The sequence below is a fragment of the Pseudonaja textilis genome, chromosome 3, assembly GCF_049901715.1.
Source record: "Pseudonaja textilis isolate UNSWEBS1 chromosome 3, rPseTex1.2, whole genome shotgun sequence".
NCBI classification, from domain to species: Eukaryota; Metazoa; Chordata; class Lepidosauria; order Squamata; family Elapidae; genus Pseudonaja; species Pseudonaja textilis.
The window spans coordinates 117,102,390-117,235,603 of record NC_141992.1 but is presented as its reverse complement, the minus strand read 5'-3'; the positions used below and the strand labels follow the sequence as shown (position 1 = coordinate 117,235,603).

The 133,214-nt window shown below is 38.5% G+C and overlaps 1 protein-coding gene across 1 annotated transcript; it reads left to right on the top strand.

Moving 5' to 3' along the window:
• The first annotated feature begins 75,435 nt into the window (after nucleotides 1–75,435).
• Nucleotides 75,436–120,189, top strand: DAP (death associated protein). The gene is made up of 4 exons (XM_026701041.2): nucleotides 75,436–75,632; nucleotides 83,317–83,416; nucleotides 117,285–117,327; nucleotides 119,297–120,189. Exons 1-4 carry the CDS (start codon nucleotides 75,578–75,580, stop codon nucleotides 119,414–119,416), a joined length of 318 nt encoding a protein of 105 aa, XP_026556826.1. The 5' UTR covers nucleotides 75,436–75,577; the 3' UTR covers nucleotides 119,417–120,189.
• Nucleotides 120,190–133,214: the final 13,025 nt, after the last annotated feature.

Sequence of the window (133,214 nt, the reverse complement as noted above, 5' to 3'; positions counted from 1 at the left end):
TCTTTTTACATGTCAAAACCTGGCATTTTAACAGGGGTATATAGACTTTATATATCTACTGTAATAGATTATCTGCATAGCAGATATCATACTTCCAGGATTTAAAGTAGAGCACATTTTCCAAAAGCTTTTCATCCTGAAATATCTGCCAATCAATTTTAATAGGTCTTTCTAATAGGGCAAACATTTTTTAAATTACTATTTTCAAATTTAAGTTCCAATTAAAGATCCTCTTCTGCAGGATCTTGAAATTGTTTGTGCCAAGTTAATCATTCATGACATCCAGTTTGCTACAGGAAACTTAATTTCAAAGTTCAGTAACACCATTACATCCTGCATCAATAATTCCAGTGATTTTCTTCCTAATTTGTATCTCACTGGCTCATATGCATTACCAAAACTGCATTATTGACACATGACTATCTCACGTAGCATAGGAAACACAAACCTGAAATCATAAAACCTCTTCAGATATTACAAAATATATGCCCAGGCAAGAAACCTTAAGTACTTCTGTTATGTTATTGTCCCTGTCATGAGGCTGCTTTCTCTCCATGGACCAGCCCATCCAACACATGATGAAAGAGACTTTGAGAGTTCAGTGGTCTGAGCAATGTCTTTGACACAGGCCAGAACACTCTCTATTCTAGCTTATATCTTGTGATATGTATTAAGACACCTCTCTGCAGTCAATCATTCAGTCATCAAGGCATGTTTGGGAGAGGGTAGACTCAAGGACAACTATTCGGAAGTTCTTCTTATAATGACTGAAAAAGTTAAAAAGGATGATGAAGGCCATATCTTGTGAAAAAAGAGAGCCAGACCACTTTGGAAAATATCCTTGTGATTCTGATTAAAATCACCAAAAAGTGATGATCAGTATTGAAGTGTTAGTATTTACCATCATTTGCCAATCCAGACCAAAAGACTCCTAGGAAGATCTGCACCACTTCTAAGGATTAGAATGTCTTTTCACTGAAATAGTAAAAAGAAAATTGCCCTAAATCACTCTATTTCTGCATGTCATATCACTGGACACTAGCCATCTAAGGCACACAGTGTTTTGAGAGCAGAAATCTGGCAAGTTCACTGTAGCTGATCCTAGTAATCGCCTTCAACAAGAATACATGGTAGTATTTTACAAAATTAGCATGATAGCGCAATGATCTTTCTTCCATTAGCCTGGAACCAATAATATTTACATCAACACTGTCTGCAATGCTTCACAAATTAGTCTGAAGGTGTCCAACCAAAAGAAGTGTCCTCTTGGCACACCTTGACCACATCAGCACACTTTCAGGAAGCTAGTATTGTTTTGTTTGGAGGAGAAGTTTCAAATGTTTTGGTTTGATTGATGCAGGCTTAACACATATACTTGTTTCCACTTTTGCCTCCATTCATATATTTATTTCATCTTATAGTATCCTTTAGGCTCTCAATGTTGCTATAAAACACTTTACATTTTAAGTCCTGCTATGTGTGAGCACTGAAAAAGTCATAAATTGTCACAGGGTTGACAATACTCATAAAATCCAATTGGAAGGAAATTATGCCCTTTGTTTTTATAGCCAGAGGTGTCTTAAAAGCCATCTTAACTTTAATTGAAAGATGGGTCATGAAAACAACTTATCAATTCTCTGGGAGTTCCTGAAGGTCCAGGCCATCCAAGTAATTCTTTGCTGTGACAACCCCTAATACTGTATAGACATTGAAAATACATTTCTGCTGCAATCAATTTTCACCAAAAATTTGGGAAAATCTTTGAACTGAAGGATCCATATTAGGAAAAATGGACATTCTTCCAGTAATCTAGTTATGATTATTTTAATATGCTTCTGTTATCTATTGTTACTTAGCTTTTCCTTTTAAGATTTCAATAGTCATATTTTAGAATCTCACCATTTTTCCCCTTTATATTCTTCTATTATCAGGGCATTAGTCCTTGATTCTCAAAAGTCAGTCTTACTTGAAAGGTGAAAGACTTTGATCTGATGAAGAATTATTCAGTAGAAATTAATCCGGTCAATTTTCTGCAAGTCAACAATTATATTCAAGTTTTCAGAGATTTAAATGTTAAGAAATTAGATTGTTATTTTTATACCATCCTTGAGTTTAAAGTAGCAATAGTATTCCTGAGGTACAAATTGTATGACAAACTCTTATTAGAGTGAATATCATAGGTGGTTACTTTTTGGAATACACCATACTTAGTTAGGCAAAGTCTTGAATTGTAGTAGCTCCTGATATAGTAAAATTGAATTTATAGGATTCTCAATCACTACTATTTATATTGAATGAGAAGTTCAAGAATTCTAGCCTCGATACATTTGGAAAGCACTAGAATAACTTTTTGTCCATGAAACATTTTCATAACTGGCTGTCTGCACCCAGCAGCACTTTGGCCTGTGTATTGTACACAGAGGGTGGGTGGGAGAGGGAGGGCGAGAAAGACAGAAAAAGAGAGAGAGACTAACACTAACACTGAGACTTGCTTGCTGAAACAAGACAGTCTTGGATTGGCACTGTTATATCTTCTCTGATGTCCCTGGAATGAAATAAATTCAGCTTATATCCCCAGCAAAACTAGTAGTCAGTATCCATGAAGGAAATCTGGTTAAATAAAAATGTCTATGAAAGAGACCTAAAACAAGATGGATTGATGATATCAGCAAATATTGCCAATCGGCAAAAGAAAGCTGAGGACCATTTTGGTTGAAAACATACAGAAGAGTCCTTCATCCTGCAGTGGCTTTAGTGAATGGCTAAAATGATGAAAGGTTTTTCTACAAATAAGAATGGGGACCATAGATTGCATATATTAGGTGAACATTTAATAGAATTTTGTCTGCAAAATCATCAAACAAAGGCAAGATGATGGAGGAAAAAATTAATCCCAGGGATTTATAGTAGCTAGCCTGAGAAATCAAACACCTCAGGAGAAGGCAAGGATAAATTACTTCTCTAGTCTTCCAGAGAGCTACTTGATGAAGTCCCCAGAATCTGACTTAGAGACTTTGTTTAAATCAGATTCCATTACTTTCACCTTGAAAATGAGATTGCTTGAGCACCCTCCATAAATGTATTTACTGATAGCACGTTCAGTAATTTTATGAACATCAACTTGTGATTCTCCCATAAGATACTATATTGAAGTTCATTATTGTGCCCTTTAAATTTTAATATGTTTATAGATTTGCAAGGTCATCAGAGTAAGCTGTACATTATTAATAATCTTGAAGAAATAAATTGAAATGAAACAAATGATCTGTCAAAAGTCTTTGTATTTACAAAATAAGAATTATATTCAAACTCTCAAAGTTGAAGAGTGTGTTTCAAGTGCTTTAAATAAATAGCAAAGGCATCCCTCACTATCAGTCCCATTATTTTGCTTACAAACATTGGAGCAGCAGGACAGAAGTTATCTGCAAGCAGCCTAGCATTAATCTAAATGCTTAGTTTGAAAGATATATTGTTTATGCTATTGTTTTGCCACTGGCTGACTGCTGGCTAGTAGCCTAAGAAAGCTGATGCAGTGTTTCATCACTAGAAGAGAGTGACAGGTGAGTCTTCAGATACCTGTGGATGTCTCTCCAATGTTTGAAATGTGACACTCCTCACTTCTTGGGGAAAGTGACAGCCCTCCAGCAGAATCCAGAAAGACAGCAAAATGCATTTTACAATTTAAATTGATCAGGAGGGAGAAGAAAATTGATACTGTTTACAATCATGGGGCTGTGATATGTCCAGGTTTACTAGATATTTAGGGTATGATGTATTCTGAAATGTGTCTTCCGAATCAGAAATAATCTCAAAAGATAGAGTATGCCTTATGTTTTAGAGCAAATGCTGATGTTAAACTTCACTTGTCAATACTGAAGCTAGCCAAAAGTCAGTTTTAACTGAAACTCATAACAATTTATAAGAAGATAAGAACTGTAATTAACTTTGGGCTTTGTCATGCATGTAACTGAAGTTTTTATCATCATAAACCTTTTTTCCCCATCTGTTTCTCAAGATAAAATGGCAGTAAATTTTGCCATCTGTTTTCAGCAATGTTCATCAGAGAGGGCTTTCAGGGCCAGAAAAAAGAAAATTTAGAGGACCACTTCTCCACAGGCTGCTCAACCCAGTTTTATTATCTAGACCAGAGTAACTTAGGAGAAAGAAATGAATGAGTTAATTAAATATAGCTCCTCTCACTACTCAAAAAAAAAACAAAACACTTGACTTCTGCCAACAAGCTGGATTTTTACACATAGACAATTCCAAATTATTATTTTTTTCTTCTGGAAGCATCTAGTGAAAAACTAAAGAAGATTTCACTTTCGAATTTTACCAAAGCCCAAGATGCTCTCCAAACAGGTATTATGCCCATTTAAATTCCATTGGCTTTCTAAGTTCATTTTTCATACCTTTCTGGTTACTTTTGCGTCTTCTTCTCTTACATTTCTCAATAAGCCTTCACCAAGTGCTATGACTAGCTACATGTTAAGCAATCTTTTATACTGCAAGAATGATTCTCCTGATATGAATTTGGAACTGATGAAATGAACATGAACTGTTCTTTTTTTCTAGAGCAGAGTAAAAAAGCTATGTAGATTAGAATAACTATATCTGGCTATGAACACAGAAGCTTGACAACTCTTAGATGGCAGCAGAGAGATATAGAAAATCATTTTTGTATTTGCTGCCACCGACTGACTAGATTGATGTATGCTAGAAAACCAGGAGACTGAGTTCTAGTTCTACCTTGGGCATGAAGCCAGATACTCTTAGCCTCAGGAAGGAGGCAAAGGCAAATCAATTCTGAAAATCTTTTCCAAGAAAACTACAGGGACTCATCCAGGCAATCTCCAAGAATCAAACACAACTGAACAAAAGTGGTCATCTGAGCCCAGGTATGGGACTCTAAGGATGAGAGCACAGTAGGGGCCAGCAATACTTCCAGAGCTCATGATCTTTAGCAAACACAAACAATAGCAAAGAGTTGTAGGAATTGTTGTCAAACCTTCAAGAGAGAATGAAGACTATATTAAAGGCAGGATTAACTGTGTGAGTTGTAAGCAAGAAAGGAAAATACCAGCAAGGGAAGCTTGCTTCCAAGCTGAAATTAGAAAGGCACCATAAACCTACTAGCTTTCTTTGCACTTCTCACCAATCTTAGGCAGTTTGTTATTCAGTACAAGTGTGTGATAGTTGATGTAGCATCACTGCATATGAGTAAGTGACTTTCATGCGACACTGCTTCTTCTGTGCTCTTCAGCAAACATTGTCCTCTGAAAATCCTATTGCCTCTGCATCTGAAAGAAGTGTCTTTTGCTTTCACTGATCTCCAAGTCTCAACTACAATAATGGAGTTCAACTTTCTCCTGAATAAAAATGTTATAAAGCCACCAAAGAATCTTTAACACTACCCAAAATAACAACCAATTGTCATGTGGGTTTGATACAAGAAACATTTTCCATGTTTCATGGAAAGAATCATTTCCCATGTTGCTCAATACATATAACTGATGGGGAGGTAGAAAAATAGGGATGTTAAATTGTGGCATTTGTTCACAGAATTTCACTAGTATAGTGCTTTTCTGCAAACAAAGGGCAGAATCATCTCAAGGATAGCAGTGTTTTGACAATGGAAAAGAGCAAAGGAAAGAGAAGTCTTTGAAAGCATTATAATCTCTTCTTCATTACTTATATGTAAATAAGTAATGTGATCAGAATCAGCAGTGACTGATGAAAGAGATCTTGGAGTAATGATATAAACAGTGCAGTGGTGGTGTAGTATATATAGTGTATATTTGATGTAAATAAAAATCCCAACATGTTAGGGATAATATGTGAGGAATAGTATGGAAAATAGAGATGACAATATCATAATATCCTCATTTAAATCAATAGTGTGATAACATCTAGTGATGCCACCCAGTCACTTGTTGCTATGGGTGACTATAGATATCAAATAAATAAAATCACCTCCAAAAAAGGATATAGTGGAATTGGAGAAGATTCAGAGGAAGGCAGCTAAGAGACTGAAGCCTCTTCCCTGTGGGGAAAGATTGACAAATTTAAAGAGTTTCAATCTAGAAAGAATTTAAATGAGAGGAGATACAATTGAGGTGTACAAAAATATGCATGTTGTGGGTAAAGTGGACAAGCAGAAGCTATTTTCCCTTTCCAAAATATTGGAATCACAGATTGTCTGATGAAATTAAATCCTGGAAGAATCATGCCAGATAAAATATTTTTCTGTACAGCATCCAATTCAACTATGGAATTTGGTACCACAGGATGAGGTTTTGCTATTAGCTTGGCTGGCTTAAAAAAAAAAGGGGGGGGGGGTTGGACCAATTCATGACACTCATGGGAATAAATAGCCTTGATGGTAATATAATTGCTTCTGAAGGCCCAGTGAGCTTACTTATGCAATTGTTTGTTCACTATGAGATTGACTGCTGGACTTTTTATGGTCTTACATTATTTTTATGTCATCATGTTCTTATGTCATTTAAACACTATTTGCAACATTTTGATTGACTTGATAGCACACAATAGCCACTGATGTATTTGGGGACTAGTCATATCCACAGAATCACAAGTGAAAACCAAAATAATTGCAAATGCCATGTAGCCGTTTGTTTGCATATTATTTTGAAGGAGAAAACATAGCAACATTTTAAATCTTAGCTTGCCAGACATTATATGTAACTAATATCAGCAGAACTGTGGTGCACCTCTGCATCCTAGAAGAATTACACACTGAATACTGAACAGGAAGCAGGACCTGGAGGCAACTAATTTGCAAAGCAGTAAAGTGCTCTTTGATCCTTGTCTTCCTACTGCTTTCACCTCTGCGTGGAGAATTGATCGAAATTATTTTCTTGATGAGCCTGGCAGTGTCCCTGCTGAACCAGACAAGATGGACAATCAAGAAAGTACAAAGAGATCAAGCCAAGGACAGTTCCTATCTAATAATACTTGCAGTTATAGCCTGCTTTTTTGAACATGTCTCTGTAATTTTTGCAACTTCTCCAAAATTTATTAAGGCTGGGGATCAGAGGGTAGAACTCTGCAAAGTTTCAAAGGGATACTTCAATTTGACAAAACTTCAGTCAAATTACCCCATCAAAGCAAATTTGCAAATCTAAGCAGGAGCCAATTTCAAAGTAGCAAATTGAATCAGATGGCTGCAAAACACTCATAGATTCAATGACTCCTGGGCTGTTTACAGAGTTCTAATAGATAGAACTAAAACAGGAGGGGAGTGAATAGTCAGATATAAATGTGCTTCCTAAGTGCTCCTAGTTTTTAAATTTTTACTTCATTTTGCTATCTTTGTTTTATTTTAGCTTATACTTTCAAAGTATATTACTTCATTTTTCAATCCCTCCTGATTTAAGACAGATGGATAGGTTGCATAAATTTTATTTTTAATTGTGAATATTTTACCCATGATGCAGAGCAAGTAGAAAACTGGCTTCTGTTTCTATCTGAGACTGGATCTTGACTCCCACTCACCATCCTCAGGCTGGTGCTTTTGGCTTTATGCCAGCGCAAGCAGTGTGTGATCGGAGCTGCCGTCTCTCTATAAATACTGGTGGGGGGAGCTGGTGTGTTGGGCTGGTTGGCTGCGCTGCTGCCTCTTCATTGGTTGATGGAGTTGATGTTGGTATAATGGGCTGTGTGATGGCCTTGTGAGTTTTGTTGTGGAGATATCCTGGATCTTGTGCTGTAATCTCCTGGGTCGTTTGTTTTGTAGTGATCTTTTTTCCATTAGCCTTTCGTGTTTTAACGGCTTGGGTAATGGGTTGTGTGACGACCTTGTGAGTTTTATTGCTGTGGTATCCTTGGTCTTGTGCTGTGATTTCCTGGGTCATTTGCTGTGTTGCAACTTCTTGAGTTCTTGTGGTGTAATTTCCTGAGTTTTCTGATGTGATATCCTGAGTGGGTGGCTGCGATGTAGCATTCTGGATTTTGGTCTAGCTTTGAGTTTGGGGTCTGGGTCTGTTCTTGGCATGTGTCAGCTTGTTTGGTTTGGGGTCGGGGGTGCGACAGCTGATGAAGCAGCCATGGTCTGGTTTCTGGACAATGGTTGTCCTTCATTTATAGGATGGTTTGGGGCCTGGGTCTGATGAGGGGAATTGGCGGTGGTGTCCCGTGTTGTTTTAGGTCTGGTGTTGGTTTTCATGGCTGGGACTTGTTTGTTGGTGATGGCTAGTTTCCAGATGTCTGGTAGGCGGGAGGTATTGTCCCATTGATTCATGTTATGGGAGTGTTTCTCTATTTCGATGGCTTCCCTGATTATTCTCTTGCTGGAGTGTTCAGTGTTGGATATTAATTTGGTTCCTTCGAAATTAATTTCATGTCCTGTGGCTTTAAGGTGCTGGAAGAGGGAGGAAGTATTTTCTTCTTTTCTGACTACGTTTTTGTGTTCTGCGATGCGTGCTTTTATTCTCCCTGTTAGTTTGTCCAATGTAAGTGGCTGGGCAATTGTTGCATGGTATTTCATAAACTCCTTGGTTTTCTAGCTGGAACTTGTATTTGGGGTTTCTTAAGATGTTGGCTATTTTTTGGTCAGTGCCAAAGGCTGTCCTGATAGTGTGTTTGTGGAGAATTTTGCTGATTTTGTCTCTGGTGCCTTTGATGTAGGGAAGGAGTGCGATACCGTTGTCTTGTTCTGTGTCTTGGTTTTTGGGGGGTATCTCTCTTCGGATTAGGTTGGTAATTGTGTTTCTTTGGAATCCGTTGGAAATTAATACGTTAGTGAGGGTATGTAGTTCTGTTCTCAGGTGGTCTTTGTCAGCTAGGCATTTGGTTCTGGAGATGAGGGTCTTGGCTACGGATTTGATCTGTGCAGGGTGGTGATGGGATTGTGCATTTAGGTAGCGGTTGGTGTGTGTTTTTTTCGGTACATGGTGTGTCCTGGGGAGCCATTGGGTTTTTTGTAAATTAGGACGTCCAGGAAGGGAAGTTGGTTGTTGGTTTCTGTTTCCATGGTGAATTGTATTTTGGGGTATAGGTTGTTAAGATGTGTGAGGAAGTTGTCCAGTTTTTCTTTCCCGTGTGGCCAAATTAGAAAAGTGTAATCTCCACATCTGAATCGGAGTTTGGGTTTGGGTTTGGGTTTGAATTTGTCTAGAGCGTTGGTTTCAAAGTGTTCCATGTATAGGTTAGCGATGACGGGTGAGAGGGGTGATCCCATGGGTGCTCCTTCTATCTGTTCGTATCTTTGTCCATTGTGGATGAAGTATGTGCTGGTTAGGCAGTGGAGGATCAGATCTCTCTATATATATAATTTTTATTTAATTTGCTTCTTTTATCCATTTTTAGATATATTTTTATTAATGTTCTATGTTTTATATTTTGTATTTTAGTATGACCAATTGGCTAAAGAACAATAAAATTCCTAATCTGCTGTATTGACAGCCCATCTGCTGATGCCAGACAAGACCAATAGGAAGAAAAAGGATATCCAACCAAGTCAAGAAACAATAAAAGAAAAGTAATAACATAGTATATGTAAGAAACAATGCAGGAAGAACTCCAAGATAAAGAAAGTCCCCACAACATCTTAAGCAACTCACTATAGAACAGAGTTCCCCAACCTTTCTGGCTTTGTAGACTGGTGAGGGAGGAAGAGAGGATGTTCTGCATGAGCGGTCAGCAAGCATGCATGTGCAGCTCCAGTTCCTGGGCTACCATACCTCTTTCAAGGGCTTAGCAATTGACCTCACGAAACTAGAGGTGCTGCAGATGTGGTGAATGACATGCAACAGCTTTTGGGCTTTGTGAACTATTATCTAGTTCACAGTCTGATTCTCAGCCTTGATGGTGTCTCTATTGAATCTGTTATGGAAAGGGGTGAAATTCTATCAGGGAAAAGTGAAGCAGGAATGCCTTTAACTTCAATTCCCAAGATTCCCCAGCCAGCCAGAATTCCCCAGTCACTAATTCACCTGTTTGTCCTAGAGATAGAGCAGGGGTCCCCAACCACCGGGCCCCAGACTGGTACCGGTCCATGGATCATTTTCTACCAGGCCGCCGGTTTGCTGGGCGCCGCCATCTTGTTTCGACAAGAAAGTGCTTCCAGGTGAGCTTTTCTAGTTGGAAAGCAGTGTTTGGGTCCTGAAGGAATCCTCGCGCCTTAGTTTCATCGAAGGGGGGGAGGCTTCGAACGAAGAGCCGTCCCGATGGCGGAGGAGATTAAGAAAGCACAAAAAAGCACAAAAAAAGATACAAAGGAGGAGTTGAAGGTGGCGGGGATAAGCGGGGGATGGCTGGCTGGCCGGCGGCTCGGCTCGCCTTGCCTTGTCATGTGTGCTGATGCCGGTACCGGGCCGCAGATCATTTTGTGATGCCGGTACCAGGCCATGGCACAAAAAAGGTTGGGGGCCACTGAGATAAAGGATCACAGAATTTGATAGACATTCTGTCAAAGCAGCAAAAAGGGCACTTTTGATCTTGCCCTGGCTTAAAGGCGAATAGCAGTGCAGCAGACAGAGTCTAAAGGTCAAGCTGACTTCTCCGGCTCTGCATGTCAGGAATGTATGTGTCTGCCATTTGGGAATGGTTGCATAGGTATTCCATTTATATTTCTGCAAATGTAATGTTCTGGCTAGGGGGCACTCAAACAACAAAGCACAGAACACAAAGTCCAATAAACCAATCAGCATGCAGGACCCACACCTCAGCCCAAGGCAAAGTTAGGATTTGGGAGAAGTTTGCATTGGCCTGTCTGCAGGGACCTGCAACCTATGCTTGCCCATCAATCCTTTTGCAGCATAGGATGCAGTGAGGGCTATGAGCAGTTATGGGCATCTCTAAATCAGCCTTAATCAAATTGCTTCACTCTGAGTACACAGTCAAGCACAACCTGTCTCTGTGGTGCTTTAAGTGCTGAAGTTAACAATCCAGGGAAGGGCAACTGTTATCATTGGCGGCTCAACTCTTGGCAGCAATACACTTTGATGAAGGAAAGCTACTGTGGAAAGAAAACTTTAATCTGTAGTGCAATATTATAATTCTTCATTAAAGAAAATAGAATATGTGTCAGAACTCCTCGCATGGAGTTCTGGTATTTTAAATAGATATTTAACATTTTGCGGGTGACCGCACATTGGCAATTTTGAAATTAGTTGTGGGTGCTTTCACAAAATGGCTGCTATGGTGATTTATTTCTCATTCTTCTGGTCCTTCCCAGGATGCTTTTACTACCCTAGCATACTGCTGATTTGGAAGGCCAATATGCATATTTCCACATAGGTCAACATTGTGGACACTTTTTCCCCTCTCTGGATCATGCAGGCAAACAATTCTTTCTATCCTTCCTTGCTTTTTCAGTATAAGTTCTATCTTGAGGATTAATGTCTTTTTTTCCATGCACAAAGTTATAGGCTTATCCAAGATAAATTTTCATTTTCAAATTTGCATTTCTCTGGCAACCTTTAATCCAGCATAGAAGCTTGCAACAGAAAATGCTCTTTCATTCCTGCTGCAGAATTAATTTCATGTTTTATAGTTGACTGAGCGCCTTTCTCTCCTCTTACCTCAGTGAAGGATAAGAAACCTATCCTATCAACCTGTGTTCTCTCCAGTTCAAGCTATGATTTTTTTTTCATATTTGAAGCTTCATGAATATAAAAGGCTTGATGCTTTATTAGTTAAGAATCTGGACTCTTGGGGTTTCAGTGCTAGTGAATGATGATTGGATAGTATACTGAGATATATAATCAGAGTCCCAGAACTATATATAATTCATGAAAAAAAATTAACAGTTCTTACCAAATTGAAAATTTTATGGGGAAAATTTAAGAGTAACCATTCTTAACTATGTTTATTATTATTTACATGTAAATGAAGCTAAATTTAGTTTTTGTCCTGAGACCTTCCCATACTCTTTGAAGTGTAGACCCTGAAATCCCCATTCAAAGATTGAATAAACTAAAAGGGTTGAATGCCCCAGCTTAGAGAAAGATGGCATGGTGGTTTCAAACCACACCTCTGGCAATGATGTAAGTCAGTGTTTTTCAAACCTGGAAACTTTAGGATGTGTAGATGTCAACTCCCATAATTCTGGAAGTTAAAGACCATATATTTTAAAATTGCCATATTTGAAAAACACTAACCTAAGTTGTTCAAATGGGAAGGATAAGAAACCAAACTCTCCAGAAATGATATGAAAAGTACTCATAAATAGCTAAATAAAGTCCACATATTGGATGTTCCATATTCAAGTGTGAAGTAGCACAGCAACGTCAAAGCCAGAAGGAAGCTCTCATGCTTAAAAAACAAAACCCTGTCAGGTTGCTATGCATTTCTACACATTTGCCACATTAGCTTTCTTGACCAAATTATGAGATTCTGACTGACCTTCAATGCATGTTTTTATGGAAGTGTTTCAGAATACTATCAACTGTCCATCTGATCCAAAGGAAAAGGTAGGAGAACAAGAATGTTAATGTGTGTGCCTCCAACTGCTTTTTTTCCCCAAATATATACAATTTTCACAAAGTTTTTAAGAAAAAGTAGCACACCTATCTAATGATACAATTTATAGACATTCTGCAATTTACTAAAGCCATTCCTTTTTAGCAACCCCTACAAATGCACTTTGTTGTTTTTAGTTGTGAAGTCGTGTCTAACTCATTGCGACCCTATGGACAACGTTCCTCCATGCACTACCAAGGCAATAAACTTTATTTTTATAATATCCCAGTTGTGTGAGTGGAGACCTCCTGTATTCCCCTCTGAATAAAGGTAGAATGTGTTTTGCTTTCATAGAATAAAGCAGGAAAGTGAAGAGGGCTTCCCTGGTGAGAGAAATGTTAAGGTTCTTCTGGGAAACCAAGGAAGAGTTGGAGCCGCATTTTCTTGTATTTTGTTCCCTGCATCTCCAACAGAAAGGATACATCTGCAGCCCTGGGTCAATATCTTGGGAGTAAGCATCCAAAATACTTATAGAACTTAACTTTTAGCAGATCAGTATAGGTTCAGGAGTGAAAGGCCTTTGAAATCAGACCTAGGGACAGGAGGAGGAGGGAGTTGAAGGATTTTGCTATTTATATGATTTTAAAAGTTCAAATGTTCAACCAGCCAACTTTGTCAGTAGTTCCAATGCTTGGGACCGAAATTTAAAATATATTGCAGAATATGTACCCTCATTTTCCCTCACTTTGGACTGAATCATATACTTCCTTTCTGCTATGGAGTGGCATTTTATTATTTCACAAATTGATGGTTGCTTTTCTTGCTATGGATTTTAGAGCAGATTATTGGGGATGTAACGGTGACATGCTTTGATACTGATTTTGGATAATGAAAAGTAGGACATAAATTAAAGTCAGCAAGTCCCTGGTCCAGAAGCCCTGCCTTTCCCTACTAAAAACCTCTGCTTACTGTAGTATGCCCTGAAGAATGGATGATCTTTCTTCCTGCAGGATGGAGCAATTTCCTTATCTTCTTCCCAGTCCCTGACTATTTTTCCTCCAATTTTTCTACCTTTATGTCCTTGCCCTTGCAACACAGAAGGCCATCCATAACAAAAAGATATTTCAACTGTCCAAAAGCAAATACAGGCCACTTATATCTGCATTCCTTTTGCTTACCTTTGCATATCTCTCTAGATTTGGTGGAAGCAGTTTTGGATAGTTTTTGTGCCTCTTTTATTAGTCATTTCCCTGCAATGGAAGCAGTCTTTAAGCTGCCTAAGAAAGTAAGAAAACAAATAAATGAGGTCAGTTGCAGCTTCACGGATGCCCAGTTGTCCAAAATAGGCCTTGCACCCAATAGAATTTAATTGCAAGAAAATAAGTTTGGGTGCCCTCAATCCTGCTATTTTAAGGAGATCTTGGATGTGGAAACTAAGCAAAATTTCCATTCCATAATGAATCCATGGTGTAAGTTCTGTATCTTGTTTCACTGGATGGACTGGGCACTGTCATCCCTGAGGGCACCCAAACTTATTTTCTTGCAATTGAATTATATTGGGTGCAAGGCCTAATTTGAAAGACCTGAGTTACCTGAGATATATAAAATATTGAAATATATTCAAACTATAAAAGACTGTATGGTCAGATATTTAACCAACAAATGAAGAACTTGTTCAGTTCCAAAAAACCTACTGTTGCTTAGCTTACAATATTTACTTCTCTAAAAAAAGAAATAAAAAAGCAGATTTGAAAGTGAAATACTATAGCTGAATGACACTGTTTCTGGAGCAGAGGTATCAAACCCAAGGCCTGAGGGCCAGGTCTGGCCCAGAGGGTACTTAGACCTGGCCTGTGGGGCCTCCCTGGAAGCAGCAAAGGACTGGCCCATGGTGCCTGTGCCAGCAAAAAGGAGCTCAGGAGGGTTGCGCGTGACCTTCCCGAGCTCCGTTTTCAGCTTTGATGGCCTGCAACTTTCTGCCACTGGAAACAGAGCTCAGTTAGGTTAGTGCCTCTGATATGTGATATCAAGCTAGCCATGCCCACCTGTTCCCCCAAGGTCAAACACAACCCTGATGTGGCCCTCGACCTCAATGAAACTGAGTTTGATACCCCTGTTCTGGAGGATTAACTTTATTTTCTGTGATTTGGAGAGGGATAAAGTTCCTGTTATGCTTAATGAACCGTGACAAGAATAATCTTCACAAAAGAAAATACATGGGAAAAATTCCCATCCGATGGAGATGTTTATACTGTATAATTTGTGTGATTGTATGTCCTTTCAACTTCTATTTTATATCTATGCCCTCCAAGGAAATACTCCCATTGCAGCCTCTGTGGATGGAAGGTTGACAGTAGCCTCAGACAATTGCTAATATTGTAACAGAGGTGGTATTCAGCAGGTTTTGACCAGTTCTGGAGAACCGGTAGGGGAAATTTTGAGTAGTTCAGAGAACTGGAAAACACAACGTCTGACTGGCCCCACCCCCATCTATTTTCTGCCTCCCGTTCCAGCTGATCGGCTAGGTCTTCTTTTGTTGCCCAGCACAGGAGAATGGAGCTGGAAAGCAGGTTAGTGGGTTGGGAAGGGAATGGGATTTTGCAATAACCTTCCCCCAGGAGTGGGGTGGAAATTGAGATTTTACAGTATATCTTTCCCCTGCCATGCCCACCAAGCCACGCCCACCAAGCCACACCATGCCCACCAAGCCATACCCACAGAACCAGTAGTAAAAAAATTTTGAATAACACCACTGAATTGTACTGATTGAAATGTATTTCTCCAGGTCACACTTAGGGCTTCCCTTTTTGTGTTTTTTCTCCCTCTAGCTTTGTGTGAATATAATGCTTGAACACTAGCTGTTTACTGCCCTCTTTCAGGACATGTGACATAATCACACCAATGCCATCTGGTGAGGCATGTCAAATGAACTTCATTGGGTAGTATGGATTATACTGGATTTCCAAATCAGTATCCCTGTTTTATATTCATTGTCAATTTCTTCATCAACAACATGGTAAATTGCACTAAAGTGTTGGGACTGGCCATAATAATCTGAATGTACAAGAAGGGGCACTAATTATAGACCCATCAGTTGTTAATTGTAGTAAATAAATTGTATCTTAAATCAGAAATTTCTAGAGTGGATAGAACAAATGTAGATTCGTATGACATCTTCCTACACATAAGCATTTGCACAAATTAGAAACTCTACTCTTTGTGACCTATCTTAACTTTAAGACTGCATTTGATTCCATTTCATGAACAATGTTACAGGGAAAGGCTTCAAAAATGCTGATATATTTGTTAAATATACATTAATACATTTGATATTAATAAAATTTGATTTGGCTAATTTTAAAGTAATGGTCTGGCACAGCCTTAACATATGGTTTGCTTTTTCCTAGGCTCTTTAAAGATGTCCCTTTTTATTACATTCTCTGCAAGTTTCATCTTTAAACTACATTCAGATGAAGTGCATGAACCTTTGTCACAACAGTGTAATTCATTTTAAACTGTTCAGTCTCTGAATACTATTGCAAGGTTATTCTCATTTGATTTAACTCCTGGCTGAGTTTAGAGTATCATTAACAGCAGTTTCCATGGAGGAAGCAACTCCAAACGTCTTAAAAGTTAAAATCGCCTTTAATGAGATTCCTTTTTAATACAAGTAGTCCTCGTTTTAACAACCAGTTACTTAGCCGCCATCAAAGTTATGACAGACAACACCCCAAAAGCTACCTACAAGCTTCTTTTAAGTTACAGCCAGTGCAATGTCTACCACCTCTCTCTCCCCTATCCACTCTACCTAGTCCCTACAGAGCTTGAGTGTGCTCCCCACCCCCAAACATCACCCTTTGCACACTTACGTTTTGAAGATCTCCAGATCTCATACTGGGGAAGGACAGAAGACCACTAGCCCCTAGCCTACGTGGCTTCCCCATAGAAGTGCCTGCCATTTTTAGCACACTCCCAATTCTTTGTAGTTGTGCTGAAATGGTGGCCACTTCCAGGAGGCTGCCCTGCGGTACAGGGACGAACCGCTCCATTCTGCTTCTCTAATGTAGTCTGAGCAGAGCTAATGAAAGCTCCAGAACTCCAGAGATCTTCAAAAAGTAAATGCACAGTGGGTGATGGGCAATGAAGAGGAGGCTCAAGTCCTGCCCTGTGGGAAGCTGGTGTGGAGAAAAGGCCCATGGGGACCGAACGGGGGAAGCCCAAGGGCTGTGGGGACCCCAAGAGGCAAGAAATGGAGGATGGAATACCTCAGGAGGTATTCTTCCAAGGTGGAGGCCTTGGAAGCCTGGGACAGGAAGGCCTGGCCTAGGTTAGGCCTTCAGAGTCTCCCCACCCTTGTGACACCCCTGCTCTACATTACAACCCACATTTGTTTAATAGCTGCATCAGGGAAAGCGAGGGGGGTTAAGCGTGATCGTCCCTCTTAAGAGCTGCCACTACTTGCAACGATAATGGACAGAATTCATTATGGTCATAGGTGAAGAATTATTAGTACTTCTTTCAAACTTCCATTAAATAGCAAGTCTTTTAATATCTTTCTAAGTTAAGTTACATAAAGTATCCTGCACTGGACACTTTTCCTGTTTGCTTGTGCCTACAAAACCTGAAATGCTATGTAATCAATAATGGTTTGGATGGCAAATGTCCTTGCATTATGCTCCCCAGTTCCGTAAAGCTGAATTGTATCTTTGGAAGAAGTAGCTTAATAATCTTAATAAGTAGTCTTAATAAGCTGTATGTTTTGCCTATCATAACAGTTAGTAAAATAGGTGCCTTTTTCCCCCAGAATAAACCTACTTGCCTTCACCCACCTCCCCAAAATAAAATTCTTCAAATCTTTCTACGCATTTGTCATGTGTGGCATATTAAACACATTTATCTTCCCAATGAAATGAGCCACCCAGTTGTGTTCTTTTTCTCTTTCTCTTTACTACTGCAACTAGTTTGGTGTTATAGTCCCTCTGTTTGTATTCCTATAGTAGCTTCCCACTCCTAGATTGGATAAAGTTTGAGAATGATACACTTCATCTCTAATATTGTGGGTTTTTTTCTCCTGATCAAATAAAAGATGCTAGAGAGGCAAGCCTACTATAGATTTTCCTGCAGCTTTTCTGCTTTCCTGCTACCTTCATATCAGTCTTTGACTCCTGGTAATTACCCGGACAAGTCCCTGCAGTTTTTTTGGTAAGATTTTGGAAGTGGCTTGCCACTGCCTCCTTCCTAGGGCTGAAAGAGAATAACTAGCTCAAGGTCCCCAATTGACTTTGCATGTAAGGTGGGTCTAGAATTCTATTACTAGCCTGATAGTTTAACTACTCTTGCTTTACTGATAGTTTTAGAACTATTCTAGTAAATCTACAGAAATAACAGCATATACACACAGTCCGAAGCTCTCCAGTAACAATACAAACCGCATCAGTCATTAACCAGCACAATATGAATATCGTAGCTGTGCTGAATCAACCAAAAGCCACAATAACCCAATATATGATATCCTTACCTAAGAGAAAGAGATTGCATAAGTGCTGGAGAAAAGGAGAGATGAAAAAAATCTAAGAAAAGGCTGCTTCTAATGAAGCTTTCCATTTTCCCCAACTTCACTGGATAGACCTTCAAAGTAGACGTTTTTCTCCTTAATTTAAATTAACATCACCCAATTTTCAGCAGTGAAAAATATGTGAGATAAATAGACATGTGAATGTCATCTATCTATAAGCAATAATTTCTGACAAGGATTCAAATAGAATGCAGAAATGGCCTAGAAAATAAGCTGTTCAGAAAGCAGATGTCTGTAGTGCCATTCTGTAGCCATGTATACAATAAGGTCATTGGAGATTAATAGAACTGGCAGTTTTGTAGTTCAAGGAAAATATTTAAATAGGAAGGAAAGATGAGTGGCTCTTCATCTTCATGAAGGCCTACTGACAAGGGATGGACTGCATCTCACAAGAACTGGAAAGAATATGTTCGGAAAATGACTGGCTCATTTTATCAAAAGGGCTTGAAACTAAAATTGAGGGAGGAGGGAGCCAATCTTCACTACCTTTAGAATCTAATTCCAAGCAAAAACTACTAGATAACTAATCACATAAGGAGGTAGGGAGTAAAGAGAAAGATTTTTTTTTTAAATCATCAGTGTCGGAAAAGATGGAAATCCCAGTTACAAAGTAGGAGGTATAAGAAACATACCCAAGACTCATAAAGGAATCAAATGCTTATACACTCTCAAAGAGATCTAACAAAAGAGGAGGCGGAGATGCACTATATATAAAAGATCCCTACATCTCCATAGAAATACACACAACAGACCTCCTAGAATCCATACGGAAATACAAACCTAGAATCAATTCAATTTGTGTTAATATAAAATGAAAAAAAGAATGACATTGCTATAAGTGTATACCACAGCCAAGCACAAGAAATAGATGAACTCTTTGCTAATCAATTAACAAATGTATATAGGAAATATATCACAGTAGTAATGGGAGACTTTAACTACCATGATATCAATTGGGAGACAAATTCTGCAGCAAGTGGGAGATTGAACTGATTCCTAATAATTTAGCTGACAACTTTATCATCCAAAAGATAGAGGAGGGAACTAGAGGAAAACCTATACTTGATCTAATTTTTACTGATAGAGAAGTGATAGAGGGAGTTGAAGTCGCTGGAACCTTGGGCAAAAGTGACCACGTCATATTGGAATTCAATATAATGCAAACACAAGCAACAGAATATAATCCAACCAATGTCTTAAAATTTACAAGAGCTGATTGTAACAAACTTAGATAGAGCCTAAGAAACATTCCATGGATAAAAATCCTAAAGGGGAACACTGAAAAATATAATAAAAGTCCAGTCCAACACAATACTACTGAAAAAGAAAAACAAGAAATCCAAGAAGTAACCAGCATGATTTCTCTGATGAGCTAAAAGACAAAAAGGATAAGTACAAAAAATGGAAAGAGAGAAATAAGGCAGAATATCAGCAGATAGCCCAAAACTGCAAAGATGAAGTCAGGAAAGCAAAGGCTCAAAATGAACAAAGACTTGCAACAAAAGTCAAAGATAATTTAGTTTCTTTCAACATATAAATAACAAGAAAAAAGTCAACGAAACGGTCGGTCCACTAAAGAGAGAAGATGGCAAGGAAGTAACGGGTAGTAGAGAGAATATTTTATATTCCATGATAGTCTCCTATTCATGGCCATTTCTGCTTAGCTTCTGAGTATACAGCATCAAATACTATCACTACTCATGATTTATACTCTATTCTTTTTGGAAAGATATACTTTCCCCCAGATACCAGCATCTCTCCATGTGTGTGTGTGTGTGTGTGTGTGTGTGTGTGTGTGTGTATGTATGTATATGTATGTATGTGTATGTATGTATGTATACATATACATATACATATACATATACATATATATATATATACACACATACACACACATACACACACATACACACCACACACAAACACACACACACACACACACACATATATGGTGTTTAGGTTTCTTCGTCTTAATATTTGTGCTTTTATTATAGTGAAATTTCGGCAGAATCTCATCTGCCATCCTCAGCCTTGTGAATTGGGTTCTTTTTAATCTTGTGTATCAGGCTTAACAGCCGTTTTTTTTGTTTTCTGCTAAGCCTGACACACAAGATTAAAAAGAACCAGACTTCCGGTTTGGGCTTCTTCAGTGATGGACCGAAATCGCAATTGTCTGCGGTTTTGATCCGTGCTTGCCGCTGGAGCGCCCCGAGCCACCCAGATTCGGGGCTGAAGCCACCCTGTAGAGGTGGTGAAGAAGGGGGAGCCGTCAGCGAGGTTGAGGAGAGCTGCATCTCTCCTCTGCAGTTGCATCAGTGGTCAGAAATGGCCACCTCAAAGAAGAACCCGACTGGACAAGATTGTGCAGGAGGAAGTTTAAAGGAGAAAGTTTGACTGACCGCGTTGAATGGAGAACATCTATTTAAGGTACCTGGAACCTGAATTTTAAAGACTAATACTATTCCTAAAAAAGTTTTTAAGCTGCAAAAGAGAAAGGGAAAGGAAACGGAATTGGCTTTTTTTCCTCTAACATCAACAGTTTTAACTGACTTGGAACATTAAGAAGAAGAGATTCAAATAAAAAATTGATACTAATCCACTTTGACATTAATAGGCTATTTCTAGCTGAAAATAAAGTGTCAAAGGGATAAAGATTCTTGGATAATTTAAAAACTTTCTTTAAAAAAAAAGAAAGAAAGCAGCAGAGGGAAAAAGGGAAAAAAGGGGTGGAATCTGGAAAATGGAGGAGACCACCTGGAACTTAAAATAATTGATAGTAGAATTTTAACAAGGCTTGCAAAAGATACATTGTAGCTGAAACTTTGTTACAAGAGAACAAAGCCCCTGGAAAGAGAAAGAGAAAGTGAGAAAAAAAGCATGAAACAGTTTTGGATTATTGGATGATTCCTGGAACTTTAGATGGAGGATCCTAATGAAATAAAATAAAATCAACTGGGTATTGTTTAATTTTTTTAAATGGCATCACTTCTTAAAAATGAGACTTAAGTGAGAGTTAAAAATGAGACTTAAAGAACAAAAAGAAGAAGCACAAGATGGAAGAAGATCTTTTGGCTTCGTATTTCAATTTTTAGAAATGGAGATCTTGAACTATGAAAAACAACAAGAAACGCTGGCAGAACAAGAAGTGCGGGACAACGAGGAAATCATTTTCAATGACCAAGCAGTTTTAAGTGGGATAGGAAAGGGAAAAGGGGGAAAGGGAGTTAAAAACTTAAGTACTGAAGCAACAACCAAAAAAAAGAGTAATTTGAAAAGTAATTATAATATCAGGAAGAAGCAGAAGGGAGGATCACAGAAGGGAGAATCAGGTAGAAAAGGGAAGGGAGGGAGAAGAAGAGAGGGAAGAGGGAAAGGAAAAGAAGCTACAAAAGACAGAAACAAGATATAGAGGTACAGGAAAAACGTTCAAGAATTAAAGATATAAACCTATTTAAAAGACACAGAGACAATGGTTAAAATTTAACTTAAGGAGAGGATTCTGCAAAGGTGCATGGGATAGCATTGTTATACAATATGTTAGATGATTAAAGTGATAGAAAAAAATTCTATTCATGTGTAGTGGAATATTTGTTTGTAAAGAGAATAAGGCTCTCAATGATTTAAAAAGAACATTTAAAAAAACTGAAAAGAAACATGGAAGGTTTTTATCAGTTGATAAGGTTAACTTGAATAAGAATAATAACTTTATTGACTACTGTTAATAACTATTGTTTGGTTTTTTATTTAAAGACAGTAATAAATAAAATATGAAATATAGATGATTAAAGTGAAAGACAACTGATATTACTAGGTAATGTTTGTTAAAAGAAATGGAAATATAAAAGATTGTTATTAATATTAATGGCAGAGTGTACTTGAATAGAATAATTATTCCATTTACTATTGTTATACATATATACACAGATATATATACTTGTTTTCTGAGGTTCTCGCGGGTATTTGTATGTGGATCTTTGGTTGTTCGGGTTTTCTCCCGCGTAAGATTCGAAGTATCTAGGCAACGTTTCGATGAAGTCTCATTCATCATCTTCAGGCTTCTGTCTCCGGCTCTGTGCTTCTCAGAGTAATGTGAGATTGCAGCTGCTTCCTCCTTTTAACTGCCAGTGGGGTGGGACTTGATTGGGTGGGGGCTTGGCTGTGTTCTGATTGGGTGGGGTGTGTTCTCATTGGTAGGGGGTTTGGCTGTGTTCTGATTGGTAGGGGGGTTAGCCGTGTTCTGATTGGTTGGAGGCGTGTTCTGTTCAGGTGGGGGCTTGGTTGTGCTCAGGTTAGTCTTAGTTGCTGGGGGATTTGAGCTGGTGAGTTGTGATCTTGCTGTTTGGCTTCTAGTTCGTGGTCCTGCTGCATCTTCATAGTGGGTGTCGGTTTGCTTCATGTATGGCTCAGAGGGGTTTGAAGTGGGTTTGATTAGGCCTATCCAATACATACTTCACCTACAATGGACAAAAATACAAACAAATAGAAGGAGCACCCATGGGATCACCCCTCTCACCTGTCATCGCTAACCTCTACATGGAACACTTTGAAACACAAGCTCTAGAAAAATACGACCACAAACCCAAACTCTGGCTCAGATACGTAGATGACACCTTCATAATCTGGCCACACGGGAAAGAAAAACTGAACAACTTCCTCACATACCTCAACAGCCTACACCCCAAAATACAATTCACCATGGAAACAGAAGCCAACAATCAACTTCCCTTCCTAGATGTCTTGGTATACAAAAGATCCAATGGCTCCCTAGGACACACCATCTACCAGAAGAAAACACATACTAACCGCTATCTACATGCACTCTCACACCACCACCCAGCACAGATCAATTCCGTAGCCAAGACACTCATCTCCAGAACAAAATGCTTAGCCGATGAACAACACCAAAAACCGAACTACACACTCTCACCAACGTACTTACAGCCAATGGATTCCAAAGAAAGAAGATTACCCACCTAATCCAAAAAGAAACCCCAACCAAAATCCAAGACAGAGAACAAGAAAACTGGCAAAGCCCTCCTCCCATATATAAAAGGCACTACAGACAAAATTAGCAAGATCCTCCAAAAACACAACATCAAAACAGCATTCTGCACAAACAGAAAAATATCCACCATCCTAAGAAACCCCAAAGACAAAATCGAATTAGAAAACCAAGGAGTATACGAAATCCCCTGCACTGCCTGCCCTACCACATACATTGGACAAACTAACAGAAGAATAAGTGCACGCATTGAAGAACATAAGAACTCAATCAAAAAGAAGAAACGACCTCTTCCTGGTCCAACACCTCAAAGCCACAGGACATGAAATTGATTTTAAAAATACCAGAACTATCGCCAAAAACTGAACACTTCAACAGCAGAATAATCAGAGAAGCCATAGAGATAGAAAAACGCCCACACAGCATGAACAAACGAGATGACACCTCCCGCCTTCCAGCCATTTGGAAACCCGCCCTCATGAACAGACGGGTACCTAACATGAAGAAGGACACCAGACCCACACCCATGAGAGCCACACAAGATGCCACCACCACACTTCCATATAGAAAACAGACTCCCACCCATTCAGAAAATGAGACACGACCATGGACCAGAAGCTGCACTGCAGCTACATCACCTACCCACTTCAAACCCTCTGAGCCATACATGAAGCAAACCGACACCCACTATGAAGATGCAGCAGGACCACGAACTAGAAGCCAAACAGCCAGATCACAACTCTCCAGCTCAAATCCCCAGCAACTAAAACTAACCTACAACCAAGCCCCCACCTATACAGAACGCCTCCATATATATATAGAACACAGCCAAGCCCCCACATCAAGTCCCATATATATATATATATATATATATTGCCTAGATACTTCAAATCTTACGCGGGAGATCCACATACAAATACCCTGAGAACCTCAGAAAACAAATATATTATTATTACTATTATTATTATTATTATTATATATATATAGTATTCAGTAATAATAATGGTTATATATGGTATTCAGCTTTGTTCGGGTATTTTCCCACGTCATTATAGTTGTGCTTTTAAAGTTGTAGTGACATTTCGGCAGAATCTCATCTGCCATTATCAGGCTTCTGTATTGTGTTCGTCTGTGAATCAGACTTTCACAGCCATTTCAGTTTTAAATTTGGGGCTAGCCTACTGCTATGTTAGAATGGTTTTTTCTTCATCCTGATTGGTTGGGAGTCTTGGTCTGTGTTTATTGGTCTTGGAGTTTGCTGTGTTCTGCTTGATTGGTGTTTCTAATATCTTCTGTCTGTTTTGTAGCCTTTTTTTTGTCTTGATTGGCTGGCAACATTGTGTTTCCTGTATTGGAGGATTTAGTGTGGCTTGGCTTCAAGTAAACAGACAGCTATCATTTATTAGGAAGCTAAGTTTCATCTGGGTGCCTGGTTGGGGTGGGTTTGAGCTGGAGGTATCAGGGGGGTGGGTCTGTTTGTGCCCAGATGTTTGCTTGGCTTGTGGTGTGGAGATTTGTTTGTTTGTGAGTACAGACTTCCAAATAATTGACAGTCTGGTGGAGTCATCTCTTCTATTCATGTTTTCAGGTCTTTTTTCAATCTCTATGGCTTCTCTGATAATTCTGTAGCTGGGTTTTTTTATAGTGGCTAGGGTTTTGGTGCCATTGAAGTCGATGCTATGACCTGTAGCTTTCATGTGTTGGACTAATGAGGAAGTGTGTTCCATCTTTTTTACTGCATTTTTGTGTTCATCCAGGCGGGTACTTATTCTTTTATTGGTCTGCCCGATGGGTGTGGCAGGGCATGATGCGCAGGGGACTTCATATATGCCTGGTTTTCCAGGTCAATTTTACCTTTGCGGTTTCTTAGGATGGCTGCTATATTTCTGTCTGTTTTGAAGGCAGTCTTGATGTGATGTCTGTGTAGTATCTTACTGATTTTGTCTGTAGTACCTCTTATGTAGGGCAGAACAGCTGTTCCATAGGTCTGTTCATCTTCTAGGTCTCCATTATGTCTCAGTGTGTTTTTGTGGATCAGGCCTGTGATTTTGGTAAAGCCAACTTTAAAAGTTGCTTTTATGAGTATAAAGTTAATGTGACTCTTAAAGGAGACATCTGTTTTTTAAGCTCATATCTGCCCACAGTTTCTCTCTGGTAAGATGAGTGGCCAATAAATTTCATAAATAACTTTCATAAATCAATAAATAATAAATATGGAACCTTAAAAGGAAAAAAGACAGCTGCTTTAATGATTAGCAGCAAGGTAGCGTGCTATGCACATTCTGAAGCAAATTTCCCTTAAATATTTTCAAAGCCATAATTGGCTTATTTGCCTTGAACACCTAATAACTGAGAACTGCAAGAACATAGCACTCCAACCATGAACATTTATTGCTCAGTCAAGCAAAATTATGTTTTTGAAGACATTCTGAATGCAAATTCTCATTTCATTGAACTAAATGAGAAGTGGTAAGGAAAACACATGAAGAATTTTTCTGCTCTGTAATGCTTTGAATGTTTTTTAAAAAATAAATCACTAAGCTTATTCATAAACCATAATTTACAGTAGCTTAATTCACACAGAATGTTAATTCAAAATATTAAAAAACTATATTCCAGCTTAGTGAATCAATAGGACAAAATAGATGAAATTTACAATCAGAAACATCAAATGCTCATTTTGAGACTAAAGAAAAATGCAAGCATGTATCATGCACATTTCAAAGTCAGAACTCTTCTTTTTATTATCTTGATATTATTGCCAAAGTTATTCTGCAAATCATACAACTATTGAAACCCCTTTGGTTTTATTCTCTTTTATATTATGTTATTTATCATGATTGCCTCCAGCTCTACAATTCATCATGCTTTTCCTGAGATTCTAGACAGGAGGAGTTGAAATAAGAACTGTCAGGCAGAACCAAACATTATGTCACTCTGCCAGTCTTTGATATAGTCTAAATCAGTTTTTCTCAGCCTTAGCAACTTTAAGATGTGTGAACTTCAACTCCCAGAATTCCACAGCTACTGCACAATAGCTCCATATTTAGCCAGTGTGTCAGAAACTGTACACCTGGCAGCTCCTTCGCTGAGCAATTATCTTGATTAGCCCAGCAATGTCTTTTGCATGGACACAGTATATGTATATTACACATATTGAATATGGCTCCCCACACAAAACTGACTTAATAGCATAGCTACAGGAAGTAGGGCTATGCAGTATTTCCTGACAACTTAATCATTTATTTTACAAAACTATTTTACACTTTTTGGTAACATAGTCCAACACCAAGTCCTAGCCATTTATTTGTTAAATGCGAACAGGAAAGATACTAGAATGAGACTATGTAAATAAGAATGGAAGATTTGAACTCCTTTGGACCAAACATTCTGAATATGAAAAACATTGCCAGCTGTCATTTGCTCCAATCAAAGTATCATGGGTGGGCTTCAAAAATTTTAGCAAAGGGTTCTCTGCCTGGTTCTGGGTGGGCATGGGCATGGTGGGTGTGGCCTAGTCAGCCTCCTGCACCATGGTGGGGGAGCATTTTACCCTCCCTGGGCTCCGAAGGCTTTCCTTGAGCCACCAGGAAGGCGAAAACAGCCTTCAGAGGCTCTCTGCAAGCCAGAAATGGGCCCATTTCCGGTCTTCCTGAACTTCCAGGAGGCCTGTTTTTCACCTTCCCCAAGCCTCCGTACATGCCCTGCACTTACCTGCATCCAAAACAGGTCGCATGGAGATTCCTAGGAGGGGTGGGGTGGGGCCAGCCAGGAGCAGGATTTGGGCATTCTCTGAACTGCACAGTATCTGAGCTACAGGCTCTCCTGAACCCCTGCAAATCCCCAGCAGCCCACCCCTACAAAGTACTTCCACGTTCAACCTCATTATCATAGATGCACAGCACCTGTGCAGAGTCCAGCCCAGGTGCCTAAGGGAGCTAAATTGATGTGGTGAACTATGCAAATCTTTCCAGGTATTATCTTTTCACTACATTTTATAGAACTGTGACTTCATACCCCAAAACACAATGTTGCTTGAACCTTTAGACAGAGGGAAAGATGCCACCTTGAGCCAAGAGCCAGGAGTTGGAATGACATGAGAATTTCTGCTAATGAGAAACTAGCCCACCCAAAAATTTACAAAGGAAAAAGCACTTGAAGTACAATTTGAAAGAGATAATGGTGCCACAGTGCCACAGTTCTGATAAGGGGTCTGAAAAAAGTTGTGGGTGAAAGTGTGCAAAGTAGGTGAAATTGCTAACATTTCTCTAATGACAATTAAAGCTTTGAACCTCAAGGAGATATGTCAATTTGTTTCAATGCTTCAATTCTTCTCTTTAAATGTCTTGTGTCAGAGTTTACTACCTGCAAAAACATATTTGCAAATGTAACATGGATTTCAGGATGAATAAATCCCAGCAGGTAGGTGCTCTTCTATTTATGAAGCACCATCTCTATTCCATGGATGGCAGTTAGTAATTCTTTTCAGTGTCACTAAAGTATCTACCAAAAGCATGTATTCAAATGTGAAGTGTGAAAATTATCTTCCTGATGGTTATGCTGCTGCTGCATTTGTGTTGCAAGCACCTACCAAGGCACTTCCAAGTTGAAAGGATTAGCTGGTGACATCACCATCGCCCAAGGGATACTCAAGAGGGTTCTTTTCATGTCCTTATTACCTTCCCAGTGAAGTAGTACCTATTTATCTACTTGTATTTGCATGTTTTCAAACTGCTAGGTTAGCAGAAACTAAGACAAATTGATGGGAGTTTATTCTGTCATGCAGCTTGCATGCATGGGTTTCAAACAACTGAGTTCTCAACCTCTTAATGGTCTTCCGACTCAGTGTCCTAACCACATGAGCCATCATGGCCTCACCTGGTGGCTATTAGCAACTGTTTTAGTAGTTTACAATGAGCCTTGTTTGTCTGAAATAAGTAAGAGTTATGGTTTGATGAAGCTCTCTTCTCACTCCAATAATTCAAACTTGCATAAAATAATGTACATGGATTGCTGTGATCAAAGCTAAATGAATTCAACCCTGGGCCAGCCAAGTGAGGCTGTCAAGGTTCTGTGCTCCAGTTCATTCGTGACTGTGGATGTTTGAGCCATTCAGATTTGCAGATATTGCATCTCTGACTTTGGATGGATTGGCACTTCTCCATTCAAGAGTGGTATGGAATCTGTTGATGGAACTAGTGGAGATGGCCAAATTAACAGATTTAATCAAAGAGTACATGTAACTTAGTTTCTATTTGGAAAATGCTTCTGGATTTCATGCTTGGAATAGAAAAAAAATGAAACTTTGGAATTTACTGATTAGACAAGTTTGTTGTTATAGAAATTAGTAGAATATACTGAGTATGCGGAAGTCTCTTCAGAGACAGACAGAAATCCGCGATCTTGTGTGGTTTCGGTCTGGGCTCGCTGCTGGAGCGCCCCGAGCTGGCTGGTTTCAGGGCTAAGCCACCCCACAGAGGTGGTGAAGAGGGGGGAGACTGCCAGCAGGGTTGAGGAGAGCTGCATCTCTCCTCCTCAGCTGGCCATTACTCCCTTTCCCAAAGGCGGTTGCAGCGGTGGTCAGAAATGGCCACCACAAAGAAGAACTCGACTGGAAAAGAATGTGCAAGAGGAAGATAAGACGTGAAAGTTTTGGCTGAATGGGTTAAATTGTAAACAACTAAGGTACCCTGGAATTTAAACTTACAAAAAAATAACATCGCTCCCAAAGAAGAGTCGGAAGCAGTGAAGGAAAGTGAAAAGGGAAAGGTTTGGGGTTTTTTTCTTCTCTCCCCTTCCATATACTGACAACTAAGAGACTTAAATAAGAAATCAGAAAAATCCACTATGACATCAATGGGCAATTAAGCTGAAAATAAAACAAAATGTCAAAGGGATAATAAAGATTTCTGGACACTTAAAAAAAAATTTCATAAGCAGGAAGGGAGAGAAAAAGAATAAGGGCAGGATCTGGAAGAGGGAGGAGACTGCCTGGAATTAAAAAGAATCTACAGTAAAACTTCAATAAGACTTCTAAAAGATACATTTTAACTGAAACTTTGTAACTAAACAGTAACCCCAGGAAGAGAAAGTGGGAAACAAAAAGCAAAATGAAACAGCTTGCACGTATTTGGATTATTTGGTGATCTTTGGATTCTTGGTTATTACATTTGAATGACTAAAATTAATCGGGTGGTTGTTTAAAAATTTATACTATGGCACCACTTCTGGATGAATTGAAAATGGAACTTAAAAAGTACAAAGAAGATGCACAAGAAGGGAAGGGTTCTTTTGGCTTCGTTTTTCAATTCTTAGAAATGGAGATTTGGAACTATGAGAAACAACAAGAAACGTCTGCAAAACAAGAAGATTGGGACAAAGAAGAAGCCATCTTTAATGAACAAGTAATTTTATGTGGGGAAGAAAAAGGAAAGGGGAAAGAGAATGGAGAATTTAAAACTTAAAAAAACAACCAAAGAAAAGAAAAATAATTCAAAAAATAAGTATAATACTGGAAAGCAACAGAAAGGGGGAATACAGAAGAGAGAAACAGAGGTAGAGAGACAAGGGGGTAAAAAGGGGAAAGAGAAGAAGAGAGGGAAGAAGGAAAGGAAAAGAAGTTACAAAGGACCAGAACAAGATATAGAGAAACAGGACCTATTTAGAGATAATGGGTGAAAATCTAACTGAAAAAGGGAGTCTGTAAAGGTACATAAGATTGTATTGTTATATTAGTAATAGAAATAACTTTAGAAAATTGGAAACAATGTATGATTAAAATGAGGGATAAAATAGTTAGTGTAATTTAGTGAAATGTTTGTTAATAAAATAAATGAAATAAAATAAATGAGAAAATTGAATTAGGATGGAACGGGAACATTTTAATTAGTTAATGTTTTATAATATATAAGTGAAGGGGGGGAATTAATTATGGAAAGCTTATAATTGTTCCCATAGAAGTATGATATTTAATTGAAAAATAATGTTAAAGAAGTTAAGATTTTAATGAATATTAATATTAATGATAGAATTGAGTTGGAATGGAATGTGTTGTTTTAACTACATATATTTATAATTATTTTTTTTTTAAGAATATAGTGTGTATTTTAAGAATGTACCAAGCAGAATCCGAATGGAAGTTATGTATTATATTGAATGTTATAACTTTAGGGTATATATTGAAGCTTAAATAAAAGTTAAATAGATAAACTTAAAAGATATAAAGGCATCATACTCCAATCAGTAACTACAGGAGAAATTTTGTTTAATGAGAAAAGATAAAAGATAATTAAAAACAGGACAGACAAAATATATAAATATAATGATTTGAATTGAGATGAGATAATTAAAATAAAATTGAGAAAATTAAAAGTGGGGAGAAGCTATGCAGAAAATGTAAAACAGTAATAAGTTATGGAATAGAACATAAAAATGAGCATGAAGTTGAATTTGTGTCTGTACGAAGAAATGTAACCCGGGATTACACTACTTTCAAAAAAGATGTTTTATTTGTATTTTTTTTTCTTTGTGAAAACTCAAATAAAATTTAAAATTTACAATATATATATATACTGAGTATGCAATGTAAAAATGTAGGCTGTAACATTATATTCATTCTACTCTTCAGAAGAGTCAGACATTGATGCATTTATTATTTTTCCCTTTCACCCTATACTTCTTTCTTTCCCCTTTCTCCCTTTCCTACTTTTTTATTTTCATTTGTTTTTTATACTCTAATGAATTTAATAAGATTATACTATTAAGCAGAGTGGTGGGCAATCTGGAGGTTTTCCTGAACTCACAGCTCCTGCCAATGGAACAGGTAGCAACTGTGGCCAGGAAGGCCTTTTCACAGCTTCATCTGGTTCACCAAGCACGCTCTTTCCTTCATTGGGAGGACCTTCAGATAGTCACTCACATCTAGTACCCTCATGGTTAGGTTGCCCTTTAAGGCTCCTCAGAAGCTTCAACTGTTCTAGAATGCAATGGCACAGCCAGAGATGGGCATACCTCAGTATGCAAGATCCAATCTGAGTTGGTCACTGGGAGTTTCAGTCTTCCAAGCTTTTGGATTCATGCAGGGACCTTCTCTCACTCAGTACCTCAGTATGCCCATGTAACATCTTGGCTCTGTGAGCTCCACTGATTGCTCATTTGCTTTCAGGTATGATTCAAGGTGCTGTTTGATATCAATAAAACCCTGTGTGGTGCACTTGAGGGACCACCTGTTTCCAATAGTATCTTCCTGACTGATTTGATCTTGCAGCCGTGGCAACCCAGGTTCTTTGACTGAACAATGGAAACTATCAAGGCTTTAGAAAGATGCCTTTTTAAAAATACCAAATGAAATTCCCCCTGAGATCCAGAATACCTCCACTCTGCTGTTGTTTAGAAGAGTTGTTGAGACTTGACTCTTCTAAGCCTTTAACCAGGGTTATGTGGGTCTGTTTCTTTTTTCTGTTTTGATCCAGTCTTGGTCATCTTTGCTTTTATTTTTGTTTCTTATTGCATTTTAAAATTATTTAGTTGTGAACTGCCAGAGTCATTTAGAAATCATTCAGCATACATTTTTAATAAATAAATGTAACTCATCGTACTCAATAGGAAATTCTCTGGGAAGTTGTTGTGGACTAAGAGGTGGTAGAAGAGGAAAACAAGAAAAAATGCTTAATAGATAGAACTACTATGATTTTTAGCAGACCTGATCAGTTCTATAAATGGTTAAATCCTTGCCTTTATTTCAAATTTTCCATTTCAGTCTTGTGTGTATTTGCATGTTTTATTGTAATAATTCATTGCTTATTTTAAAAAGCACAGGTTGTTCTATGGGACAATCAAAAAAGATGAAATTGATTATACTTTGAGACAAGGCAGCAAACTCGTATTGGCTGAGCCTCTTAGAGAAGTATCCAAAACATCAATTTTGTATTATTTTGCTTTGAATTTTGAACACGGGGAGAGAAAGAAAAGGCACAGAGGCTAGCTTCGTGGCATTTGCATTTGATACAGCACTTACTTTTCCGAACAACAGGTCTGTTATGATGCACCCATAAAAGTTTGATGAAATGAGTGGAACAACACTTCAGGTCTTTGGCCTCTAGTCACTTGAAAGCTCAAAAGTGCAATGCAATGCGATTGGAGATGACTCACTTGCACAAACCACTGGAGGCATAAACGAAAAGCATACTAAGATCTGCTGTATTGTATGATATCAGCTAATGGGTTTGCTTCTGCACACAGCAGGGTTTTTCACACACAATTCAGAAAAGGAGATACTTGTGATTCTGAGCATCTGTTCTTTTTTAAATAAACAAGCTCTAGGTTTTCTGCAAGCTGTTTTCTGCTCATTCACTTCTTTCACCCTGCCACAAAATCAACCACAATTTGATTTTTTAAACAACAATATAATTATAATTAGTACTATTATTGGAAATTCTGCAGGTAGGATTCTACCTGCCCCCAAAAGAACTGGGTTGAAACCTTCAAGAAGCTATGACATTGTGCTAATTCACAACATTGTAAGCTTCATCATTTTGAGAGGAAGAAAAACAACCATTTTGGTAATGGCTATATGCTTGGCAAATACCCAACTCTCAACTGGTACCTCTGTTTCCAGGTGGGTGTTAAAACCTGGCTTTTTTGGTTCTTAAATAAAAAGATGGTCAATTTAAGTTTCCACTTTGTTTCATTCAGAAGTCTTGACACTGTTGCCAAGTTTGTTATTTTATATTTCACTACTTGAGAAATGTTTCACCTCCAACTAATAAAGGAACACAAAATCTCTACATGCAAATAAGCATAAGCACCAAGACTGCCAGCAAGCTAACCATTAGTTTTAATTGTATGTTGCAAATGGAAGGAAGTCTTCTCTAAATAATTCAGAGGACTAATTCTTGTAATTGAAGTAGGCTCAATATAGCCAGAGCAACATCTGAAATTGGAAATTAATTTAGAAGATGGAAGTCATGAAGATGGAAGATGCATTTAATATTGCAGGGATATAGTCTATATTTAAATAAAATGCTTTAATCTGGCACTGTTTAGCCCTGGGTTTGTGTTTGTATGCTGTTAGAAGTAACATTTCCAATATGCAATATACTGCAAGCATTACAATGGTGACAGTCATGGGGAAATATGGCAGGAGACAAGGAGAGGAGTGCTCTCACGGACCATGGAACTATTGTCTCATAATGATTCCATGTTTCACTTTCTTGAGCTCAGCCCGGATACCTGTCATTGGACTTTCAATGACTACAGCTTCCAGTTGCTACTATTAAATGCCAGGTCAGCCTGTAGTAAGGCTCCCACCATCTGCAATCTGGCATCTATCACCAAGGCCTAGCTGGGTCCTCAAGTTGCCCTTTCTGAAATCTACCCAACTGGGTTTCAAGTGTGGTATCAATTAAAATGGGCTGGTGCTTACCTGATACGCCCTTTCTCGTCGAGCTGCGTAGAGCATCCAGAGTGGGAGGTGCTCCAGTCTCTGCACTCACAGGATGAGCTTTAATTGAGGAACGCTCCTCCCTGTCCATGTAACTCCCTCGAAGCGTTCCCCAGTTTTACGAAGACGAGAAGACAAACACTATCATCTCATCCTGACCATTGTAAAACATTAACCTCTGACTCCTTGATTCATTGGCCGAAACAGGATTCCCCACCAGACGGCTAAATTAGGGTGGGGCTGGATGCTCTACGCAGCTCGACGAGAAAGGGCGTATCAAGTAAGCACCAACGCCCATTCTCCATCGAGCTGCTCCGAACATCCAGAGTGGGACATACCAAAGTGTGGCTTGTCCTATGGGAGGGACTCCGTCTGGGTCGGAATCTCCTCTGGTTTCTAAACCACTTGTTGTAGGGCTCGACTGACAGAGGACACTTCGGCTGAAGCAAACCATCAATCTTGTAAAGAGGAATGAAAAGGTGACAGGGACGACCAGATGGCAGCTCGACAGGTGTCATTAATCAATGTCTGAGTTGCCCAAACTGCTGAGGTAGCAGCACTCCTTGTGGAATGTGAGGTTATTCCTCTGGGAACAGGAGTGCTTGAACTAAGTCGGCCTTGGAGAGTGTAGCTCTAATCCAACGGCCTACAGTCGACGGGGATACTTTGAAACCCAGCGTCTTAGGTTGAAACGAACAGAATAATGATTCCGACCTCCTGAAAGGCTGAGTGCGGCTGATATAATACGAAGCGCACGCCTGACAATGAAGAATGCCAGTGTCTTTCCCTCTCTCTCGAGAGAGGGACTGGGACAACCATTAGGAAGGAAAAAGTTCCTGCGATCCGTGAAAGGCTGAGTTAACCTTGGGCAAGGAAGGAAGGGTCCGGTCGTAGGACCACCCGATCAGTGTGAAAAACGCCGAGATCCTTCTGGCGGATAGAGCTGCGATTTCAGATATCTGACGAGCAGATGAGACTGCCACTAGAAACACTAGTTTGAACGTTAGGCATTGAAGTGATGTCTCCCTTATGGGCTCGAAGGGAGGATTAGCAGTAACAGGAGAACCCAATTAAGATCCCAAGTTGGGTATCGGAGTACCACTGGGGGATGCCAGCTGGCAGTTCCTCTAAGGAATGCTTGGATGCGAGGGTGGTGGAAGCGAGCCAATATTGCCACAGGAGATGACGGTTGATAAGGTTGCAACATGTCGTCTCAAGGAATTAGGGGCTAGCCCTTTATCCAGTTCGCCTTACATGAAGGCTAATATTTGTGCAATAGATGGAGAGAGTGGATCACTATGTGATCGCGGCATCGTCTACCAAAAAAATGTCCCATGTGGCATTATATATACATACGGGTGGTTGAGGACCGAGTTGCTGTCAGAGTGGTATAGATGGCCTGGCTGGCAGGCCCTTCTTTCCTTAAATGGTCCTGCTCAACCTTCCGACGGCCAGATGAGGCCACTGCAGGTTCGAATGCAGGAGGGGTCCCTGGGATAACGAGACTCTGCCCGGTGGGATTCTCCAGGGAAGGGCCACTGACAGGTTGCGAAGGTCCGTGTACCACAGTCTCCTGGGCCAGTGTGGGGTAACCAAGAGAGTTCCGCCCTCTCGCGAATCAGCCTTAGGATCACCCTGGGGATCAATGGAAGTGGGGGAATGCGTAAGCAGCCCTGTGGGCCAGGGACAACGTAAGGCGTTGTGGTTCTCTGCCCCCAGAGCAGGGTACCTCGAGAAAGGTCTCGTGAGCTGGGCATTGAACATGATGTGAATGGCACCACTAGTGGTTGGCCTGATATTGCTGAGGCTTCCCTGAACAGGGAGAGGAGCAGGCGCCACTCTGACTGGTCTATAGTGGTCCTGCTCAGCCAGTCTGCCTAAATGTTTGAGGCCCCCGATATAAGCTGCCCTGGTGAAAGGAGGTTGGTCTCTGCCCAGTGACAGAGACGCTTAGCCTCCCTCATGAGCCAAATGGGTGTGTGCCCCCCTGTCTGATGATGTGCGCCTGTCAGAATGAAGACGTGGCGTCCACGTACCTGGGGGAGGAAGCTGCGTAGGGCCAGGTATACGGCATGAAGCTCCAGCCAATTTATGCTGCACCGTAGCTTGGCTGCTGACCATGTGCCCTGAGCTGAGAACGAGTGGTGATAGCGCCCTATCCGGAAGGCTGGCGTCTGTGGCGAGGGAGACCCACCGGGGTTCCCTGAAGTAATGCTCTCTGTCGATGGCAGGTCTGGTCCACCAGAGGAGGGACACGAGGACCTCTGAAGTGCCTTCGCCAGGGAGTTTGGGTTGCTACCTCTCGATCTCTGCTTGGAAGCAGGAACCACTGAAGGGATCTGGGATGCAGACAGTCCCAAGGAAAAATGAAATGCATGAACCAATTCATGGAATACATGAAGCCGAGCAATTTACTAAGTCCAGTAATGCTACCTTTATGTGCCCGCCTGGTCTCCCTGACCGATTTCTGAATGCTATTCGGGTGGATGGAGATAACCGGCTTTTTAGCCAATAAACGAGGACCCATGCATCTGGAGAGCGGGGAGGGTGACAACGTAAGGCATTGTGGGGTTCGGTGTCCCTTTCTGCTTGGAGTTTGGAAGGGGACAGGATAAGAGTGTCATCCAGAAAATAGTGAATGCGGATGGGGAAGACTCTAAGGAGAGCCATCAGAGCCGCGAGGCTCTTGATGAAGGTTCTCGGGGCCGAGGTCAAGCCAAGGGGAAGGGTCCCGTATAGAAAGTGTTGACTGTGGTAGCGAATCGCAGAATTTTGAAACAGGAGGGTCATATAACGATATGTAGATATGCCTCAGAGGGGTCAATGGAAGTGAGCCAGTCTCCCTTCCTGGTACCCTGATGAATAGGTTGTAGTGAGTGCATCCTAAATTTATGCCGGAGAATGAACCAGTTGAGCCTTTTCAAATCAAATATGGGCCTCTACCCTCCGGAGTGTTTAGGAACGATGAAGAGATGAGTGTAAAAACCCTCTTTCCTGTTGCGAGGGCGGGACGGGCTGTAGGCCTTGATTCAATAAGATGCTGGATAGCGGCATCTACTAGTCCACGTTTGGTGCGATCTTGGGAGAGAGGGTATCCTGAAATGCTCGGGGGGAGGGGATTGAAATTCAGGAGAAAAAGGCCGAATTGATAGTGTCCCTAACCCAGGCATCCTCGGCAAGGAGTTTGAGGCGTCCGCCAATGGGATGAGGAGTGAGGGACTTATCTGGGGTGCCGGGAGGTTTACTGCCTGCGCCCCGAAGGGGTTTCTTGGAGTTGGAACCAGGAGTCGGTTCGATCCTGGAGTTGGGCCCACCAGGAGGCAGGGCTTCTCTGAAACCTGGGAGAGAAAGCTGTCTGATAGGACATTCGAAGGGGTCCCCTCCGAAGGGGCTGGGATACTCTGCCTTCAGGTCTGCGAAAGAGGGAAGAAATTTATTTATTTATTTATTTATTTTATTTTATATATCGGTTTTCCATTAATAAGGGCCAAGGGCTGGATCGAAGAGATTGCCCCCCGAGATGGGAGCAGAAGCCAATTTAACTTGTTTTCTTTCTTCTTTTTTTTTTGAATTATTATTTTTTATATATACGTCTGCTTGCCAACATTGAAGCCAAGACCGACGCTGGCTGTGACCTGGGATGAAATAGCCCCGGTGGAAAACTTAACGGCATGGAGTAGCGACGGCTGAGAAATCTGCTGCTGCCGTAAGCTTGGCAATGTCCTTGTGCGGCCTAGTACTGGATGGGGGGAAATGCTGCTTTGATTGATGGAGCCTTCTAATGGAGGACCGTGTAAAGAAGGAAGCAGTGGTGGTTGCTCAAGTGGCCTAAGCATTAGATTGATGCGTCCGGCAAAACGCCAATTTTGCCCAATTGTCCTCTGGCTTTAAGGCTTCCAGAGCATCACTTGGGATAGGGGATGGTCCGAACCCCACTATGGACCCGTCAACATTGGGAGTCTCTAACAGGGTGGAAACTCTGCATCGAGATTAAAAAATCTCCTATCCCAATTGGAGGGGGCGGGAGGCGCCCCTACAGAAGCCAATTGTTTTGCTACCAGGTTAGAAGAATGGGTGGAGTAGGAATCACTTCAGCCTCCACAACCAGTAGTCTGAAAATGGACTTCTCTGGATTACCAGAGGTTGCTGGGGCAGTAAGAGGGTGACTGTGACCCCAGACCAGAATATCTTTTGCCTTAAACAAAAGGGCTTGAACAGGTGGGGTTTGAACAAACCCACAAATGTGGGCTGGGAGGGGGTAATACCCACATCCTCCGATATTCCTAATTCCATTGGGTCCACCTCTGAAAAGGTTCAGAGTAGTGTAAGGACCCCATATCGACTTCTTCCACTTGCCTGAGTGACCCAGGCCTGCTTCCTCTTCCTCCGCCTTCTCCCCTTCAGGGGGGGGAGATCCCCCTGGGGAGTATCTGACCCCAGTGAGGTTTCGGTCTGGGGAAAGCTCTGCCAGAAACGGCTTCGATATTAGGAACCATTGATGGTAGACCTGGTCTGGTCATCTGCTGGAGACCTTCTGCGATACCTTGGCAGGTAGCCAGCTGCATCCATTCTCCGATCTTGTCTGGAACCGGGTTTGCAGATGGTTCATCATGCTGTAGGCCAGTGGCTGATGGAGTAAAGGTAGCCCCGGATGTCCGGGTGGCTGGTGTGACAGCAGATGGACGGCTCTGGGCGAGGAGAAACCTGGCCTGGAGAAGAAGTAAGTACTGGGATTATGGAGCTTGAGCCCCTTGAACGTTCATCAAATTCCTTCTCTAGCGCCTTGTAATAAAATTGGAAGGAACCTTGGAGGCCATCTAGTCCAACCCCCTGCTCCAGCAGAGGAGCCCATTATTCTCAATATTAGCCTCTACCTAGGATCGAACTCATGAGCCTCCTGATTGTCAGGTGAGAGCTCCACCTCTAGGCCACTGCTTTGGATGCGGTGTTTTAACGCCTCTCTCTGAGAGACTTAGGTGTTCCCTTGGCCTGCCTGCGCAAATGGTGTGCCTTTGATTTGGCCTTCAAGGAAGGTCCTCTGGGGTTGTCCTCTGCCATAATAAAGAGCGAAAGTAATGTATGATAGTAGCCAAAGAAGGCGGTTGGCTCGCCTAGGAGTTCGACCTACAACAAGGCCGGATGTCCCACAGTTGGTCCACGTCCCCCTTTTGGAAAATTTTTGTTGTTGTTGTTGTTGTTGTTATTATTATTATTATTATTATTATTATTATTATTATTATTATTATTATTTATATCTAAATATATAATTTCTATTTATTTATTCATTTATTATTATTATTACTATTACTATTACTATTACTATTATTATTATTAAATAATAACAATAAAAAAGGAAATGGGAATATGAACAATCAAGGACTAGATTACCGGAGTACTATAGTATTTAATTCCAGATGGACAGAAAAACACACTAAATAGATTAGAGAAAGCAGTCAAATTAGCCAAATGAACGCTGAGGCCAAGAGAAAAGTAAAAGAGAAGGGTGGGCCTCGTGCAGTTGCCTCCCAGCCAAAATGGGAGGTATTGGTACTGCCTCTACTTCGCCTCTGAGCCGGCTGCGGGATAGCCAACAAGTTACAATAACAGGCAATAGGGCTAGGAACCACAATGCCTAATTGATCAAAGGGGCACTAAACAGGCCTCTGGTCCTGCTTTGGGCCTCAGAACAGTCACCGCAGCGAATTAGCTGAAAGAAAATGGTGGCCGCCACGAGGCAATGCCCAAAATGGCGGCCGATGGCCGGCACGAAGGCTCAGGGACGGAAACTTTGCCTCCTCAGGAAAAAAAGCGGCTTAAAACGCAGCGGAACGAGGGGCAGAGAGGAGGAATCGTTCTCCTTTTACATAAGGCGTTCGTGGGGGGAAAGGAGCAACAGCGCGCGAAGAAACGCACTATAAGGAGGCTGCTGCTTGCGAGCAGCATGGCTTCAAGGCAACGGCAGGTAGAAGGAGGGTGGGGGGGCGCGAAGGTGCTCTTCTTCCCCCGTTTCTATCCCCCGAGGGGCGAGAAAAACGCTCCTCTTACAATGAGCAAATAACCCAGTTGCTCAGGGGCCAAGGACTAAAGGGAAAATTCAAACCTGAACCCAATTTGCTAGATTCCTGAATCGGCCAAGGAAGTCTGCTAAATGCTGCCTGTCTCTTGCGAGGCTGAGCTAAAATTGGGGAACGCTTCGAGGGAGTCACATGGACAGGGAGGAGTGTTCCTCAATTAAAGCTCAGCCTGTGAGTGCAGAGACTGGAGCATCTCCCACTCTGGATGCTCGGAGCAGCTCGAAGGAGAACTCCAGGGCAGGGGTGGAGATTTGTATAAGAAAATATCTTACGGCTTTCAGGACCCCTGCTCCATAGATATCTGGTTGTGAGACCTCTATCTTAAGCTGGGATCTATGGATCTATTGGATTTGTTGCTGTTGTATCAACCTCCCTGTTGTATTTCAATTTCCCTTTCTGAGCTCCCTGACACCATTTCCAGTGGAGTTGTTCAGATTTTGGGGGAAGGGTGTTAAGTCTGGATTAGAGTAAGAGGAAGGACAACATGGAGATGGTGAAATAGTCTGTTTATTCTGCTTCCAGAACAAATCTGCCAAGGAGGTGCGTGCCTGCTGTTGTTTTTACACGTCACTGTCCAACTTTTCAGCCACTGATGGCTGTTCATTCTCCCACCCGGAAAATGAACCCGGATGTGACCTCTCCTCTCACATCATCGACAGATGGCATCTCTAAACTTTCACACTGACCTGGGTGGGTTTCCTTTAAACCTGGCACACCATGAGGGCCTCTGGCGTGCTCCCGGTGATCCTGGTCTCCTGTCAGATTTTACGCGATGGACCTCTTCTTCCTCTTCGGGGCTCTCTCCATCTTCCCCTTCTTCCTGGCATCTGCTGGCTGTCCCCCAGGATGAGTGGACGCTTCCAGACTTTATATTGTGGCTGTCGGTTTGTCCATGCTTCCTCCATTACTTCTTTAAGGATAACAGTTTTCTTAGCTATTAGTTTTCTTTGCAGTCTCACTCATTCCAACAATTCTATCTCTAAGCATTAGATCCACATTTTCAAATTCACAGCCAGCCGCAATGTCCCTCAAGTTTGTAATAAAGTCATTAATGGTCTCACCTGGCTGGTGTTCTCTGTGGTAAAAATCAAGTCTGTGAACCAGCAATGATGCATCAGGGGCGTAATGCTCCTCCAACATTTTTTGTAGTTCCTTCCATTCCATAGTTTCCACATCCTTTGGGGCAGCTAGGGTTCTAGCACTTTTACACAGGTGATTTCCACAATAGCCAAAGAATAGGGCTCTCTTCCTCTGTTCTGTTGCATCTTGTAGGGCACTTGCTTCTCAAACATCCTGAATTGTCCCATATAAGTGACCCAATCATGCTTGGTTGGGTCAAAATGCTCCGGCTGAGCATGAGTGGACATTCTGATGGTTGGGACGAGGGGTGAGGAGAGTTTCCCTCTGCCTTAAGATGACCATCTATACCAGGTTTCCTTTGTTCTCTTCTAGCATCCCACCTTCATCTTCAGAGTTAAGTCTGGGTTAGAGTAAGAGGCAGGACAACGTGGAGATAATGAAATAGTCCATTTATTCTGCTTCCAAAATAAATCTGCCATTGAGGTGCACCTGCTGTTGTTTTTACAGGTTGCTGTCCAACCTTTCAGCCACTGACAGCTGTTCATTCTCCCACCCAGAAAATGAACCAATAGGGACAGTCTAACGTCACTGACTTTCCTCATTGAATATTCAACATGGGGGAGATGGGGTTTAATCTTCTTTTCCTAGGAATCAGGCCTCAGGTAGGTTAGGACTTCATGACTTCCATGATAGGATGCTAGAGTTCCATGTTTTCTTCTCTCCTTTGTAACATCTACTATACATGAGGACGCTGGGTGAGTTCATCTGTCATCATAGGATGAAGTATTATTAGTATGCTGATGATACCCAATTATACTTCTCTACCCCTGGCAAATTAAGAGATATCATGGCTATCTTAACCCAGTGCCTAGAGGTTGCAAGGGTCTGGATGTGGAGTAACAGGTTTCAAGTTGAATCCTGGCAAGACTGAATGGCTTTGGTTTATAGACAAGAAGGATTACCTTCCATTCCATTCCTGATAGGAGATATTTACATTTAACTTCTCTGGATTATTCCAATTGTCAGGCATAACTGTAATAGCAGTCCCACTTGTCATGGCAGTGAAAAAAATTAGACAAAGCCATATTCCAAATTCAACCAAAAGCACAAAATAAGAATATCTATAGCAGGGCAGGATGAGTGGATCAAAAATGTCAAAAGGATGCCATCAGTAGGGGCATGTTTTACATGCCCATAAAAAGGGAGGCTTTGATTACATGGGTGTGGATGTCATTTTGGACTCTATTATCCCCATATACATAAATGCCTCCAACACACTGAAACTGTTTCCTTGAGACTCTCCCCACAAACTGCTTCACCAATGTTTTGGACAGGCAACTTATAAAAACGGTCCTTGGGGACAGAATGATTACTCTTAGCCTCTCAGAAATGCAAAAGAGTGGCTGTCCTTTGGCATAACAATGCTACTCCCTATTCCCACTTCTGACATACCAAAGAAACTTGAGCCAATACAAATCAGCAAAAATACCTTAGCTTTGTCCCAGACATTGTCATCTAATAACAAGAGAAAATGTAAATGAAAGAGTTCATCTGTTTACATTTTTCCTGGATTTCTTCCTTTGCACAGTAGGCTCTTGGGCATGTTGTCAAAAAGATCCTGGCTGTACACCAGACTAAACTAATCATATATTCTAGAATTGCAATTACCTGTGGGGAATTTACTTGCAAAGCTTCTGTGCTCTTACAGAATTAACCCTGTCTTCTAACAGCTAAATCAGGGTGGAATGGCTTAGGAATGGCCAAACCCCATGGGATTGCTGGCTGTTAGCCATTTCCCTTCCACTGGTAATCAACACTCACACATAATCACAAATTATGATAGAAGCTTTTCAGAATGCAGAAATGACTTGCTTTGCAAGGAAGCCTTAACCACAGATGCCAGACAAAAAGAGAACTGATGGTGGAACAGGTTTCCAACTGTAAAAGGGATGTTTACCAACACGGACATTTTTAGGAAATGGGGTAGCCTGTAATATGGAAACATTTCTCTCTAAATATCTTTGTTGTTGTTTTTACTTGAAATACTTTATACAGATTCTTCATTTGCAACACAAATTTAGTAATTTGCAATGTTGCGATTAATTCAACTATTTCCCACAGACCAATTTAATAGTAGGTAAGGAAAAGAGGAGAGAGATTCTGACCCTGAATTTCTCCTGCATGTAGGATTCTCTTCTCTCTCTACACCTGGAAGGGAAAATGCAAGAGAGTAAGCCAGACTCATATCCTTAGCAATGAAGCCTTATTTTAAATAGTAGTTGTTAGCGAGATATTTTTGAAAGTACTCAGTTCTCAGTATAGGTTCATATTTTGGTTTCGTTTGAAGGTCATATTTAGGAAATTGACAGTTGAAGATCCCCAGTACGTATCAAGAATAAATAAAATATATTCTTGTGGCCCACCAGACTCAGACGATGAGGAAGTTGGGGAGAAACTTGGGCCAGTTCTGGAGTCTGGGGAAGGCTCTGATGGATGCTCTGCAATGGACGTAGAGAGAGAGCCAGGACTGCCCAATATTTCCCATCCACCGAAGAGGCAGCTGCCTTTGGAGGCTGATATGAGTAGGAGGAAGAACAGTTGGGGCTTATTCCAGAACTATGTGCAGAACTGTTAGGAGAGGGGAACAATGGAAGGCAAGAGTCAACTTGAGAAGCAAAGCATACGTGGATGCTGAATGGCCCTTCCCTGGCTGGGGAATAAATAGAAGGAAAGGGGAGTGGTTGTCATAGGAGACAACAGTTCGTATTTCTGAAGATTTTGCTCATTGTATTTCGTGCCACAGAGACTGCTTGCCAGAATTTAATTTGCACCCTTTTGGCTGGAAGCTCAGGGCCTTGCAATTATTGCAAGGAACTGATAAGGTCTATTACTGCAGTTAACTCTTTGGTGGGTGAATGCAATTCATTCACAAGAGGTAAACAAAGAGGGGTTTTTTGTGACAAGGAGTCTGTTTCTTGCTTCTGCTGGGTCTGAACATATATTAGTATAATCCAGTTATAGAAATCATAGGGACAGTAACTGGAAAAAATAAGTGAAATGTCACCTGAATGGCTTCCTGGGAAGCACCACAAACTTTTTTTCAAAGCAACAGAGGCATCCTTCAAGAACTGGCATATATTTCTTTCTGTAAAGAGGCAGAAAATTCACAGGATTCATGGTCTTTCCTCTAGCATATATCTTCTTGGTTTCTCTGATGTATCCAGATGGAACATTTTCAAGAATGAAGTTCCCCTCCCAGGCATGACATTATGATTTTAGAGAGGGAAAAGTAAATAATCCAGTGGGTCCTTGATTATAGCTTTAACCAATGCAAGTAGAAAAATTGTTTTTTCCCCCAGTGCCAATTGGTTTTGCAGTCTACCCTACTTCCTCTACCACAACACTGTTATGTTAGTGGTACATAACTTGCCTAGAATTATCCTGTGCAGCTCTGTAACCCTTTCAAATGTTATGTTAGTGTAAATCTCTATCTTGAACTATAATGTAGAACAGAGGTCCCCAACCCACAGTCCATGGACTGACACCAGTCCGCAGCATGCCAGAAACTGGGCCTCATAAACAAGCAAAGTCCCATCCACGGGATACTGGCAACACCCAAAACTGCGCCTCCTCTGGTACCCAGAAAAAACTCTCCCCATGGAACCTGTCCCTTGTGCCCAAAAGGTTGGGGACAGCTGATGTAGAAAGTACAATGAGAAAAGCTTTTGTGAGACACAATCCAGGCCTGATCTAGAATGCTTGGAATCATATGGATGCTGACTACTTGTTCAATTGTACCTAGAAAAAGGATGCATTTAGCAGCAGCATTATAATTGCTTCTTTCAAGGCAGCAAGAACTCATCTCTTTAGAGAAAGACAGCACTCAGTTCTAGGACACAACCAATTTCCTTTTGTTACCTTGTATTAGCCATGAAGGACAAGGGTCTAATAAAAAGTGACCAGGCTCATTGCTCTATTGAAATGGATCCTGTAAAATAAAGTACATGGTGCTTTCTGATAGGCTAGAATCCCAGGCTTCAGTATGGAAGAGTCTTAAAGCATCCTCATTGGCTGGGGGCCTTAAAAGGCAGCATCTGATTGGTTAATCTGCTGAAAGTTCTAGGATGCAAATATCTGATGGGAGGGATTAGAAAAGTTGAAATTGGGTAGGACCAGTTTTTCTTTCATTTTGGATTTTGAAATATTCAGAACAATACAGTCATATGTGCTGATCTTTTACTGCACCAAATGGCAGTAAAGCAAGGAAAGGTTCCTATCTGGGGTTATTATTGCAAATGGTATTTCTTTCTCCCTTCAGGAAGTCTGAGCAATAATAGTAGATTGCACTGGGAGATTGACCTTCAAATGATCTAAAGCAGCTGGATTGCCTTCTGGCCACTTCCCTTCTCTAATCTGCAGAATTTGTGGCATCCAAGAAGAAAGAAAAAGAATATTGTGGCATCCAAGAAGAAAGTTCAGGGCCATCTGCCCTCCTGGATGTCTTCCCTGCATTGATATTGTACCAAGAACAATAATGAACAGTTCTTCTATTTGTCCATTAAATCATTCATTGTGTAGAATATTATTTTTGTAAATTTTTTATTGATTTTTAAAAACAAACATAAACAAACAAAACATAAAAACATCAAGCTTTCTTCCATGAATATACAAGCAGTGTGCCGGTTGGTTTACAAATTTTTTGTGCATCCATTTCATAGTCATCAATTAGCTACACTGCATAATAACTCATATTCTCAATCAAAAATTAAATACCCTAGTATCATTATTATTCAATCATTTGACAATAATTTTATTCATTCATATTTTGCGAGATAACTATAGTTTACTTAGTATCATTTTGTAACAATTCATATAATCTTCCCAAATCTATCCCAAATTTTTTTTTACAGATATAGTAAAAAAGAAAAAAAATACATCTTTATATATTTATTATTTTCTAAGATTCTACATATTTCATTGTTTATCCCCTTGCTCTCTAATTTCAAATGTCAATCTACTCATTTCAGCACATTCCAATATTTTCTTAATGATTTCCTCCTGCGATGGTATTTTCTCATTTTTCCAGTTTTTAGCAAATACAATCCTAGCCGCTGTTAGTACATTTACAATCAGGTATTTCAAATCTTTGCTATATGTACCAGGTAAAATTCCCAATAAAAATATCTCTGGTTTCAAATCTTTATGTTTTTTTGTCATTTTTTCCAACCACATGTGGATTCTAGTCCAGTATTTTCTAGCCTCCGCACAAGTCCACCACATATGGTAATATGAGCCAGGTATCTGATGACATTTCCAACATTTTTCAGATTTGTTCTTGAACATTCTTGCTATTCTTGCCGGGGGGAAATGCCACCTGTAAAACATCTTATACAAATTTTCTTTATATGCTGTTGACATTGTCATTTTATAATTTTGAGACCACAATTTTTGCCATTTCTCTAAATCAATCCCATATCTAAAATTCTTCCCCCAAGCAATCATAGTTTCTTTAACTTGTTCTTCTTCTAGTTTAGTTTCTAATAAATATCCATACAATTTTTTAATCACCTTTTCATCAGTACCTGTCAAAATCTTATCTAAGTCAGTCAATTTTCATAGAATCCTTCTGTTTTGAGATCTTTATCATACCTTGAATGTATTTGCGCATATGAAAACCAATTCATCTTTATACCTTGTTCCTCTAGATTTTGCATTGATTTAAGTTCACCCTTTTCATTCAGTATTTCCCCATATCGAATGTTTGTTCCTTCTTATATATTATAGGATAAGAAAATGCTTCTATAGTCGATAACCAGACTGGAATTTTCAAATAATATTGTCTTTTAGTCTTCTCCCAGTTTAACCACAAAGACTCCCGTATATGGTATCTTCTAAAATATCCCTGTATTTTAGTTCCCTTGTACCATAAAAAAGCATGCCACCCCTGTGTAGAAGTACTCAGTTCAAGTTCTCAGTATAGGTTCATATTTTGGTTTTGTTTGAAGGTCATATTTAGGAAATTGACAGTTGAAGATCCCCAGTACGTATCAAGAATAAATAAAATATATTCTTGTGGCCCACCAGATGATGAGGAAGTTGGGGAGAAACTTGGGCCAGTTCTGGAGTCTGGGGAAGGCTCTGATGGATGCTCTGCATTGGACGTAGAGATAGAGCTAGGGCTGCCCAATATTTCCCATCCACCGATGGGAACTTTCTAGATACCTGGTTCATATTACCATATGTGGTGGACATGCTCGGATGTGAAGAAATATTGGACTAAAATCCACACATGGTTGGAAAAAATGATAAAACAACATATAGACTTTAAACTAGAGATATTTTATTGGGAATTATACCAGAAATATACAACGAAGAGTTGAAATATTTGATTGTAAATGTATTAACAGCGGCTATGATTGTATTTGCTAAGAATTGGAAAAACAATAAAATACCTATGCAGGAGGAAGTTATTAAGAAAATTATGGATTGTGCTGAAATGAGTAAATTGACTTTTGAAATTAGAGAGCAAGAAGATAAACAATTTTATATGATATGGGATTTGTTTTATCAATGGTTGGATAAAAAGACATGGTAATGTAATAGACTAGATAACTATGTGATAGATATTTAATAGATTGATATAAAACATAATATAGACATATATAACCATTGGTTATAAGTATAACATAAATTTTAAGATAAAATTTGGAATATCTCATAAAATCATGGAATAAATAGTTTAGTTATGGATGATTAGTAACTGATAAATATATAAGCATATGTTAGTTTGACAATGTGAAAATTGATATAAACTTGAGTAAATGACTATAAAAGGATAGCACAAGAGATTTGCAACCAACTGACACACTGTATATATATAAAATGGAAGATGGTTTTATGTTTTTATGTTTAGTATGTGTATGTTTGGTTTTTTAAAAAAATAAAAACTCTACGTTGAAATCAGGTGCAAGATAGTGATGGTAAGTAAATTATTGGGCAGTTTAGTTTGGTATTTATTTCAGTGGGCTGATTTTAGAAAACTAAACAGGATCAGATCTGGTAAGTACTTGGCTGGGAAGCCAACACAAAATAGGTTGTGGGGATGAATGGGTTTGGGAAGGAAAGAAGGAAGATAGGGTAAGATAACTTTTACTGTCCTTTTTTTACTGTAAGTACACTGGCACACATTAAAAGTGTAATATATATACATATCCATACACATAAATAAGACACATGTACACATACTACACACACACACACTCACACACACACACATAAAATCATTGCCCATTTTGAATAATAGTGGAAAGGAAGAAAGAATATTGGATACATACACACAAATGTGTGTGAAAAGAACTGAAAAGAAATAGGATTATAAAAAACAGCTTCTAATAGCAGTTGTAGATGAGAGAGAGAAAGAGAAATGAGAAACAGAGAGAGGGAGAAAGAGAAAGAGAGATGAGAAAGAAAGAAAAATGAAAAAGAGATGAGAAAGAGAGAGGAATAAAGAAAGAAAGACAGAGACAGAGATACCTATTTAAAAGAAAACAGAAAAATGTCTCTTTGAGTATTTAAAGTTGCAGGCCCCTGGATTAGGCAAACACCATGGTCGCTAAGTGAATCTTGTGGTCATTAAGTAAACCCTGGTTGTTAAACAAGTCCATTTTCCCCAATGGGCATTTTTAACTGGAAACCAGAAGGAATTGTTGAAAACTGGCAAAAAACATAGGAAACCTCAGTCATAAGACTGTGTAGGATGTTGTAACTGGTCATAAGTGTGTATGAGTATGTATAGCTATCAAAACACCAAAAACAGGTCAAGTAGCTCTGGGGAGGTCAGTCATAAATTAGAACACTTGCTAAGCAACTGTCCATTAAGTGAGAACCACTTATATTTGGTTTGCCAGTCACACGGCCACCTAGCCAGGCCCACTCATCACATGACCACCTAGCCACGCCCACCCAACACATGACCTCCTAGCCACACCAAATCAGCAAGCCACACCCACCCAGTCACATGACCATCAAGCCACACCCACAAATTAGGCCACACCCACAGAACCGGTTGTTAAGAAATTTGAATCCCATCCCTGATCACACCCACCATGGCCAAGACCCCAGCCCTCTGAGGTCAAATACAACCCTGATGCGGCCCTCAATGAAATTGAGTTTGACACCCCTGTACTAATCTGTGCCAATATGAAATTCTTTGAGATACTTTGTTTCAACTCATTAAAATATCACAACTGTAATATATATACAGGTGAAACTCAAAAAATTAGAATATCGTGCAAAAGTTCATATATTTCAGTAATGCAACTTAAAAGGTGAAACTAATATATGAGATAGACTCATTACAAGCAAAGCAAGATAATTCAAGCCATAATTTGTCATAATTGCGATTATTATGGCATACAGCTCATGAAAACCACAAATCCACAATCTCAGAAAATTAGAATATTGTGAAAAGGTTCAATATTTTAGGCTCTAATCAGCTAATTAAGCCATAACACCTGCAAAGGGTTCCTGAGCCTTTAAATGGTCTCTCAGTCTGGTTCAGTAGGAAGCACAATCATGGGAAAGACTACTGACTTGACAGTTGTGCAGAAAACCATCGACACCCTCCATAAAGAGGGAAAGCCTCAAAAGGTAATTGCAAAAGAAGTTGGATGTTCCCAAAGTGCTGTATCAAAGCACATTAATAGAAAGTTATGTGGAAGGGAAAAATGTGGAAGAAAAAGGTGCACAAGCAGCAGGGATGACCGCAGCCTGGAGAGGAGTGTCAGGAAAAGGCCATTCAAAAGTGTTGGGGACTTTCACAAGGAGTGGACTGAGGCTGGAGTCAGTGCATCAAGAGCCACCACACACAGACGGATCCTGGACATGGGCTTCAAATGTCGTATTCCTCCTGTCAAGCCGCTCCTGAACAAAAACGTCAGAAGTGTCTTACCTGGGCTAAAGAAAAACAGACCTGGTCTGTTGCTCAGTGGTCCAAAGTCCTCTTTTCTGATGAGAAGAACTTTTGCATCTCATTTGGAAACCAACAACCCAGAGTCTGGAGGAAGAATGGAGAGGCACACATTTGAAGTCCAGTGTGAAGTTTCCACAGTCTGTATTGATTTGAGGAGCCATGTCATCTGCTGGTGTTGATCCACTGTGCTTTATTAAGTCCAGGGTCAACGCAGCGTCTACCAGGAGATTTTGGAGCGCTTCATGCTTCCTTCCGCAGACGAACTTTATGGGGATGCTGACTTCATTTTCCAGCAGGACTTGGCACCTGCCCACACTGCCAACAGCACCAAAACCTGGTTCAATGACTGTGGGATTACAGTGTTTGATTGGCCAGCATACTCACCTGACCTGAACCCCCTAGAGAACCTATGGGACATTGCCAAGAGAAAGATGAGAGACATGAGACCGAACAATGCAGAAACACTGAAGGCCGCTATTGAAGCATCCTGGTCTTCCATAAGACTTCAGCAGTGCCACAGGCTGATAGCTTCCATGCCACGCCGCATTGAGGCAGTAACTGCTGCAAAAGGGGCCCAAACCAAGTACTGAGTATATATGCATGCTTATACTTTTCAGAGGTCCAATATTGTTCTATGTACAATCCTTGTTTTATTGATTGCATGTAATATTCTAATTTTCTGAGATTGTGGATTTGGGGTTTTAATGAGCTGTAAGCCATAATCATCACAATTATGACAAATCACGGCTTGAACTATCTTGCTTTGCATGTAATGAGTCTATCTCATATATTAGTTTCACCTTTTAAGTTTCATTAAATAATAAATGAAATAAATGAACTTTTGCACGATATTCTAATTTTTTGAGTTTCACCTGTAAATAGTGAAATAGCAGAGACTTAAAATGCCAATCTTGGAAGTGAATTACTAATATGTCAGCAAATGCATCTTTCCCTTTAAAAAAATGTTTAAAAAAATAACTAAGGTTAGCAACCTTCATCCATTTGGACTTTTCTTTCCCAGGGCTATGTTAAAGAGAATGGGGACACTTAAATATCACTCATTTCTTACATTTTTAATCTTCAAAACATTTGCCTTCTCCCTCAGCTTTTCTGGGTATTTAGTATGCACCACATGCATACATATGCTAACATATTCATATAGTGTATATCAGTGCCCTTCCCTTCTCAGAATTTCTGAGAATTCCACAATGATTTTCTTTTACATATGCATGATATAATTACATAATTAGTTTCATAATTAGCATCAATCCTTTGTAATAATTACTTCTCAATATCTAAATCCACCTGGCCTAAAATTACGCTAACTCTTGCAACCATTTTTGCAGCTCTTTATCAGTGCTGATTAGCATAACAAATGATTGATCTAATTGATTTTTAAGCCTACTACTAGTAAATGTTTCTCTCTGAAAGCAGATTGCATTTTGTTCAGTACAAATTGTTTTGACTGAACCTGCTTTTCTCTTCCTGCCTGAGAAGAGGCGTTGGTGCTTACCTGATACACCCATTCTCTGTGAGCTGTGAAGAGCATCCAGGCATGGGAGGTGCTTCTGTCTGTCGTTCGATAGGTTGAGCTGATTTCTGAGGACACTCCTCCTTGTAGCTCCTCCTTAGTGTCTCCAGTTTTGGCGAAGTTGAAGTGATAAGTTCATAGTTGTTCTCCTTCACCATTGAGAGAGTGTCTGTCCGGCAGAATTCTCCATGGGTCAGTGATTGATAGATCCTCGAGATCTGCGAACCATGGACGTCTGAGACAATATGGTGAAACTAGCAACAATTCTGCTTTCTCCTCCAGGAGTTTCTGGACCACCTTGGGATGTTCCAGTGGAAGGGGAGGGAAGGGTAGAGAAGGCCTCGAGGCCAGCAGCAGTGAAGGGCATTGACTCCCTCCGCTCCCTAGGTTGCAAACCTTGAAAAGAACCTCAGGAGCTGGGCATTGATTGATGAGGCAAAAAGGTCCAGGACCAGTTGGCCAAACTGATCTGACATCTCTTGAAACAGTCTGGGGTGCAGGCACCACTCAGAATACTCAACAGTGGCCTTGGTCAGCCAATCTGCCTGGACATTGGACTGTCCCGAGATGTGTTCCGCTTTGATGGAAAGTAGATGCCTCTCTGCCCAGTGGCACAGTCTCTCTGCTTCCCTCATGAGGGACTTCGAGTGCGTGCCCCCCTGCCTGTTTATGTGGGCCTTCGTAGCCACATTGTCGGTCAACAGGAGGACATGCTATCCCTGGATCTGTGGTTGAAATTTGTGGAGAGCCAGATGGGCAGCCCTCAGTTCTAGCTAGTTGATACCGCAGTTTTGTTCCATAAGAGACCAGTGACCCTGTGCTACCAGAGACGGGCATTGTGAGCCCCATTCAAATAGGCTGGCGTCTGTGGTGACCATCTGCCAGTATGGTTCCCTGAAGGTACAGCCCTTGGAAACATTTGTTGTGGTCCACCAATGGAGTGATAGATGAACCCTTGATGGAACCACAATTTTCGTTATGGAATTGCTCCTGCCTGATTTTTGATAAGGGAGCAGGAACCATTGTAAGGTTCTAGCATGAAGACAGGCCCAGGGAACAATAGAGATGAGATAATTTTCCCTAGTAGTTTGGACAACTGGGCCAGGGGTACCCGCTTAAGGGTTCTAATACTTTGGGCCAGTTCCATGATACTAGACTGTCTATCTGGGGAGAGGAACACCTCCTCTGTCACTGTATTAATAATGATGCCCAGATGTAATAGTTGGGTGGTGGGCGTTAAGTGACTTTTGGCCCAATTAATGGAAAACCCATGTTCCTGGAGTCCCTAGAGCATGGATTGAGAGTCAAGTTCTGCCTGCCGGTGGTATGACGATAGAATTAAAATGTCATCCAGATAACATTGGATATGGACCTTCTTCCTTAATGTGTGCCGCCAACGCTGCTAGAATCTTGGTAAAGGTTCGAGGAGCTAAGGCTAGGCCAAAAGGCAGAGCCCTATATTCATAATGGCAGCCAGAATGACAGAATTGCAAGAACTTTCTATGGTTGTCCCTTACAGGAATGTAGAGGTATGCCTCTGTCGAATCTATAGAGGTTAAAATGTCTCCCTGTCTGATACTCAGGAGGATGGATTGTAGGGAACTCATCTTGAACCTTCTGTAGATTAGAAATCGGTTCAATTGTTTCAAATCCAGACTTGTCCTCCACCCCCACCCCCAAACTTTTTGGGACCACAAATAGATGAGAATAAACACCCTGTCCTTGTTGATTCTGCAGTACATGTCGAATAGCGTGGATCTCCAGCAAATTCTGAATTGCGGTCTCCATAAGGGTCCTTTTTGTAGAATCCCCTGAGACAGGACATTGCATGAAAAAGTTCGGAGGTGTGGAGTAGAATTCCAGAGAGAGACCTGATTTTATGGTCTCTTGGACCCATGCATCTGAGGTAATGGATTCCCACTGGTCGGCAAAGAGGGCCAACCAACCTCCTATGTGGGGGGGTCAGCTAGAAAATTATTTTGGGCATCAAAAGGATCTAGTTCCTGCGTCGCAAAATGGTCTCTTTGTTTGCCCTCCCCATTTGTTTCGGTCCCTGAAACCTTCCCTATTTGGCTGCTGGCCCTGTACCTGAAGGATCTCTGGGACCTTGGGTAATAGATTCCCTGGTAGGAGGGGCAAAAGGAATTCCTCTGAAAGGACTGAAGTCTGGCCTCAATTCTATGAAAAAGAGAGGGAAGGACCTTTTTCTTGTCTCGAGATTCCACCAGGATCGGATCTAGGGAATATTTGAACAGTTTGTTACCCTCAAAAGGAGCTGAAGCCAGCTTCCTTTTGTGTTTGGTATCTGCTTGTCAATGGTGAAGCCAAAGTAAGCAGTGAGCAGTTACCTGTGACACTATGGCCTTGGAAGCAAATTTGACCACGTTTAGGGTGGCATCTGCAGAAAATTCAGTGGTCGCCACCAGCTTAGCTATATCCTGGTATGCTCTGATGTTGATGATCGGGATAGTTTCCTGGAGGTGTTGAAGCCACCTTAGGGATGTTCTGGAGAAGAATGGCCCAGGTGTCTTCCTGGTGAGCCCTGCGAAGTGCAAGCTCTGCTCTCTTCTCTGGTTTTAAGGCATCTTCTGGCTTGCTGGGAACCACAGAGAAAAATGCTAAGGCTGCAATTGGCTCATCTACCATGGGTCTGAAGAGACCCAGCCAGGTCAGGGGCTAGGTTATACATTTTTTGTCATACCCAGTGGTGATAGGGGGGCAGGGATGACCACTGTTCCTGGACCATATCCACAAACATTTTGGGTACTGGGATAACCTCTGCCTTGGTGATGGGCTGAGTAAAAATCAGATCATCAGAATCTGCAGAGCAAGAATTAGTGAATTGGTCACTGGGTTGTCCAGGTGGGCCATGGTTTTGGCCTTAAATAACAAGGACTTGAACAATTGAGGGTGGAACAACCCCGTGAAAATTGGTTGTTCCGGGACTAGCCCTTCATCCACAGACATATTCTGTCCTGGGTGGTCCTCTGCCTCAGATAAGGAGGCCTCAGATTCCTGTGAAGACACAGAGACATAGATATCTAGATCTTCCCTCTCCTCAACCCTCATCTATGGAGAATGGAAGGGTACTTGAAGATCCTGAGTGGGGGCTCTATAGACAGGTACGTTAATTTGAGGAAACTCTGTACAGAGGTGGAGGACGGCCCTGGTATTGTGGTGGGACTGGTGGTTGACCCCTGGATTGGTAGCTCTGCTGTACTCCCACAGCAATGCCTTACTTAATTGCCTCCTTCATCCAGACCTTCATTTGTGGAGGGATGTCCTGAGGCAGGAATTTGCCTGCGTGGAGCCCCGTGGCAGTTGGCATGAAAGTAGCTTCAGGTGCTACCCTCTATCGTTTGCTCAGTTGGGCTGCCTGCTCTGAAGATGACCAAGGAGCATGTAACCCTTACTGAATTGGTATCATGGAGCTCAGCCCCAGGACCTGAAGATTGAGGGCCTCAGGAGTTCCTGATGGAACTTCAGTTTGTGGTTGTAGAACAGCACTACTCCTAGACGAGATGGAGTGGTCCAGAGGGGGAGAAGTGCGGTACTGTGGCCACTGAAGGGGTGGTTGCCTGTTCTTTTCAGCCTCCCTGAGATATTTCTGTAACTGCTTCTCCAGTGCCTTCTGGCGCCTCCTTGCGTACTTCTCTGCTGCCTTGGAGGGCTTCTTGGAACCCTGGTTCTTCTGGTTTCTAGTCATAGCCCTTCTGGCCACCGCTCTAGATCTTGGAGTGCTGTAACCAGCAGAGCTGCCACCATCCATTACACTCCTGGAAAACAGGTGTGTTTAAGGAGGGTAAAAGGCAAACAGGGGTAATATAAGGATTGTTCAATGTGGCGGTTGGTATGCCTGGAGAATTTGCACCAAGCTATGAGCAGTGACTCCTTATAAAAAGAGCGCCAGATCAGTGAATCACTATAATATCAATTTATTTATTTTTAATATTTTTTTTATAAAGCCCCCTTGAGCCAATAAAAATATTCCTTTAGGCCTAAGGGGGTTGACACTGAGTCCAGGTAAGATGCCTGGATTTTGGCAGCTTTAATTGCGCAGAGTCAAGGCCTAAGCGCTGACTGCCATACTGCTTTGGATGCCTGTGTGGGGCTATGCCAACTTTATGCCTTACTTTCTCCCTTGAGTATTCAAATGTGTCGTTCCAAACACCACAGGCTGTCAGAGACAGGCCTGCAATGGGATAATGCCCCAACAGTTGTAATTTCAGGAACGGTCTGAGGTAGCACCGCTGTGTTTCCTTGGAGCCAAAACTCCACTTTAAAATGGTGCTGGCTGTTATTTTTGGCTCGAATTTAATCACAGAGTCTGCAATAGCCTCAGCTGAGGGAAAAACCTAAATTAACCTGTTCCCCTTTAACATTTCCCTTTAACGCATTCTCCTCTAGGTCAGGTCTGTGAGGGAGCATTATTTTCAAAATGTGAAAAAGGAAACTTTCGCAACAGGTGCGAGGCTCCACTCAGTGCGTTGCTCGCTATCCCCGACTGCCAGCTGATTTTAATTACAAGGCGGCATCGGAGCTCCTCTTTTTTCCTATTATTATGCTGAGCAGCCAGAGGCTGTGATCTCACTGAGTTTTGTGCTTTTTGAAGATCAAAGAAAGTAGATGGTTGTTATTTTAGCTGTGAGTCTTCCTGGCTGAGAGAAAAAGCTCCTATCTCGAACACAGGCTGAGCTAAAACTGGGGACACTAAGGAGGAGCTGCAAGGAGGAGTGTCCTCAGAAATCAGCTCAGCCTATCAAACGACAAACATAAGCATCTCCATGCCTGGATGCTCAGAACAGCTCATCAGGAGAAACTACATTTTTATCAGGGTTAATGAGATGATTTCCCTTAGCAAGCCTTCCAGCACATGACTGTCACAGTATTGTCCTCTCGCTTCTTTTCCACCCTCAGTAAAGTGCAGTCAGTGGCATGAATGGCTTAATATTGTGTCTTTAGTTATTTTGCACAATCTTGACCTAGTATATAACAAGGAGTCCCTAGAAGTACTAAATAGGGAATACCTTCTTGTTGAGAAAAGCGAATCCTATGCAGAAAAGCTAAATTCTGAAAATGCTGGCTTAGGAAGGTATTGGAAATATCACAGTGGGCAGTATAGTCAGAGCAAGCATACAATCATAGCCTCTGATGGTGTTGGCATGGAGAGAGCCTTAGCTAATGTCCACAAAACAGATGTTGCTGTTTGCCTTGGCAAACAGTGGGTCACTTATTTGCAGCAATCATGCTGACACTTCTTGGCTATAGCAATCCTACTACTTGCTACATCTAAGTGAGGAGACATCTAGCCTTTCCAGAAAAATTCCATGATCACATTGTCTCTTTTCTGAACATGTTCTAGAATCTCTCTGAAACATCCATTTTATTCTTAGTCAACAAAGATATTCTCAATTCCTCAGTCATTATACTTGACCTAGATCCTTTAGAGCAGAGTTCCTCAACCTTTCTGGGTTGGCGGCCTGGAGAGGGGCAGGGGACAGGTGCCTTTCCACATGTATATATGCACAAGCAAATCAGGCTGTGAGTGTGTGCACAATGTAAGCAGAGCCACGAGACTCTCCTGCTATAGTAAGTTGGACATTTAATTGTTTCCAAAAAAGAAAGATGCCTAAGAAGTGCTTCCAAACTGAGATAGCATCTCCTATTTCCAATAATTTTTCAATGCATGTTCTCCACAAAAATACAGGGAATGATTTGCTGAGTTAATATGCATATTTGGCATTGTTACAGAACAGTCCTAATAGTTTCACAGAGTCACTTTAATAGTTGGCACAGTCATTCACAAAACATCCATTTACTAAAAGGTAAACTGGTTAATTTAAATCCTGCTCCTTGACTGGTCTTTCCCCTAACTTACTATTGTTTTTTTCTGTAGTCAGGTGAAATTGTTGATGCTACCTAGAAACTGGTACTTTTCTTTATGGCATGCCCATTTCCTATTTATGAATTAAGACATCTAAAATACCCAATTATATGGGATAGGGAGAAAATTAATGTCAAGGGATTATCTACAGGCAAATAATATTTACAAGCAAACTAGGCAGGAACAATCATTTGTGGTAGTATAATGAATATGCACATTAGTTTTCTGAGGTTCTCGCAGGTATTTGTATGTGAATCTTTGGTTATTCGGGTTTTCTCCCACGTAAGATTGGCAGTATCTAGGCAACGTTTCGATGAAGTCTCATTCATCATCTTCAGGCTTGTGTCTTCAGCTCTGTGCTTCTCAGAGTGATGTGAGCTTGCAGCTGCTTCTTCCTTTTAACTGCTAGTGGGGATGTGACTTGATTGGGTGGGGGCTTGGCTGTGTTCTGATTGGGTGGCACCAGACCCACACCCATGAGTGCCACACAAGATGCCACCACCACACTTCCACGCAGAAAGCAGACTCACACCCACACAGAAGATGAGACACAACCACGGACCAGAAGCCGCACTGCAGCTGCATCACTACCCACTTCAAACCCCTCCGAGCCATACATGAAGCAAACTGACACCCGTCATGAAGATGCAGCACAACCACGAACTCGAAGCCAAACAGCAGGATCACAGCTCACCAGCTCAAATCCCCCAGCAACTAAGACTAACCTGAGCACAACCAAGCCCCCACCTGAACAGAACACGCCTCCAGCCAATCAGAACACGGCCAACCCCCCAACCAATCAGAACACAGACAAACCCCCTACCAGTGAGAACACACCCCCACCCAATCAGAACACAGCCAAGACCCCACCCAATCAAGTCACACCCCCACTAGCAGTTAAAAGGAAGAAGCAGCTGCAAGCTCACAGTCTGTATAGAATCTGCCTATCCAAGGTATGTTTGCAGAGAGTATGGTTTAACAAAGGAAGAGACTCAAGGCACACATTTTCTGCAGCACTCCTGTCCTATGAAATATCTTTTTATCAGAAATAAGATGTGTGCCTTTCCACTTGATATTTAGAAACATGTAAAAACTTGGCTATTTGTAAGAGCATTTGGAAAATGGGTCATGTATGTAGGATGGCCCCTGGAATAATTTAGGACACTTGGATTAACATTGGCTATTCTGTAATTATTGGCTCTAGCATATGACAACTGTGTTTTAAAACGTCATTATAGAGAAGGATCATATTTGTTGATTAGTATCTGTTTATATTTACACTGTATTATATTTGCTGTGCATCATTTTTGACCCTGGATGATTAAACCAGCACAAAAGCATCAGAAATAGATAAACAAATCTGTCTAGCTGATTTCTCTCTGTCTAATATTGGGCATTACAAGTTATAAACAATATTAACTCCTGATGACAGCAACTGCTAAACTGAGGAAGTTTGTTTGATGACTGGCGTGTATCTTACAGTCCTGGGTTGGCATTTGCTAGCAATATCTCTAACCAAACTTTCTTACCTTGCAAGCACTGAGATTTTAAAAAGGCAGGGTTCTTTGCCAAAAGCATAGCAAAACCTTGTATATACAATCCTGCTTTGTAAATAGCATCTTACGGAATATTTTTTTTAAAAGTTGTTTTTTAAAAGCAGCTGCAAATTCTGAGAAAAAGTAATGGAAGAAAACGATGGTGAGGATCATTTGAAGATATGAAATATACTGACTGCAAGAGAAACTTCATTTCCTATCTAATTTGGCTTCATTACTTAGAAATGACTTGGGCTCAAATATAGAATCTAGGATTCTGGATATTAATGAAATCACAAAACTTCTAATTTGTAAGGCACCACAAAAACATGACTCCAGAGTGGAAAGTGTTGCTAAATTTTAAATCTGACTTTAAACAATAAACATATGGGTGAAGATGGACTGGTACAAACCATAAATGGCTTTATGATCTGAGCAAACCTAGATAAATGCCTCCTTGAGTTTCAGGGCTTTTTTTCCATTGAGAACATTTCCTTCTAGGTTTGCTTATGTCTGTCCACCTCACAATGCAATTAGAACAGATAAAATATGATGGTACAATATTGTGAATGTTCAGAAGTATCAATCCCCAGGCATTCATTGGAAAGATAAGCCAATGAGCAAAATGGGACACTCCCACAACTGAAGTAACACCAAACCTGATTATTTTACCAAGTGATGTGGATTGGTTGTTATGATTCTCCAATAGGAAATGAATTGGCTTTTTTCTGTACTGAGTCTGATTTCCATTTGTGTACATGCAATTGCAATGCATGGTTTGTTTTTACATTTGGTTATTTACTTGTTTGCCCTAACAACATTGATTATAAGTTACAGCAGGTTATAAGCCCTGTAACTAAGTAATCAGCTTAGTGATATATCTACCCCACACCAGTAGTTTGTTTAGCTTCATGAATGTGCTTCGGGTGCTAATTTTAAAACAAATTGTAGAATTTAAGAATTATAATAATATGAAGGGAAGGTCTTAATGTGTCCTCAATACCTTTGGAGAAAAGGTGGGGTGTGAATGAGATTAATTAATAAATCAAATATAGCAATAGCACTTAGCAATAGCACTTAAGACTTAGATACCACTTCAGTGCTTTTACAGCCCTCTCTAAGCGGTTTACAGAGTCAGCATATTGCCCCCAACAATTTGGGTCCAAATGTCATGAATATTCCCTAATGCTTTAAGTAGAAGGAATGTAGAAGGAAATGTGGAGTGGAGCTGAGGGAGAAACAAAATGGTTGTTCAGCCTTAGGAAAATGGAAAGTGTAAGAGACTCAAAACCCCATCTTGAACTTATTCTTTAAAATGGGGCAGTGAGGATTTTGGCTTTTGAATACCGCAGCTATTATTAAATGAATCTGGCTTCTCCATTGACTTTGCTAGTCAAAAGGTCACAAAAGGAAATCACATGTCTCTGGGAATGCTCACTAAATGAATTGTTGTAAGTCAAGGACTACCTGTAATAGCATTGCTTGTTTCCAGATTGATAGTGATATCAGGCTGATTGGTCTGTAGTCAAAGACACTGTAGACTACAGAACAATCAGCCTGATAGCAATACCTGGGAAGATTCTGAAAAAGATAATCAAGCAACAGATCTGCAAACATAAATTATAAAGATATCCCACCTTACCTATCCAAATATAGCACCTATAAATTGTTCTCAATTACAAAAAATGATCCAGGTGATAGGTATAATCAGATTACTGAAATCTTTTGTCATATTCCTTTAATCCTTTTGGCCTCTCACTTCAGAATTTATACACCAGATTGTATTTTGTGGCTGCCACTCTTTTTAGCGCCATGTAAACACTTTTGAGTTTTGGGGAATAGGCCACATCCAGGCAGATCGCACTGCATCAGTGCTAAAATATATTTGGTGTTAATCTCAATTGGCCCAAGAGAGAAAAATAATTTTTAGAGAAGGGTAGGTACCTGCAAAGAACCTACATTTGGCAACAAAACAACAAAGGCTGCTATTTTATAGGTCTTTGGACGCAGTTAGCATATGTTATCCCTTTTGAGACTCTTAGCCCGGCTGAGTCCTGTCAAAACATTTCATTTCTTGATATAGGATATTTCAGTGAGTATGAGAAACTCCTTTTTTTTCATATCTTACCACCTGCTAGAGAAATCCTATGAGCCCTATTGGAGGAAAATCGGATATAGAAGGGATGATTGATTTGACAAGATGTGGATTATATTCAGAAGGGGCCCTTTTCCTCCAGGATCTACAACAGCTAGGAATGCATTAAAAAGCAAATACAAACTGCTACTATGAAGTGAGATTAGCCCAAGGGCTAGAAACAATACTAAGGCACCAACTCTCACTTGGCCCAGCCCTAATCTCCCATAGCTAGTAAAAATCTTTATGGTTAAAGTCTAATGGCCTAAGACATATTGTAGTAGCGATGAAGCCTCAAAGACTGCATCTGTGCCTTCTTACGCCTACAATTTTGTAATCATGCTTTTCATAAAGAAAAGTGGCCTAATCTATTAGTAAAATAATAAGGAATAGGCTCATACGTGTTAAGCTAAACACAACGAATTCTATTATATTCTACATGAAATCAATTACTGAATGGTTAAGCATCCTTATCTAGGGATGAAAGAAAATCCATGGAATTTGATTGGAGTGAAACGCCCCAAGAGCTACACAAATTCCTTATCAACAAAAAAAACAGAGATACATAAGATCCACTAGTATTTGTCATACTTCAACCAAAATTCACATTAAAAGTGTGGCTATCTATAAAGGATAAAAATCAAATAATTATGACTTTGGAAAAGTTATGTACTTCAAAATAGCATTTAATGAGTGAAAATGTTGCGTTTAAAAAGTGTTCAGCAAGTACAGCTGAAAACAAAAAAGTAAATATATCAGGAAAAATTGCATAGGACAGCAAGTGCTGATTTTTTCCTTAAAAAACAGCTTGCAAAAAATTTCCTATAGTAGTAAGTAAATACATACAATACTAATGCAGACTAGATGCTGACCAATTCATAAATATCCACCCTTATTGCATAAAGGTAGGATAGGTAGATAGATGGAGAAACAAAATGTGAAGGAAATGTTACTCCATGGTTAGTTTGCATGCACAAAGGCTGATGTCTCTGCTTTTTAGTACGCTGTCCAGCTTTGTCATAGCTTTCCTCCTCAGGAGCAAGCGTCTTTTGATTTCTCGGCTGCAGTCCCCATCTGTGATGATCTTGGAGCCCAGGAAAATAAAATCTGTCACTAGTTCCATTTCTTCCCCATTTATTTGTCAGGAATTAAGAGGGCCAGGTGCCATGATCTTAATTTTCTTAATGCTGAGTTTCAAGCCAACTTTTACACTCTCCTCCTTCATCCACACCAAGAGGCTCTTTAGTTCCTCTTTACTTTCTGCCATTAGAGTGGTATCATCTGCATATCTGAGGTTGTTGATATTTCTCCCAGCAATCTTAATTCCAACTTTGATTCATCTAGCCCTGTCTTTCTCATGATGTGCTCTGTATAGAAGTTAAATAGGCAGGGCGACAGCATACAGCCTTGCTGGACTCCTTTCCCAATTTTGAACCAATCAGTGGTTCCGTGTCCACTTCTTTCTGTTGCTTCTTGACCCGCATATAGGTTTAACTATCTATAAGAAGTCCTATCTGTATTCTAAGTTAAAAACACTAGCAAAAGTATTTTCATTACGTATAATTGCTATTTTCAAAATAGCTGATTATCATTTTTAAAATTTATTATTTGTAGACTATATATTTTATAAACTTAATATATTATTATTTTCAGCCCATGTTAAAAACATTCTAATTTATTAATTTAATAAAATGAATACCCTGACCCCATCTATTTTTTGGGAGGTAATTACAGATAGTCCTTGACTTACAACCAGAATATCTGCATAAGTCACTGTGGTTGTAAATGGAATAAAACTCAATTTTACATTTTTTAAAGGGCAATTATTAAGTGAATTACACGAATGAGTAAATCCAGCTTCCTAATTAGTTTTTTTTGTTTGTTTGTTTGCTGGAAATTGGCAACAAAGGTCACAAATAATGATCATGACCCAGATTATTGGAGGCAATATGCTGACATTGTAAACCACCCAGAGTGTGCTGTAAAGCACTAAGGCACTGGTTCCCAAGGTGGGCAGTACCGCTCCCTGGGGAGCAGTGAGATGACTTAGGGGGGTGCTAAGAGGTAAGGGGGGGTGGCAGGGGGGCACTAAGAGGCAAGTGGGGTGACAGGAGTGCTTGAGGTGGGCCCCTCGTAGGACAATCAAGCCCGGTCCCTAGGACACTGGGAGATTCGTCACGAGCATCACTGCAGGGTGGCTACCTTGTTGGAAAAGTGTGTGTGTGTGTGTGTGTGTGTGTGTGTGTGTGTGTGTGTTTCAGGTGGATCTCCTAGCTTAGGAGGACAGAGTGAAGGAAGAAGGGATAGAGACAGAAAGAGAGAGAGGCAAAGAGAGAAAGAAAGAGAAAGAGAGGAAGAGACAACAAAGTAAAGAAAGAAAAGGGAAAGAAAGAAAAAGGGAGAGAGAAAGGAAGAGAAAGGAAGAAAAGGGATAGACAAAGAAAGAGGGGGGATGGAAGGAAGGGGCAGAAAGAGAAAGAGAGGGAGGGAGAGAAAGAGGGGAAGAGAGAAAGAGAGAAGGAAGAGACAAGAAAGAAAAGAAAGTAATTTTATGTAGGGAAGAAAAAGGAAAGGGGGGAAAGAGAATGGAGAATTTAAGATTTAAAAAAACAACCAAAGAAAAGAAAAATAATTAAAAAAATAAGTATAATACTGGAAAGCAACAGAAAAGGGGAATACAGAAGAGAGAAATAGAGGTAGAGAGACAAGGGGGTAAAAGCGGGAGAGAGAAGAAGAGAGGGAAGAAGGAAAGGAAAAGAAGTTACAAAGGATCGGAGCAAGATATAGAGAAACAGGACCTATTTAGAGATAACGGGTAAAAATCTAACTGAAAAAGGGAGTCTGTAAAGGTACATAAGATTGTATTGTTATATTAGTAATAGAAATAACTTTAGAAAATTGGAAACAATGTATGATTAAAATGAGGGATAAAATAGTTAGTGTAATTTAGTGAACTGTTTGTGAATAAAATAAGTGAAATAAAATAAATGAGAACATTGAATTAGGAAGGAACGGGAACATTTTAATTAGTTAATGTTTTATAAAATATAAGTGTAGAGGGGGAAATTAATTATGGAAAGCTTATAATTGTTCCCATAGAAGTATGATATTTAATTGAAAAGTAATGTTAAAGAAGTTAAGACTTTAATGAATATTAATATTGATATAATTGAATTGGAATGAAATGTGTTGTTTTAATTACATACATTTATAATTTTTTCTTTTTTTAAGAATATAGTGTGTATTTTAAGAATGTACCAAGCAGAATCTGAATGGAAGTTATGTATTATATTGAATGTTATAACTTTAGTGTATATATTGAAGCCTAAATAAGAGTTAAATGGATAAACTTAAAAGATACAAAGGCGTCATACTCCAATCAGTAACTACAGGAGAAACTTTGTTTAGTGAGAAAAGATAATAGATAATTGAAACAGGACAGACAAAAAATATAAATATAATGATTTGAATTGAGATGAGATAATTAAAATAAAATTGAGAAAATTAAAAGCGGGGAGAAGCTATGCAGAAAATGTAAAATAGTAATAAGATATGGAATAGAATATAAAAATGAGCATGAAGTTGAATTTGTGTCTGTACGAAGAAATGTAACCCGGGATTACGCTACTTTCAAAAAAGATGTTTTATTTGTATTGTTTTTCTCTTTGTGAAAACTCAAATAAAATTTACAAAAAAAAGAAAGAAAAGGGAAAGAAAAAGGGAAAGAGAAAGAGAAAGGAAGAAAAGGGATAGACAAAGAAAGAGATGGAAGGAAGGGACAAAAAGAAAGAAAGAAAGAAAGAAAGAAAGAAAGAAAGAAAGAAAGAAAGAAAGAAAGAAAGAAAGAGGGAGGGAGGGAGGGAGGGGAAAGTGAATGAGATATCTAGTGGAACCATCTGCTCCAGCAGGGTTAGAAGGGAGTGTGTGTGTGTGTGTGTGTGTGTGCGTGCGTGGCTGTCAAAACTCCAAAGATAGGTCATGTAGTTCTGGGGAGGTCAGTCATAAGTTAGAACACTTGCTAAGCAACCGGCCATTAAGCAAGGACCACTTGTATTTGGTTTGCCGGTCACATGGCCAGCAAGCCACACCCAGCCAGCAAGCCATGCCCAGCCAGTCACATTACCACCAAGCCATGCCCACAAATTAGGCCATACCCACAGAACAGGTTAAGAAATTTGAATCCCACCCCTGGGTGGGGAGCACTGAGAATGAGTTTGTAGCACCAAGGGGGCGGTGGACTGAAAAAGTTTGGGGAACCACTGCACTAAGGCATAGTATATAAGTCTAAGTGTTATTGCTATTTTGGGAAACAGAGCCTATTGTTTTTACAGAAACTACAGAAAACATGCTAGTCTGTGAAGAAACTACATTGGATATATTTCTAATCTCATGAGCTAGACTGAAATTCGGAAACTTAGATAGTGGTTGAGGACAGCCTACAGCCCAGGCACCTCTGCTCCTTTGAGGCTCGGAGTTCCTGCCTGGATGCCAGCAGCTAATGACTGAATTTTAGAAGTAATGCTGCCTCTGAGCCTGAGAAGGTCCTGCACAAGGCCCTGATCAACAGCTGATGGGCATGATCGCAATTGTGGCCTAGTGCAGCTGAGGGACCTTGGGGAAGCCAGCCAAATATTGCTGCTGCTCCTTTTCGGCTGTGTGGTTTGTAATTTGCGCTCCGGGAGATGTGCACCACGGAAGACCGGCGTGAAAGGTCTCCCGGCAAATTAGCTGCTAACAAGCTGCGCTTGGTAAGGGAATGGCGTGGGAGGCTCTTCACTGCTCTCCCAGGCCACACTCACAATTGTTGATGTCAGCGCCCAGATATGACGCTGATCGGTGAAGGAGAGTGGATCTCCGCTCTCCTTGCAGGCGCAGTTCTACCGGAGGCCCAGGAGCTGCACTGATGGTATTGTTGTGTTTACTGTATTCCTGCTTTTTATGGTAATCTAGACTGCTCTAGTGAGCCTAAAGAAATCCAGAGACACCAGCTCTAATGTCAAAGAGCTGAGTCAGAAAACTGGGGCTCTCAGCAGAGGCTGACTTTTTATAGTGGCAGACTCAGCTCGATGACATCAGAGGATGGAGTCATATCCCAGTGCTGGACACTTGAAGCAGAGTGGTGGAGAAAAACAAAATGCACAGGTAGAGTATATGTGGTACCTTGACTGTGAGAGGGATCTTGGACTCCTAGTGGACAATCATTTAAATATGAGTTAGCAGTGTGCTACAGCTGCCAAAAAGCCAACACAGTTCTAGGCAGAATAACAGAGGAATATAATCAAGATCATAAGAAGTGTTAATACCACTTTATAATGCCGTGATAAGGCCACATTTGGAATACTGCATCCAATTTTGTTCGCCACGATGTAAAACAGATGTTGAGACTCTAGAAAGAGTACAGAGAAGAGCAACAAAGATGATTGGGGACTGGAGGCTAAAACATATAAAGAACAGTTGCTGGAACTGGATAGTCTTATGAAAAGAAGGACTAGGGGTGACATGATAGCAGTGTTCTGATATCTCAGAGGCTGCCACAAAGAAGAGGGAGTCAAGCTATTCTCCAAAGCACTTGAGAGTAGAACAAGAAGCAATGGGTGGAAACTAATTAAGGAGAGAAGCAACTTAGAACTAAGGAGAAATTTCCTGACAGTTAGAACAATTAATCAGTGGAACAACTTGCCTCCAGAAGTTGTAAATGCTCCAACACTGGAAGTTTTAAAGAAGAGATTAGATAATCATTTATCTAAAATAATGTAAGGTTCCCTGCCTAAGTAGGGGGTTGGACTAGAACAGAGGTCGCCAACCTTTTGGACCTCAGGGATTACCACCCTCATAATTTTAAATCCCGCAGACCAGGGACCTTGGGAAAATCCCAAAAAAGTCTGCAGAAAAATTCCCCACCCTGTTTTCCTACTGATTGATCATTCTTTATTTGGGATGGCAGGATATCATCTCCAGCTCCATTCTCAAGGAGGGAGAGAAAGATAGAGAGACAGAGAGACAGAGACAGACAGACAGATTTTTGACTTCATGCAAGGAAAGCAGCAGAAGCAGCAGAAGTCTTTCTTTCTCTCCCCCAAACTCCGCCAGAAATGAATCTTTGTGAGACTTGTTGAACTGGCGCAGCCTCTTGGAGCAGGATGCCTTGCAGGGTCCCAAAGACTCATTTCTGGTGGAGTTTGGGGGAGAGAAAGAAAGACTTTGCTGCTTTCCTTGCGTGCACAAGAAGAGAGAAATGGAAAGAAGCAGCCCGGTGCCCAGGCAAGGTGCGTGGGCAAGTTCCCCACCTCTGTTCTTTCCCCCCTCCCCTCACTATCTCATGTTGTTCGCAATGCAGGAGATGCAAGCCTTGTGTTCCCGCGGGCCATGTGGGTGGCACAGCCTTGTGTTCCTGCCCAGCCTGGATTAATTGCTTTGGGGGGTGCTTTGGGGGAGACATTTCTCTGCAGACCACCAAAATTTTCTCGTGGACCACCAGTCTCCAGCCCACTGGTTGGTGACCACTAGACTAGAAGACCTCCTTTCAATTCTGTTGTTCAAAATTCTAAATTATTATAAAGTTCTCTCCTTGTTTTAAATGAACTTCAGATTATGTATGGTTTTACTGAAGTAATTTTTTCAAGCAATAGATAACTCTATTTTCCTTCGAAAATGCAACACCGATTTTAATTTGTTTTCCTTCTAGCCTACATGAAATCACAGAGGATTTCAATTCTGTGGGGAAAGAATCCTGAAAGCATTAATTTGGAAAAATAATGTACTATCTACTAGGTGTCTAACTAAGATGAACTATCTGTTCAGTAGCGTTAATTGTCCGGTTCTTAGGCATGCATGTACTTTCCAAGAAAAATGGCTATCACTTTGAAGCATCGGATTCTTTATTCCTTATGAGTAATTATAATTAAAACATTATCTGGTACTTAAAGTTTGCCTGAAAATACATTTTCTGCTCTCTGCTCAGAACAAAAATAACCTGCCTGTTAAGTATCTACAACTTTGCCATCTATCGTCCATCATGTTTTTTACATGAAGAAAAATGAGTTGATATTACAGCTTCAGATGAGAGAGAACTCAAAGCCTCCACAAGGCATAATTTATAACCAACTATTCCATGTTCTTTGAGACAAAAATGAAAGGAGCAAAGTCCTGGACCAGAAACAAAGCATACATTTAAACCAACTATCAAATACTTGAATCGAAATGCAATAGTAACTACCTGCTTGACTACATCTAAAACAAATAGATGACTGAAGCTGCAGAGCTTTATATACCACCAGCTTTAGCATTTAGATTTTCATCTCATCTATATTTTGGTTCAGAAGAGGATGAGCTTCATCTGGCTGTTGGGATAGAAGTCAACTATTTACTGATTTTTGAGTTTTGGCATTTTCTTTCTATGCTATATTTTATTATGTCAAAGTTCACTCAGGAACTGGAAGTATTAGCACTACTATACAACCTACACGAAATGAAAAGGATGCTGTAACTCAGTGGCTAAAATCTCACAAGGCTTTTGAAAATTGCTTAGGTTTAATTGCAAACTACTCCAGGAATGTCAGAATTGTATAACTTCTGATTATCAAATTTAAGTCAATTTTTGGAACAGAGAACTTTTCTCTTTACTCAAATAACAAAAATGAATAGTTTGACCAAGGTCAACCAGCTTAAAGAGAATTTTAGAACTGCTTAGTGTGTAAACATTACCTCTCTAAGACCCATTGTCAAACTTTGTCTAGCCTTAAATTACAGAATAAATTAATTCTAAGGAAGAAGAAACAGAAAGCTACAAAAGATTAATGGCACCAATTTATCCTGTTAGACAAAAGCACACCGCCATCTTTTGGCAACTCACCATGAGAAGCTCAGCAGACAAATGGAAAAGTCTGCTAAACATCCTCATTCATTTTTGGGAGGCACATTATACGACTCTACATATTGATAATGATTTGACATCAACACTTTTGACAGCCGATCCCTGGTCACCCTAACTAATAGTCACTTAAGGCTGGGAAGGCCCTGAGAAACTTTTTACCCAAAGTGATTGGTGGGTCCCCTTGTTGATATTTTTATTTAGTTGTCCTTAATTATCTAAAGCAGGGGTGTCTCTCTCTCTCACACATCCCATGGGCCGGATGCATCATGCATTGGCCACACCCATCCATGATTTAGCAAAGGGGGAAAAGTTGTGATATGTCATGTGACTACGTGACAACACGGTTTGACACCCCTGATCTAAACAACAAACTTCAGACATAAATAAATTGGAAGGAATGATAAGGGATAAATGAACAGGACTCAGAGTAGGCCAATCAGCTATAGACTATATTTTAGTATTGTTCTAAAATTTGTATTCACAAAATAATAGTCTGTGGGTTAAGTTCAAAACGCTAAAGTGGACAGTTATTTCATTTTGATAAATAAATGTAAAGTTCTCAAGACCCCAAAACCAGGCACTCTTAAGGGAAAAGAATCTGAACTAACTGCCAGTCATTTGGAAATGGAACATCAAAGCCTGGGTGACTTCTGACATTTTTGGGGACTAATTCAATTACTCAATTCAGCACTAGAACATTACCTTACAAAAAGACATTTGCATTCAAGATTCTACCACTAATAGATAACACATTTTTGTGGAGTTTGAAAATGCTCACCCAAAGTCCTTTTTGTGCCACCAAACACCACTTCTGTCCTCCAAGACTTGATCAGGAAATTGTAAACACTTTCAAAAGCCATTATATCCAGGAGCTCTACTGCCATGTGTGCCAACATCTAGATGCAAACCTTGACTGTACAATGGACTGAAAGCCATCAGCAATTGTGATACAATAGTCTATGTAAATAAAGTAGGCTAGGATAAAGTTTCTCGAACTACAGTAAACAATTGCTAGACAAAAGCAAGACCCAATGTGTGACTAATACTTAAGACATTAAAGGTGTTAAAGAATTCCTCTTTAAAAATGTGCAAGCTATTATGAGTTTGCTGTGAAGGGTTGTGGCAACAGCTTTGATGACATGCAGCAGGAGGAGGATGTTAAGATTTTAACAGAAGACACACTGAGTTTAGCAATGAGGATTAGAATGGTATGGCTAAGAATGGCCAAAAAGATAACAAAGATGATGCTAACAATAATGCTGCTCCTAAAACTGTCTTACCCAACATAGCAAAACTTGAGAAGTGGATTACATTGCTTAATCATCTTTCCAAGGAAGATGTTGGATCACTTAGTGAAATGCACCAATTTTACAATATTTTTTTGTAAATACATGGAGCTTTCAAAAGAACTCACACCACCAATGCTAGTGCAATTCTTTAAACCCAGTGAAATCTCCAGCAGCACAATCTTTTAACAAGCTGAGGGATGGCCAGCACAAAGGAGGAAGTAGTGGAGATATCAACTTACCTTCATTATCACCATCACGTTGTGTCAAAAAGTTTTTTTTTCAATAAAAGTTAATGCCATTGCCCATTAAAGTTCATTATTTAAAATACTGTAAAATTGTACTGAATGTTCTTTATTATTGGAAACACAATAGGTTTACAATAATGGATATACTGAAAAAGATCTTTAAGAACCTAACCCCATTTTTCCTATAGGATTTAATGCTTGAATAACTGCAGTTTCCATTTTCAACAGAGTTTTCAAGACCGTAATCCCTCTATATAACAAGGATTGAGTATATTTTTAATGCTTATATCTTTCCTTTTTTTTATCGGTACCCAGACCATTTGACAATACTTACATGTTCATCCTTTTATCAAACTCCAAACCATTTATAACTCAGATTGTAACAAAATTCTGTATAGCAACCATGAAAATTAGGCATCAGTGAACAGTCTCCCACAGTTGTAACATACTTTTATTTTAACTACTACAATTACCTATATTATTCTACTTGTATTAAATGTTTTCAGTTATATCTTTTATCTCTGGCCTTTGGCTGTAATAAAGATTAATGCATTTGTTCATTATGTCAAAGTAATACAGAGTATCACATTTTGGATCTGGCAAGAAAAACTGTTCCCTTTCAAACTTTTAGAGAGGGTCAAAATCAGCCTTTCACAAACGAATTCCATCAAACACATAGAAAATAAAAAATAAATATGCAGCTTTTACCATCAGGGCAGCCCTACATTTACCATTAAGTAAAATAACCACCTGCTTATAGCATCCAGGAAAATGGAAGGAGACCAAAGATTTCCCACTGCTCATCATACTCTTAATTTTTCATTGCCACACTTTACTTTAATCAACCTTTTTGTACTTGCCTTTATATGCTACATTCCACTTCAATCTGCATTATTTAAATTTTTTTTTTGGCATGGTGAGTGAGTGACTAATGTTTAAAACTTTGGGTCTTAAGGTCTTGTCAGTTAAGCAAGAGAAGCACCAAGGGGCAAGATCGCTGGGCATGCTTTGAACATCAATTAAGTCTGGCTCTGCTTTAAAAAATTTTCGACTTGGATTTCATTTAGTAAAATGAGTGGCCAAAGATGGCAGGGATACCTTACTATCATAAAACTGAGGAAATACAGATAGTCACATGATAGAGATAAAAGATCACCCAGCATCTAATATTACCAAAGGTGAATCACTGCCTTACCAAGATCTCCTAGGCCCTACATACAGGCAAAAATAGATTTGGGATAACATTATATTTATTGCCTTTTTATAAATCTACAAATAAAATGCATTTCATAATTTGTAGCTCACATTTCCTCTAGAAGTTGGCACAACCTTTCTTTGATCTGAGAAATAGGTTAGGCGGATTGTTCCAAAATGTCAGTGTCTTTTATTGTTGAATGTGTACATGAACTTGGTCTTAATCCTACCCAACCATGACACTCTGCTGCCTTCAAGATATTTAGGGCTTCTTAACCTCAAATATATATTTTAGAAATGATTTTTGCCTGTTTTATGCACATTTAAAGATCTTTGAGATTTTAACAGGAACTATCTCATTCCTTGTACTTTTAAATATTTTCAAAGCCTTGAAAATCAACTATGTTAAGGATGCCAAATCGAAAAGATTAAAGGTAGTATACAGAATTAAAAATATAATTAAAAAAAGAAGACCAAATATAGAGCTGCTAGCACAGCAGCAGCTTCTATAATCATTAACCAGGTGGGATCACAAATCAAGTGATCACAAAAACCACTACAAAACCTTATGCCGCCAGATAAAGGCCAAATGTATCAATCACCATTGCAAACAGGAGGAAGAGCTGTTAAACTCGACCTCTTCCCAAGCTTCTATAATTTCATTAATGCCAAACTATCCCATCCTTAAAAGGGCCTAACAGGAAAGACTGTAATAATGAAACTGTAAAAGCCAACCTCTTTAATAAGTTCTTCAGTTGAGTCTTTGTCAACAGCAATAGCTGCTGCCCCCCATTTCCTAGTCGCACCACAACAAATTGTAGTGACTTACTACATATTAACTTTGCAGCAGTTAACATTGAAACAGCACTACCCAAAGCCATCCCTATCTATTGGCCCTGATGGATTACGTGCCTACTTTTTGAAAAAGCTTGCCACTTCCCTTAACCTCTAAGCACAATCTATGAGGTATTTTTCAGAACCAGCTCACTGCTTGACTTATGGTCATTAGCCATGGTCATACCTATTTTTTAAAAGGGAGACCCTAGTCTAGTAGAAAATTACAGACCAATTTCACTGTGCTGCATCACCTGCAAAGTCATGGAATCAATTATAAACCAATCCATCACCCTACATTTAGAAACAACCAACCTAATTTCTAATAAGCAGTTTGGTTTCAGGAAAAATTTGTCCTAATCTGCAACTCCTACACTGCAGAAACATTTGGACTACACATCTAGACAAGGGTAAAGCAATAGACGAAATTTACATAGACTTCTGCAGAGCCTTTGATTCAGTGGTGCATGACAAACTACTGTTGAAACTTAGTTCTTACGGCATCTCCGGACCCTTGCACAAGTGGATAGCCACATTCCTGTCAAATAGGCAACAAATGGTCGAAATAGGGAATGCCCTATCAAATCCAGCACCAGTTAATAGCTGTGTCCCTCACAGCAGTGTCTTTCTGCTTTACATCAATGACCTATGTGACAACATTAAAAACAGCTGCATCCTCTTTGCCGATGATGTAAAATTATTTAACACCACTGACAATGCTGCTGCCCTACAAAGCGACCTTGACTATGTGTCAGAATGGTCACGCAATTGGCAACTTCAAATTTCAACTAACAAATGATCTAAGCCCCAGGGCTAACTGTAACAGCATTGCCAAAAAGGCTTTAAGACTTAGAAATGTGAAGAGGACAACTTCAATGTAAAAGCCTTGCTCAATTAATATAGAAGTCCAGGTTACTGTGACATCTTGGCTTCATTTTTTTTAGCCCAATATAATTTTGTAGCTCCAATCACATTAGCAAGTTAAGATGCAATAGTAGGTTGAACAAAGAGTTACCAGCTATACTGTCTTCTGCAGTAATTATTTACAGAGTACAAACAAGCAAAAATGAGCAAACAGTTCCCTCCAATACCAATCTTTTATTTCCTTTTTATTTTAAAAAAATTATATGCCAGTCCAGCTTAACCAAAAACTGGGTGGCTAGTATATTCTTGTTAAAGTACTATATTCTTGTTAAAGCACTTATTCTTAAGCAGCCTTTAATGTGTGTTTAAAGCTGTCAAACTATTTATTAAGGTCATGACCTTCAATTTTAGGCTTCTGAAATGATTAGGCACAGTACTTTTATTCTTATCTATTATATAGATTGTACAAATGAGAACAGGAACAACAGTAGCACTAAGTATTCTTGCATCTGTCACTGTTTAAAATGCTGGGTAAACAAAATAATTCATCCTTTCTTGCCCAATTCCTTCTGTTAAAGATGTATATACTTATACTTACAAATTTTAAAGTGCTTCTGAATTTTCTTTTTGTGATTGCTTCAATTTTTTAAATAGCTTAATAAAAAAAACCATAATATTTTAGTTTACTAGCTTATGAGACTAGAAAGAAACTTCTTGTCCTTGTGTGTGTTTTATAAAAACTTAAAAAACCTAACTATACATTGTTTTTCTTCAATAAATCCATTTTTCAAACAAAAATTTATCAAAGCAGATCTTATAAAGGAAGGCATTAAAAGGATAACAATTAAACAGGTCCAGTTTGCTCTTCCTAGATATCCTCTTTATGCCAGTAGAAAGAATATTGGAGAAAGAAAGCAGCTGACCAGTGAAGATGGATACTATTACTAAGAAAAAAAAAGTCTTCTACATTTCCGATAGGCATATTGTCTTTATGAATTCTAGGTTTTTATTTGTTGTGCAAGTCTAAAAAACCCCCGCTACCTTTCAGGTATCTGTACCATTCAGGGTTTGGGCATTAAAAATAAATGTTTCAAGGGTACCTTTTGTACCATGTTATGATTTGCTGGGATATTGAGAGAAATTCATTGTGGCTCATAAGCCCTACCAAGCCCCACAAAGCGGTTTTATTATCAAAATGGTAAATATCCTTGACAAATGACCACAATTGAGCCTAAAATTGTTAAGGAAGACATTTTTAAGTAAGTTTTGCCCTATTTGATTACCTTTCTTGCCACAGTTGTTAAGGGAATCATTGCAGTTGTTAAATTAGCAACATGGTTGTTAAGTGAATCTGGCTTCCCTATTGACCTTGTCAGGAGGCAAACACTGATCACATGACTCCAGAACACTGCAACAGTCATAAATATCAGCTAGTTGCCAAGCTTCTGAATTTTGATCATGTGACCATGGGAATACTGCAACCAGTGATAAGTCACTTTTTTCAGACAGTGCTATTGTAACTTGGAATAGTTGCTAAACAAACTTTTGTAAGTCAAGGATTACCTATACTTTCAAAGCAAAGTGCAAGAATTCTAATACAATTTAGGGTAAATGTCCCAAGGCTTTTCAGAAGGTGCTTTCCATAAGTGGGTGAAACTTCCAACCTACGCTGAAGTTATTTTCTCCTTTTGGAGGTGGGAAATGCATTAAATACAAAGAAAAGCTCTCTTAAAGAAATAGCCCGTTCAGTCCACCTTTCTATTCCGAAAAATACTTCAGGGAAGGGGTCAATACTGGGATATAAACTCAGCAGCCTTCTTTCTTCTCAGCATGAGATACACTTTCGTCGAACTGGGAGGCTCTTGCGTATAAGCACTTACTGCTAACAGCTGTTAATTATTTTAATTGCCCGAGATTCCCCGCTCCTATTTTTTACGTACTCTCTCTCATAATTTAGCCAGTCTAATAAAAGACGCGCAATTTCCCAAACCTCTATATTTGCAGTTGCCCGTGCCCAGTCTTTTTAAAATCAGAACTGGGTTTTGAGGGTTCCTGTCTGGTTTCTAGGTTTTTATTTTAAAATTCAATGAAATCTAGTTTTTTGATACATTGTATTAATATATCAAATTATATGTATTAAATGGATAAAGCGAGTTAGCTTAAAACTGATTTGTGTCCTTTGTAATCTGGGTGTTTTGAGTAGAATCTGGGTTCATTTGAGCGCGAAATCTTGCTAGGGAGTCCACTGGGTATCTCTGCCAATAGGTAAAAATAATTTAGCTGGAAACTGACTTTTTGTGCTTTTTTGTTATCAGGGATTTTGTGTAGAATCTGGGTTTATTTGAACGCGATATATTCTTTTTTTTAGGAAACTCCACTAGCAACCACAACACATAGGCTGCGAGAAGCGCAGGAAGAGGAAAGAGGAAAGTTCTTCCTCCTCCTCCTGTTTTACCCCAAGCTCTGACGACAGAGCCATGCGCAGCGCAGCGACGGGGAGTAGCCACGTTGACAAGTGAAGCTGCACGGAGGAGGAGTGTGTTGCCTTAGAGTGAGCAAACCTACCAGCTGCCGTCTGTTTTCCGTGCTGGACTCGCGACTACCCTGTTGGCAGCTGCAGAGCTAACGATGTCTTCGCCGCCCAAAGTCAAAACAGAAACCCGCGCTGGACATCCTCCCGCCGGTACAGCTGCTTACTCCCGCAGTCCTTTCTCTCTCTTCTCCTTCCGCACTTCTGCTTGCGCTGCTGCCTCCTGTGGGAACTTTATGGCGGGAGGGCGCGCTGGGGAAGAAGGGGAGCTGATACCTCCGTGCCTCTGCGGCCGCTTTCAAACTGAGCTTGGGTCTTGGGAGCTTTGCAGGCTGGATATGACCCCTTCTCCCACGTTAACGGTTTCAGGAGGAAGGCGGCGGATTTTGGAGGGGAATTGGTCTCGTTCTTGGAACGGGAAGCTAGTTTACTTTTGAGTAAACTGGACTGCGCGATCCTATGTCAGCGTTTATTCCTAAGAAAGGGATTCACTCGACGGGCTGCAGAAAAGTATTAACGGCTCCGTTTTTAAACGTTCGAAATAACGGAAGGCGTGGGGGGGGGTGTTGATGTTTCTGTTAGGCGCGTGAAACGTGTTGCAAGTCTCGGGCTGCCCACCCCCCTTCTCTTCGAGTTGATGTGTTAACATAAGACACGTGTTGCGAATCGAGGCAGACCGTGTCTGTCCGAGCCACGAAACGGATCATGTATTGGGGCTCTTTATGGAAGGTCAATAGTTCAGCCCGTTATGTCCTCTTGTACGGTTTCCTCGTGCAGAAATTATGATAACGCTACGACATAATTGAGAATTCTTGAAATGAATGCTGATTTTGTGTGTGTGTATATATAAATGTGTATGCTTTCTGTTTTTTTTTCCTGCAGATTTATCACTTTGATTCAAGGTAGTATGCATAATATTGGCATTGTGGTGAAGAGGTAGTTGCTTACTTCGAACGCTCAAAAACAATATTTAAGAACAAAAGTGCAAAAAAATGATGTTTAAAATAACACTTCAGGGGCAAAAAAAATCATTTTAAAAGCAACACAGCAAATGCAATGAAGTGATTATTCCTTATTAGCCCTTTTTAAAGATTGTTTTAATTTCAATAATGAAATAAAATTAGAATAAAAAGATGGGAATAAAATAACTGCTCTTAGCAGCAAGTTTAATGCTAATTCAGAGGCTGGTTTTTCTGTTAACATCAGGACAATAATATTCTTCAACTTTCTGCAATGTACTGTGAATAAATAGGGAAATATTTTCAAGTTCTCCTAGTCCCAAGTGTTTTGAAGTTCAGAAGTACCAGTGAAAAAGAAAGTACTTTTTCAGAGTTTCTTTATTTGACTTTGACATTTTCCTGAGGTATGTTTATTTGGTATAGTGATTACAGTTTTGGCCTAAAAACCAGGAGACTTTGAGTTTTGGTCCTACCTTAGGCATGAAAACCAGTTTGGTGACTGAGCCAGTGACTTTCTCTCAGCCCGATCCATCTCATAAGGTGGTTGTTGTAAGGAAAATGGAAACTACATGTTTGCTGCATTGAGTTATCTATAAAATAATAAAGGCATAATAAAGATATCTAAATAATATGGCAGCCTGGAATATTGGTTAAAGCTGCTGAATTAGGAGCAGTGTAACCCAATTTCTAGGCCTCCATTAGGTGTGAAAGATGCTGTGTCTGTTCCACCCAGTCACTCCAAGAGGAAAGTACTGGCAGATTATATTCATTATAAAAGCAAAGAGAAAATTAGGAAATTGTTTCATATGCTTTTGTAAGTTATCTGGTTATGAGACAATTTTTTAAAATTAACATTTATGTGAAATACCATGTAACTTCTGTTTTAGGAAAGTATTCCCTATATTGATAGGTAATTGCAATAGCACAGACTTATATACCACTTCATAGTGCTTTACAGCTCTCTCTAAGGGGTTTACCGAGACCGCATATTGCCCCCAACAATCTGGATCCTCATTTTACTGAAGGATGGAAGCTGTGTCAACCTTCAGCCAGTCATGATCAAACTCCTTAGTGAGCAGTTAATTAGCCTGCAGCACTGCATTCTAACCACTGCTCCACCAAGTATTCTGGCTCCTCTTATTTAATTTTTGTATGAATACTTGGGTCAGGAATCTCCCTTAAATTGTTTACCTTCCACAATCTGAGCATTAATTGGTAAACCATAAAAATACAAAATTAAGTTGTTTTAATTAAAACCATAGGTGACAAATAGATGGGAAATCTAATTAACAAAGTGTTACATGTATTTTGGTTCTGCAGCATCTACATAAAATGTATACAGTGCACTCAGAATTGTTAACTATTTTTCAGTATTTGCATAGAAGGTCTGCCACTGTGATCCCAATGCTTTTAAAGTGTTTAAAGTTGCTTTTTGAAGTGTGGATTAGTAACTATAAGGACATAAGACATAAGAATTTATTTGTCATTACACTCGCAAGCGGGTGCAACGAAATGAGGTGCTCTTCCACAAGTAAAACTGGACAACACCATTGAAAGAAAAATAAAATTAAACACAACAGACCATACAATAATCTCTATACAATTTAAAAATGTAAATACCCCATTACTCTCAGCCATTAAATTCCACCAAAATCTTATGACCCTGCATTCAAACTCAGAACTGCACTAGGATAAAAACTGTTCTTAAATCTAGTCGTCCTTGTTCTTAATACCCTGAATCTCCTTCTCGATGGTAATAGTTCAAAGAGCTGATGTCCCGGATGAGAGGAGTCATTCAATATATTAAATATCTTCCTCTTACATCTATTCCTATACCGTTCTTCCAAAGAGGGGAGTGAGCAGCCAATGATGTTTTGGGCCATCTTAATCACCCTCTGAATTGCCTTTTTCTCTGCCACTGTGCAGCTCGAGAACCATACACAGAGACAGTAGGATAATATACTCTCAATTGAACTCCAATAGAAGGTAGTCAGTAGACTCTCAGCCAGTTGTTGTTTTCTAAGAATCCTTAGTAAATACAACCGTTGTTGTGCCTTCTTAATTAAAGCAGCGGTGTTTGCACTCCAGGTCAGGTCATTTGTAATGATGGTCCCGAGATACTTACATTCAACCACCTGTTCCACACGAACTCCCTCTATATACAGTGGCTGAATGTCTGCTCTTTTTTTCCTATAGTCCACTATAACCTCCTTGGTCTTCTTAATGTTAAATAGAAGATTATTATTTTTGCACCAGTGGGATAGCTGTAATACCTCATCCTGATATGCAGACTCATCATCCCCAGAAATAAGTCCTACAAGTGTAGTATCGTCTTCAAATTTTATTATCTTATTGTTGGGATATTTATTTGTGCAATCAGATGAATAAATGGAGAACAGTAGTGGACTAAGGACACAACCTTGCGGAGTGCCAATGCTAAGTGTCTTGACAGTAGAAATATAATCATTCAGTTTAACTCTTTGTGGACGATTTGTTAAAAAATCCAATATCCATAAACAAATAGAATCTGGAAAATCTAGATCTTTGAGCTTGGCTATTAATCTGTGCGGTATGATGGTATTGAAAGCAGAACTAAAATCTGCGAACAACATTCTTACATAATTCCCCGGTGTTTCCAAATGGGATAAGGCCATGTGAAGCACAGTAATAATTGCATGTTGTGTATTAAAAATAGCACAATTCAAATTATTGCTCCATCCTTTTAATCATGGCAATACAGCTAGAGGTGAGTTGCATTTCCTTGGAAACGTAGGCTTGGCTGCTTTTTTTTTTTTCCAACTTTTAGTTCAAACTTGTCTTCATTCCAGTGGTTCAGCTTGCTAATTCTAGCTGCTAAATTTAAACGTATCTGGAGGAATCACTAGAAAAACAGCCTCAAACTTACCATATGTTTTTTTTCTTTGAATTTCTCATTGCTTTAGATCCTTATAATGATTAAAAAGTTATTAAACAAGCTTAGATCTAAAAACAAAGGATCAAATTATGCTCCCATATCTGTCTCAGGGTTCCTAACATTAACTTTTACCAATACCTCAACCTTTCTACTGTTCCAGTGTTGAAAATTTGGGTTTTTTACTTTGACCTAGTTTACTCTTTTTCCATCGTGTTAAGTATGCTAACACATTTTGTTCCTCATATGTGCTCATGTTCTTACATTGTCCTGTCTTTTTATTATCAAACTTTAATCTGTGTATTTCTATCAACATAGATAGATTTTGCATTGTGGTGTGTACTACATAAGATTTGGACATAAGACAAATGCAGTCTGGTACAGTAGTTTATTGCATGTTTTGGATTTTAGTTTTAGAGATAGACCCTACACATTGTGGATTTATTATTGGAGGTCCTTGTGCTTATTTATTTTAATTTAAGAGTAACAACTTTTCTTGTCTTTGTGCTTTGTGTTATATTATAAAATATCATAATATTTTGTACTGTGAATAGGTGCTAGAATTCAATGTTAGAATTTGGGGGAAGAATATAGAAAAGAAGCAAGACCCTTTACTGCTTTAGTTCCCTGACACTTCGGAATAGGCTGAAGTTATACTCACATAAGAGTATTAGAATCTATTTCATATTGACTACTTTCAAAAACTTTGTTAATCCGTGGTTCTTTAAATTTCAGAGGAACTGGATTTAAACAACAAGCAGTCTTCTTGAAACATAAAACAATGGGTGATTTAGAAATATAAACTAGAAATAAAAGGATCCTTTCAATTGCCTTTTCCCTTCTATAAACAAATCTCAAACATTATAGTTAGTAGGGACTGGGCTGTTTCATTTAATCTAAGCAGGGGTGTCAAACGTCACAGCAGCATCATATGACATATTGGGACTTCTTTCCCTTTCGCTAAACCGAACGTGGGTATCGCCAGCGCATGACACATCCAGCCCATGGGCCGGGAGTTTGACAGCTCTGATCTAGAGGTAGAAGAACAAGACTAGATTTCTCCACTGAAACAATATTTAATAATCCTTGAGTTGAAGTCATTAGCATACAGATCAGTGTTGTGATTCAAAAAATTTGACTACTGGTTCTAGGGCGTGGCAGAGGAAGGATACTGTAAAATCTCCATTCCCACCCCACTCCAGGGTAAGGTTACTGCAACATCCCATTCCCTCCCCACCTCACTAACCTCCTTTCCAGCTCCGTTCTCCTGTGCAGGGCAACAAAAGAAGACCCAGCCAATTAGCTGGGACTCGGGAGGCAAAGAATAGGTGGGGGGCAGTCAGAGGTAGTATTTGCTGGTTCTCTGAACTAAAAATTTCTGCTACCAGTTCTCGAGAACTGGTCAGAGCCTGCTGAATACCACCTCCGATACAAATAATAAGTCCTCAGCTTCATTTGATGGTTCAAAGTTACAGTGGCTTTGGGAAAAGTGACTTATTACATGTCCTTGAAGTTACAATTGTCATACCATCCATAGGGTCACATGATTACAATTTGGACACTTACAAACTGACTTGTATTTATGAAGGTTGCAGCTTCTTGCAATTACGCCTTGGTAATTTGTGATCTTCTGAGATGGTTTCTGACAAGCAAAGTCAATTGGGAAAATTAGATTTGCTTCATGATCACATGATTCATTTTAACAGCTGCATTAAGGCAGTCATAAAATTAGGTCTGGTCACATGACGACTCACTTTATGACCACACCAACTTAATGCAGAAATTTATTGCCCAATTTTATGATAAGGTGAGGACTACATGAATCTGTTTGCAATGGAAACAATTACCTACGTCTTTTTGTGTGCTCTGGAAGTATAGTATAAAAGGGGGAGGATTCAATCTCTTGTTCTGCAATGGTAATGGAGTCTAGGATCCTGGTGGTCATACATATTGGTTGTACTAAAGGTGAGAGTGCTGAAAGCTGTAATTTGTCAACATGTTGAGAATATAGGTGGCCCAACTCAGCTGTGAATGAATAATTAGAAATCCCTCCAAATTGAGACGGAAAAGAAAAGTTTACAAATGCCTGTCTTTCCAGAAACAGTTTGTACAGTAGGTTTAAGTCATTTGCAATAGATTTAAGAAGGATTTTGAAGAATTTTGGGATAATATCAGGTATCTTTCTATCAGTTTGAAGATCTGATAGAGTTTTCAGTATGTATACACACATCAGTTTGAATCTCTAAATTGATTCTGTTAGACAATCCAAATCACATTGATGCAATGAATAATGAATTAAGGTGGAATGTTAGCTCTCTTACATGCAACAAGTGGTTTGCAAAAGCATATTACTCCTTTTGGCACAAATCCGTTACTAGAAGCTTAATTGAATGCTTCACTTTATAGCTTTTGTACATTTTTGCACACAGAAATGGAGGATGATTCATTATTATTATCATTTAATACATGGACAATTGAAAGTTGAATGATCAACATTGTCAAAATCTTCCCCTGCTTTTTGACTCTACAGTTCTAAGTCCTGTTATCTAATTTTATACATACTGAGGCAGGATATGCATGTTTCTGAATTCATCAGCAAAATAATCTTATCTTCTTGGCCAGGAATTTCTCAGAAGATAGTGATTGTGTAAGAAAATTCCTATAATTTTTTTCAGGAATAGCATTGCTATTCAGGGATCAGTACTGAGGGATATTTCCAATGCCTTCTGACAAAAAAATGTGCAATTTTATTTCAGGATGTGTGGATGTAGACAGGGTTATTTTTCATTTCAAACTATTCTGGTCATTCACTAAGACTTAATTTATGGAATTAAAAAAGTTACATATTTTTCATGTAAAATCCAGGCAATGTCAGAACCAGCAAAATACAATTGATTCTTTTTTTGGGGGGGGGGGGTGTTCCAGGAAAAAGTATTTCTTTGCAAATAGCTTTAAGAATCTGATTTTCCCTAATTGGCTTGCCAGGACACTTACTTGCTAAACCCATTTTCGCAATTTGACTCAGTAGGAGTGAGGTTGAAAAGAGCTGAAAGGTTTAAATTCAGGGTTTGGAAACCAAGAAGAAATGTAGTGAAATAATACTGTAGTGGTATAAAGAAATCTTTTGTGCAGAAGGCATGATATTAGCCTCTGCATGGTGTGAAGTTAAGTAGGTACATCCTGAAAGAGGTTCACCAAACTCCTTTGCCATTGGAACATAATTTTTAAAATGAAAAGTACCTATAAAATGATGCCTTTATTGATTTATGGTTTGTTTTGTTTCATTTCCAAAGACCCCCATCAACCACAATTCCTTGGGTAGAACCTTTCTAACATATGTTCCCTCAGAAAGTATTATAAAATAATTTAGCATAATTTGTTATACCATTTTTACATAGTTCTACAGCAATACACGTTTTTGTCATTACCGCACCTGAAGCATTTGTATCCAAAGGAAAATACACTGGTGTACACACACACACACACACACACACACTTTTATGTAATCATCTACAATAGTAAGTTTCCCATATCCCAGATAATGTGAAATTTAAAATATAAATACATTTCTTTATAGTATATGGACCAGAAGTCTGAATGGGAATATAAATTCATATCTCAAAGTATATAATATTTCATCAATTGATTAATACAATGGTTATGAAAGTAGATAATCTCAGATAGGATTATTTTGTTAAGTCTACCCCAGCTATCATTTTAATTGGGATGCTGTAGTGTAATTGAATTAAAGGTCTTCCACAAAGACTTCTGTTAAAAATTAGTAAAGATTTAGTCATACAGTAGACATTAAACCATTACAGTAATGATTGTTTTCTGCATGTCTTCTTGGAATCAGTTATCAAATGACATAATTTTAATTTATACAACTGTTAACCATAATATGTTCATTATATCTTTACTTAGTTTACCTGATGGATTCTTTACCTCAACTTATTTTTCTTGTTAGTCAAAGCTGGTGGAATGAGAATTGTGCAGAAGCATCCACATACTCCAGATACCAAAGAAGACAAAGATAAAGATGATCAGGAATGGGAAAGTGGCACCAGGTGAAGTATTATAAATAAGACACATGAATTATAATCTGCATTATCCTGTTACAATTTTCATGTGAAACTAGAGTTGTAGAGAATAGAAAATATTACACTTAATTTTTTTTTCTATCTCTTAGTCCAAGGCTTATCTATCACCCTATTTCAACAAACATAGTTATTAGTAAAATGTGCTGAACTGGAAGTAAGAATAGGTAATTGGGCATAATCTGGGATAAAAGATGTAAGATGTCTAGAAATGTTGCTGTGGAAGTATCTGAGTTTCTGTATTTCAGTGATGGCGAACCTTTTAGGGACCAAGTACCCAAACTGCAACCCAAAACCCACTCATTTATCACAAAGTGCCAACACAACAATTTAACCTAAATAATGAGGTTTTGTGAGGAATTTCAATCACTCTTTCACAACTTGACTTCTCCCTGGTAGCACTGGATTTCTTAACAGCACAACTCAGGAATGATGGGAGTGTAGTGCAGTAGCCTCTGGAGGGCCATCATATCCTTATTCCTTTCCTTCCTTTTCTTTCCTTCCTTCCTTCCTTCCTTCCCCCCTTCTCTGATTTCACCTTCCTTCCTTTAATCCTGTATATTATGGTTCATTATTGTTAGTATTTATTAAAGAATGCTGTGTAGCTTAGAAGCTCTCAGCAAAAATAACAGCAGCTATTGTTTGTGGCTGAAGCTATCCCAGACTGTTATTTATGCACACACACACCTATTTTTATTCCACTTTCCCTGGGTCCTTGGGAAAGGAACAGCATCTTTCCCCCATCCCCATCTTTAATAAACCCTAACCCTCCTCACAGCCTTTTAGCTACTATTGTCCCACCTTCCCCATCCCCTTAAAACAAGGCTAGGGAAGAAAACCGGGAGGGGGGAATCTAAGGGGAAGGTAATAAGAGACCCAGGCAGATCTCTCTCTGAATAGCCTTCAGCTCAGGTTTTGACTGATTTCCTCTCCGATGAATAGACCCCACCCCCGTTTTTGGATTCTGGACCATCGGGCCTTTATTTTCCCCATTTATTGGGGGAAATTGGATTTTTATTGGGTCTTCTCCCCGCCCTATGCCAAAAGGAAAGTCAGCTTCTCCTAGAAGCCCCCTTACCCTTTCCCCTGGTCCCTACCCCCATCCCACCCCGGGACAGAGGAGCACGTGCTGGAAATCGTGTTGGGGTGACATCAGAGTGCACCTTCCAATCCTCTGGCGCTTGACTCGCAACTCTCCATGCTCCTTGAGGCCCGGCTTGCAAAGGAGCGGGAGGAGCAGCCCTGATGCCTCCACTGCTCCCCCCCATGGCCCCAGCCATCGCTGCCCGGCTTCCTCAAAGGCGTGGCACATTTCAAAGGCAACACCTCGTGCCTGGAGGTACCAAACTGTGAGAGCCAGGCCAGGCCTCTCCACCGTCCAACTAACCAATGGGGGCGCTTCTGGACCAGCTGCCCCCCACCCGCCCACTGGGCTTTTGTGCTCAGCGCTCAGATGAGGGGAGTGTTTCTCCATGCTGCCCCCTTTCTCTTGGCTCCGCCGACAAAGGAGGAGAAAGGCCAGGCTTGGGGGATGGCCCCCACCCACAAAGATCCACTCCTGCCATTCTCTACCAGCCATCTGCTGGCAGCAACAACAAATTTCATGACTAAAGTGGAATCCTGTTGCCATGCAAAGCATGTACAGGGATGCTTCACTCCATTCAGTGGCTCCGGCCATCGCCACTGCTGCAACAGGGCGACAGCTCTTTCATCCCTCTGCCACAATAGGGCCACGGAGCCAAAGCAGGGGTCGAAGAGCTGCATGGGTTGCATTATGGCTTCATGTCGTAATGGGCTTCAGGAGGAGTGCGGGACCCCGCCGTCCCCATTGGGAAGCATGTGAGTGAAAAAGTTTACTCAATCAATTCCAACTTCACGTGATCTTTTTCTTTGGCAAGAAGTTGGAATTGATTGAGTGAAATGCGATGGAGAAATGTGATTGGAGCTGGGCTAGGGCGAAGGCATGCGTACCCACAGAGAGGGCTCTGCATGCCACATCTGGCTTGCCTGCCATAGGTTTGCCATCACAGCTCTATTTTTTTAATGTGGTGGCACAGTGGTTAGAATGCAGTATTGCAGGCTAATTGAACTCACTGCCAGGAATTTGATCCTCACTGGCTCAAAGTTGACTCAGCCTTCCATCCTTTTGAAGTTGGTAAAATGAAGACCTAGATTGTTGGGGGCAATATGCTGACTTTGTAAACTACTTAAGAGAGTACTGTAAAACATTGTGAAGCAGTATATAAGTCTAAGTGCTATTACTATTTGGCCCCATAATTTACCTGTCCAAGTAAATTGAGATTATGGAAGAATTATGATGTGAGCAGTGATAGCATAATCAAAATATTTCATTTGCATACCTGCAGTCAAATCAGATAACTGCAAAAGTTGAGGTGAGTTTGAAATGGTACAACCCTCTGAAAGATTTACTGATGGTAAATTGTGTCCATCATTAGAAAGAAAAGCATGAATATAGGTAAAGCATCAGGCGATACAACAAAAAACTTAAAGCAATGTAAATACTCAAAATACTCAATGCACTCACTGTATTGAGAGAGAGAGATACTCAGTGCACTCACTCTAGAGCACAGAGTTAGTGAAAGACTTTATAAATTAGGTTTGTAAATGGCTGGAGAACTTGCAGCTTTCTTGGAATTACGAATCTACTCTTCAAAACTGCACACAGGGTGGCCAACAGTTAAAGATATTGGGATTGTATTTCTTCAACATTTGGAAAGCCATAGATTTCTTGAAACTTGCTTTGTCGGAAAATACATAGAAAGTGGAGAAATAAAATCTACAATAGTGTATAATCATCTATTTTGTCTAAGAGGTTGAATATGATCATTTACCTAAAGAACCTCATTGCAAATTGTTTGGTAGAAAATTTGACTAGATTCATTTGTTTTCTTACATTTCACTGTCTTGCAGCCATATTAATGAAATTATGTCTACTATAATAAGGTAGGAAAAATATGTACAAACAGAAAATATGACTTCCAACATGCCTTCATTCTGTCAGTAAATGTTTAGTTGCTAAAAGTTTTACAGAGTAAAGCTGTATGAATGGGGCAACTTAGAAGCTGGTATAGAAAAAAAAGAAAATAGTTTAGGAGGAAAATGGCAGTTTCATTAAGGAGGCAGAAGCTTGTAAGTTATTTTTTTTCCTGATAGTAGTTACATTATCTTTGAAAAATGTCAAAAACTTGGGCATAGCATACTTTTCTTGAAACCTACTTGGGTGAAAGAAAATTCCAACTGATTGCAGTTCTTCAATGCGATTTCTAACATTGTGCAGAGTCATACAAAAGCATGGCTGATAAACATTAGATTGGATACAGACCATCCAAGCTGTAACTTGCAGGCTTTATATTCTATTGCAGCTGTATTACTTTTCTTGAAGTCTTAAAGAGTCATTTAGTAATACACCCAAAAAAATATGATTATTTTCCATTTATTCTTAAGTCTTTCTGAGGAAAGTCAAAGACCATAATCTGCTGGTAAAGTACTTGGATACTGGCTTGAGGCTGTTTTTTCCTTACTATATTTCAGTTTTCAGTTTCTGCTGATAGCCAAGTCTTTTATGATGCAACCTTCATATTTCTTGCAGTTAGTCATATTGGCAAATAGGCTCAGGTTTATCAGTTGACATTTACTAGCAGATAACAAGGGGAAAAATCAATATCAAAAATGCTCATTTAATTGTACACTCAAAATATGAGGTATATATTTTTCCTTTGTAATTCTAACAAAGTTAAAATTGTTGTGCTAGATTAAGCCAAACTTCATTTTGGTCCATTGTTCTCTGATAACGGTCAATTCAAGTATTATGAGGAAACTCATGAACAGTACAAAAATTCCTACAAATTTGTTTTGCAACCATTTGAAATTATAGCAGAGCTGAAAAAATGGATTTATCATCCATCCCTGAAGTTATGGCTTGGAAGCCTGGCCATACTTATGACCACGGGAGCTCTTCAACTCCCATTACCCACATGTCTCTCCCCAATTTATGCCTTTTTGGCTGCCCTGCACATGGTCAGCCATAGCACCAGAGCTCATACTGAAGTAGAGGCCCTTCAGCAATCTGTTAATCAGTCACCCTCAATTTCTTCTAAGTGAACTACTGCAATTCTTAAAACAATTGTAAAGTAATCTGACTTTCCCATTGACTTTGCTTGTCAGAAAGTTGCAAAAGGTGAACGCTGCAACCATCATTATGAGCCAGTTGCCAGTTAAGTACAAAAAGAGGTTGCATCGCTGAATATTATTTTTGCTTCTACATGATTGAGCAAGAAATAATTTTAGGTGATTTAGCTCCAAAGTCAAATTTGTCTTTCTCAAATATTTCACTCACATTCTCATTCTCTTTCTCTCCTACATAAATGCTTACTTGAATTTAAAAAAAGGTTTTTTGCTTCAATGCTTTTGATTTCATTTGATGATTTTGAAAAAAACCTCTGCTTTCACAGGCTTCCAGAATAATCTGTGTTTTAAAACATTTTAATATACATTCAGTAATATTGGTCATGTTCTAAAAACCTAACATATTAGCATTTAATTACATTTTAAGAAAACAAGCAAGCTTGACTGCCTCAGTTTTTGCTTCAAGAATGGTCAAGGCTGTATTTGGTCCATATCTGGTTGATTGATAGTTGGGTTTTTTGTTTTTGTTTTGCAGTTGATAGCACTCTTAGAAACCATGTCTGTTTGGACATAGAGTAATGAAAAAAAAATAGTTTTAGTTTACTTTATTGTCATTGCACCTCGTACAATGAAATCAAACACCATATTCAGTGCACATGACATGAAAATAAACACAAACACACATCCTTCACACTCCACACATTGAATTGAAAACCCCCAATACTGCAGTATACAGTAGAATTCAACAGAGTTACTGCCCTGAGATAGAAGCTGTTTTTCAGCCTATTTGTCCTTGTTTTTATTACTCTGTACCATCTGGCAGATGGTAATAGTTCAAAAAAGGGTGCCCAGGATGAGAGGGATCTTTGAGAATGTTTTGAAATTTCTTAAGGCAGCGGAAACTATAAAGCTCTTCCAAAGAGGGGAGAAGGCAACCAATTATCTTCTGGGCAATGATGTTAGCCCTCTGGAGTGCTGATCTATCTGCCACTGTGCAATTGGCAAACCATACAGAGGTGCAGTAATTTAATGTTACCTGTGAATGGAGTAGTGACAAAATCTCAGTCTTCTTCCGCGAAAAGTTGATCTTTGCTAAAGTTTTGCTAAAACCAGATGGGGAAATGGTACTAAATAACACTTTCCCCGTGTATCAATATTAGCATTAACTTCAGGAGATCTGACAGTTTTTAGTGAAAATCTGAAATGTTCATCAGACTATATTCCAATGTATTCAGAGTGGTATCTAGCCATAGCTGAATTTATAAAGCCCAAAATATATTTAAATTTTCTTCTGACTTGTTTTACACTCATGTTTCATGATTAGTTCTAATAATTATGGGGCAATTTCTTCGTAAGTGCTGTTGAAATGAATCAGAGCTACATGACAGCCCAGGAGATCACATGCACAGATTCCATTTATTTTAATGGCATTTGTACTATGGATTATGACCATTGTACTTAATCATATTTTCATGGGTATGAGGCTGGAGCCTGATGTTATAGCAGTGGTTTTATTAAATACAGTAAAAAGGTAGATGTCAGCAATGTTCCACTAATGATTACCATTCCCTCAGCTCTTAACTTAGAGGAAACAAGACTCTTTAATCCCTTTTGGAAGAAACATCTGCTATGGATTCTCCCTAATGGTCACCTGTCTGACAGTCAATCCATCATCCTCCCAGAACTGATTGCAAGAAGTATGCATTTTAAGGAAGCTTTCTGAGCATTTTTCCTCTTACATTCCTATCCTCTTTACTTCTGTGCATCTTTATTGTAAGATGGGCTGACCTTCTTTTCCATAGCACTTTGGGAGATTATCTATGTAGAAACAAGATAGAAATATTTTCAGTCAATAAGCATGAGAAGATACTTCTGCTCTTAATATTTTTATAGCAGTCTTGATAAATGCAGTAAAAATTCCTTTAATTCATTTGTCCTTCTTGCCACTAGATCAAATAAAACTTAAAAATACTAACTATAGCAGCATTTAAAAAGTAAAATAAGGTTTAATACATAGAGGCAGGAGATAAAGTAAGGTAAAACATTCCCCATAAAATAGATGCCTGCCACAGGTTTTTTTTTTTAAGTTTTCATTGAATCATCATTAAAAAGGAAAGCAAGTTTAGGCTTCATTGAAGAGGTTCCTTAATTGATGCATGGCTGTTGAGAAGGCTTTTCTCCTTGTCTTCATTTACCTGGGTGTTCTCCATTTCCTGTCAGATCCTAGGACATAGACTTCTCTTGAATGAAATTATTGTATTATTGTATTGAATCTAACCTCTACTAGGGTTTTTAATTGTGCCTACAAACAAAATTAAAAATTAGTACAGCCCTTAAATATCATATGTTCTTGCAAGCAAATGACCTCAGAGTTCTAGATGATATCTAAAGGTAGCTCCTAACAGAGCACATTGTAATATCCTCATCTAAAGGGATGTATTACTCTAAACTTACAGATTACATATAAAAATTCTGAAAGTTTATCAGCTCTAACATATGGTTATGCCTTGTGACATCTTTCTGTCTGAACTTCACAGTGAGAAAAACAGATTGCAATGCTTGTTATGCCTCCTTTGATAAGTCAAATGCCATACATAAAGAGCACCACTCATTCTTGGTATGCTGTATGGTTAAACAGCTGCTTTATATTCAGATTCCAGTTACTGTTGAATTAGCACATCTTAGACTTTGCAGAACACTTCTGTGATTCACTTACATTTAACAGTACAGGTAGTCTTGTCTTATGACCACAGTTGGATCCAGAATTTATGTTACTAAGTGATGCAATTGTAAAGTGAGATGCTACTTGACCACATTGATTAGTGACTGCAAGCCTGGCAGTCTCAGTTGCTCTCATTGAGATAGTCTCTTAATATTATGCATTAATACAAACATACATATATTTGTGTATGTGTGTATAATCTCTTCTTCCTATTATTTCTTATGTACGTCTTCCCATATCTCGTCTACTTTAAAGAAATCTTTATTAACATTCAAACCTAGACAAGAAAATTCCATTAAGAGCTATCAAAAATATGTTAAGAATCATAATTTTGAATCCCTTCAAATAATGTCCCACAAGTTGATTTTTTTACCATTTCCTTTTTGTCTCCTTCCAGAAACACTTTCACAAATCTAACATCTATATTTTAACATCAATCAAATCAACCAACCTAGTTACTTTTAATACTATAGCTTACCACTTACTCTAAAAATACTACAAAACCCCCTCTTTTCCATATCTTATCTATAAGTAAATATTTAAAGCCTTTTCATTCAGTCTTCATCAACAAAACAAATTAAGAATTAACAGGAGGAAAATCATCTTTTTACCTTCATAAAAAAGGCAACTTCATATTCCTTTTTGTTTTTAAAAATCTTTATATTTTCTCTCTTTATATAGTCTATATAAAAGCTGGTTTCTTCACATTTTCTCTTTGACTTTTCTCAGGAATTCCATTATAAATGTAATACATCACTTTTGTAAGTCCAAGATAAAAGAAATTGTCCAAGCCATTCTTCTGATTTATTATTTGTGTGTCCCTTTTAGTTATTAAGATATGGGTCAGTTTCATTTGTAAATGCAGTGTAACATTTTTTCATATAATTCTTGTAACTCTTTCATTTGTAAATCCAAATCCAAAATGGCCAAATTCTTAGTTATATTCTCCTTTATCTTCTCTTTTAAATCAATTTTTATGGTAATAGTCAATAGATATGTCTCAAATACCTTTGAATTTTTCAAAAGTTAAAATACTTTTCTCCATTATGTAATAGTGGGTCTGTTCTTTTTTAATTACAATCTTAAATTCTTTCTGGTTGCCTCTAGTGTCCAGCCTTCAAAGTTTCCTATTATCATGGTTTTCTCTAATCTGCATCATTTTCCTAGCGGAAGATTTCTTAGATTCAAAATCTGCATATATATTTTAACAGGCTTTTAAACAATCCATGGGAAGGAATATTGTAATTAATTTCAAAGTGTTGTTTCCAATCCATCTGGCCCCTTAGTTCATTTCTGACATCAACTTTCAAATCACACTTTTGGTGTTTATTTCAGAATAAAAAATATTTTTAGGTACTTACTTAAGTTTACATACTTACAAACTTACATAAAACTTCTTTCGCTGAGATTGAAGTAAAAATCACCCAGTGTGATGAAACATGTCATTCTGAATGCTCTTAATATCAAAAGTTAACAAGTAATTTCCTGAAGTGATTAAAATGGGATGTGGGTGAACCCAGTGTCCATTTGAAGACACTGAACTTTGGCTTGGGCAAAACTGACTTTCTTTCAGCTCTAGAGTTCTAAAATCAACCAAAGAGCATTGTTTTACAGTCTTCTTGCAGGGAGTCTATATGGAGGATTAGTATGCAACCCCAAGACTTCCCCTTTGTCCAGATAAAGATTTTGAGGTCAAGAAGATTAATGAATTGTATCACTTTCCACTTTTGGTATTTGCCAAATTATCTGTTGGGGGGAAATCCAGTTTTTTATTCTCTTCTAGAAACTTCTAGTTTAGCACAATAGTTGATGCATTGAGCAGTCATATTTTTATCTAAACATTTTAATAATCATAATTGTTTTATACAAAATGTCCAAATTTCAAGAACATTTTTGCAAATGCAAGAAAACTGCTTTCTGTGCTTCTGTATGCCTAAATTTCTATATCTTTTTCAAAATTTCAACATTCAATTGTTCTTGAGAATTCTTTTAAGTGGCAATATACTCAAACAGCACAATGTCATTATATAGCTTCTTACCAAATATGCTTATTGGCCCTGCCCTGATAACTCTAGTGGAAAACAGCTTGCTTGGGAATGATTGTAAATCTGCCTGCAGGGTAGTTTGGAGAGCAACATAAGAGATTATGTACCCACATCAAATCCAAAACAAATCACTTAATTATGTTCTGTTTCTGTACTATCAAATCTGCCAATGACTCATGGCAGCTTACAACTGACCACAAAACATATGTACTACAAATAATTAAAACATTGACAGAAATTAGTGTTTATTTGTATCATAATTAAAATAAGGCATACTATATAACATAAAATTCAAGATTAAAATATGTAAAAAATTAAGCAGATCTTGCCCAGAAACTAGCAATGTTAATTATGTTCTGTCACTCTACCATGAGGTCCTCAAATGTACACTGATTGGGGAACAAATGGCAGATATACATACGTGGTGGTGTCTGCATGTCACCACAGAAGCAACCAGATAGCCCCATTTGTTCAGAGTGTCTCTGGATCTTGTACCTGTGCACAGTCTATACAATTATTTCCATACTTTCCAGCTTTCATCAGACCCAACTGCCAGCTCCTCCAATGAGTCCATCCAGTGTTGATTCATTGTAGCATGCCATAGATCGCGGTGGGCAACTATGGCCCTTTTATGAATTATGGACTTCAACTCCCCAAATTCCTGAGCAAGCCATGCTAGCTCAGGAATTTGGGGAGTTGAAGTCCACAAGTCATAAAGGGGCCACAGTTGCCCACCTCTGCCATAGATCCACTCTGCTTTCAAATTCTTCAGAGTCTTTGGTCAACCTAAGAAAGCTTTTCCTGGATTCTATTCTCTGCTGAGCTGGTTGTAGATAGGGTGTTGTCTAGATATTGATGATTTGAGTCTCTCTGTATGCTGCTCCTTTTCTGCGAATCGCAGACATGGCAATGCCAGCTAAGTGGTAGATCTTAGCTAGAGGAGTAGGTTTAAGGCATCCAGTAGTAATTCTACTAACTATTCAGAGCAACATCTATTTTCCCAGCATGTGCTGATTCATACCAGACTGGGCAGGCATATTTTGTCCGATGAGTAGCAAATGGCTGTTGTCTTAAGGACCTTTGGTTTGGCCCCCAGATAGAGCTCATAAATTTCCTGAGGTGGTTATTTTGTCCACTGACCTTCAGTTTAGTGTTGGTACAGTGCTGTTTATATGTTAGGGCCCTATCTAGAGTGATCTCTAAATATTAGGGCTATGGCAATGCTTCCATAATGTCCTTTTCTATATAATATGCAGCTTCCTAACAGCCTGCTGATTGCAAAGATGGAAGGCACCTACCCAAGTTTTTGCTGGATTTGGTTCTTAACTGGGTATCACAGTAATATCGATCCAGCTTTACTAGGGCTTCAGTTAAATATCGTTCAACCTCCTCAACATCATTCAATTTCCCCTATACAGCCATTGCTCAATCATCAGCATAAATATAGTTGTTAGTACTTTCAGGGAGCAGCTGACCATTAGTGTCAATATTTAAAAGAGTTGGGGCCAATACACTGCTCTGTTATCAGCCTTTCCTTTGGTTCCTTCATCTATTTTGCCTTGCCTGAAACCTTACAAAAACACACTTCTCAAGCAGATCCCTGATGATATTAGTATGTTTAAATCTTTAATTGTATCATAAACTTTCTGATTCATTCTTCTAAGATTAATGGTATCATGCGGCTGTGAGATCTGTGAACAGAGTTCATGTTACATTGCCCTTTTGGAATGCATCTTCAGTGTACTGGGTTAAATTCAGGAGCTGTGCCCTGCAACTTTTTGGGGGGTAAAATCCAACCTGCTGTGGTATGAAAAAGGGATTCTACAGCTACAGTGAGTAAATTTTGTATCATTCATTCAAATGTTTTGTAAGTATGGCACAGGAAATTGGACAACCCGGAAGCATCCAAAACAAAAATTAATTAAAACAACAAAATATAAATATAATTACACTGAGAAAAAAAATACTAAATTAAGTATAACAGTAATAACATGGCAAAAGTTATTGCATAAATATTTGGTTGGTTGTGTCTTTGAATAGCCAAAAAAAAAAAAAAATGGAAGGATTTGCTTCTTACTTTCTTCTTTGTAAAATTCAGTGATAAATTCATGTGTGAAACTACCCTGGCTTTGTAGGCTCAGAAAGTTATTTTAAAGTACGTCAATAATAAATATTTAAAATAATGTGTGATGGAATTGTCACACAATCCATTTTTCTGAAATGCCTAGCATTTATCTGCATATTTTAGATATCCTTCCTAAGTATATCCAACTACATTTTAAATAGAAAGAACATATCTAATGTATCCAATTGTATTTGAATTGGTTGGGGGACCTCAAACATAACTAAATATCTGAAGCTGTTCTGATCTTAACTTATAGCAGAAATATCTTGTTGCCAATACTCTAATTAAGCTATGGGTAGCTATGTCTTAGCTCTGCGCTTTGGGCTATAAGGTCGGGAGGTGGAGCATAGCAAGAAAAGGGCTCTGTTTATATTTAATGCAATATCCAGTGTGATCTGTTTGCTCTTATTCAGCTGACAGTACAAATGTTGAAAATGATTCATTATGTGCCTATTTTCTAGATCTTAATTTCTAATCTGTTTCTTTTCATGGTGACGAGTTTCACAAAAAGTAATCTTGCAGTTTAACTAATAATGGCTAAAAGTGATTCAATATTTCAAATTATTTGTTGCTTTTTACATTTCAAGCATTACATTATAAATAGTAACGATCAGTACTCTTGAAATATTGGAAGTTTTCAGCTTCATTCTCCAAGAAAACTACCTTAATTTCTTTTAAAAACAGAGCTGTAAGATTGAATTTGTTAAGATGTGCTTCTGAATAAAGATACAAGAACAGGTTTAGTACTTATACAGTTGTTTTATAGAGAATATATATTTAAAATCAGCTTGTATATTTAGGATGATAAATTAAAGGATACAAAGACAATTCATAGTAACTGTGATTCTTCTCTGTAATTTCTTTTGCTTCCTTGATCCACCCATTTTACTTAGTTTGCACTCTGGAAACAAATGTTGCCAATTCAGATTCTTCCAGCTGGAAACTCCATTTATCAAGTATAGAGAATTCAATGTTTTTCATTGCTTTCTGTTCCCCAGAAAGGTTTTCAGTACATTTGTGTTTTATCTATCTAAATACCCCTAAGCAGCATGCTTGGTAATTGAATGGACATCTAATGAAGTGGGACAAACTTTTCAGTTATCCCATCGACACTGACAGGACAAGCCACTAGTATATAAAATGACAGCAAGCATCACTTCCTACAAGGATTGACGATGTTATCTAATTTGGTTTTTTTCCCCCCGGACAGGAACTTGGAAAAGAGGCAGGAGTTCTGCTTGATGGCCCTATTGAAGATGTTTTCCTAGATTAAGCCATGTGGTGTGGAAAGGCTTTCAATAGGATTCATTTGAAAATTAGTAAAAGTCTCCTTGGCTTCAGCAGCATGTTCACATCACAGAATATATTTCTCCAAAATTATATCTAGATAATCATTCTTAATGTTACATTAAGAAACATCTTGTATTATGGCCAAATTATACTGTTAATTTCACACAATGGCCACATTTATATGCATTCCACTTTGCAGGATTAATTTATAATTAATGTAGTAGCTGGACTTGCTCAGGTTTTACAAAGGAGGATCCACCCCCATTTTCCATCTTTCCTCCTCCCAATAAAAAATGTTTGAGTAGAAAGTTCGTATGGGATAAGTAGAATGTATTTTGGAATTTCAGGTAGAAGCAATTTAGTGTGTCATGTTTTAAACATACACATACCTTACCTGAGTAATTAAATATGATTTACATTAATTCTGGGATGAAATGGGGAAAAAAAGATACATCATATCGGAAATGCTTTGCTTCATGTTTTCCAGATTTGCTATACAAGTTTATAAGTGAGATAGAATTTGTAATCAGCAGAAATCTGTTTGATAATTTCAGTTCTTTTTAATCAGCACTGAACATTTCTTCACCTTTTTCAATCAAGAGATTGAACTTTATCTTTTGAAAGCCTGAAAAGGTCAATATGATTTTACTTGGTGATTTTTAATCTCTTCCAGAAAGTAACAAAGTTTATTGGATGATGTGTATCATAATTATAAAAGTACTGAACTAAAATAGTCAATAGATCCACTTGCCTCCAATGGGTGGATTTCAACTTCCAGAAATCCCCAGCTCCCGGTATAATTTTGGAGAATGGAGTCCACACTTCCAGAGAATGTCCTGGTATGCAAGTTGAGGAAAACTACATTGGGTGCGTGAATCTAACATTACTGTTTAGGTTGAATTATGAAAAGAAAATTGGACTGTTTTATCCTTATTTTAGAATACCACTGATTGGCTATGTATAGTGGAAACTATTCAACAGTCTGTGTGCCACAGTTGGGGAATGCTTTGGTATGCTTTGGCATAATGTTTAGTTAATATACAGAATATAGAATAATAGTGTTGGAAGGGATCTTGGAGGTTCTGCTCAAGCAGGAGATCCTAAACCATTTCAGACAAGTGGTAATCCAGTCTCATCTGAAAAGCCTCTCCAATATTCTTACACCCACCTTATATTTTCTGATGTAAATTATTAAGATCACTAGATCACTGGCTGCAAAAGGAAAGGAGGAAATTGACTTCCCTTCCAAATACTTTTTTTTGTTTCAATTTTTTTATTATGGGAAAATAGGAGAGGAGAAGGGAAAGAGGAAAAAGTGTAGGGAAATGGGGAAAGAAAGGGGAAACAATTGATTTCTAACTCTTTTGGTGCAGTAGAATAAGATTATAAGTTCATACAACCTCAGCTTTTTACTTTTACATAATAATATATACAAGCCATTTCTGTAACAACAAACCTATTTAATTAGTAAAACCCAAAATGAAAGTTTCATTTTTTTCTACCTCAGGCACAAAGTCCAAAAGCAATTTCCAAGTAGAAACAAAGTTAATTGTATTTTTTAATCAAAGCAGTCAATTTAGCCATTTCTGCTAATTCCATCAACTTTTGCAACCATGCATTCATTGTTGGAATCAAAGTGTCCTTCCATTCCCTTCCAAATTCTAATTCCAAATAATCAATAGGACTTTATTGTCAAAGAAGGAAGAGGAAGATATTTTTTAAATTCTGCATCCATCATGGTGCAGATGGAAAATGCATTATATTAAAGTTATTGGTGGACTTCCGGTTTGGATCTCTTCAGCTACAGACCGAAATCCACGATCATGCACGGTTTCAATCTGTGCTCGCTGCTGGAGCACCCCAATCCTTTGGATTCGGGGGTGAAGCCACCCCGTAGAGGTGAAGAGGGGGGAGATTGCTAGCCGAGTGGCGGGGAACCGCATCTCTCCTTGGCCGATCTAAACTCCCTTTCCCGAAGGCGGTTGCAGCGGTGGTCAGAAATGGCCACCTCAAAGAAGAACCCGATTGGATAAGATTGTACAGGAGGAAGACAAAGAGGAAAGCAGGACAGATTGGGCTTAACAACAGAGAACATCTAAGCAAGGTACCCTGAATCTAAAAGTACCTAGAGGGATACTTCTGAAAGAAGATCTTTAAGCGGAGAAAGAGAGAGAAAAGGAGGTTAAAACCCATTTTTTTACCTTTATATTGACAATTACATATGGTGTGGAAAGAAATTTATATAAATCTATTTTGACACTAATAGGCAACCTTAAGCTGAAATCTAAGTGTCAAAAGGAGAATAAAGATTTTTTTCTTGGTCATTCTAAAGCCCTAAAATGGAGAAGAGTGGAGGCAAAAGGGTGGGACTTGGAATAATGGAAAAATGGAGCGCCACCTGGAAAAATAAAGAGGGTTAACAGTGAAACTTTGAAAAGACTCCCAAGGATACATTGTAACTGAAATCTTATTAAAAGATACAGTAACCCACAGAAAGGAAAAGTAAAGGAAAGAAACAAGAAGGAACAGTCTGGGATCATTTGGTGATTTTTTAAAAAAAGGTTTTGGCATTGGTTTTTTCTTTCTTTTTCTGTTTTTACTTAAAGTCAATCGGGTGGTTGTTCAAAAGTGTTTAAAATGCCATCACTCCGGGAGGAATTGAAGATGAGTCTTAAAAAAACAGAAAGAAGATGCAGAAAGGGGAGGAAGATCCTTTGGCTTCGTATTTGATTTTTTTGAAATGGAGATCTTTAACTATGAAAAGCAAAAGGAAAAGCTTCAAGAGCAAGAAGAAGGGCGGGACAAAGAAGAAGCCATTTTCAATTATCAAATAATGCAAAGTGTGGTAATAAGGGAAAAGGGGGGAAAGGAGTTAAAAGTTTGAGATCAAAGGGAACAGCCAAAAAGAAAAATAGTCTGAAAATGAAGTATAACAGCAAGGAGAAGCAGAAAAGAAAACTACAGAAGGGAAAATTAGAGAGAGAAGGGTATAAAAAAAGGGATGAGAAAAAGGGGGGAAAGATAGAAAGGGAAGGAACTTATGAGGGACAAAAGCAGGAAATAAAGAAAAGGGAGAAACGTATTAGGATTAAAGGTATTTGCTCAGCTAGAAAACACAGACAATGGTTAAATTAAGTTAAAAGTAAGGATTCTACAAAGGTACAAAAGATAATGTTGTGATAGTAAAATACTGTAATGAGTTAGAAATGAAATAAGTAAATAATCTATGAGATAAAACTGTATTGTTATGTAATGATATATTTATAATTAATGCAATAATAAAGGAGAGAGGGAAACATTGCAATTGTTTCTAAAGATTGATAAAATATTGAAAAGAAATGTGAAAGATTTATAGGGAAATTTATACCAGTTATTAGAATGAATTTGAATAATTATTTTGCTTATTAATAGTAAATAATTTATAAGATAAAACTGTATGACTATTCAGTGGTATGCTTATTAACAGTTAAATAATAATGAAGAAGGGAGGGAAACATTTCAATTGTTTTCAAAGATTGATTGATATTGAAAAGAAACGTGAAAGATTTTCAAGGTTCATACCAGTACTAGAATGATTTTGAATAACTATTTTATTTATGTGTGTGTGTGTGTGTGTGTGTGTGTGTGTTGTTTTTGCTATGTTTTTAGAATTTTTCTTTTTACATTTTCAAGGGGAAATACCAAGCAGAGTCTGAATGATGAGATCTACATGATATAAAATAGATATTAGAAATTTGAATGTTATAGTTTTAGAATGCACAGATTCAATGTTTAATGAGATTTCATATGATAATAATAAGATTTAAAGGTGTTGCACTTTGATTGGCAATCATAGGGGGAATTTTGCTTCTTAAGAATGTTGGAAGAGAACATATGAAATTGTAAACAAGACAGACGAAAGAATAAGTACAATGAATTAAAAAATATAGAAATTTAGGTAAAAGAAATACAATTGAATAAGAAGAAAATGAGATAACCATAAAAGAAAATTAAGAGAAGTAAAGGGAGAAATAGTGAGGTTGGAAAAAGAGTAATAAGATATGAAATTGAATACATAAGATGAATATGCATATGAAATTGTATGGAAATGTGATAACCCAGAACAATGCTGTACTCAAATAAGATGTTTTATTTGTTTTGTTAAAACTCAATAACACTTTATTAAAAATAAATAAAGTTATTGGTCAAGTTTTACTAAAGAATTGGCAGGTGAGATGACCATGGCGAATTGGTTTCAGCTGAATGTATTTGGATTCAGATTCCTCTACTGATTTTAACTGAATTCCCTACTATCATGCAGAATAATGTAACTTGAGATAATTGATCGGGGTGAAAGAATGATTGAAAAGAGAACCAGTATGTGGTTTAAAAATGTAAACCACATCAAGATTAATGTAGATAATTTTTGATTAAGTCATTTCTCTAGATGACATCTTTAACTAGTATGGAAGAAGACTGGAACTTGTTCTGTGTTTCTTTTTGAATTGAAGAGTTTTATCTGTCCTCACAGAGTTCGCATACTAGTTTATATTAGTATATTATCTGCACCTCCACTTCTGATAAGAATCCAACAAGCATGTTAACTTCTGTATATAATAGAGCTGCCAGGGTGCAGCCTAGAAAATAATCTTGTCTTTTTACAGATACTGAACCTATTACAATTTTGCCAGTCCTTGTTCTCTTTCAGTTTGTTTCCAGTCCTCCTGCTGTAGAATAAAACGAAACTCTTCAATTCCATTAAGTAGGAGAAAATCATAAGTAATAGACTGGAGGAGAAAGCAAGTGAGAACTTTCTCCTTTATATTATGGTGACCCTAATATGAGATAAAGCACCCACATTATATTTCTTCATTTATCACAGTCTACATATCTATTAATCTGAAATCAAGTTAATGAAAAAAGTTTTGTCGTATAGTATTAAAGCAAGTAAAGGTAGTTTTTGACAAGTGTCACTGAAGCTAAAACTTTGCAGAGTTTGGAATAAGATTAAATGTTATGATAGCATGTGAGAAAATTCAGAGCTGGCAGGATAATGTTTCAGTTGCAGAAGGCTGAGCTCCCTTTCAGTGGCTCAAGTTTTAGAAAGAGTATTGTAAGTCTAAGACTTGGGCAGGCAACCCTTTCATTCTCTCTCCATTTTGGGGGGGCGATTGGCACTTCAGCAGCCAACAATATTTAATTATTTTAACCCATTGTTCAAGAGATCCAGAAAAAAGCAAAAACTTACAGTTCCATCGAATTATGTGATGTAACCTTCCTTCTGAAAAGTAAGCTCCTGATCTATTTAAAAAAAAAGATATCTAGCCCCTGCAGAAAGTAGAGTCTGGAAAGATTTCATAAGTGTGACACAGAGGCCAGACTGAAAAAAAAAAAAGTTTACTTCTATATATTTTATTATTTGGAAATGCTTAAAACAAAGAGCTGGATTGCTTTCTTTGAGCTTCAAAGCATTTTTTGTGTTGAAGCAACATCTTAACCAACATTTGATGCCCTTAAATGCTTTCTACCATCCTTTTAGCTGTGATAGCTTTCTCTCCATTTTTCAAAAAAATACTCTAGCTGAAATTCAATTCTGAGAATATATAGCAGTTGTGGATGTATAACTAGGTACCAATTGTGCATTGAAATGATATAGTCCGGCAACCTTTTGATGTCCTGGAACAGCATAAGCCTTTGGAATTGGCAGTAATGATGCAAGATTGTGTCATAAATGAAAGAAAGTAACATCTGGGGAGCAGAGCTTGTTTTGGGAAAGAGTTAATTTTTATTTTAATCGTAGTAATGGTTTATACTATAATTTCTGTGCTTTCCACTTCAAATTTATTTAAATGGTGCTCAGAAGGAATTCAAGGATAGCACCAAAAAAAAAAAAAAAAAGCTTTCCCACACTTGATTTTTCATTTGTAGAATCTTTGTTGTGATAAGAATTTTATACTATATAAGAAAAGTAGCAAACTTACTTAATCTTTAAAAGTATTAAATTAGTAGACAAATGTGACATACTTTAATGGTCACAAAATATTAAAATGAGATGCTGCTAATCTCTATCAATAATTCTGTATAGAAGTTATCTACCATACAGTAGTTGTGACTGAGAATAGCCCCTTCAAACTTGATGAGCTTCCACCCTGATCCTTTTAGATATTAAACCAACATGCTATGTCTATCCAGATGGCCTGATATGCAAATACAGTGTGTATATATGAGTCTGTATATGTTTTGGGATGATGGAGAAACTATTTTTAGGGGCAGGGGGGAACAGTAAAATCAGCACAAGCCCATAAATAGGAAGCATTTTTTTCACATATAATTAAAGGAAGGAATAAAGCAAATTCCAGTTGAGAAATATCATTCCTGAAGATACTGTAAGGGATGAGGGTTTATTGCTTCAGTATATCTTCATGTATACAAGGGAAAGGAATGCTTGTGCAAAAATTCTGTAATGTGTATCCTTTTCTACTTTTTGATGTACTAACTTAATAACACAATGGTGGTGGTAGGATTGGTGGTTAAGCACTAGTTATGTGGAAATAATGTAGCTGAAGTGTTAATTGATTCCCTTTTCCTTTTCAATTCCACAGGTGTGTTGAATGTGTACACTATAAGTGATAGAACAGATCATAAGATGCACAAACAATAGCTAGATATATCATTAATGTTTATGAGGGTTTAACAAACTTATAAATAGTCTATTTCCCAGATACTTTTGAGAGTGACTCAATAGGATGTTGGCATGTTAAGGAAACATTTCAATGAACTGCTATTTTTACTGACTAAAAAAAGTGTCTGAGAAAGCCAATTATTATGGATGAGACAAGTCACATTTCTTTATAACATTTATATTTTTCTGAGTAGGCAATTTAAATGAGGCTACGTCCTTGTATTGTAAGAACATTTAAATAACAATTTGTTTCCTTCCGATAGAGTAGCATTTTATACAATGTATGCTGGGTAGTTTCTACAGATGTATATTAGAGGTAAAATAAGTAAATATAGGCATATTTATTATATGAAAATAAAGAGCCAAAGTACCCAGGTTAGGGTATTGTGCTTGAAGAGATCCAAATTGCAAGTGGACCATGGAGTTCATTGCATTACTTTGGACCAGTAGATTGATTGGTTTGGTGAATTACATGAGGTAAAGTCCAAAACAACTGGAAGGTTCTAGTAATCCCATAGGAACATTTTGTTGTTCTGATTAGACAAAAAAAGTAGGCAAGTAGTTCAAAAGCCAGATTTGACAGAATTACTTTTTCCATACTAAATGACTTATGCTAAATATTTTGAGTGGAAATGTAATATTGGATCATAAATGCTCCCAATCCAATTGAGTCTATTGGTTCTGCAAGTTTGAATTTAGAACATGGGCTGATTGAGAGAGCTACTGTGTATTTTGTATTTAATTGTGGAATTATCCCCACATCAAGGAATATATAATGTGTCCAGATGAAACCCTTGCGAATAACAAGAAGTCTGAGAAATGGTCGGCCTCTACTATAGAGCTGTGTGAAAAAGTCTTGCACGCTTTTGGTTTTAAGTTATATTTACATGTTTAATCAACTTTTCACTCAGAAACCACGCAAAATTAGTACTTTGATGAAAATTTCTGTAGTCAGATTGAGATGCATAATTTTTATTAATATAATCAAAGTCTTTTTAAGATTTTGAGTCAGTTTATGTGCTAAAACAAACACAACTTGCATTTTCGAGAATGTTAGGATCAAAAATAGCTAATCTGCAGTGAGCTTTGGCTGACCAATCAAAATGCACACAGATTAAATCTATAAGCCAATCAATGATTGTCATACTCTCTGACTATAAATAGGCATGAAAAGCATCGAGAAATTTAATTGACCTAATTTGCAGGCAAGGATGAAGGCCTTTGCTTTCACCAGTACTGAGCAGCGGCATCGCATCATTGTGCTTCATGAAGAGGGTTACTCCTGTACAGAAATAGACAAGAGAGTGAAATGCCATCGCACCACAGTGAGCAGAGTAGTTGAAAAATACCAAATAACTGGTTCAGTTGATAACAGGTTCCGCTCTGGAAGACCAAGAAAACCGACAAAACGGCAAGATCAGGCTCTGCAATGCATTTCAGTGGCTGACAGGAAGCTCACCTCACCTCAGACTACAAGAATTTGGAGTGAAATGTGATGTAAAAATGTGCACAGGCGCAATACATCGCAAAGGCTGCAGAGCTCAAAGTAAACCTTTGCTCACAGACGCTCACCTCTCGTTGACGTGCGTGGGCCAAGAAGTTTGCCAAGTGGACCAACGAACAGTGGGTCAAGGTCATCTTTTTTTTAATATTTTTTTTATTAATTTTCCAAATTTAAAAAAACATAAAACAAAACTTAAAAGATATTGATTTATAGTAAGAGTAAGATGTAATGGTAAAGGAATAAGTAAATACATATACTGAAAAATGTGAGGAAATGCAAAAGATGTCTTGATGTTGATAACAGTGTATAAAGTTTTGTTTTATGGGTCAAGGTCATCTTCAGTGACGAGAGCAATTTCTACTTGACTGGGAGTCAGTGCAATAAGTATGTCAGAAGATTTCCAGCTGAAGAATTTAGACTATGCTGCCTGAATCTATCTGTGAAGCATCCATTGCACATGGTGATATGGGCCTGTATCACTACTTCTGGTGTTGGTCGGATACAAATCGTGCAGGGAATCATGAATTCCAAGCAGTATGCTGAAGTTCTGGAAAAGACCATGCTTCCTTCAGCTCAGCAACTTGTAGGGTTGGACTTTTACTCCGAGGATGACAACACTCCTTGTCATCAAGCCAAGCCTGTCCAGCAGACAACTCCTGGATTGGCCAGCTCAGCCCGGATTTGAACCCAATTGAGAACTTGTGGGCCAAGATTGATTATGAAATAAGCAAGAAGCATCCGAAGACCAAGCAGGAGCTATTGAATCCATTATTGCAGCCTGGCACCACATTGTCACCAAAGATCATGTGCAAAGGCTTATACAGTCTATGCTGAAGCAATGCCACCTGGTGATAAGCAATAAGGGCTGGCCAATTTCATATTAGTAACCATGTTTGGTTACCTAAACAATCTTTTTCAGGGCCACAAACAATAAAAATGTTAACAAAACATTGGCCTTAGTAATTGCAACACGTATGCCACTGGGGATGCATCAGTTAATCTGTTTGCATAGTCATTGTAAGCATGCAAGAAAATTCACAATCCCTATCCAAACAGCACCAAATTGCAAAAAGCTTATGCTTTTCACTAAAAACCCAGTATTTATTTCAATATAACAATATTTGCATAGCAGTTAGCATAAAATATCACAAAATCAATGGCCTATCCAAAAAAATGTCATAAACCGTAAAGTGTGCGGGACTTTTTCACACAGCTGTAGGCTTTCATTTGATTCACAAACTTCAAATGCTTTCCTCTGGAAGATGTACTTCAGCATGTTTAAGATTTGGGTTCAACAAACCATTGCCACACTGACCCTTTATATCTAACCTGAAAATTCTTATGGCCTATAAGTTGATTATAGATGGTTGCCAGATTCTAAGAATTATATTGCCCTTCTTTCTTTGCATAACTTCTCAATTCTGGAACATGTGAGTCCCTTGTATTTTCTCTCTTAGAGAGAAAACAAAGAGAAAACAAATATCATTTATTTTAATAAATAATTAAATAGTAAGGGTAATGGAGATAGCAGGACTACCCAGCAGTTGTTTATGCCACACTGCAATAAGTACAGGAGAGAGAAGAATGTAAGCACAATATTATATGAATATAATTATTATCATGAAATGTAATGTAGTATGATCAGGAAATTCAAGATGTCTATATCTACTGGCAAATGTGAGATAATCTATGGCTTCTGCTAATGCGTTATAGATATCTTATATTGTAATTTCAAGTAGAGTTGAAATAAATCGTTGTCTTTAAAAAGTAATAGCACTGTCCCAGCAATCTGATAATTAATGTGGTTTAAAGCTAGGACATAGAATTTTCATCTTATTTTTCATTGCCATGAATTCTTTCAGCACGATCTTTAGGATAAGATTAACACAATGACTTTAAATTGAAATCTAAGAAAACCTTCTTGGAGGCATGTATGTTATTTGTATGACATTTATATAGTGTATAGATCACTAAAAGCTCGAAACAACCCAAACCAATCTTCAGTTACCAGAGATCTGTAAAAATAGGTCAACTTCATTGCTGCAGTGGAACACTGCACTCTTACCCTTTGAATGCAGAATACTTTACTACAAAGGGAAATGTTCTGTTATCATTCTTGAACTAATGTTTTTCAATCTCATGGAGAGTTCCCTTTGTTCTAAAGACATTTTTTAAAGACCAAAGAGTACTTGCTAGTGACCTTCATGTCTGAAAATACCTAAACCTACCGTGTTTCTCCAACAATATGCCCCCCCCCCCAATTAGGAAGGCCCAGCATGTTTTCTAGGCATAAGGTGAAATTAAGTACCTCCCCCCAAATTTAGGCCTATTTAAACCATGCATTTCCCACCATTTCTCACATCACTTGAACTATACGAGGTGAAGAAAAATGGGGGGAAAGGGTGGGGGGAACTTGCCTTCAGGAGCCCCCCACCGGGAGTCTTGGCTAGAGCACCCAGTGGGCAGATTTGCCTCTGTTGACCAATAGAAGTGCTCCGCGGGCAGAATCACCTCACTATGAGGCCACTTCTATCGGCTGATAGAAGCTCCCTGAGGGCAGTCACCAGCCGCTTCTATTGGCTGATAGAAGCGGCCTCGTGGTGTGCCCAGCGGGCAGCCACGCCTTACTGTCTTATTCTACGGGCAAACTACAGGAATGGGGTGAGGTAGGTACTGTATTTGTGCAAGCCATGCCACAGACTATAATGTCTGTGCCAAAGCCAAAACTATGTTTGTGGATTACCCTCGCCCTTGTACTGTCTGAAAAAAAGTTGCCAAAATACCTCACCAACCACACAAGGGAGAGCTGAAGCTGGACTCAACCACCTGTCAGTGGTTGGGCTGCAAGCAAAACCTCGAGAAGAAGGTAGGAGAAAGGCGGGCTATTTAGCTCGCAGTTTTACGGACAGCAATCTCCGCGTTCCCCCTCGAAGCATACCTTCTCCATCGAAGATGCTAGTGGATTGCAAGAGGCACAAAGATCCCCCCGACCTCCTTTTGAAACCAGTTGAGCAATTGAATAAACTGCAAATTCCCTTAGTTGGCAGCCTCAGCGGAGGGGCCCGGAACTGCCCATTGCAGGTGATAGGTGGAATCAGCTTTTTTATCGACCCTCCTGTGACCCATTCCATCCAAGTGGTTGCAGTGGGAAATCGGGGGCGGGGAAAATAGGGCTATCTGAGGGGACAAAGAAGGGTGGCTGGCTCAGGAAGTAGAAATGCAGTGGGAATCTTGAGATTGTCTGATATTTACTCTGACAACGTTATACATACGCGATTGAGTTTGCAGTTGGGAACCTGATGCATAGCCATGCCTCGCCACGAGGCCACTTCTATTGGCTGATAGAAGCGGCTGGTGACTCTGCCCTCGGGGTGCTTCTATCAGCCGATAGAAGCAGCCTTGTGGCAAGGTGTGGCTACCCGTGGGGCGCTCCACGAGGTTGCTTCTATCGGCCAATAGAAGCGGCTGGTTACTCTGCCCTCGGGGCACTTCTGTCAGCTGATAGAAGCGGCCTCATGGCAAGGTGAGTGCGCATGGGGCACTCTAGCTGGGGGTGCGCGTGGGGGGAGGAAATTAAGTCACTGCTGAAAAGACAGCCTAGCCGTTTTTTCAGGGCTCAAAAAAAGAAAAAAAAGATCCGGCCTTATTTTGTGAGAAAGAGTAGTATCACGTAATTTATAAAACTAAACCTTGATTTCTTAGGGATGATTCTTGCATGTATCGCTGTTTTGCTCGCATCATTATAGCAGCAAATAATGAGTAGTAGTTACAGAATAGTTGTCTGTAACAAGAATAACACTGCAGGCTGAATCTGAAGCACAATATTTTTTAACAGGATTAGTTACACAGCTATTTGAGAGTGGCATGGCGGCCCAGAGATGAAGACACTCACCTTTCACTCAGCAGGTAGAGAGTTCAATCCTAGGTAGTATCAGATGTTTCTCTCCTAGGGCAGAAAGAAAAAAAAATCTTCTGTGAACTCTGTGTGTGGGCATCCAGTTAATAAGCAATCAGCTCCATCCAGTCACCCCCAACTCTACCTCAAATTAAGGGATTACTGGGTTGTAAAGGGCTATTTGAATTTGCCAGGAGTAATTAAAATGAATGAAATAAATGCATTGTTGTTGTTGAAGTAGGAATATTGTGAATAATCAAATGCTTTTCAAGTAGCAGTGAAACATTGGTTCGACAAACTGTTTGAACACATTGACAGGACTAAATAGATTGCATCAAGGTTTTCAATAACAAAGGATATTTTTCACCTCTTATTGTTGAAAGCCTAAATTGATACAATTTTGCATTTTAGAATTCTTAAGGAAATTTAGGGCAAAACTACATAAAGCCTTTTATAGTAGAATAATCTATAGCAGTGGTTCCCAAACTTTTTCAGTCCACAGCCCCCTTTGTGCTACAAACTCATCCTCGGTGCTCCCCACCCAGGGGTGGGATTTAAATTTCTGTGGGTGTGGCCTAATTTGAGGGCATGGCTTGCTGGTCACGTGAATGGGTGGGTGTGGTTTGCTGGTCATGTGACTGGTTGGCATGGCTTGCTGGCTGGGCATGGCTTGCTGGTCACATGACCGGATAGGTGTAGTTTGGTGGTCATGTAACTGGGTGGGCGTGGCCTGGTGACTGGCAAACCAAATACAAGTGGTCCTCGGTTAATGGCTGGTTGTTTAGCAAGTATTCTAATTTACGATTGGCCTCCCCAGAGCTACTTGACCTGTTTTTGGAGTTTTGACAGCCATGCACACACACATATACAAATACTCCCTTCTAACCCTGCTGGAGCAGATCATTGGACTAGAATCGGCAAGGCATCCCTGATTAGATTCTAGTAGTGAATAAAATCTAATGCTTTGCCGATTCTTATTGATTTGTTTTATTTTTATTTCTTTATTTTATGTTGCTGAATTGCATTGACATGTGTGTCCCTTCTTGTGCACAGCCCAGAAGCTTTTGTTATTCTTTGCAGCAAAAATTACCGACCTCTGGCTTTGCTCGACTTTTCAAACGTGCTACCACTGCCACGTTTTAGGTGCCACCTCCACAGGTCCACTCCATTGAGCTCGCTGCACCGGAGGGACTTGCCCAAGCAAGTCTGAGCGAAGCAGTGCACCAGGTCAATGGGGTGAGCCTGAAAGAGGGAAAGAGAGAGAGAAGGAAGAAAAGAAAGAGAAAAGGGAAAGAAAGAAAAAGGGACAGGAAGAAAGAGGGGGGATGGAAGGAAGGGACAGAAAGAAAAAGAAATAAAGAAGGAGGGAGGGAGGAGAAAGATAATGAGATATCTATTCTAGTCCAATCACCTGCTCCAGCAGGGTTAGAAGGGAGAGTGTGTGTGTGTGTGTGTGTTCTCCTTGTAATTTACTAGTACATTTTGGTTTTGCCTTCTTCAGAATTGGCACTTTAAAACATTGGGAAAAGTAATTTTTTTTAGGGTGGAGATCTGGTCCAGTGGATGCTGTTTAAAGCCTCAACAAAATGTGAGAGCTTCCTGATAGTCTTGACCATGTTTCGTCCACAAAACCTTTAATAGAAGCCAAAGATGTTTCAGTGTACTGGCAAAGATGTTTCAATGTGGAAAAGGGCCACAGACTAAACTAGGCCTCATTTCAGTCTGATGCATCAGCGCTCTCTCTCTCTGTCTCTGTCTCTCTCTCTCCTCTCTCCCTCCCAGACTGGCTTTGCTCTACTTTTCCAATGTGCCTGCGGGGCTAGCGCTTCGAACATGGATGGATGGATGGATAGAGACAGGTAGGTAGGTAGGTAGATATATTAGTAGGTAGGTGGGTAGGTAAGTAGGTAGGCAGGCAGGAAGACAGACAGACCTTTTGGATGGATGGATGCAACAGTCAATGGGGTGACCCTGCAGGGCCTCGAACGCCCCCCTGCCACCTCTTAGTGCCCCCCTGCCAGCCCCCTTGCCTCTTAGCGCCCCCCTAAGGCATCCTACCACCCCCCAGGGGGCGGTACCGCCTACTTTGGGAACCACTGATCTATAGCAAGACATATTCCTGAGACTTATAGTGAACACTGAATCAAATTTAATACATTTGATGTTTTGGATAATAAAATGTTTTATTATGCAAACTGAAATTTGATTTGAGTTTTTTCATTTTCTAAAGTTAGAGGGAATTGTAATGGAGATTTTTATAAAGACACTCCTTTGATATCCTTTTGTTTTAAAAAATGAAATATAGGGATTGAAGAGAAATCTAAATCATCCATTATTAGTACTTTTAAAATCTATAGAACAAATATGTGCAAGCCAACACTTAATGTATTTTTGCACTGTAAGGCACTCCAGACCATAGGACGCACCTAGCTTTTACAGAGGAAAAGAAGAAAAAAAATCTGCCTCTGCCTCCCAGCAATTTGCCTCCTTACAGCAAACAGCCTGGTCAGCTTCAGCACAGTCTGATTTAGCACGAGCGGCTGATTGGTGGTTGGATCAGCCTCCCGGAATACTGTTGATCAGCTGTTCCAGGCTGCAGGAATCGCCGCCTCCTTCGCACCCCCCATTTTTGGCCTCCACGCATCCCGTTTTCAGCCCGTTCCAGGCGGCGGCAATTGTGCCAATCCCTGCCACCTGGAATGGGCTGAAAACGGGATGTGTGGAGGCCGAAAACGGGGCGCATGGAGGTGGCGATGGACGGTGACGATCCCTGCAGCCTGGAACAGCTGATTGTGCTAAATCAAGCTGTGCTGAAACTGACCAAGCTGCAAGGAGGCAAATTGCTGGGAGACAGAGATCGAAGAGTGGGTGCCAATGAGTGGGCAGGGCTTTGGCACTCCATAACATGCACAGTCATTGTCAGCCACTTTTTGAGGGGGAGAAGTGCATCTTATAGTGTGAAAAATACGGTAGATTTTTCCAAATGTTGTGATATAGTTTAAAATATAGAAACCAAAAAGCACATGTATAAGTCCATGCTGTTTTAAAAACAGTTGCTTAAAAGTTGATATTAGAAGAAACGTGGATGAAAATACATGCAGTTAAGATTTGGAAAATTATAAATCAGCAAAACTGAATTTAGTAGATTTGCTCATTCATTTAATAAGATTATTATTTATTAGTGCTAGAACATCTTCCTAAATACAGGCTAACATACTAGGGACCTTAATTACATACCTTACTTAGAAGATTGATTATCCAGGGATGACAAATGAGAGTCCTCCTCTCCCCCAAAATGAAACTTTATTTGAAAACACAGACATTATTGAAAGATGCTGCACGTTTCTAACGCTGCATGTAAGTAAAGAGAAATTGGCTCAGTGGGGATGTGCAAATAGTGCAGCATTTATCATATCCTCCACTGAGCTGAGTAAAAGAATGATGATTGGGGAATGTTTAATACGTTATAGTTATGTGAAATCTGCCATCAAACTGTTGGACTGCTTGCAACAGGGAGTAAGGGAAAATTTCATTGCTATTAAACCTGGATCTTTGGACTATTTGCTATCTGGGGTGATGAGAGTTATAATTCAGCGTATGTGTGCATGCTCAAGGCCCTTAAACCAATGACTGTGTTAAATCTTCATCTTGTATGCTAGCACTTTGTCTGTCTGCTTTTTGTTTTTTTATTTTAGAATGGTGCAAAAATAATAGCCATGGTCTTTTTTTTTAAGGCCCTCAGGGGTGTATCTATAAGTACACATTAATTCTTCAAAAGGCTTGGGGGCAAATTATTTGCAACTGTGCAACTTTATTTAGGAAAAATAAACTGCTTACTTTTATTTAGTTTCAAAATTTTGAAGGTTCATCAGTGCCATCCTGTGGAAAGCTTTGTAAATGTGCAGCTGGGCTTAAGCTGTTAGGAAAACAATATTGTGTATTAATAAAATGCCTGACATTGTATCAGTCTGGTAACAAAATCTGAGCATTGTGAGAAGCAAACGATAATTAAATAGTGGTCAGAAAATCCAAATTCTTTTAATTTTAAGACAGCTGCTTGCTAGAAAAATTGTATTTCTCAAATGAAATTTAAAAAATTAAAGTGGAAAAGTAAGTAGAATTCTCCCATTGAGAGCACCCTATGAGATTCATCATAGCTGCATCAAGGCAAGTTTGTGTATTTTTAAAATATTAATTTGCAATTCCTCTGTGTTTTTTATGTAGCAGAAGATACCAGTATTGATTATTTTACAAAATAATTTCCACGCACCCTATGAGATGGGGATTGTGGTTTGGCCTTATCCAACGCCCACATTTTCACTAGAGGGTAAGCGCAGCAAGCATTCTGAGGTGCCTGCATTTCAATTACTATCATCATACCTTTAGAATATCCATGATCAGAAAGAGGCTTTCTGTGTGACTAAGCAAGAATAATCATCATGTCCCAGGTTCAATAGTAGTCATGCCAATATTTCCCTTGCAGCAACAACACTGCAAAGTATTAATAAAAAAACACAAGCCTTCTTTAGGGATTCACAGATAAAGGCTAAGCAATAATAGAGTGTGTTAGTGTACATGCTTCCCTTTCTCCACTCTATGAGTCCAGTTGTTTGAAAAGAAACACATGTACAAAGATTGGGCCAGCACATGCAGCCCCATCTATGACTGAAAATTTTGCTAAAGCTCAAAAGACAGATCATTGTCCCAAACCGTATTTGGCTTTGGGGGGGATTATTGCCCAAATACACACAAAGTATTTTAAAAATGCTAAAGGGCTATATGAAATATTATAGATGTGATCTAACAGTAATTAAGAGTGACTGCATAGAGATCAAGACTGTCAGATCTTTTTTTTTAGCTTAAATGGATCTTTTCTCAGAGATTTATTTGCAGCGTCAGTAAACTGCATGTTTAATCCCTTGTGTTATAATATATTAGAATTCTGTTTTGGGGGATTAAAAATAAATGAAACCCTGAAAGAAACCAGTGTTCAGCAGTTTGTTTCATAACAGCGTATGAGTGACATAGGAATGCTTGAAAAAAAAATGCTATTTTCTCCTCCATATGTTAATTGATACAAAGAAAACTCTTTGCTTATCTTAGGTAAAAAATATTCTCTCAGAAATATAACAAATTATTAGTTTTAAAAATCAAACCTGTTACAATTCAATATGATGTTTCTAAAAGAACCTGTTTTATTTTTTAAAACCTTGACAATAAAAGTATCTTACATCTTCAAGCCAATATCTGTCAGAGCAGCCACTATAGCTTTCGAAATACTGGGAGTGTAAGTTACACTTTGCATGCAACAAAACCAGAGTGTAAAGCAGTGCTGTCGAACTCCTGGCCTGCGGGCTGGATGTGTCACGCACTGACCACACTCACACCTGGTTTAGCAAAGGGGGAAAAGGTCCTGATATGTCACATGATGATGCCATGATGACGTGAGCTTGATACCCCTGATGTAAAGTATTAATACTGAAACTTTATTTCTTCCTCCTCTTAATTATGCCCCTTAGCACTGGACAAGAGAGAGAGATCACTGCAAGTTTTCTCTATCCTTTGTTATTTTTAGCTGTTATTGGTGATAGATGGTGTTGTATGTATAGGAATTCGGAGCGAGGTCCTCTTAAAAAAGAAATAGAAAGACAAAATACAAGCTCTATGATTACCATTGAATTGGAACAGTCTGGCACAAATACTAAGCTTTCAGTTTGCTGCCAGTTCTAGTAATGTATCTCAGGGATCTTTGGTCAGCATAATTATTTAGGGAGAAGAGGTCAGAGCTCCAGAGAAGCACTGACATTTGGGAAGAATGAAATGTCTTTTGAAAGTATGTTTTTTTCTTCTTCTCAGATGATCAGAGATCATTTGTATTTCTTCCAGGCTTGCAACTTGTTGGCATGATCTTTGATTTACCTGCTGTCCCAAAACTCTTTTTTATATGTTTAATATTCCAGTTTTCTTTAAAAAAAGAGAAAAGAAAACTCATAATTGGCTATGTGCCTCTTCATCCATTGCAATTTTCATTCTCATAATAGCTTGTAAAAGAGTCTAGGCTTTGCCCTGTGGAATTTATATCTGAGTCTGCATTGAAAACTGTTTGATACCCTAAGTGTTCTCTGTAGCAGGTGATGGGGTCAATGAACTTTAAAAAGAACTAAAGAAAAAGAGATAACCATGAATCAAGTTTTGTGGACATGTTTTATTACCAGCAGTATTGTCCTCTTCCCATATGTTTTTGTTGTCGTTCCCAGATTAATTTACCAGCAGTATTGTCCTCTTCCCATATGTTTTTGTTGTCGTTCCCAGATTAATTTACAGCCAGATATTTACAAGTAGTCTCCTGTCCAAGTACTAATCAAATCTTTTAATATTAATAGTGTGCTTGCCCAGACAGAGTTGTGTATTTGCCTTTTTCACGTCATATGTGACCAGGCAAGTATCAATTCTCAAACCTGGTTTAGCTGAGGGCAAAATGTCACAAGATCTTCCTGTCTAGTACTCTCTGTTTGTATAAACTGATACCTGGCATATATTCCAATTAGTAAAGTGTTGGCTATGCCTGCCAAGGATAGTAGACATTATTGTCAAACCTCTGAGGGCTAATTTATTGAAGATTCTTACATGTGTTGGTAGAAATATCCTTCTGGGTTCAGTTCCAAGTGGGGAAAAAAACACTGGAAACATGGAGGCTATTTGGAAAGATGGTTTAATGGTGGACAGCAGGACCACATGGCTTGAAGCTCCAAAGTGAAAAGGATGATCACATGCTTCAAGGTGAAGGAAAAGAGAAAGAAGGGGGCGGCCTTAGTGTTTTTGTTCCTGTGCGAGAAGTGTATCCCATTGGCTGTCAGACTCCCAGGGGCAGGGATCTTAGCCAAATTTGTAGGCCTTCCTGAGTTCCAGGTTTGGTTGAGCCTTGCTGGATGATGATTGCACTGAAAGGGCTCTTGAGCAATTGTTATACCTTTACCTGGAGATCTTTGTTATATAAAGTATTCTGGCTCAGGCTTTAATGGCCCACCCATTAACAAAGGTTGGGGGGCGAGTTTCTGCCTCTCTGAGTTTCTACTTTATTGTTTTTAGGGGAAATATTCTGCCTTTTTAATATTTCCCAGGATATTTCATTTTTCTAGGAGCAGGGTAGGTGCTAACTTCCTACAAATGCTCTTAGGCATATGCTACCATTGCAAGCCCCTAGCTGCCTAGGCCTTGCCCCCCCCCCACCCCCCATTAAGCCAATTTATCCATTTATTCCTCAGCCCAAATTATGAGCACTTTACCTTGTTGCTGCCCCCTGTTTTTGTGTAGTTAGCTTTTAAGTTGAAATAGTTTCCATAAGCATGCTTTCCAAAGTTTTTGCAGAGTCAGAGAGAAAGAATATGCAAACTGGTGTCTTTCCTGCTATAGGCAACATCATAGCAATGATTATTCTTGAAGATATTGGTAGATAAATATATTTGGGAATGATTGTCAGAAAATGTTGTATTCAACTTTCATGGTTCATTGGAGAATAATAAAAACTGAAAGGTCAGGGGGAAAATATGTGAGGAAATCATTCAAATTCAGATTTGCCATTATAAAGCCTTTCAGAAAATGCCAGAGCAGGCAAATCATGTGTGAAAACTAAATTACATGTTTTATTAATATACTGTCTGCTACTTGTTATTCTTTATTTTCTTCATGTGTATTAAATGCTTAGTAGATACTCATTCCTGACGTTTGCAAAGCAAAAATGTGCTCCAGAAATGTCATAATTCACTTCCCTTAATTTTATGTTGTAGTAATTAGAATAAATCCACTCTTTGAGAAGATACCTCACCTCCCCCCAGATATTTGAGAAGAGACTGGAAAAAATGCAAACCCATGTTATTTTGCAACTTGAAGCACCGCCTGTGGCCAATACCTTTGAAATCTTTCTACATAATAGAAATTACTTACTACCCACAAAGAAGCCTGAGTTTATACATTCATCTGCTTCTCTTGCCCCATGGTGCTTGAAGCATTTTGTTTATTCTGCTGCTTGCTAGGTCTGGCTGCGTTTGGAAATGAAGGTAGAATTAGAAGAGCTTATTTACTACAAGTACATTGTAGCCTGGTGAAGAGATCAGAGCAGCTCATGCACAGTTCCCAGGTGTCCTTTTTAGCAGGTGGCTTTAAGGACCTTATGTATTTGTGCAGTGGAAAAATTGGGGGTGGTGAGTTAGAGAATTGCATACCTAAATAGAAATTAAACACATTACCTTGTTAATTATGTTACTTTTTTCTGTTATTTGATTAGTCTAGCATGATTAACACACAGTGGGAAACAGGAGATGCATTGCTACATTTCCCTTTGATTCGCCAGAAATGAAATGTCTGAAGATAGCATAGTATCTACCAAACCTGCCATTAAGATTCTGTTTTTTATACTTACTGGAATTAAGCCCTACTAGACAACTAGAAAAAGTAGAAGGCGAGGGATGATGAATATTGTAAATGTCGAAGGAGTAGAAAAACCGAGAAAAGTCTTGTCAGCTAGTTCAATTGCCTGTTAATCCTCCTCACTGATAATGTGCATTGTCATTGAGTTCATAAGGGTGATGGCTACTGCTCTTGTATTAGTGACTTGAACTAGCTTACTTATTTATTTCAGTTAAATTAGAAGCAAGTAGTAGAAGAACCTACTGTAGGTAATGTTCCAAGCCACACTTTTTCTATTCAAGAAACTAGGTTTAACTATCTTAATAGCTGTGGATAGATCTCCTTCAGTAATATATATAATAGTGGGTGGGAGCAAGAAATGGTCTACTACACTAAGATTTGCTGGAAATTGATGAGGATATTGACTTTCATTTCCACTTCTTTAGGAACAGCAACAATAAAAACATAGTATTGAACCCCTGAGAAAAACAGTACATTGATATGTGACAAACCTAAACCTAGCTCATTTTTAGTATTTGGCATTTATAACTTTTGTATTTGGCTCCAGTTACTAAATTTTGCAGTTCTTTTCAAACAAACAAACATTGGAGGGAGAATAACAAAATCAATGGATCACTGCTGTAACTGTCAGCTACAACTATTATTGTTGTAACAATTATGCTCTTCATCATTTTAATTGCCATTGATGTTTTTATTCATATTTGTATAGTGATAAACTCTGTAGTAGCTTCTATTTTAAAGAAGACAACTTCTATGGTTTCCAATGGTACTTCCACTTGTATTCTTTCATTATTTTTTTTAATCAAAAACACCTTAGAATAAACCTGTTCGTCTCGTGCACTAATTGATTAAGCATAAATAAGGTCAAGTAGGTTGCATACTATGGCTGTTTTGAGCAAATTAATTTCTAAGCAGGGCTATTTTGAAAGTTTGATTATATCTTTCAAATGTCTTAATTTTGCTTTATGGCTTTTATTAAATTAAATTGAGTATTTTACTAAATGTTCCCCTTTTATTTTCCAGTCCACCTAAACCAACTGTGTTTATTTCTGGTGTAATTGCAAGGGTAAGTCATCATTTTCAATAATTTTCAGCTTTTCACTGTGACAATATGAATTGCAAATGTCTGCTATGTTTGTTTTGGTCAATGATTTTCCTTACCAAGGAAGCTGTTTTTGTTACATCAGATAACATAATTCAATTGTGTAATTCCCATTATCTTGGAAAAGAAAAATACTTGTTTATTTAGGTTTTTTAATAGGATGTGAATTACCTCATGAGCTATGTATTTAAAAATGTTATCAGTTGAACTGTAACTCCCTTTTTTGTTTAATTTCAATCTCCCCTGTCTTTGTAAATGTTGTCAGGGCAATATATGTCATTAAAACATTAATAGAGTGTATAGAAAACTGGCAGCAATAAAATTAACAGTTTTGCAGTTTTAAAGTTGGAAAATGAAAAGTAAAAAATATGTATATTGGAACATGAAGGAAAATAGTTTGTATTCTTCAAAACTTAGCTTGATATCCTGGAGGACTGGAAAATTTCTAGTCTGAGTTGTGAAACTAATAGAAATAATGCCTAAAGATATATTTTGGAAAATAGGGAGTTCTTTCCCAGGTACTGAAAATATAACAAAGTAAATTAGAGGACACCTTTTTTTTTTCAAAAACGAATGCAGTCTTGTGGTATCTTCTGGACCCCTAAATTTGTTACATCCTTACAGCATAAGGATGTTGACTGAAAATGCTTAGGCTTGTGAAAAACACACTAAACATCTGAAAAGTATCAGGAAGAGACAAATTGCATTAGATTATACAAATATAACTTATCCACATAACTACTCAGCAAATAAAAATTCTGAAAGACATTGATTTTTCTTGCTTACAATACACCCAGGTGCGGCTACAAAATCATATATTAAACTTTTAAAGTTATATTTCATTTACTTCAATGTATTTGAAAGCAATCAGATGTGTAACACCATAAGAGCATCATTTCCTTTTTTAAAAATAAAACTTCAGTTTCAGGTGCAAATATTAAGTATACTTCAATTTTGACTTGTGTTTCAAAAAGCCCAGCACACTGGAAGTTCAGTGTCCAATATCTGAAAAGACTTTACTGAACGTTATAGACTTTAATGGATTTAGAATTTGCAATACTTACAGATTCATTCAGGCATAATTCTAAACAGTTCCCACTACTACTATAGTATTTTTGGAGGCTGAAATTGAGCAAGTCCAATAATCCATTCACAAACAAACATACCTTATGGATTTCTAATTGGGTCATGCTGATATATACTAGCTTTTTGAAGCATGTGCTTGGGAGATAAGGTGAGACTAGAATTTGCTGCATGCTGCTTAATGAGCAAGAGAAATCAAACTTTTACAGGGTTTGCAAAGCTGACTAAGTATTAAAATCTGTTAGGATTGATAAACACTGTTTACATAATTAGAAAAATCAAACCTGGCAGGAGTTGTCCCCCTCCAGGAGTTGTGAGACTGTCTAGAAACTAGAAGAATTATGCTTGGATTCACTGATGAGTGAAATCAGCTAGCCTTCATCAGCACCACATCTTAAGTTTGTCAATCTTGATATTATTATTGTTGAGGGAAACATGTAAAGGCAGTTTATTCAAAGCTAACAGTATTCTGAACAGCATGCGTGTGTGAAAAAGATTTTTACTAAAGTGATTTCAGTAGTTAACAAAAATTTAAGTGACCTCAAATATAAATGTTCATTTCCCATTCCCAAATTCAGTCACTAACCAGAATTCTGCTACCCAAATACTTTTCATGCTTATAGAAGAAGGATGCCACTGTGGCCTTTCAAAAATCTGTAACAAGATTTGAAGGATGTTGTAGCCTGTTTGAAGCTTTGTGTGCAGATTCAAAAGTTCTGAACTCCAAATTCCAAGAGTCTGAACTTCTGACAGAAAAACTGAAAGCGCAAAACTTTGTTATTCTTAAAAAGGGAGAGAGACTAATTGTTATGTGTCATGTTTTTAATGCTGATGTTTGTTCTTTAATTAGGGTGATAAAGACTTCCCTCCAGCTGCAGCACAAGTGGCCCATCAAAAACCACATCCCTCTGTGGAAAAACTTCCTCCCCCACAACATGTCAATCAATACATCCATCAGCCCCGTAAATGAATTGCTTCTTCCAGGCCAGCCGTGGTGTTTTACAAATGGAAAGATTAAGAGATGTCTGCTACCAGATCTTTTAAAAATGGGTATCTCCTGCTTTTGCCTTAATTCCTATGGTTTAACTTTAAATGGTTTAATAAAGGGGAGGGGAGAGTAGAAAGAGGGAAAATCACTTAATTTGTTCCCAGCTGAAAAGCAGAATTTTCTGTACTGCCATGAAAAAGGTTATGCTCATACCAATGCAACACACTGCAGATAGTTTAGGTTAATAATTTCTTGGAATAATTATTTTAAGCTTTTTCTATTCTTGGGTATTGGCATTCCAGGAACATGTTAAGAAAGTTGTAATGGCTTATAACTTTTTCTTGCTCTTTTCTAATGAAGTTTTTAAAAAATATGTGTGATTCAGATTTCATTGGGATTGTTCATGTTCTGTTCTTAAATGTTTTTCAGGAAGAACTAGCTGCTTATATTTTTTTTAATGAATAATCTGAAATGACAATTTCTCTTGCAATATGTGTCTTTTAAGAGAATGATCCTGCAGCTCTGGCAACGTAGCCAAACATTCTGATTATAGCCTGGTTCTCTGCATTTCTTTCCAGATTAATAGAAGAATGAGCAAATAATTAAAAGATTGTATAGATCTGCTTGTTGCTTCATTTTTAGATACTCCTGAGGTTTGGGCACTTTTTCACCTTTTCAAAATGGTTTTTACACATGTAGGAATCAGATATGCAGTCTTTCCTACGAATAAAATTGTAGATTACGGTACATGGAAAGTTGGCTGAAATGTTTTTTTTCCTGGGAATCTGTATGTGCAAATAGTTCTTCAATAAACCATGAATGAATATTTAGGTTTAAAATGCCCTGTGTGCACCTTACAATGCTATAGATCATAGTCAATTATTGCAAATTTGATATAGTTATACACTGACAAAGTTTTGTGCTAGGTGAATCTGGTGAAAGATGAAGTAATGTATATTGATGAGCAAGCAGTGTTCTTGCTTCTTTTTCATAGCAAACAGGCCAGCTCTCATGTGAGAAGCAATCTCAGATTTCAACTTGCTGCTGAAAAATATGTGTCCCTTTGTTTGTCAGATGTATCTGTTACATTCAGTGGAAACTATGTGAGCAGTGAGACACATCTGAATGGAAGCTTGCAATGGCTATATGTGAATAATATATTTGCTGAACTGGAGAAAGAAGTAAACCATATAAGCTACTTTGTGAAAGCTGGTGATGCATACCCAACTGTATTGCAGCTGCATAATTTTAAAATCATCCAGTTCTATATAATCCTATTTCCCTTACTTTTTTATAGGTACTTTCATTTTTAATTGATTACAGTATACTACATCCCATTTCAATTTTCAAACAAACCATTTTAATGATTTTCAGAAAAGTTACCTGTTAATGTATCATTGTTGTAAGTGTTTTCATTCCTTTTGGACTCAGGGAAACCATTTACTCTTAAGGACCACATGAGAAAGTGGTAAGAAGAAGGAATTTTCATAATAAACTCTTCTGAAAATGTTGCTAAATCAGAATCTGTAATTAACTTATTTTGAAACAGATAGAAAATCACAACAGGAGCATCTTGTTTTTCTTCCACATCATTAGTAATAGGTAAGACACTATCCATAGAAACTTCACAAAATAAGTTTTTATTTTCTCAGGGTATCATATATACCTGCGGTTGCCAAATAGTGGGCCACTGGTGGGCCATGAGAAAATTTTGGTGGGCCACAGAGAAATCTCACACCCAGAGCACCTCCCCAAAGCAATTAATCCAGGCTGCGCAGAAACACAAGGCTGTGCCGCCCACATGGCCCGCGGGAACTCTCCCTACCCACTCCTTACCCGGCAAACATGCCTGCTAAATTGCTATTTTTCCTTTTTCTGACCATCATCTGTTCTATTAGCTAGGAAGCAGAAAATGGTTGGATTTCTTGCTTTCTAGCAAGTCTTTAGATCTTCGGCTCTGAAGGTTTGCTTGCAAGTAAATTCAGTGCAGACTCATGGCAAGCAAATTTGAGAGACTGAGCTAACCGATGGCAGATAGATCACTGAATGATTCTGTGAGCAACTCAATCTGCCTGCTTTGCCTGATTTTGAGTAAAAATTGCTTTTTTAAAATAAAAAATTCAATATTTACATGCATGGTGTGTTGTCAGTTAATTTTGTGAGTTTGGTTGCAAGCAAATTTTATGTGACAGACTGAGCTAGCCAATGGCAGATAGATAGCTTTCTGAATGGACCTGTGATTCTGTGAGCAACTTAATCTACCTGCCTGCTTTGCCTGATTTTGGGTAAAAGTTGCTCTTTTTATTAAAAAAAATCAATATTTATATACATATTTAGAATATTTACATACAAGCCATGCCCAGCCAGTCACATGACCACCAAGCCACACCCACAAATTAGACCATGCCCACAGAACCAGTTAGTGGTCCCTGGGATCTAAAATTATGAGTTTGGTGGTCCCTGAGGTCCAAAAGATTGGCAACCCCTAATATATACTATTTGGTTTCTCTACCTCAGAGGCTTCTCACTTTGTCATTAACCAGATAGGAATCCCAGACACTTCCCACATTCACACATGAACAAATATTTTTATTGTAGTTACTGACCAGAATTGCAAACAAAATATATTAAAAAGAAAATAAAAAGAAAACAAAATAAGATAAAATACTACAGTTAGTGGATCTGACAATAGATAATCAAAGTCTTCCTAATTTTACAGTAATTTTGTATTACAGTATAATACAGTATATATTCAGGAGACTGAATCATACTCCTCTGATAACAACTGCAGGTAAGAAAGATTAGAATTTCCTGGGTATTTTACCAGATAAGGAGTTATAAGGCAAATCCTTGTAGAGGGTACACTAGCTGTACTACTACATGAGCTGTAGTCCACAGTGGTAGAATCTCAGCTCATGAGATACTTTTTTGTATCAGTCCTCCAAAACACAGCCCTATTGTTTTAACACCTTGATATTCAAGAAATACACCACTGTGGGTGCCTGCAATCAAAGAGACTATATAAGCAGTTTAAACTCCACCTAGCCAAATGTAGTTTATCAGCCATGTAGAGTAGCTCTTCAGATATTTTTTTAAAAATCTGGTTTAGCTGCTTGCCTGCAGGCCATTCTATATGGCTAGTAAATTCCATATGAATTAAAGATTGCAGAAGTGCTTAATTACTCCAGCTCCTGAAAAGTCTAATGAAAGTTAACAACATAGTGTGGATTTATAAAAGCCTGGCAGTGCAATTCTTCATATTTCTCCTTGGAAACAGTCCTTTTTATTTGAATGTGTCTTGTTCCATATAAGTGGATGTAAGATTGCATTTAACTGAACTACAATTGAATTACTGTCAAGGAAAGTCAAATTTACCCAGTTAGCTATTAGAACCTTCTGTGCAATGTAATCATTTACATAACTATAGTACAGTGTGTTAAGTACAGATAGTCTTCTCTTTAGAAAACATGGAATGTTTTTGGGTTTAAAACCTGATAATGCTATTACAGCATTAAGGTTATAAATTGCTTAGTAAAATTTGAACTTTGCTTTAAAAATTAAACCAGAAAAAAAATGAATAGATGGATGTTCTACTAGACATTCTCCCCACTGCAAAGAATTGACACTTTCAATATCCTGAAAGAGAAAAACCAAAAAAAATCCAAGGTAAGTTAATGCAAATAGGTAAGGTAACAGTGGTTAGAATTGAAATACATGTAATTTTTACTGTAATCACACTTAAAACCCTTTAATCTATTGTCACTTGTAATACAAAAATAGCTTCATAATAGGTATTGGAGTAGCTATCCATTGTGATTGCTGTCCTTGAACCAATTTGCAAAAAGGTTAGCCAATCAATTTCACAAACAGGGCAATTGTCAGCATTTGGAACATGCCTACTGTTATGAGACAATCCAGGATCAAAACACAGCATGCACAGGTTTAGACATTTAATAGTGGTTTATATACAAGACATATACAGAAATATACGTGGTAGGCAACTACCTGACAAGCAATCAATCTTCTTAACTCTGTACAGAAAACTACAATGGATACAAGGAGAGAGATATACACCCTCTAATAACTGCCTTATATAAACACCTCTTAAAGAGGTAAAACTTCTTTGGACCCATATGTAGTCTTAAAAAGGCAATACCAATGCTGATTCATCTTCATTGCATCAGCCCTACTAATGTACAGCTGCTGGTCAGCTCTTAAATATCAATAACAGCAATTAAACAAAATTCCCAAACAACTCTTATAGAACAGATAATTCTGTTCTTACTCTGAGGCCATGGACTCAACAGATAGAAAAATCTCGTCTTCAGTGAGTTAGGTCTTTTGGCTTGAGCATTCCACCCCAAGCAGGCTGATATCTTTTTTCAACATTGAAAAAGTTGTGATAATCACAGTATGGTTGCTGGTGTGTTGACTGAAAAAAATGAGCATCTGGTTCTGCTTCATTGCATAGGAGTGTTAATGTCACAGTATCCAACTTTTTTTAAAAAAAATCCAATCAGAAATATTTTATTGGACTCTAAATGCCAGCATTTACAGTCCCAACAGGGGAATAAGAGTCAGTATTTTACATATAGCTAACAACCAAGAAATCAATACAGTATTTAAATTTCTTAATTGTACCCCTGAAATATCAGGAGCTAATATCACAAATAACTCAGCAAATCAATATGGTATTTTACATGTATTCTGAAAACACCTTGATAGGTAGATGTCTACTAATTAATCCAAAGTAGTCTAGACAGAACTGTTTTTGCAAATACACTTTTGACTTGCTTTGCAACAGTATCTATTTCGTGCTATGCATGCTTTGGGATCCTGTTGTGGAGCTTTCTTATTTTGAAGACTTACTGAATTTTTCAGTCTCCCTGGAAAATATTCACTTGGTTATAATGTTGGTGGAGACAAGAAACATAGCAGCTGGCAACTGTACTAAGTCAGTCCAAATATGAGTAACTCCATCTTCTGGCTTCTCTCTGATTAAAATAGTGCTGAATGGAATGTTCTGTAGCATGGCTTCCCAAACATACTAGTATGGCAATCATATTGTTCTAGAGTAAAGTTGACATGCCTGGACAAGCCAAGGAGAAACCCATGCCAGAAATAGGACTCAAATCAAGAAGGTATACAATTGATTACCGTTTCATCTCATACGGTCACCTACTGCTCTATCAGTCACATGAATAATTGTCAAAAATGTATGTGCTGTCTGACTGACTCCTGGTGCCTTACAAAATTCAAAGGAAATTACAATAAAATCATTAGAAATAATAGATGGCAAATGCAATGAAGCGAAGTGTCCTCATCAAATGTTTGGGTAAAGAGCCAAGTATTCAGAATTCTGAAGAATAGCACTGTGGGGTAAATTTGAACTTTGCTCCAGAGGCCAGGTATGGTTACAGAGAAGTCTGCTTTTTCAATCCTGATTGATGACATTGTTGAAAATGAAATCACCTGAGGATGCCAACCCTGCAGGATCAAATCAGCCAGGCAAATGCTAGGGCAGGCAGATAGTCTTCTCAGCCCTATGCCATGGTTGTTGAAGGCACCTTGAATTGTGCCCAGAAGGAAGCCATAACCAGTGAAGTTCATGAAGCAAAAGTGTTAACTGGGCACATCAAAGCCTATCCATTACTGATTGCATTCTAGACCAGTTGAAGCTTCTGGATGGCTTTTTAAAGGCAGGCCCATGTAAAATACATTGCAGTAATCAAGCTGCAAGGTGAATAGGGCAGGAGTGACTGTCTGAAGGACCCCCAATTGGAATGAACATCAGTGAACTGTAGAAAAATTGATTATGTTTAGAGAATAGAGAGATTAGTTAAGTGTTTGTCCAGCACTTTCATTTCATACTTTCAAAAAATAGCAGTCTCCTTAGGTTGTTGTGTAGCAATAGATGACATAGGGTTGATCTTGATTTAGGCTTCTAGTCCAAGAAGGTTCCATACATTCTGGTCCAGTTTATGGGCAATGCACTTGATGAGATTTAGCAATCCTGATACCAGCCTTGTGGAGTAAACTAAACTCAAATTCGGTACTCAGTGCATTTTGATGCGAAAATGTCATCCTGGTACTCCTCATTTGGCATTCAACGTGCTGCTATAGGGACGGGGACTACTGCAGCTGGCGGACAGGAAATCGGCCATGCAGGAAAGGTTACTGACATAGGAAAAGGGACAGACTGGACATTTTTCCTTGGCCTAAACAAAGGGGTCACATGGTAATCACATGCTTTGTTCGGTACTTATCGTTTTAGTACTTGTTATACCTGGAACCAATTAACGAGTACAAAGGTAGTACTGTATTGGAGAAAATTACATCAATAAAAAGATTCAACTTCCTAAATTACTATATAGCTTTTAAACTGCCAGGTTCCTTGACAAAGAAAATTGTAATTTATAAAATGTGTATTTAACAAGGAAATGTCATGTATAAATTGAAAATTATAATGTTGTACCTCAAAAGAGCACTTTAACAAAACACTACATTTTATAGTCTTTCAATTGAAGCATATTGCCTTTATTATGTTGAAAGTCCTATTTAAAAATATAATAATCACATTTACATAGTTACTTTCTGGGTGTAATCCAGTTTAATGAGAAAATGATATTAAGTTGCTAGGAGAACATACAAAATCTTTTTTTTAAGTTTATTATTCAAATTGGATGAAAATGGTGCCCAAAATTAGCATCATGGCCTTCCCTAAGAGGACACCAGTCTTTCCCAGTAAATTAAGTGATGTCAGCCCTTTGAGATAGGTGAAGTCCAAAAGTTGATTCCACAAGCACTATTGGAAGGATTTGAGGATAATCTGGCTGTGATATATTATAAAATCTATTTTATTGATAAAGGGCATAATAAGAATCCTGAAAGCCTGACAGAGATTCCTTCTCCTTTCTCTTATACCAAAGCAAATCAAGATGGAGCAATCTTGAGCTTTTTTTCCTCACTCCTCTCTTCCAGCACTGCACTGGTTTTTAAGTCAACAGCTGTTGATTTCATTCTTCAAAACCATCTCCAAGGTTCTCCAGAGTTGGAAAAAGGCAAATCTATACAGATTTAAAAACATGATCACTCTCACTCATTTTATTCTCACTAACAATTTTGGATTACATTAGATACAGTATGCAAACTGATGGTTTTAAAAATATGTTAAACATTGTGTTTTATTTATCAGCTAAAATTAATATGAATAGTATCTGATAAAAATATGTGGAATGCAAATCTGGATTTTAAACAATGTATGGGAATAAGAGCTTGGGAAAAATATTATATAAAATAGAAATGCTCTATGGAGGCAGAAAGCTTAAGATGCATTTCTGAAAAAAAATCACTGATATTTTCAATAAAAATATGAAAATCTGTACCTTAAGGATTATTACAAGACATGTGAAACTACTAAAATTTTCTGGCACATTTCTTGAGAGTGTCCAGACATCCAACATTGGGAAATCAAATTTTTTAGTTAGTAAAACTAAATAGTATGTAATTTAGTTTTACATTCTTTCTGTAACTTGTTTAGCATTCAATAGCTTAAAAGTTAGTATCACACACATAGCACACACATATATTGCAATTTAGCAACTACATAACATTTTTAAATTTAGATACTCTCTATTTAAAACTTCATGTTTACATTCAATGTGGCCTTGATTGGTTTTGGACTTTCTTTAGCATTTTAATTTTTTATTTTCTATCCCACCTTTATTATTTTTTATAAATTACTCAACATATCTAATGCTTTTATTTTCTCTCCCACCTTTATTATTTTTTATAAATTACTCAATATATCTAATATCTCTTCCTCACATAGTTTTCCTAAGCATCCATAATAGTACAAATACTATTTGAATAAATAATCCCTTGATTAATAAATCATTTGATTGAATATTTAGGGAAAGGCTAGGGGCACATCCAGTATCACAGATTACTAATTATATTACATGAAAACTCCATCAAATACATAAGTATACCAATCTCACAGGATTCTCTGATCCATGCTAAAAAATAAGGTCATGGGGTTTGCCCTTTTTAAGCCTTTCGAAACAGTGATTTCACAGTTCATTTATCTTAGATTTTGGTTGGTTTGAGGCATTGTCTGCAAGCATTAGCATTTTATTGCAGCAATAAAAAACTAGGTATCAATTATTCCAAAACTAGCTTTATTGAGAGGTGCATTAATTGCACTCCTAATTAGTAGATTAACAATAGCATACCAAAAAAGATAAGGATTTCATACATGTTGGAAGTATCAAGCACAGATAAGGAAGAGGAAACAAGCGTATTATAAAAAAGGCAGGAATTAACTGTCTTACAAAAAAGGCTTACAAAATAATGCAGAATTCAGGGAATTAATATCCCAGAGCCAAAGAGAAATAAAAGTAGTAATAGAAGCATAGATTTCACCTGAAGCTTGGATGCTTTTCCCAAAAAATTAATTTGTAGATGTCTTTGAAGATTCTCGGTCATCCTTGTCATGGTTGCCCCAAAGGTGCTTTTTCTTTTTTCTTTTTCTTTTGGAAAATTTATTTTTTCAACATTTAGAAACCATTTCCACTCTTTACGATTCTGTAACGATGTTCACACCAATTAACAAAGTCTATACTTATAACTATTACTTCTCCATTCTATTCACTTATACTCTTATTTCTCAATCTAACTTATAACATTAACATATATATATATATACATATATAACATTAATTAACGTTACCTCATATTTACTGTCATTTGACGCCTTTGTGTCTTTTTTCTAACTACTCATACCAAACATTCCATGTCTTACAGTACTCTATTTCTTCTTCATCTTTCAATACCATCCTAAGCCTGTCCGTTTCAGTGCATTCAAGAATCTTTTTTATCATTGCTGTCTTGGAGTGTCCTGTTTTCAATTTTGAGCAAATAAGATTCTGGCAGTGGTTACTATATGGGGTACAATATATTGGAGATTCCTACTGAGATTAGATCCTATTATACCTAATAAAAACACTTCTGGTCTTAATTCAATTTTTTGCCTTGTTATTTCTTCCAACCCTGTTTTGATTTTAAGCCAGTACTTCCAGGCTTGGGGACAGGTCCACCACATATGAAAATACGTTCCTTGGCTATGGTTACATTTCCAGCATTTTGCTGACATATTGGGAAACATCCTGGCTAACCTCTCTGGGGGGAGGTTCCAGCAGTAAAACATTTTCTAAAGATTCTCCTTATATGCAACTGATAACGTTAATTTATAATTTACTTGCCATAGTTTTTCCCACTGTTAAATAGGTGCTTTTTCAAGAGGCAACTGGATGTTCTGGATTTTCTTTTCCTTTGAAAATGTTTCGCTTCTCATCCAAGAAGCTTTTTCAGCTGTGACTGGATTGGATCATTCAGTCAGAGCTGAAAAAACTTCTTGGAGAAGCAAAGCATCTTCAAAGAAAAAAAACAGTAAGTACAGTTGTCTCTTGAAAAAGCACCTTTGGGTCAGTTTGAAGATATTAAGACTATTAAACCAAGCATTAATGAGTGCAGATATATTAAAATATCAATAAAATGGCCTCAGTAACTGCTGTAGAAGTTTAAAAAATACTCATCACAGATGGCTGGAAAGATCACGAGAGATGGCATATTGCCATCAGAATTTTTTTAAGTGTTCCCTGTTTGGTGAGCATCTCTGTTCACCTCCATTTACTTATATTAATACCAGTGGGTAAATCCCTCTAATTTAGAGAAATAGTGCAGTAATTCTAAAATTTGAAAAGGGAGAATTCCTAAAACCTGCTAACTGTTGTCTCAGAAGTCTTTTTGATATAGGGTTTTTTCTTTTAAATAGATTGAACAATTCGGTGGATACTAAGCAAATAATATTAGAAGAATGTAGTACACAGCTTCAGAAAGGAACATTGCACTCAAGAACAGTGTTTCACAACTGATCCACAAATCAATTAAATGTTCCTTCAAAATGCTAGTTGCAACATTCATAGATAATCTGCTTTTGACACAATAAGAGAAAATTATGGGAGAAGTTTTTAGTCACTGATATAGAGACATTACCTATAGTATATATGACTTTACCTATATAAAACTATATATAAATTATATGACAACACTTACATGCAAGTATAAATAAATCATTGTAGGCTCCTAACAAAGCAGATTAAAATAACAAAAGATGTCTTGAGGGTTGCATGCTGACTCTTTTCCTCTAACTTTTATATAAACAACATTGTAGAAGAGCTTAATAATCTCTTTTATGCTCCATCAGCTGGAAGTCCTATATGCTGATGATGTAGTACTTATGTCAACAATATTAGGTGGAATGAGAAGATTCTTTGACAGAATTTGGAATTCGTTCCAGGAAAGAATATCTACAAATAAAATATTTGAAAATAGTATTTGCCAGAAGGTTAAAGCCATAGAGATGGATCCTAGCCTGTTTGGATGGAAGGTGTAAAAGTTTACCGATCATAGACTATGCATTTTTGATAATTCATGAAGGAAGAGCTGACCCATTGCAAATTATATCAGGAATCCAAAGTTAGACTTACTATGCCTTTCCTAACCAACTGAATAACAAATTTAAATACCATGAATAAGTTTAGCATTAAAAGAAAAATATTTTCCACTGACTGATGTAGACAAACATGTATCAAAACAAATTGCATTGTTTAATAGCTTGCAAGAAAGCTACACGTGCAGTTGTTGACAGGCTGTTATTTTTGGGATAATTACATTGGACTTATATGGACTGTTATAATGTATTTTACTAAAACTTATGGTTGCAAATAAATGTACTAATAATAACAACTATGCTGGAATCATCTTCTAATCATCTACAGCATGGAAGAAGCAAAGATATCTCTGCCTAAGCCCAAAAGATCTCTAATGCTGTAATCTGACTTGCTAATTGCAGAAGCAATAATTTTGTCCTTGCTACAGTCAAATTAATGAGGGGAGGGGCCAGGCAAGGTACACCTTGATGTGACATTGAATTGGCCACACTCACCCAGTCATATGACCACCAAGCATGCCCACCCAGTAACATGACCAAGCCACGCCCCTAAATAAACCACGCCCACAGAACCAGTAGTAAAAAAATTTGAATCTCAACACTGCCCTAGACAACTAGTGGAATGTAAACTACATTTTTACCGAATATATAATAATTATACCAAAATGTATTCATATAGCAATTTGGCAATTGATAGCTTGTTCATGATATTATGGTATGTACCATAAATTTCCGGTAACCTCTAATGAATCTGTAGAAATTTGCAAATGTGGTTTTACTTGTTTTAACTTTTAAATATCTCAGAATAATTATCCTAAAAACTGTCTTTGTAGATGTACATATATCAAATTGTTTATTGCAAATGAACATTGATGTATCGGTAGTCCTAGACTTGTGACTACAACTAAGCCTGCACATTCTGTTGCTAAGCAAGACAGTTGTTAAATGAGTTCTGGCCCATGTTACGACCTTTTTTGCCACCATTGTTAAGTGAATCACTGCAGCTGTTAAGTTAGTAAAAGAGTTAAGTGAATCCGCGTTCCCCATGGACTTTGCTTGTCCAAAGGTTGTAAAAGATGATCATACTGCAACCAACATAAATTCATGCCAGTTCCAAGTCTCTCAAATTTTGATCATGTGATCATAGGGAGGCTACAATGGTCATAAGAGTGAAAAGTGATCATAAGTCAGTTATTTCAGTGCTCTTGTAATTTTGAACCATCACTAAGTGAATGGCTGTAAGTTGAAGACTACATGTAAGTAGTTAAAATTAGCAATGAACTTTAGAAGACGTTTTTGTTGCAGAAATCAATATTACCTCAAAATTCATGTGTATATGCAAAGGGCATGTTATTTCAAGCAGGACTGGTGAATTAAGGAAATGGTTATGGGAAGGACAAATTGGATTTTTTTTCTTATTCCAAATATGGCTCTTATGATGATAGTTTAACTTTCCTGATTAAATAGCTTTGTTACTGAACATAGATACTGACTTTTATTCTTCATAGAAACAGAGTTGGAAGGATCCTAAAAGGTCATTTATTCTGAGCTTCTGCTTAGTACAGGATCTGCTACAGTATTTTGGTCAGATGATGATCCAGGCTGTTCAAAAGTCTCCAGTGAAGAGGAATATAGCATTTTAATAAAATAACCCATATCACAAGCTGACTTGTCTTACTTCCAATCCAAATAATACAAAAATGAATATCCTTGAGATGGTTGCTTTGCTTTACAGTACAGATAGATAGTCCTCAACAATAGTTCATTTGGTGACCATTTAAAGCTACAACTTTGAAAAAAGTGACATCATTTTTCACACTATTGTGGTATCCCCATGGTCACATGATCAAAATTCAGATGCTTGGCAATTGGCTCATATTTATGACAGTTCCAGTGTCCTGGGGTCATGTGATCCCCTTTTGTGACCTTCTGACAAGCAAAGCCAATGAGGAAGCCCTATTCACTTAACAGCTGTTGCTAACTTAACAATTGCGATGACTCACTTAACTGTTGCAAGAAAAGTTGTAAAGTGGGGCAAAACTCACTTAACAGATGTTTCACTTAGCAACATAATTGTTGGGCTCAATTAATTTGTGGATTATTGGTATATAGTTTTCTGTTAGTTTAGGAAATGGTACACCTACTGCATTACACAGAGAAGTTAGCTTTTATATTTGTTGTCACTTATTTTCTGTATGCACCAAAACTACATGGATGTAAAACTACATGTTATATTTTTGGGGAATAACTTTTCTATTTTTTAACAAGATCACATACCCATTCAGCAGATACAGTTGAAATTATAAAGGTAATAAAGGCACAGTTGAATTCTTAATATGGGAGAAGGGTATTTCCAAGGGTGAAGCTTTCTTGACTTAACATAAATCCTTGTTCTGTGCTATAAATAACTAGAATTAGTAACGCTAAATAGCACAGTGTATTATACAACTAGAGAAACTATAAAATGTTTTAATCATTTAATCTAATGTTCATAATGTGGATAGATTTGCAGAATTCAAATTTTATAGCTAGATTATTTGGGAGCAGAATGTTAGTTTTACTGCAGAGTTCACAGCTCATCTATCTGTATTCTGCTCATCCATTCAACCTGAGTGCAACCAAATGGACTACAAAAAAAATCAACTGGTATTGTTTTTTTAGCTGGGAAGAAAATTTATCTAGCTCGCTATGATGAGCAGATGGTTCTACTTTAATCTCCACCTGTTCAAATGAATTAATAACATTTAGAGTTCTAAACTAAAAAGAAAAGAGCAAAAATGACTAAGAATTAAAATTAAGATATCTAGGCAAAGGTAAAATTAAGATTCATCCTCGTTTGGTTAAAATGTGGATAGTCTAGAAATAATGCTTACAGATACAGGTAGTCCTCGATTTAAAGTTCATTTATTGACCACTCAAGGTCACAGCACTGAAAAAAATGACTTATGACCGTTTTTCACACCTACAACCGTTGCATTCCCATGGTCACTTGATCAAAATTCAGACAGTGGCTGACTCATATTTATGATGGTTGTGTTCTAGGATCATGTGATCACCTTGTGAACTGACAAGCACAGTCAATGGGGAAGGCAGATTCACTTAACAACCAGGTTACTAACTTAACCATGTTATTAACTTAATCACTGCAGTGATTCTGGCAACAAAGGTGGTAAAATGGGGCAAAATTCACTTAACAACTGTCTTGTTTAATATCAAAAATGTTGAGCTCAATTGTGATTGTAAGTTGAGAACTACCTATATTAATAG

Bases quoted from the DNA above. Each gene is read 5' to 3' on its own strand.
- DAP (XM_026701041.2), top strand. From the start codon at position 75,578: ATGTCTTCGCCGCCCAAAGTCAAAACAGAAACCCGCGCTGGACATCCT. The intron at 83,417-117,284 runs GTGAAGTATTAT...TTTATTTTCCAG, and splicing joins GAATGGGAAAGTGGCACCAG to TCCACCTAAACCAACTGTGT. The intron at 117,328-119,296 runs GTAAGTCATCAT...TTCTTTAATTAG, and splicing joins TTTCTGGTGTAATTGCAAGG to GGTGATAAAGACTTCCCTCC.